A 144,179-nucleotide genomic window follows, 5' to 3' on the forward strand; every position below is an offset into this window, starting at 1 on the left:
CCAGGTGTCGCAGGAAGAACGTGTTATCCTTCCTAAAGTGCAGAGTCAAATTATTAAGATGCGGTCCCCGCACCGCGGTTTCGGCCAGCACTTCGCTGTCGCTCTCGAGAAAGTTCAGGCCATCGATCATAACATCGCCGAGGTTGGTGTTCGAACAAATCGCTTTGACCAGCGTGCTTTGGGCGACGGGATGCTCTAAACGGTCCCTGCAGCAATGAGTTGAGTCAACTTTAACGCACAGCACTTTAAGACTGACAGCCCCTTCTATAAACGCGACCAGGGGTTGACGAAAAGTTTCTTCGAAGAAGAAATCGCTTATATCGAAGCAGACTGAAGTAATGTGACTACATGAGGCAAGGACGGGAAGCACAGCGGCAATGTCATGGCTGAAGCTCGAAATGGTCACGGATGCGGCCGTTACCTCCGGGTGGTCCGTAAGTATCGATACCGAGCTGGAATCTAATCGAAAGTGCGTAGCCAGCACCGAGTGTGCAAGGCCAGACTGACGGAGTATGTGGCACAGCTCTTTCACGCCACCTCGAGCTGGGATGTTCGGAGCGGTACCAGCTGTCGGGGCCGTGGCCTGCGCGAGCGTCATTGCACGGAAGAAATCGTTGTAGGTGGTCTCCCCGAAGCCTGGATATCCCAGCCACTTGAGGACAGGAAATTTTTTTATGCAAGGGATGAAAGCTTTGAAGGTTTCCGGGGCGGCATCGCATCCACAAGAAGGAGTGGTTTGAAATTTCTCCGACTTGCAGCCCGAACGCGGACCACGTCAAGCTCACACTCTTCACGGTTTTGCTTCGAACGATCACCTGCGCGAAAAGAGCGACGTCGTCCATGCCGTGGTCTATCGCCACCGTTAGTTCTTCTAGCGTTTTCAGTGTGCAAATGGCCGCGAGTAGGTCTAGCAAAATAGCCGCATCGTAGGAAAGACGGGACATGAGAGCGAGTATCTTGAGCGTCGGGTTCCGCTTGGTCAAGTATTTGGCAAAAACAGGAAGCCGGGAGACGTCCTGGGACACGGCGAGTGTGGTCACGGATCTGTTGTAAATGAGCTGGTCGACCAAACGGGTAGCGACGTCGTCAGTCATCGCGATCATTGCAACGTCAAATGTCGTGAGATTGCAAACAATTCGGCTGAGACCAAAGTCCTTGTCTTCCAGAGTTAATTTGTTTATGTCATTACGTTGCACAAATACCACCTCCTCGACATGTCTCATCGACCCAATCAGCGCGGGAATCGAGTAGTGCCTGTTGATGCAGCTGCTGCCAGGGACGTGCACTTTGCGCACCCCGGCGCTCCGTGTCACGGCCAGCTTGAAGCGGCTCTCGATGAGAACTTCGTGGCACAGCTCGACAACGACGAGGCATCGGTGTCGCGTAAGCAGCCACTCCACGAGATCAATGGCAGTGAGTCTGCACTTCTCTGAATGTTTTTGTACCATTATGCCGGGAAATTTGTGCACTTTGAGGCGTACGTCGCCCACGTCGCCATAATCGTCCAGTTGGAGCTTTACGTCCAGGTAGCAGAGGACAGCGTTGTAGGCTTCCAGGTACCTCAGCAACTGGCAGGCAGATCCCTCCACACCTCGAGTGCAGGTAAGCCGGAAGTTTCCCCGATGACCCAGCACTGCGCCGCTGGCATCCCTCTTGCCGACGTTCTTTCCACGGCGGCAAACGCATCCTGGCCATTCCATGGAGCTTGGCAAAAAGGAAAGAAGTGGTAGGGTTTTCACGCAGTTAAGCCACGTAGACGAGCGAAAGCATGCTGTGTGTAGCCAGGTTTGCTCATGGCTTTGCATATGTGCTAAGCTATTTGGCATTGCTCCTGGCGTGACATTTAGTATACATAATAATAATAATAATAACAATAACAACAATAACAATAATTCTTTATTTCCATGCATGATCGAGGAGACTGCGGCTAAAAGTCGTTTCTGCAGAAAGAGATCGACTCGACTGAAGCCCGCAGCCTCCTGTAGAGGGCAAGCAACAATACAAAAGAAGATGGACATCAATAACAATTGACTTGAAAAGAAATATGTACACAACGTAAGGAAAAAAAAGACACACTATTCAAAATGAAAAAAAAATTGGCAGTGGTTTAACTCTGGTTAAAGATGGAGGATTGCGAAAGCAACGAGGAGAGAGAGAGAGGCGATAGAGAGCGCGCGGCAGCGGCGGCGGCCCTGGCACGCTAGCTATGTGCCGCTACTGCTTATATGCAGCTGGCGAGTGCGGCGGCGGAGCGCCAGTTATGCGCGGTGTGACGTCACTGCTCTTCGCGCATGCGCAGTATGGCCTTTCGTGAGCTCCGCGAAATGGCTCGGCGACTCGCGTAGTGTTGCTTTCGCAACAAAAGGCTCTTCAAATATTTAGGAAAGAATGAGTAATAAAAATTTACACAATGCTCGTACATGAAGAGCGTAGAAATCAAAACTAATATTTATGAAACGAATTTAAAAGCGTTGGCAGAGTATGATAGTTTCTGTGTAGAAAAAATCGCTCGTGGTGGGACCACGTTCCACTTTTCCATGCATCTTGTGATGTAAAAATGTGTGTTTCTTGTAGGATTAGGTAAATAGTGAAGAAATTTTACGTTCTCCTTTACCTCCTGGTTTAAAGCTTGACTCCACTTGTAATAATACAGGTTAAATACGGCTATTATATTTGCTTCAGGAAATATAATACGGGTATTATATTTGCTTTAAGAAATAAGTGATGTGTGGGCATTGTAGGATAGGTTAAATAGTGCTCGAACAATGTTTTTCTGCAGCATCTTTATTTTATCTATATTGGTACAAGATACGGTACCCCAAACGAGCAAACAATATTATACCATAGAAAAAAAGAGGTTGCTATAAACAAGAACCATTACTCTGTATGGCAATATAGTTCTCAGCCGCACCGTCATACCAGCCACACGCGACAACTTCCCCAAAAACGATTCTATATGCATGTACCAAAGCATAGTATGGGTGAAATTAACTCCCAAGATTTTAAACTTATCTACAATTTCTATATTTTCCGCGACATAAACAAGATTAATGGAACTTATCATTTGCTTAGATTTGGGCCTGAAAATTACAGCTTTTGTTTTGTTTGTATTGATTTGTTGACAGTTATACTCTGTTTCATGCAGAGCAGTCAACGTTGCCATAGCTAGCGCGCCTGTTCGCGCAGTTAAAGTCCGCGCCTAAAAAGTAGTTCGCCATACAACCAAAGTGAACACAAGCTTATTTTGTTGCGACAGACATTAAGTGATGAGAGTGGCACCTCCTGAACTACGTTTTACCTCTTGCCACAATTTCGTGCTGCGACTCGTCAAGACTTCGAGAATTAAGAACGGCATGCGGTGGTATGATATAGGGCTCGTCGGGCGAATCACTCTGACTCCATCCGCTCTCAAAAAGTAGTCCGCACGCGGTGTAAGTTATGGCCGAACGGCCCGGACACTGAGCGCTTCAGTGTTTTGACTTTGTTTTATGGCGCTTTGTTTTCGTCCAAAAGCTCACTGAAGCTTTGAGAAGAGCAAATGTTGCGTGGCGGTGTAATATGATTCGGTGCGCGCACTACTTCCGCAGCCTCCGCAGCTTTGCCGGTTCTGTATGAAACGGAGTATAAGTTTTCAACATTCATGAAGAATTTTCGGGGCAGTGTTACCCTTGTTCTAAAGGCTGCTGGAGTGAGGTGATGAAAAAAATATATACTGGCATCATCTGCGTAGATTACGTATGTTGCATCTGAGTAGATACTGGTACATGCTGGTGCTGTCACGATGGAAAGAAACGCGAACCGCGCGGCGCCGACGCCCTCCGCAGTTCGATTTTTTTATGCGAAGCATACTAAAATAGCCCAACCCAGCTCCTCGAGCGCGGCGGTGTCGTTACCATTGACCTTTCGTGACCTCCATGTCATACCACGTGATGCGTGACGTCACAGCAGATGAAAAACGGGGGCCCAACTCGCGCCGTCGCGCGAGGCGTCGTGACCAAGGATGACCACGTGGTGCGTGACGTCACAGCAGATCAGAAACGGGGGCCCAGCTCGCGCCGTCGCGCGAGGCGTCGCGACCAACGTGTTTCCTGCTTCTGCCGCTAGGTGCGCTGTAGTGAACACGTGATGCTGGAGCGGCGGTATACAAGGGTACGCCTGCCTCTGCTAGGCGTACACGGGATAGAGATGCCTCCTGGAGACAGGGCTGCTCGTTGGAATGAGAAGCAAAAGTTGCGGCGTGCTACAGAGACTGATGAAGAGCGTGAAGAACGTCTAGCAAAGCGGCGGGCTCGATATGCAACTCGGCGACAATATGCTTCGCATCTGACTAGGCTTAACCTAAGCTAAGCCTCAGCTATTTTTTTTATGGCGCTTTTACCTGGTTGGTAAGAAAAAGACGTTAGAGTCGTCCTAGAATGCGTCGATGACTACTCTAGTTTTTTTTTGCTACCACCGAAGTAAAAGCGTGTTTAAAAGAAATGCGAACAGCGGAGCGCCTAGGCTCCGCTCTGTTCGCGTTTCTTTCCATCGCGGTAGTACGTAACTATCCCTTGTCATACAAAGATACTATTGGTCAAATGTTTGGGGGAATCCCCCAAGGTGGAGTAGATTTGTAATAAGGGAGTAATTACTCGTTGACGTCCACCCGAGCGCAGCCATACGGCCACAAAGGAAAGCTATACAGCTTTCACAGAAACTTCGTAGTTAAAGAAAAATTCGTCCTGGTCCGGGGTTCGAACCCGGAACCACCGCCACACCGGAGCAGTCGCTCTACCAATTGAGCTAACCGGGACGGTAAGCTTATGGTAGGGCGAGAGCGAATTGATCAGTAACTCGAAGTGGGAAGAGTGTTGGTCAAATGTTTGGGGGAATCCCCCAAGGTGGAGTAGATTTGTAATAAGGGAGTAATTACTCATTGGCATCCACCCAAGCGCAGCCATACGGCTACAAAGGAAAGCTATACAGCTTTCTCAGAAACTTCGTAGTTAAAGAAAAATTCGTCCTGGTCCGGGGTTCGAATCCGGAACCAGCGCCACATCGGAGCAGTCGCTCTACCAATTCAGCTAACCGGGACGGCAAGCTTATGGTAGGGCGAGAGCGAATTGATCAGTAACTCGAAGTGGGAACAGTGTTGGTCAAATGTTTAGGGGAATCCCCCAAGGTGTACCCCAAGGTGTGTACATGGCCTGCTTGTACACACCTTGTACAAGGTGTGTACATGGCCCTATGTGGGCCATTTACTGATCATTATCTTTCTATATGCAGCAGGCGAAAGATCCCCGAGCGATCACGGGGATGAGATTGCGCTAGCAAATGGCTCCGAATCCTTGAGCGCATTGACTCGTTTCGCCCTCCTTGTGCAGTTAAGCAAACTAGAGTGTGCGCCAGGAATTTGTGGCGCCCTCTGTGTTCCGTTGAGCTATCTAGTACCACACTGCGAAAGGCTGGTAGTTCAACAAGCAGGGATGCAAGGTGCTTGTCATAATTTTTCTTAACTTTTCGAGGTCATTTGGGATATTGTGCAATTTGTTACAGAGAGATGTCAAGCTCGATCAAGCATTTCATCAACTATCGCATCAAGCATACGTTCCAAACCGGACACTCGTTGGTATTGTCAAAGCATGCAGGGAGCCCCAAAAATCCCAAACCCAAAGTCTGATCAGTGGGAGGACGCGCTGTCCAGCTCAAGCTTAGAAGATAAAACACATCTAGCTCAAGCTTAGAGGACAAAAGACATCCAGCTCAAGCTTAGAGGACAAAAGACAAAACACAAACCTCTGTATCAGCGCAATGTTTCAATGCCGAAACTGACGACCAACTTAGACGTTCTCTGAGACCACATTCTTCGGCGAGATAATTTGGCTCTGAAGACACCTCAGAGCGGCATGCACTGAACTAGGATATTGGGGCCAAGCACTGACCAGCAGTGGACTTCTTTACATTCTTTTTACGGCGAATTTTTCTTTTATCTCGCACAACCTTTTCACTAGACTCGCAAGTATGTTTGAGGATAGCCCTGTCTCCAGACATTGCAAAAGGGACCGAAGGTTCCAACTTGAAACCTATCACGAACTACTTGACATCTAGAATGAAATCGACAAGGTTATCAGGACTTTATTTTCTATTGAAAGCGAACTGGAAAGCAGTGGTAGCGTTTTAACATAGTTAAAGCATGTGTTTAGCCGGGCCGGTGATGATGATGACGATACCCTAAGAGGCTGTTGCCATAACTTTTTCAGCCCAAATTTGCTCACGAAATTTCTTGAGAGTTGGATACCCTAGCGCCTTCTTGCATGACATTTGTTCAGACTTCGGATATAGATTGTAGACCCATTTTTCATCACCTGTAATAGAACAAAAGTAGAAGCCCACTGGATTTTTCTTAAGCATGGCTAAATTATGCCTACATTCCTGGTGTCATGCTTTCTGTTGAGGTGCCAACATTCGTGGCGTTTGGTGGGAACTGACAGTAATATCTTTGCTTGGTTCTTTCTTCCTTTGCGCCTGAGATGCGCCGTCAGGGACGGTTTTCTTAAATGATGACTCCCAGCACGAGGAGTAATAGTGGCAAAAGGATCTGAAGCTTTATATACAACTTACAATAATTGGAAATGCACCGAAAGGGCAGCCTAATAAACACAAGGTGGATCTGGCTCTACCGAAGATGCAGAGCATCTAAACCTAGCTCGGAACGATGGATTGGGCTCCCGGGCTTGGTTTTATACCCTCAGGAGTCCCTCTCTCATCCGGACAACATTCAATCGCAGCTCGCATTGGTGCACCGGAAAAGCACGTAAAAACTGTCCCCGTTTGCATGAAAAAGCACCGAAACAAATTTGTACCCTGCAAAGGCAACATTGTCTACTCTCTCCCTCTGTCCTGTGGCAACTACTGGTTTGGTTCATTGTGGTTTAACGTCCGAAAGCAACTCAGGCTATGAAGGACGCCGTAGTGAAGGACTCCGGAAATTTCGACCACCTGAGGTTCTTTAACGTGCCCTCACATCGCACAGCACACGGGCCTCAAAAATTTCGCCGTCATCGAAATTCAGCCGCCGCGGCCGGCACAGAACCCGCGCCTTTCGGGTGAGCAGCCGAGCGCCGTAACCACTGAGCCACCACGGCGGGGCAACTCCTATGTTGGTCAAACTAGTCGTTGTCTTAAAGGGCCTATGACCACGCTGTGGTCTAAAACACACTCTACCCCGCTCGGAGCGAGCCTCCTCACCTTCCGTTCCCTCCTCGAGATTTTTTTCTCCCGCTCCTCGTCGAGTAGGCTCGGCAAGGCAAAATCACCCCTTCGTTCCCCGATGTTAGCCGGAGGCGTGGTGTCTGTGGAGTGCCTCACCTGTCTACGTCATGGCCACGCCTTCAATAGAATTCTTTTCTTGGTTTTTGCTACTGGGTCTATTAGAGCGGAGGGGGGGGGGGCGCTGCGGGTTTCCTAACACCCTCTCTGTTTTGCTCTTTGGGTCTCCTCGCGGTGTTTCGCCGCTAGACTTTGTGGGAATCTGGCTTTCCGCCGTCGCCTTTGCGCGGCTGCCGGCCTCCCGCGTTGTTTCTCCTCTTTCCCTTGCTCCCGCCTCAGGCGGTGGAGAGGCGGCTGGGTGACTAATCACTGTCATTTAGCCACAGCTCCGCCCCGGCTCCCCAAGGGCCTTTGCCATTGGCGCCTTTTGGCGGGAATCTGGGACCCGTTTTGGCGGCCGCGCATCCCGCGACCGTCCGAGCGGGGCCCAGAGAGAGAGATCCCTCCGAGACAGCGTAAGGTGCGTACGTTACTGTTTGTCCGTGCCGGCCTTGGCCGTTCGGACCAGTGCATACTCGAGCTCGCCCGCACGTGTCCTCTGACCTGCAGCGGCTCGAGCCTGTCTAGCGGGGTCCAGCGACCTCCGACAGGCGTACCTTGCGTTGTTTGCCCACTCTCTCTCGCAACCGGCCCAACGGCCGACACGAGAGAGAGATCACAGCACTGCCGCGGGGACATTCTCCTGCAGCGGCGTGCCAGCGGCGCGCATTACTCGAGTCGCTTCGTGCGCGCAGCGGAGCCTTGCTCCTCGCGCGCCCCGGGACGGGGTGACGATTGAGTGTGTGTGTACTACTGAAGGACGACGTGAATAAACGTCTCCTTTGTGAACTTGGAGGCCTATTTCTTTGCGGCGAATCGCTCTCCTCCCAGCGGAGGTTGAGTGCGCTGCATCGGTGTCCCAGTGTGTGTGTGGTGACGGCTGATCGGGGCCCTTGGCTCGCGCGAAGCTCGAACCCGCGGTGGGTGGTGGCCTGTGTCCACTTAGAAACCCACAACTGGCGCCCAACGTGATAAGTCATTGGCGCTTACGCTTTTGATGACACATTAGCCGAGCAGGTCGCCTTGCCGATCACGCTTGCGCACCATGTCTACCCCCAGCGGGGCACTCGGTAGCTACATGTCGGCTCCCTACGGAGTTGTAGCGTCGTTTGATCCGCTGGCTGCTGTTCCTTCGAATAGCCAGACACCGTGGTTGGCCGCGGCCCCCGTTGGGGTTTACGGCGCCACAACCCAAAATGTCGACCACGCGGCTCCCATTGGAGCTGTATCGGAAGCACCCTGCGGTGCATCCGCTGGTCACATGCCTCAGCTGTGCACGCTTTCCGCCCAGTGCGAAAGCAGTTCGTGTCACGCTGCCGCAACCGGCAGTTTCGAACAGCAGCAGCCGTGCCCCGCGAGCAGTCAATTCTGCTCTGGGAACGGCGAGGCGCTGGCCCGGTTCCCTGCGGAAACCGCGCCGCTCATCGAACTAGGAGCCTTGCCTCCCTCGTTCGTGCAGCCCGCCCAAGCCTCCACTGAGGCAGGGGTGCAGTGCGCTCAGTTGGCTGATGCGGCTCCGCGAGCCTGCGGGTCGGCTGGCGCGCTGGGCTCTCCTGATACAGCATTGCGACTTTTCCGTGCAGTGTCGAAAGGGGAGCACAAACGTGGTAGCTGACGCGCTATCCCGTGCCCCACTCTCCAGCGGCGCCTTGACGCCTGTAGGCGGAGGGGGCGAAACAGGGGACGAGCCGCCGGGCGGCAAGGAGGGGGAACCCGCAAACGGGTTAACCCATTCCGCTAACCAGGCGAGCAGCGCTTCGCAAAGCGGACGAGAGGCAAAGCTCTTCGTGAGCGCCTCGGAGGTGCCGACGCGAACGGAAATTTTGGCTGCAAACCTGAGTGGGGACGAGACCATGCTCCCCTCTGGGATGACTGGAATCGTTTTCAGCCGTAAGAGCTACTGAAAGCCCAGCAAAATGACCTTTTTTGTCGCGAGGTGAGCGACGGTCTCAGGGAGACGGAGCGCCGTGACGCTACTTGTATTGTAGCGGGCGCAGGGGGGAAGAAGCCAGCGTGTGTCGCGGCGAACCCCGGGGATTCATATTTGCTGGACCATGACGGGCTCGTGCTGAAATACATAGCCACCGATGACGAGTCCATCGACCCGCTCTAGGTGGTTATCCCCAAAAGTCTGAGAGGCGCACTGTTGAGATTCTCTCATGACTAACCACTGGCCGGTCATTTGAGTGGCTCCAAAGTTTTTGCAAAACTGAGCCATTCGGTGACGTGGCCCGGCATGAAGCGTGACATTTTCCGCTATTGCCGTTCCTGCCATGTCTGTCAAGCGGTGAAGTCACGGGGCGGCAAGCCGCCTGGAATGATGAAACCGATTGACAGTGTGCGTCCGTGGCAGATGGCCACCTGCGATTTGATGGGGCCTTTCCCCAGGAGCAAGCAGGGGTTCATAGACTTGAAGGCCTACGCGTCACGGTCTGACGAGCTTGCGCCGGTACCCATTGGTATCAAAGGCAAGCGCAAAGGCACAACTGGTGCTGCGGAACGCAAGCGTACGGAGCACCGGTACAATCTGAGGCGACGGTCACCAGTGTGATTTATGCCGGACGGCGGACTTTTCCGCAACCGAAGGCACGCAGCCTCAGCTAGCTGGCGAGCTTTCTCGTCAGGCCCTACCCAGGTGAAGCACGGTGTGTTATTTTTGTTGTTGTTTTTGCAGCATGCTCAGTTCCAGCCTTGTGTGTTTAACAGTTTATTTTTTTTTTTGCTTTTAGTCAGTTTTCTAGCCACTTTCGTTTCCTGCTGGTTCGTCTGTTTTTGTTCTAACGTACCAGACTTGTACATATGTAAACTTCAGCCCGCTCGTTCTTGCTCTTATCTTCTAGAAGGAATAGATTGGATTAGGTGTCGTTTGTACAGCGAGCCTTTTCTCATTTCCGGCCCGACTGTGGGTGGTGGGCTCGTCAAGGAGTCGTGTGTCGCGGTGCGAGTTTTGTGCGGCCCGTATGGAGGGGAAGTTGGCGGGGCGTTTGGGGCGATGGCGGGAGGAAAGTGCACCCTTTGACCCTCGCCGCGGCGCCTCTGGACGCTTCTGATGGGGGGGTCGTAGTCGCCGACCAGCGTCCGCGCACGTGCCGGTGTATGCGTGTTTGTGGCTGTGGCTGTGTGCGCGCGTAACCATGAGCCAAGGCGACGCCTGTGAGTTGTGCCGCTGTGCTTCTGCGTGAGCGCGAGGATGAGAAGGACCCCTCGCTGTGGCCAAGGTTACACATCAGGACGCCGCCGAACGTCCTCGCCCGTTTCAGCCGGCGTGAAGGGGGTGCACTAACTCTCTTGTGCCGAATGTGATGTCGTGTCCAAGGGCGCGAGGTCAGTGCTCTGCCGCGGCCCCGTCGTCATCAACGCACCCTACATCAACGGAAAGAAGACCGCCACCAGTCGTCGGCCCTCCCAACCCGTTCAACTTGAAGTCTGCGAGCGGTGAGTCGCCGACCGGCCCACTGGGCCGTGCCATCGAACTTTGAGGCTGGCATCCACCTGTAACACAGCTGTACAGTGGTATTCACATCTCCTTGTGTACCGTGTATATAATCTGCAGGCTGCTTTGATTTACTGAAGCGTATGCAAGTGTTGTTTGCCTTGTTTTTTCCTTTGTTTTCTTACGTTGTTCTGGCTGGAACTGAAGTGTAGCTAGTTTTTTTTTGTGTATTCATTTCTTTATTTTGGAACTGAAGTGAAGCTTATTTTTTTGTGTATTGATTTCTTTATTTTGGCCGCGTGCTTTGCCGATGGGTAGGAGGGCATTTAAGGAGAGGGGGATGTGGGAATCCAGGCTTTCCGCCGTCGCCTTTGCGCGGCTGCCGGCCTCCCGCGTTGTTTCTCCTCTTTCTCTTGCTCCCGCCTCAGGCGGTGGAGAGGCGGCTGGGTGACTAATCACTGTCATTTAGCCACAGCTCCGCCCCGGCTCCCCAAGGGCCTTTGCCATTGGCGCCTTTTGGCGGGAATCTGGGACCCGTTTTGGCGGCCGCGCATCCCGCGACCGTCCGAGCGGGGCCCAGAGAGAGAGATCCCTCCGAGACAGCGTAAGGTGCGTACGTTACTGTTTGTCCGTGCCGGCCTTGGCCGTTCGGACCAGTGCATACTCGAGCTCGCCCGCACGTGTCCTCTGACCTGCAGCGGCTCGAGCCTGTCTAGCGGGGTCCAGCGACCTCCGACAGGCGTACCTTGCGTTGTTTGCCCACTCTCTCTCGCAACCGGCCCAACGGCCGACACGAGAGAGAGATCACAGCACTGCCGCGGGGACATTCTCCTGCAGCGGCGTGCCAGCGGCGCGCATTACTCGAGTCGCTTCGTGCGCGCAGCGGAGCCTTGCTCCTCGCGCGCCCCGGGACGGGGTGACGATTGAGTGTGTGTGTACTGCTGAAGGACGACGTGAATAAACGTCTCCTTTGTGAACTTGGAGGCCTATTTCTTTGCGGCGAATCGCTCTCCTCCCAGCGGAGGTTGAGTGCGCTGCATCGGTGTCCCAGTGTGTGTGTGGTGACGGCTGATCGGGGCCCTTGGCTCGCGCGAAGCTCGAACCCGCGGTGGGTGGTGGCCTGTGTCCACTTAGAAACCCACAACTTGTCAGCGAGCGCATCCTTGCATCCTTTCATACATCTGTTTGTCATTCTCAGTTTGCGAGCCACATTTTCATTTTTTTTAGGCCTCCCCACCGTTTCACGAGCGGAGGGGCGGAGGTCGTTTGTGTTCGAAACACACGGCGAAGCGCGGACCCGGCAACCGCCCGTTTGCTTTTCTCCATGCGTGTTTGTGTTCTGTGTGTTTGTGTATTTTCTCCGCTCCAAAGGCCATGTCATTCATTGGAGTCAAGGCGTACGCAGGATGCACGAAGGATAAGCGGTGTGTGTGCTGTGTGCGGAGCGGTCAAGTGCGCGAGCGAGGGAAAGGCTCTGCTGCACTAGTAATTAAAACCTTGTTTTGGGGGGCTTGCATAGAAGAAAAAAAAACTGAGAAGGGAGCACGCACGCAGAGCGTCTCGTGATGTGATTACGGCGGGGCGGGGGGGGGGGGGGGGGGCGAACCAACTCACTCGGTTTTACTATTTTTACATTTTACGGCTAGGGTTAAAGGCTGTCGCCGTACGCTCCCTCCGCAGTTTTTTTTTTGTTGTTGTTGTTCCTTCATGCGGGTTTGTAGGTATGTGGCAAAGCAGAAGGCGCTGCGGAAAGCGTTGTGCAGACGACGTGACGCCAAGGCTACGCCCAACCTTCTCCCGTCAGTCAGAACGATGCACCAATGCAGTGCCTTTAGCGAAAGTAACCCCCATGACGTCAAGGGGGTTCAGAGTAGTGGGGCGGGGACGTTTTTGTTGAAGGAAAGAACGAGCGGGCTTTGATTTGAATTTTTGCAGCTTTCCGGGCCGCGCGTGGCTCTAGTACTTTGCAGAGGTTATCTTCGATGCCTCATCTATGCAGTGGGCTTGTTTTTGAAAGATGCCCGGACACTGGTCAGTGGCCCATTAACGACAGGCTGAGGGAACACTGCAATAATGTAAAAAATGCTGCTCGCAACATCGGAATTCATTGCCGTGATTGTGCTTGTCATCCGTAGGTCGAGAAATGTGAAGTTGAAGCATATCACAGAGATACGGTCGCAAGAGAGATCACTCAGGCCTTACAGATTGCAAAGCAATGTCCGGCTTACGTCAGCGCTCCAGCCATCGCCATATAAAAAAAAAAGAACACAAGTTCTATATATCATCGTAGATTGTACTGACTTCTTTTCCCATTTTTTATCAGATGTGGCTACTTGCACTTAAGCAGAGGCGGTCTGAATAAAACAATCAGTTGTTAGCCAGCGCTGTCTCGTCCCTTCTTTCCTCGTGTTTGTGCTAGTGCGCTGCTTTTTCCTAGTATGTCGTACCAACTCGCCCACCAGTCCACGCTATCGCATTGGTTGCTTGCTGCGTGCTACTCTCCAAAAACACAAACACTAAGATAATCATAAACCTTATCTGCACCGGAATCTGCAGGACCTGCTGCGCTACGCACGGATTTGCCGTGCTGCGCACGGATTTGCAGCCGTGTTTGTGATTCTAACTGTTCCTGCTCACATTTGTAGGTGATCTACACACTGTTCCCGCTTCGTTCGAGCATCGCCACCTATCAAGAGCGGGTGCTTTGCGCCTGCTTTTGGAACGCTCCTGCTGATTCCGAGTCATCGGGAATACTCGGTGGCCTCGTAGTGCTGTTACTATCGCCTACGCCTGCCTGCGCAAGGAACCGTCATCATCCATTGCGCAGAAGACGTCATCAGCAACGACTACAGCGCACCTGGACTCCCTACAAGTACTCAGGAATACAAGCGCTCACTGGGATTTGCAGCCATGTTTTCGATTCTAACTGGTCCTGCTCACATTTGTAGGTGAGTGTGCGCGCCTTTTTTGAGGGAATTGCTGTTTCTATTACTGGCTGAAAACCCATTGCATTGTTGCATTGTTGACTGGGCATGGGTATCGATCTGAGCACGTATCGTGTCCGCATAGGCTCTTTTGTTGCACGCGATAGAGGGACGAGCTCACAGCCTGCGGTATGGTTGAGGTCATCTGGTCTGCGGCATTGGTGGAAAGCAGGTGGGCGCTTACTGTCTTGTTCTATGTCACGCACCTACTGGTTTGCGCTGGCGACGTGGAAACAAATCCAGGCCCGGACAAGTCAGAGCATATTCTATCCCTCGTGAAAGAACTAGTCTCGTCATGTGAAAAGTTCCAAAAGGAAACATCTAGCAAACTGAAAGAAATTAATAAGAACGTCACAGAAATAAAACGACGGCTCTCAACACATGAGGATCGCCTTGCTGTCGTCGATGACCTGCGCGAAGACGTCAGCAACGTAAACTCAACGATCAATGAATGTCAGGTTCAGTTAAAATCGATGGAGTCAAGGCAAACAGAGCAGGCAAATCTGGTCCTTAACGACCTAAATAACCGGATGCGCAGGAATAACCTCGTTTTAGAGCGCAGCTCTTTGGCGTCCGTTCCTGGGTTTCGCGTCGTCGTCGGCGTCGGCCTCGTAACCAGCTCCGCCCCCCTTTCATCCCCCCAGCGCTATCGGCGTCAGCGGCATCAGTCAGTCGCTGCTATCTCTTCCCTCCTCCCTTTATCGTGTTGTCCGCTTGCTGCGCGCGCTTCTGCCCCCATCGTTTGCCGCTGGGTATACACGCCGCCCCCCTCCCCCCTCTTCCTGCGAGTCTCCGGTTGCCAAAGCGCCGGCTCGAACTTAATTCCTTTCTTCGCTCCTCCTCCAATGCAACCCCTGTGCTGTGGCAATCAGAGAGCCAGATCGGTGGCGGCGGATCTGTATATGTGCACCGCCCGAGCCGAAATTGCGAATACGTGTGAAAAATAAAAAAAAAATTATGTGATAGCGCATACATGTGTTGCTCGATTTCTTTGCCTCAATCTATCGAAAAGGTGAAACAGCTTATTTGCTGCGCTCAAATTTCGCATTAGGAAGTAACGTAATCGTCGGTAATTTTTTAGTCGTTGCTGAAAACTCGCCAGAGAATTGGAAAGACACAGAAAAGGTAATAACTGAATTTATATAGTCAAATCTCGACATTCAGGCAGGAGAAATTCAACGAGCCCACAGAGTAGGGCAGTATAAACAAGATCACGTCCGGCAATAGTCGTAAAGTTCTTCAACTTCAAAGACAAGTGTAAAGGCACATTTATAGTCCGACGTGTTCAGCGCGCGGGCGAGCGACGCTCGCAGTCTGTCGCGCTACGCCGGCTTCGCTGCGCCGGCCGGAGCGCCACCCCCTCTACACTTCGATGCGTCCAGACGCCGCGCGCCGCTTCGGAGCATGCGCAGAACGACCGCCGACTCGCGCGCCGATCGTCGACAGGCGGGCAAGTTTGAATTCCGTTCGCGCCTTTTTCTGCGTCGCCTCATCCGTTTCGCTCCATTCACGCCATTGCGGCTTCTATATGAAATATGGCTAGGGTGTTATCCGCGCGACAGAAAATTGCTCTCGTGTTACTAGTCCACCGCTTGCGGCGGAAGCGCAGGCGCTCAATGTATGTGCGAAAGATTTTCGCACAGCGGAAAACAACAGGCGAGTACCACCACCTTGTGCAAGAACTACGGCAAACAGACCCAGAGTACCATCTCAAGTACTTCAGGTAAGCACACTTTAAACGAAATGACTGTTTCACTCGTGTGTAGCTTTGTAGCGCTTTTTTTTAACTCACTGTGACTGCTCGGCTCGTTTTATTACTATCCACAAATATTTAGCTGCACAGTAACTTGTCAGGATGTTCCGGGGTGTTTTAAACACACTTAGTGCATCCTTGAAAATCATGTAAAACGACTTTCTTTGCAGGATGACCAAGGCCTCATTTGATACAAATACAGATACAAATACAAATACCTTTATTTAAACATCAGAGATGTTAGGGGGTACACCCAAAAAGCCTATGACTGGCTTGCCAGTCATACTTTTATCTGTCAAGCCTATGACTGGCTTGACAGATAAACTTTTGAGTCTTGTCCGCGACCGCATCGTCCATTCACCGAACCACAAGAATCCAGTCAGCCCAGGAGAAAGGCTGGCAGTCACTTTACGTTAAATATCCCCCACTTTAGCCACCCTTGATTACACACTCGCTGACATCCGCTTGTCATACGGGATGGTGCCTTGACTCAAAGCTGAAACTGGCCGTGTAGCCGCCCGATGAGCTTAGAAACTGTTCTTTCTTTCGTTCTTGTTCTTATTCAGTGTAGTAGCAGGAAAAACAATTCTATATCGTTTGCCTACTTTTTGCGCTGGTTTTCAAACGTCCATTCAGTGTGCGAGCATGGAATTCTCTCGCCAAATATATTTTTTGTCCCAATTTCCCAGTTGTGTTCTATTGAATTGCCTTCCGTTATTCACATTGATTTATTTCAAGACGTCAGACATGACTCAACCCTTGAACATACTTTTATATAGCTATGTTAATTATTCCCCCTCCCCGCGCGACTCTGATTGTAATTTAACAATCCTCTTCAACCTAGTTGCGCCTCATAACATGATAATTAAATACAGAAAAAAACTTCTTTTAACAAACGATGGCGCTGGAATACAATTAATTTGCTACTTCTACTCTTCACAGGTTTCTGGCCAAAGGCGGCTCTATGATGGACGTCGCTGTAAGCTATTGTATGCATGTATTGACAGTCTCTGGCATTCTGCAAGAGACCCTGCGTGCCATATGGGACTGCCTTTCACCACTTGTGCTCAGACAGCCGACTTCCGATGAATGGGAGTTCAACAGACAGGAGTTCGCCACGAAGTGGAACTTTCCCAATACTGTAGGGTGCATTATGGGAAGCGCTTCGCAATTACTTGCCCTACTGACAGTGGTTCAGAGTTCTACAATTATAAGGGTTTCTATTCATTGCTGATGTTGGCAGTGGCAGATGCAAATTATCGCTTTCTGGTAGTGGATATTGGTGCTCAGGGCAGACTTTCTGATGGCTCTTTCTTTCGAGAAAGCCCAATCAGAAAGAGCTTCGAGAACAATACCCTCAGCTTGCCTTCAGGTCATAACGGGTGGCCGCTGTGCATTGTGGGCGATGCAGCATTTCCCCTGCGGCCCTATTTAATGCGCCCTAACCCCGGAAGACAGCTAAACGAGACAAAACGAGTATTTAACTATAGGCTGTCAAGGGCGCGCCGTTGCGTGGAGAACGCTTTCGAAATATTGGTTTCCCGTTGGCGCTGCTTCCTCAGGACAGTGAGTGGCGACATTGAGTTGCTCACAGCCACGGTAGGTGCGGCGGTTTGCACAACTTTCTCCTGGCTGACAAGGCATATTGCCCACATGATTACGGCGACCGCGTCACTGGCGACAATAGAGAGTTTTAGAATAGCGTCGTGGCAAATAGGGTGACCCTATCCGGATGCGCTTAGCGTTAGGGGAACGGGTTCACGTTTTCTGTCTATAGAATAGGGTCGCGGATGGTCGCTTTGCGTTGCTTGAAGGCAGCGCCATGACAGCGGGAAAGAGAAGCTTTCAGAACAAATAAGTTGATATATATGCTGCACTTTTTTTACTGTGTAAATAAAATGACGCGCAAACTGTTTCAGTTACCAATTACTAATTAGGAAAAGCGAAAAATGATGCAAATATTTTTTAAAAATGCGGACATGTTCAATCCGAGCCAAGGCTATTCACACAGGAAGAGTAGTAGTAGTAGTATAGTGCCTATAGTAGTAGTAATGGTTTTTTTTAATATTTTGCATTGAATATGGAAGGTAGAAAATTTTTTCTACCCCTGCATCTGCTATCGCTGCTGGAAGCACCTGAGCTGGGGCAGCGGAAATAAAGGATAGCAGGCAGTGTGTAGAAGTGAAAAGAAAGAGGGGAGGGGATAGTAGAAAGGACAGGGGGAGGAGTACACTGAAAATAAATATATTTACATATATACATGATAAATATAAATATATACAGGTCGCACGCGCGTGAAGGTCTGGTAAAAAATTGCAAACCTGTTTGTGGAGATCAGTAGTTCAAACCTCCCGCGCTTTCTGACGTCAGTCGACGAGTACTCGCTAAGCCTAGCAGCTCTGTAAACACGGAAGCAATCTGAAAATTAGGCGTGTTTTATCGCTAAAATTTTGTTGTTCAGGCAACTTCAGCCAAAGCGAAAGCCTCGTGCGCCTTTAGTTTGATGTGAGCGTGAGCCACAGAGCAGCGGCAACGACGAATCGGTGATGAAGCGAGAGGGTCCGCTTCGGCGGGCGCCGCCATGTTGACCCAACGTAAAGCGGCTTAGGGGCGCACGCTATTTCGCCGATTTAGCGTTAGCGCCGCCCGCTCACCCAAACACCCAAGGGCCGACAGCGTTCTGCGCATGCGCAGTAGCATCCCGCTATTCCCCTATGACCCAAAGCGATAGGTTGACGCTATACTAAAACTCTCTAATGTCCAGGAAGGCGGGTGGAGGCAGACCGTAGCAAATGTAAATCCTCAAAGTACTGCCAGCGGCACCCGTTCAGCTTCAGATGCTATGCAAATCCGGGATGCCATAGCAGAGTACTTCATGTCTCCAAGTGGTTGTTTACCATGGCAACTGAAAGTTGTAAGGCGGTGTTGATGGCTAGCGTGAAGCTGGACTCCATTTTTCCGGCAAAACAAGAACATCCCACGCCAGCTAAAATGCATAAAACTTTATTTTGATATCTGGTGACCAGTTCGTAAAGGACTTACGAGTGGATTGTAATTAAACATATCCCACGGATTTCAAAAAATACACGAAACATTTTGTACTTCTGCTTTTGTGCAAGCACACCCCGCTAAGTTTGTTTTGTTTTCATGATTGTTGTTTTCATGTGAAATATTTTGTTTGAACACACAAAGGTGGCGTACAACTATTGCTCAACATGCTTCATGTATAAATTAGCAATAAATTAGCAATGGTGCAAGTTATAATCATGAAATCGCTTGTATATGTTGAAAAATCACTTGAGAAAGTTGAAAGACGAATTACCATGACAATGAACACAGCTTGAATTGTGAAACAACGAAGTGGTGAAAGAGGTAGGAGACTATTAACCACATTGAAGCTTACAATACTTGCAATGAAACCATTCAACAGTCTAAAAACAGATATATCACAGCTTTGTAGTGTACTGAAACAATAGGAACACGAACAGAACGATGTTAGGAAACTGTACTGCATGGCAGACAATGCAAAAAAATTACCGACGATTACGTTACTTCCTAATGCGAAATTTGAGCGCAGCAAATAAGCTGTTTCACCTTTTCGATAGATTGAGGCAAAGAAATCGAGCAACACATGTATGCGCTATCACAGAATTTTTTTTTAGCAGACGGAGGACTTCCATCGGTCGTCTCGCTCATGGCTCAGAAAGAACTGGCAGATAATTTCGCAGTGGCGAACGGCAGCGGCAATTTCGGCTCGGGCGGTGCACATATACAGATCCGCCGCCACCGATCTGGCTCTCTGATTGCCACCGCACAGGGGTTGCATTGGAGGAGGAGCGAAGAAAGGAATTAAGTTCGAGCCGGCGCTTTGACAACCGGAGACTCGCAGGAAGAGGGGGGAGGGGGCGGCGTGTACACCCAGCGGCAAACGATGGGGGCAGAAGCGCGCGCAGCAAGCGGACAACACGATAAAGGGAGGAGGGAAGAGATAGCAGCGACTGACTGATGCGGCTGACGCCGATAGTGAGTCAACCCCAACTGCGGATGAAAGGGGGCCGGAGCTGGTTACGAGGCCGACGCCGACGACAACGCCGACGACGACGCGAAACCCAGGAACGGACGCCAAAGAGCTGCGCTCTAAAATGAAATGGCAATGCCCTCTAAGTTATCAAAAGAAACATAGTGCAGATGATATATTTGCTGTCACGTACACCTAAAAAAGTGTATCTTAAAATTAAGCCTCAGACTCGTCGTATTCAGCTATTAGCTCCATTATTCTAACCTTCAAGCGAGAGGCGATTCTCTTTGGCATCCTGTCAAGGCTCATGCCAACTGATTGCGCGAAAGTCTCATTTTCGGTGTTATTGCCCAGCTGGGAAAGGAGCTGCTGCTCGAAGTGATCGGAACTGGACGCTTTTTTGGCCCGTTTTGAGAGCGGCACTGTGGAGTCTTCCTGCCTGGCAGGCCGACCAGGACTAGCTGCTGCGGGCTCCAGCTCTTCATCAACATTGGCGGTGGGTGATGGTGCTGCCGAATCGTCACCTTGCATACTGTTGAAAATTTCCTCTGCTATTGAGGGGATGTCATCACCTCCTGCCAGGGCCCTTAAACCCACGCTGCAGGTAGTCCTGAAACAAACAGGGTTTACTCCAGTAAGTTCAGTCTTGTCGTTTCACTTTTTTTTTACTTTACTGCTAACAGAGCACCTGTGCCTTGTCGAGTGTAAGAGCGTTACGCACACGGATGAAGAAAAAGAAAAGGACACGAGCTCTGACTTACACTGTTTTTTGAAACTCAATTGAAATTCAAGGCCCATGCATTTATCATGCCTTCTTATTCATGCCTGTGAGTAGTGCCATTCCAGTAAGCAAAATACTGAACCAAGTGCTCCAATTATCCACAATAGTGCTAGTTTCACAGAGCGAAAATGCTCATGTTGCCGGGAAGTTTCGGTGAGCAAATCTTCTACCCTCCAAAAGCAGGAGCTACATCTCCGACCTATATGCTAGGCAGGGGGCCGCCCACTAACCGTTCCCAACCCTCAGCCTACCCTCAGCACAAACAGTAAAGCCATAAAAAATGACAAAAAACCAACACACATACTAGCCCAAAACAAAATACACGCGAAGTCTAAGAATGCAGCTCACCCAAACCCATGAGATCACAAACGCTAAAACACATAACCCAAATGCACAATCGGAAGCATAAAGATCTACAGAAATTTTTCCTACAGATGTCTGACCACCCGCCAACTTTTTATTGCATGTTTGATATTGCTGTACATTTTGAAACTGGTAAAAAGTTAATCTCATTTTAATATTTTCATAGCCACACAAAATCCGTGAAACATTTAAAAAAACACCAGCAATTTTGTACAGGCTCCTCCAGGGCCTTCTTCTAAAGCCATGCTAACGTGATAAAGTGCAGCAGTTCCTAGGAAGTTACACCGAAAAAAAAACTAATACTAAATCCTCTCTCACAGAAGGGGAACGTCACGATAAAACAACATAAATTAACGAAGGAGGCTCAGTATGAACAAGGTGTGCCCCCGTACAGAAGGTAAAATTACGTTAAAAAAAATTAACGAAGGAGGCTCAGTGAACAGCCTGTGCGTGAACGTAGCACCCAATTCATGCCGTGCATTGAACACTTTTCGCGCTCATAAATCCACGTACCTCGATCCTCGAAAACAAACATTCCAAAACAAAGCAGAACTCACTTTCTTGGACGACCACAGTTCTTGTAGAAAGATAGTTAGTTATATTGATTTTAATCGCGCAAAAGCAACTGAGGCTATGATGCACCAAACACAAGGTTAGAGTTTTTGTTAAAGGTGAAGCTTTTTATGCTTAGAGTTTGTTTAAAATGTTGGCTTCCTTGAGAAACCTAAAAATACATGAAATTAAAATGTGGTTCACTGTGAGTTCAGCACCGCACATTTCACAGAGAGGTTTGTTTTGTTTGGTTAGCAGAAAGCTCTGCGTGAGGTGGGTGTGTCCAATGCGGAGCCGACATAAAATAACTTCGGTAAAACGTTCTTGATGCCTACATGATTGCCATTTCCCCTAAAAGTGGCTTCACAGAATGTAGTTTGTTTTTTACGTGCTCTTGCCATGCAGCCTGCCACTTATTTTTGAGTTTACTATATATAAACTTTAAACAATCCCTGTGCGGTATGCTCACTTGTTTTATTTGACCATTCCGGGCTTGAGCAGCGCATACATCTGCTTTCTCATTGCCCACAATTCCAACATGGCTAGGAACCCAGCAGAATTTAATGTTATGCTTTTGTTTTGTGATTTTAACTATGTTATGTACGATGTTTCCTATTATGGGTTCAGCAGCATTCCTGGAGTGCAGTGCTTGGAGCATACTGAGGGAATCGGAGTAAATGATGCTATTTTTGATGTTCTTTCTTACTATTTTTTCAACAGCTACAAAGGCGGCATAACACTCAGCAGTAAAAACTGATGCGCATTCTGGTAGTCGCATTATCTGTTTATTTTTTTCTTGGATTACTGCACTTCCAACGTGACTTTCTGTTTTTGAGCCATCGGTATAAAATTCAATGTAAGTGTCATACTTTTTTTGCAGTGCAAAGAATTTCTGTAATATGTACTCGTTTGGCGTTTGCTTTTTGTCTAAATGTGTCATTGTGAAGTCACATACTGAAGGCAGGCTGTACCATGGTGGCAAATATTCATTCCTTTGTGCAATATTCGGTAAGCAGTCTAGTACTGTTAGCTCTTCGGATTTGTCTTCAAAGAGCAGTAGTAATGGTCCGATAAAATGTGGTTTGTTGATGAATAATCTTTTAGATAGGCACTTGGTGACAATTGGATGGCAGAGATGTTTAGGAAGAGAACGGATTTTTAAGACATATGAGCATGTAAGGGTGATTCTTCGATCCTCAAGAGCGGCTTCATTAGTTTCAACGTAAAGGCTGGCTACTGGTGATGTTCTGTATGCTCAAGATGATAGGCGCAGACCAAGATTATGAATGGGGTCTAATCTTTTTAAGTAGGATGCTCTTGCCGAACCATATACTATGCACCCGTAGTCCAGCTTGGAGCGCACCAGAGAGCGATATATTTGTAAAAGGCTTCCTCTATCGGACCCCCACCGCTTCCGTGAGAGCACTTTTAAGATTTTGAGGTCTTGAGAAGCTTTCTTTTTAAGGTTGTTAATGTGTGGTAGAAATGTGAGTTTCTTGTCGAAAGTTAGGCATAAAAATTTGTGTTTTTGTTTAATTGGTAGCGCAGTGTGATTCAGGTATAGATCGGGATCGACACGTAGGCCTCGTCGCAATGAAAAAAGAACAGCTACTGTTTTTTGAGGAGCAAATTTAAATCCATTTCAGTCTGCCCAAGCACCTAGTTTATTTAGTGTGATTTGTATTTGTCTCTCACAGGTTGATATGCTGGAGGATGTGCATGCTATTTGCAGGTCAACTACATAAACTGAATACATTATGGACTTGGGTATTTCTTTAGCTAAGGAATTCATTTTTATTATGAAGAGTGTCGTGCTTAGAATGCACCCCTGGGGTACGCCGTTCTCTTGGGTGAAAGTCATGGAGAGAGTTGATCCTAGGCGGACTCGGAATGTGCGGTTAGCCAGGAAGTCGTTCAAGCTGTTCAGCATCCTGCCGCGGATACCTAGCTCCGCTAGGTCACGGAGGATGCCGAACTTCCACGTGGTATCGTAGGCCTTCTCCAGGTCGAAGAAGACCCCAATACAGTGCTGCTTGTGGATGAACGCCTCCCGGGTGGTGTTTTCTAGGCGGACAAGGTGATCTGTGGTGGAGCATGTTTTCTTAAACCCACATTAGTGTTTATCTAGTAGTTGCCAAGATTCAAGTACGAAGGTCAGTCTAATGTTTATTACACTTTCGAAAGATTTAGCAATGCAGCTGGTGAGGGCTATTGGTCTGTGACTGCTATGACTTGTTGGTGGTTTTCCGGGTTTGAGAAAAGGTATTATGACTGCTTTTTCCACTCGTAAGGTATATTTCCAGTTATCCAGATTTTATTAAAGAATTTTAACAGTGCCTCTACAGCAGCCCCGGAGAGATGGGCAAGCATAGCGTAATGCACGTTGTCTGGTCCTGGTGCTGTCTTTTTTCCTGAAGATAATACCTTATTTAATTCTTGCAGTGTGAAAGGCTGGTTGTAGTCCTCATGTATACCTGCTCCGGATGGGAATTTTTGTTTTTCTGCTATCGCTTTGTGTTTCTGAAATGTGTTTGTGTAGTTGGATGAGCTTGAGATCTCAGCAAAATGCTCGCCCAATAGTTTGGCCGGTTCTTCTAAGGATGTTTGTGTCCCGGGTGCTGTCAGGAGAGGAAGTGTGAAAGGGGTATGGTCACCAGTAAATTTACGAACTTTTCCCACATTTTCTTTGACGTTATTGAACTATTTATTGAGGAGACATATTTCCGCCATGAGGTTTCCTCTGCATTTCTTCGCACATACCGCGCTCTGGCTTTTGCCTTCTTAAAGGTAAGTAAGTTCTCTGCAGTGTGATATCAACGGAAAGTGCTCTAGGCTTTGTTTTGTTGTTTTTTTTGCTAATGTGCATTCTTGTGTCCACCACACTTTGTTTCTTTTGTGCAAGTCCTGTTGTTCGTGGTATAGCGAGTGTTGCGGCGGATAATATGCATTCAGTAAACTTCTCATTAATTTCATCTGTGCTGAGGTGGTCACAAAATTCGTTTTCCAGAGTGGCACTTCTTGTATAAAGTGACCAATCGGCGAGGTGAATTTTCCAGCGCCGTGGTCTTGTGGGAATGATTGGAGTAGACGATGACAGCCTGATGACAGTAGGTAAGTGATCACTGCCCATGGAGTCATTTAAAACATCCCATTTAAAATCGTTAAAAAGTAAAGGTGATGCGAAAGCTAGATCAATGAAGTTCATTTTTGCTGAGCTTGGACAGCAATATGTGGCTTTTCCCGTATTTAAAAGACAGACATTATTTGAAAGTATAAAATTCTTCGATTGTTTCGCCTCTAGAGTCACAGCGTTCGCTTCCCCAAAACAGAGAGTGAGCGTTAAAATCGCCAACTACCAGAAATGGCTCCGGCAGTTCATCGATCAGGCCTTCTAGATCTTGGCATGTTAATGTGATGTGTGGGGGAAGATATACGGAACATATTGTTATGGTTTTGTAGCTGATGACGCTGACCGCGACCGCCTCAAGTTTTGTTTTCAGTTTGATTTCTTGAGCTGGGACGCCGCTTTGAATGATGATTGCGACGCCTCCCGAGAGTCTATTTGCAAGCTCGCGATCACGCCTAAAAGTTGTATAATGTTTTAAGATATTTGAATGTTGTGGACCAAGATTGGTCTCCTTGAACATAGAGCTAGAGGCATCACTGACCCTAGAATATGTGTTATATCACTGTAGTTCCTCAACATTCCTCTACAGTTCCATTGAACCAGAAATGTCATGTTTGCTTTTTTGGGTGGGAACGGAATGGAAGAAATTTACTGTTCTGGGCCCGTTACCGGGGTTCCAACTTTTCTTCGCTCGAGAGAGCCGGTCCGCCGCTGCAAAGCGGCCGGAGTGGGAGTTGTAACCATCACCTCACCAGAGGTGCTGGAGGACCGCGAAGCCGCGGATGTGTTGGTGTCGGGCCTCCCCCGGCGGGGGGAAGTCCTGTGGGGTGCCGACTCGTGGGCCGGTACTCCCTGTTTTGTAGATGGCAGGGCAGCCTTCGCTGTCCCTGCCTGGGGCGTGGATGGCCCTGCCACAGGCTCCGTGACGGCGGCCTGGGAGATGCCGGAGTGCTGCGTGGTGCACCGCCCCTGCGCACTACGTCAGCAAAGTTTGTTTTTGTTGAGAACGTGAAGGTGTTCTCTGCGTGGCAGAGTTGTCTTGCTTGCCTGAAAGTTATGTTTTGTTTTCATTGTTATTATTTCTTTCTCAGCCTTCCAGGAAGGACATGATCTAGAATATGCTGGATGATCACCTTCGCAGTTTGCGCACTGAAGTGCTGCTCCTTCACAGTTCTCGGAAGCATGGTCTTTTGAGGCGCATTTAGCACACGTTTTGTGGCCACGGCAGCTCTTTGACCCATGTCCGTACTTTTGACAGTTAAAGCACCTTCGTGGATTCGCTATGTAGTGACGTACATTTATTTTCATGTAACCTGCTTCGATGGTCTCTGGAAGTGTGCTGGAGTTGAATGTCAGAACAATATGTTTCGTCGGGATTTCCTTGTCGTCTTTCCTTATTTTAATACGATGCACGTTTGTAACATTTTGGTCACTGAGACCCTCAAGGATTTCTTCCTCAGTGAGGCAGGCAAAGTCTGCTTCGGAAATGACACCACGGACACTGTTTAAGGAACGGTGTGGAGTTATTGAGATTGGGGTTTCCCCGATTGACAATATGGTGGAGAGCTTCGAAAGTTGGCCGGTGTCTTTAAGCTCCAGAAGGAGGTCGCCACTAGGCATTTTTTTTTTAGCTTGTAACCTGTGCCCAAGGCATCGGTCAGGCTTTTCGCTACCAAGAATGGAGATATCGTTCGGGCAGTTTTATCTGTTGCTTCGCTGTGGAGCACATGGAATTTGGTGAAAGTCACTTTAGATTTCTGGATGTATTCAGCTGTCACATCGGTCCGCCCTCTTTTGAGAGGGCGATCTGGTTTGGAAAGGGGGGGAGCCATAAAATTTGATGTTTTTCGGTCATGATGCCAGCCACCCACCATGGAGTCCAACAAGGGGACGCGACAGGAACTTGAAAGAACGTCCTGCCCACGCCAGCTGTACACCTTAACTATAACCTAATATGACTCAACTCAGGGTAGTTGGTCACACACGGTTAACCCTCGCCGCCAGGAAAAAGAGGAAGAAATGAAGAAGAGAGGAGGATACAGGAAAGTTGTAAGAAAGGAAATAGGAAAGTGAAAGATAGAGGGGAGGACAGGAAAAGGCGACTGCCGATTTCCCCCGGTCGGGTCAGGCCGGAGGTGCCGTCTACAGGAAGCTGGGGCCAAAGTGGTGTGTTGCCTCCGCCGAGGGGCCTTAAGGGTCCAAACGCTCGGCATTGGCTCAACCACCCGGATCCCCTTTTCCCCGGACACGGCGATGCCACGCACGGCTAAGCGGGGATGCTCGGGTCCGTGGTGACGCATGCTTACCATCATCCCCCTGCGGGGATGTCCCTGCGGATGCTCGGGATACCGCGTGGTGTCGCCACTCACCAACGTCTGCATGCTGCAGACGCCCCCCTGCGGGGACTTGTAGAAAGACATTGCTTCGGCAAACTGCCATGACTGCCTCGCAACGTAGGCGCTGCCGCTGCTCGTAGCGAGCTCGATATCTTTTAGCTCCCTGGTGAAGCGTTCCCGGAGCTTCTTCCACAACTTGTGGCATTCTTCGACTACATTGAAAACGAGGGACAAAAAAAATCCGTCAGACATTATGATACATGCGGCGAGTGGAATGCTTCGGCTGAGAAGGTTACAAGTGAAGCCGAGCACAGCAGTCGGGAACAACTCACCCGTGCAGAGACCGGTGCTTCGCCTTATTTGTTCCCAAGCGTTCTCTTTTCGCTCGTTGTCTCTGAAATCGAGTCGTTTTGTGTCGTATACACAGGGGTGTTGTTTTATGCCTTCAATAAAGCATTCCACAACGATATCTGGCTCGGTTTCGATGTTTGGGCAGCTCGCGCCACTCACGGCGCTCGCGCTGGCATCCGCCATTTTTCTCCGCGCAATGCATTGTGGGTCGACGCGGTCGGCGGCGCCGGCGCGTAATTGGAGCAGGAGCCAAATCTGCGCCGGACCCGTCGGGGCACGCTGGCAGGCGCCGGTTGCGTTGGCCGCTGCAGTGCGTCGAACTATAGACGGAGCTGTTTTCACCAACGCAACACAGCGTGCGCGCGCTTCGCTTGCGTTACGTCGGACTATATTCGCGCCTTAACATCCTCAGGAACGCTCACAAACTCAAAGACAGAGACGCCCCGCGTCTGGATTGAAGAAGATTTTTCACCAAGAATTCAATTCATACGGAAAAAGCTCCGGAATTTTGTGCGCGCGCAACGGGAATCTGATACTGAAAAATATAAGCTTCTTTTTGACAAGGTTCGTTTTTAAAGAAGCTGTATGCATATGATAGCTTGCAGAATCGGGTAGTTTCCCTTGAGAAGCGTGAAACGGCCAGCACCGAATGACGCAGAAACGATAAAGTTGAAAGGCCACTGTCCATCATCGTGTCTAATTTCCGAAGCCTGTTAAATAAACGAGACAAGCTGTGCGCTCTCACTGAATGTTGTGCGGCCGATGTTATTCTTGGCACTGAAACTTGGTTGTCGTCTTATGTTACGAACAAAGAACTTTCACTATCAAGCTGTTTTACGCTGTTTAGAAAAGACAGGCCTACTTCTCGCGGTGGTGGCGTTTTAATTGCAATCAAGAACTGTTTTCAAGCTCGCATTGTAGACACCGGCTCTGACTCGGAAATTCTGTGGCTTTTGGTGCACTTATCGACCGCTGGTACTTGTGCCATCGGTACATGTTACCGTCCGCCAGATGCACGGAATCAGTTTGTTGACCACCTCGGCGAATCACTTAGTTTTCTTGCGAACAAGTACCCGAACGCAGAAATAATCCTGGGTGGTGGTTTCAACTATGCCGGAATAGACTGGCGGACGTGCACACCCACTGGTGGTACAAGGCTTGTTTATTCTGACCCAAACCATATTCTGTCCAACGCGTGGAGCTGCTGTTTTTGATCTGGTGCTGACAACTGAGCCAGAAAATATGCATGTCAACGTATTAGAGCGCATTAGCGACCATAATGTATGACATTGCGAGTACGCCCTACCAATTAAAAAGCCTGAAATGCAAAATAAGGTCATATACGATTATACGCGAGGAAATCTCGAGCGAACTATCGTCATTTTCCGAAGAATTTTTAAACACATTTCTTTTTCGTGGAAGCGCGGAAAATTGGACAACAGTCCATGAAAAGCTAATTGAACTGAAAGATAAATATACGAGGTCTGTTAGAAAAGTATCCGAATTTATTTTTTTTTTCCAACACCTGATGGATATGAAACAAGCGCGCTTGCACGACGTGACCTTGAACCTTCGTGCGCATGCACGAATTTTTTCCCGCCTGCCGATAGCGTCAGTCGCTGGGACGCAGCATTTCAGTGAGGCGGTGTGCAGTGCTCTCCTCGGTTTTTGATTCCAAGGAAAATGGCGGAGTGACAGGAGCAGCGCTACTGCATCAAATTTTGCCATAAACTGGGCGACAGCCAAGTGGAAACCATTCGGAATATTCAGACGGCTTTCGGTGACGATGCTATGAGCAGCTAGCACACAGATTAAGCAGTGGTAAAATTGATTTAAAGATGGCCGCACATCGGTGGAGAGCGAGCCACGCTCCAATCGGCCATCAACATGCCAAAATGACCACGTCATTGCCGAACTGAACGCTGTGGTGATGCGGGACCGTCGCGTGACTATCCGAGAAATTGAGCAAGAAGTGGACACGAGCAATTCTTCCGCACATTCCATTATCATCGAAGATTTGGCCATGGAGAGAGTTGCGGCGAAATTCGTGCCGAAGCTGCTCACGGTGGAGCAAAAGCAGCTTCGTGTTGAAGTCTCACAGGACATGCTGGATTCCGCAAACAGTGACCCCGACTTCATCAACATCATAATAACTGGTGACGAGTCTTGGGTGTACAGGTACGACCCGGAAACCAGATCCCAGTCGTCACAGTGGAAGCATTCCACGTCACCAAGACTTCAGATGGCCAGCCAAGTGCGCAGCAATGTGAAAGTGATGCTGACTGCTTTCTTTTACACCTTGTGTGTGGCAGACCACGAGTACGCACTCCACAGGGTCAAACAATGACCAAAGAGTGCTATAGGGATGTTCTTTGTTGCCTACGTGATGCTGTGCGGCGCAAGAACCTGGAGTTGAGGTCAACAAGAAAGTGGCGCATCCATCACGACAATGCTCCTGCACATGCTTCGCACTTGATTCAGACTTTTTTGGCGAAAAACCAGACTCCTGTAGTTCAACAGACTCTTTACTCTCCTGATATGGCCCCTGCGATTTCTGGCTGGTTCCCAAAATCAAAAGGCCATTGAAAGGAGCGCGATTTCAGACAAGGAAGAACATTATGGCTGCAACGACAGCTGAGCTAAACTCCATTCAGAAAGGGGCCTTTTCGGAATACTTCCCAAAATGGCAGCACCGCTGGGAGAAGTGTGTGGAGTCCCAAGTAGACTACTTTGAAGGTGACTATGTTTGGAACGCTCCAGTTATGCAAGTTTTTTTTCTACGGCCAAAGGTCGGATACTTTTCTAACAGACCTCGTATATCCAAAAATTACCATCACCTCATCAACGTGCAATACATGGTTCACTTCACAAGTAAAGCGATGCATCAATAAAAAGAAGCGTTTATACTCTAGAGCAAAACAGACTACCTCGAATGGTGATTGGGAGCGTTACAGAAATCATGCAGCATCATGAAAGAAATTGAAGCAGCTAAAGACAAATTTTTTAATCATGATATATAGGCTTTATTAAAAAATTACAGCAATAAATTTTGGAAAGTAATAAATCCCAAGTCTTCAGCTACAAATTTATCAATTGTAAAGGATGACGAACACATTTCACCATCAGAGGCAGCAACAGAATTTAATACATTTTTTAGTTCCGTATTTACAGAATAGATGCCAATCCCCCTGATCTTAACTTCACTTCTATTAGTGCTTCCATGAATAATCTTATCACTCCTGAATGGATAGAAAAAGCTATTGAAAGTCTAGAAACTAACTCGTCGTCTGGTCCAGACGGTATATGCCCGAAACTGCTAAAATTAACAAAACCTATTGTGTCTCACATTTTTGCTGCCTTGTTGCAGCAATCTCTTGACACCAGATGCGTACCTGACTCGTGGAAACTTGCTCGTGTTGCTCCTATATTTAAATCAGGCGACCAATCCATGCTAAAAAATTACAGACCGATCTCGTTAACCAGTATTCCTTGCAAACTGCTGGAGCATATCATATCATCTGCCATAATCAAGTACCTAACCGAGCACAACTTCTTTTCCCCAAATCAGCATGGTTTCCTACATGGTCGTTCGTGTGAGACGCAGTTGTTTGAATTAATAACCGACCTTCATCATGCCGTGCACGCTAAATTAAGGATTGACGCTATATTTATTGAGTTCGCGAAAGCGTTTGATAAGGTACCCCATTATCGTTTATTACTGAAGCTAAATTTTCTCAACATTAACAAGCATATTATTACCAGGATTACTAACTTTCTTACTAATCGTTATCAATATGCTTGTGTAAATGGGTGTTGTTCTTCCCCAACCGTGGTAAAATCTGGCGTGCCGCAAGGCTCGGTGCTTGGACTAATTTTGTTCTTGATCTACATTAATGATATAAGTGAATTTATTACCTCTATTACTTGATTATTTGCTGATGACTGCGTTATATATAGACAGATTATCAACCCTGACGACACCGACTCTTTGCAGAAAGACCTCGACAGAATCAACACTTGGTGTGAACAGTGGCAAATGCAAATTAGCGTCTCTAAAACAAAGACTATAATATTCTCCAGCAATAATCAGCTTTAAAATCACTGTTATTCCATGAATAGTATTCCCATTGAGAATGTCTCCACAGTCAAATACCTTGGTGTTCGTCTTTCGTCTGATCTAACATGGAATAACCATATCGATGCAATTGTCAGTAAATCATCTAAAGCACTTGGTTTAATCAGACGTAACTTGCACCAAGCTGATCCTGAAACCAAACTTTTAGCTTACACTGCACTCGTCCGCTCAAAAATGGAATACGCATCCTTAATCTGGAACCCACATCAATTGTACTAAATTAAAAAACTGGAGTCAATACAAAATAAAGCAGCGAGATCTATAACTAAGGACTATTCACGTCATTCCAGCATAACGGCAATCAAAGCGTCGCTAAAGCTATTATCACTTGAAAATAGAATACTAGCACTATTATCGCACTTTCACAGACTGTATCACAGTCCATCTTTTTTCGCCTCATACTATACTAGACCCGCCCACCGTATCTTTCCGCGCTTAGATCATGCTCTCAAAGTGGAACCCGTGTTTGCACGCACCCACCTCTTTAGTCATTCACCATTGCTTCTTGCCGTTCATCATTGGAAATTGTTACCAGATGACATAGTCTTCACCTCAAATCACGACGCCTTTGTGCAAAAACTAAAGTTTTTTACAAATAAATTCAGATTAGGGGGCCTCTATTCCTGCGTCCTATCAGTTTTGACTTTTCTGTACTTTTTTTCCCCGATTTTGCCTGTGGTTTTGGATTTGTGTCACCTGTACAATTGTGTGGATTATTGTTTATTTCTAACTGTACACCTCCCGTATGTAATGCCCGAAAAGGGCCTTTAGGGTATAGGAATAAATAAATAAATACTCTCCAAAAACAGAAATTCTAAAATAACCATAAACCTTATCTGCAGGACGGAATTGAATACACACACTGCATTCCCTCCTGCAACTTCAAAAATCCAGGGGCACTTTGGCTCTCTAAAGCGCTGCAAGGTGAAAGCCTTCTTGGCGTACTGTTTAGCATTGACTGCGAGACTGTTTATACTGTACTAGTGCATTATTTGACTACACACTACAACTACACACTTTCACTGCTTCTTTAGCACGACTCTCTCCCTGCTTCAATGAGTTCGGTTCTATCCATGGCTCTGCTCGCAGTAATGAGGTGTGTAGTGTGGCCACCCACGGACGCCTTACGCTCCTGTCGGAGCGGGCGCCAACTATTTTGTTAATTGTCGTCTGCTCCAAAAGGGGGCGTCAGGCATCCGTGGGTGACCTCATTACTTCGAATCCGCTCACTCTGACGTCATAACCATTCGACCAACCGAAAAGCGTGACACCTCTGCTGACAACCTTCGGTCGACAACGATGAGGCATTAAAGGCTTTCGCCTTAATAGTGTACTCGGCATCCCTTCTGTTGGGGGAAGTGCTTTCAGTCGAGGCAGCCTTGGCCTGCTGCTGGCCTCCACAGACACTCCATTATGAAAGGATGACGCGCACCTTCGCCGGCGATTCCACGAACGCAAAGCATCGAGTCGTAGGAAGCCCTACCACAAGCGTGCACAAAAGACAGTTCTTCGCCTGGTGCAGTGGGTGCTGCAGTGTCCGCAGACACCCTTACGCCATCAACGCGCATTCCTCGATGAAAGGATGACACCCGTCGCTTTCGGCGATTCCACGAAAGCCTGTCTGCAAACCGCCTCCCCTCCTACTTAAGTAATTAGTGCGACGGGTACCAGCAATCGGCACCAGTGCCTTCTTGGGATGGGCAGAGGCTTAAAGATCCCTGACACGGACCTTTGACGCCGTGAAATCATCACGAGTAACACTGGAAACCACTGAAATTCATTACTTACAATATTAAAGATCTTTAACAATCACGGCTAGCCCATTAAGGAATATTTCCCCTGAAGATCCTTCGACAAGTTGTTCTGAACGATGCTCACCTTCAGTTCGATGCGTACAAACTGCCTGGTATCCGGGAAGGTGTATGATTACTTTATATAGCAATCATTTATTCTTAGAGTAATTTAGGGGGTGTTTTTTCTTATGTAAAGAATTAGTCACGAAAAAAGCGTGAGACCTTCATCTTTCCCCCTGACGTCCTCTTTACTGCACTTGCCGTCACGTCACTTCCAGTTTGAATCGGAGTGAAACTGCTGACGTGTTCAAGTCCGGAAGAGTCATTTTGCAGACAAGCTGAGCTCTCTAACTACGCTGGGATATATGCGGGGTTAAATGACTTGCTGGGCACCCCTCGGTTTGAGGGTGATTGTTTTCCATCATTAAATATTTGTATCTTGTCCTACTTGCAAATATAGCTGTTTGCTTGGTGTATGTCTAAACTCTCTTTAATGGTTCCTTCCTGTCCTTGCTTAGGCCAAATGCTATAAATTCGGTTATTTTCTCTATGTTCGAATGTGTCCTGTGCCATTCTCAATTTTAGCCGTGCAATTTGATTATTCCTACACAATGATTACGGACGTTTTGACATGCATCAGTTAATTTGTACTCATTAAACATATAACTGCTGGTATCAATCCAGCTTTTATATCCCTTCAGATAGTCCGTGGCCGGTCGCCGTTTTAACTCTGCCTAGCCACTGTAACCCATATCGTTGTAAAGTATTTAAATGCTCGCACTATATTTGCATTACTTCATTATTTATTTACTCTACTAATTTCTACAATGCCAGCCGCCACATTCATCCACACCGCAAAACACACTCGTGTTTATCCCTTCATTAGTGCTGCTTTGCTCGAAAAGAAAATTTTGAAGTTAGCTTTTTATGGTCCCTTTAAAGGTGTCTTGCGACGTAGATAAATCATGAGGTCTTTATTTTATGTATGCAGGGTAAGGGACATTGTCAGCCCTGAACGCGCATTTAGATCGCCGAAATCGTAAAATTTGATATTCTAATCTTCGCCAGAAATGCTTGTATCGGAGCCGATGGTGTCGCAACGCGGCGGCCATTTGCGGCAGCGGAAATGAGGTGGCATCCAGATTGAGCGCTGCCTTTCTCATTGGTTGGGCGTCCAGATTGCATATTGTTGCTTTATAGTCGCGAAACGGGTCCAATAGATTATATCTCTGAGTACTGAATGCTTTTCGCATGCCACAAAAACTGAAAATAAGCAGGGAAAGCAAGCAAAAGATAAGAATAAAGCTAGGGGCGACACTTTCCAACCAGCTTCAAATCTTCGTGGGGGCCAGCGCTCTTCAAAAAACGGTGGCTCAAACAACACCAAGACGGCAGCGAAAAAAAAAAAAGCCAGTCGACACACCTCACTCAAAATTTTGGGGGGATACAGCCAACAGCCTTCCAGTCCGACTAAAAAAGAAACATCGAGGAGCTTCCTTTGTTGTTAGCCACCCCTGCCCTGACTACGGCGACGCGTACACTGGGGGCAGACGCCGTCATTTTGTAAATAGTGTACAAAGCTCTCCCCTGTGCTTTCTTGCTGTCGCTGCCCTCTATACTTCTCTTCACTATTCTCTCCCTTTCCCTTTCATTTCCGCCGGCTGCAGCTCGTATGCTTAAGATATTAGATAGCAATTTCCGCGGCCGGCAACACTCCTTTGCTTCACTTTTTTATTTTTAAATAAACCACCACCACCACACCGTCAGAATGCGCGGCTGTCTACAGCCCCGACAAAGCAACAATTGCATGCACGGTATGCACGCTTCCCCTGCATGTGCGCTAGGCGCGATTCTGATTGGTAGCGCCCAATATCGGTACTGGGCAAGTGAAACGTGTTTTGGTCTGATCTTTTCATTTGCAAAGTGGAATAACTTCGTTTGCATGCTCCGATTTTAATAATTCTTTTTGCCCTGGTGTCTGGAACGCGTTATGAATCTATTTAAAGATATTAATCGGTACCACGGTGTAAGAATATTTTAGGTGAGCGAACGGCGCGGAGGCGACGCTTCCCGGGGAGAGGAGAGTTGAGTTCTAGTGAGAAGAGCGCTCGAGAGGTGGCGCGCGAAACTAGCGCCCTATAGAGTTCCTGTATATGCTCCCGCAGGGAGCAGAGTTGCGCGAAGGTCCGCCATCATGTTCCAAGCTGTGCGGAAAAGCCACTTCTCGTACGTACAGGGGCGTAGCTCGCTGTGTAGGGCGCTTGGGCATTTTCTTTCTCCTTTAAATAGATTGACTTGATGGCAAGCTTCTAAACGTAACGCTGAAAACTAATCTGTGATTTGCCGAGGATGTGCATACAGCACGAAAAAAAAAAATCGCCAAAGGTTAACAGCAAATCGTAATCATGACAAACTGACGAAAAAAGACTGGAAACGGCCTGGGAGTTTTTTTTTCTTTCTGGTACAAAAATTTCAGAAGAACAAGCAGTTCCGTTCCAGATGAGACAGCGTCTGTCCCATCCTGTCTTCCTGCGTGCACGTCTTAAAAACGAAAAGAGTATAACGATGAATTACTTTTTTTCACAACTAGCACCGCCGCGTGGTTCTGTACGAGTTATGCGCGGAAAATACGAAACGCATCTCTCTAGAACCACATCAAAATAATTGTGAAACTTGTTGTAGGAAAGCAGACTAAAGCAACGGGAATGCATTGAACGAGGCGAGTCTGACATAACGAAAAAATTAACACTCAATTGCTTGCCCAACACATTTCACAAAATGTACGCCGTTGCTAAATGCAGTGATAGTTCGGATCTTTAAAGGACCTCGAAAGTCCTCTTACACGTAGATCTTATTTAACTTTCCTCATTTTTTATCGAAAAGCACTATCGTTTCACCTTAGTTATTAAATTGCAATAGTTGTTGATTACTGTGGTAGGTTTTCCTGCCTGCTTCATCCTTATTGCTCGGAAAAACAAATTTATTGTTCCGCTTTGCACTTTTGTACTCCTTCTTCGTAGATTCGGCTTAGTTCGCAGTATCAAAACAATTCGCGATTCCTGGATTTTTTTAAAGGCGAGGTTATAGGCTGATTTGCTGTCTTCTAGCTAAAATTATTCGCGGCATCAAGATTTGCGACACTTGTTTACATGCCATTTTTGCCTATCCTATCGTCACATCTCTCACTTAATCCTTGTCAGATGGTTTTTAAGGGCATTTTTACTAAGAACAATACTTTATAGCATAGGCAGACAAATGGTTTAGGGGGGTTTAACTGCCCAAAGCGACTCAGGCTATGACAGGGAACAGTACATGGCCTCTAGAATTTTGGCTCCATCGAAATTCGACAGCCGCGGCTGGGATCGAACCCGCGTCATTCGGGTCAGCAGCCGAGAGCTATAACCACTAAGCCACCGCAGCGGCTGCATAGGCAAATTAAATGTTTATGCAAGTGAGACTGGCATCGAAATGTAGCAAAACTTTGCATGGAATTTGCTTCTTGAACATTCATTGTCCCTTATATTTCACTTCGAACCATCACTACAGCACGCTCGAAGCAGCAGTAGAGTAAGCATAGCCTGCCCTAGTGAAGGGCCAAAGAGTTGCGGATGCAGACTGTAAATTCTGTACAATTTTAATGCAGTGATATGCTACAAATACTGCTTCGAGGGACAGGTATAGGCTCAAACTAGTACCAATAAAAGGACACTAAGTGAAAGATATAGACAAACAAAATTTTCGTTGCCTGTTCCTTATTTGATAATGTGTGTAAGTTAGAAAAAAAAAAAACTAGTGATTTGTTCAAGGTAAACAAATGTCGACACATGAAAAATGTTTTTACCAATACAATTCTTATTTCGCTGTCGAAACAGGCAAATGTTGGTTGTGATGGCACTGGTAGATCTTGGAACATGTTAGAAATTTTTATTTATTTATCAGTACTGTAAGCCTTTCAATGCCGCAAACAGGAGAGGTTCATTCTCAAGAGCCACTTGAGGCGCCGACGCACTTCGGCCGCCGACCTTCCACATGGCACTGCGTAAAACGCTTTGCCGTTTCCCGTGCGATTGCTGCAGTTTGGCGCACGTACTGCACCCAGTCATAGCTGACGAGTGCGTCCGTCACTGCCACTTCAGAACACAAAACCTGACGCCACAGGTGTGCACGGAAAACAAATTAATGTAGCCGACAGCGCGGGCACACATGAGCCGTCGAGCTGACAGCTCGCTCGGCGCTTCGCCTGCGAAGTCAGCTTCTCCGCGGAGTGTAGACCACACGACGTCACGAAAATCATGTGATCGCCTCTCGGCGAATGGCGTTCGGAGCGGCGAGAGAAAACAGACGCGCAACTCTGCTACCTTTGGTAGCATATACAGTAACTCTAGCGCCCTAGCGCCCGCCTCTGCGCCTGCTCTTGTGATCGCGCGCACGTGTGTTTACGCGTCGATCTGTTTGGTTGTTTAGTGTACTGGTATGCTGCGCGATGGGGAAGTGCTTTGTACCTTACTGCAACACATGCTATAAGTTCTGTAAAGAGAAATTATCGCTTTTTACGCCGCCGCACGACCAAGCCAGGCTCGACGCATGAAGACGGTTTGGTTTGGTTTATGGGGTTTAATGTCCCAAAGCGACTAAGGCTATGAGAGACGCCGTAGTGGAGGGCTCCGGAAATTTCGACCACCTGGGGTTCTTTAATGTGCACTGACATCACACAGTACACGGGCCTCTAGAATTTCTCCTCCAAAGAAATTCAACCGCCGCAGCCGGGATCGAACCCGCGTCTTCCGGATCAGCAGCCGAGCACCATAACAACTGAGCCACCGCGGCGGCTACGGGCGATCCCTTGCAAAGACCGGGTACTGCAGCGCACGGACCGTGTCTGTGAAAAACATTTCGCTCCCCACTTCATACTGAAAACGTGGTCCGCAGCTATTGATGGCCGCGTTCTGATGTCTGGCAACAGGAGAGCGGGACTCGCCAAGATTGCTCTGCCAACTATTTTCGAAGGAGCGCCGAGCAATTTGTCAAAGAAGGTGAGAAGTCCTCGCAAGCAGTCAAGACGGCAGGCTTGTCGTGCAGCTTCCTCCGCGTGTACGCGCAGGACCAGCAGTGGAGGTACCAGACTTCAAACCCTGCCAGCAGCACCATCTGCTCAAAGCGCAGACGGCGAAGTCAACGAGAGCAGCGATGTTGTCGGGGCAAGTGACCTCTGGACTTCATCGCCGTTCGAAGAAATGTTCAACACAGCATCAACTCTCTGTCTTCCGACACCGTCCTGGGCTGTGCATCGCATCGACGCGGAAGGGTTCCGTGACCTCGTGTTCCACGACGAGGTCACGGTCGTATTCCACGACGAGGTCCAGAAGGGCATTTCAAAGCTACCTGAAGCCGACTTGGTAAACTGTAAAACAAAAGGAAGGCTCATGCATCCGAATGTGCACCTGTTTCATCTTTTTCAAAAGGCTGAGGAGCACTTCGCAAAACATGCCGGCAAAAGTGATGTATATATGATCGCACGACTGACGCTGTGCTAGAAAACTTCAACTTCACATTTCCATGCGTCGCTCATAAAGAGGAAATGCTTGCTAAGCTGTTACACTATTATGTGTGCCTGCGAATGCGCCAGTATTGCCGACAGCTAAAGAACAAGAATGTAAAGAAAAGCCATGACTTGCGTAAATTGTCGAAACTTGTATGATTTCTTTTATACGGGACGAGCGCAATGTGTAATATTGTGCTTATTTGTACCGCATATGTGACTATACCTTTGTTTTGTGTGTGTGTGGTGTGATGTACACTGTCACACTTACCAATGTAGTTAAGCAAACAAGGGAAGGGGGATGAGGGGCTCGTTATAAATATGAGTGAAGCCAACAGCCACAGAAACCAAATTTTATTTTCTTTTTTTTAATAAATTTATTCATTTTGTGGTGTTGATCAATTTAGAATATTACAACACAGCATTCTAAATTGATCAACACCACAAAATGAATAAATTTATTAAAACAAAAGAAAATAAAATCCCCTGTGTCCTTTGGTTTCTGTGGCTGTTGGCTTCACTCTTACCAATGTAGTGTTTCTCTTTTGCAAATAAATGAAATTTATGATGTTAACGTCTTTTTGCCATCGACACAAATGTAAGCATTCTTCGCATGAACAACACTATAAACTGTATGTATCTTAACGTAGGAATACTAAAGCGTAAAGACAGTATCGAATCTGTAGTTGCCAATATCACGCCAACACAGCCGACACAGCAGAATAAGGTTACAAGGGTTATCACAGTTTATTAGCCGTTTTCTGGGCTGAAATGTTGCAACTGTTTCCTGTGAATTCCCTTTACTTTCACGCTTATCGCCAACTTGCTACGTTATCGCCATGACGGGCCACTCGTGAGCGGTAGAATATAAACTCGGTGTATAACAGTAGCCTCGCTTGACCGCCTACGACGGGTGACTGGGGTGAATACAAGGGGGGTACTGCGCACAAAAAGACAAGGACAAGAAGATAACACAACAAGTGCAGACTCGCGACTAACTTTATTTGAAAACACGACACTCCTTTTATAGTTTCAAAACTGTCACATCACACACATGTGGAAACCAAAAACCTGTCTTCATTCTGATACAGTTTGATAGACGGGTCACTTACGCAATCTTTATCCTTCTGTTTGATACAGAACGCCTCCGCCAACTCTTTTTGTCTTTTTGTGCGCAGTACCCCCCTTGTATTCACCATGATTGACCGACTAGCCCAACAACGTACGCTTTTAAACTAGGTGACTGGGGTAAGCGAAAACACTGCAGATGTTTATTCATGCGATAGCCAGTATCAGAGAAACTACCTAACGCATGCTCCGACATCGGCCGGACGAACGGGGCCTAGCCCCCCAACTCGCTGTTTCGCCTTCGCTGCACATAAAACCGAACGCCAAGGGCTAACATGAAGCTGTTAAGTGATGCTATTTATTTTACTGGACGATTTGCTTTGGCTTCGCAACGATGACGTTGCGAGACCAAGTTGGTTTCTTGTTTACTTGTCGCACCTATTCTTACAACGTGACTTCGCCCGCACAGCGACCGGGCACTACCGGGTCGCGTATTCGCCAACTGCAGCCTGTACAGCCACAAGGCTTGAAACCACGGTGAATTGATCACGGTGACTGAAGATTGTCACAAAGGCTTACCTAAAAGGGATAATAAATCCTCTTAAATGGCGTTATATGCCACTAAGCATGACGATTTGCGACCTAAAAGGGAAAAAATGGGAAAAAAATGAAATTAAAAAAACAATAAAATTACAGTACAGAGAGCGGAGTCGAACGGCCGACCTTCCATACGCAACACGTGCCTCCAATCGACTGCACCATAGCGGCGATGTCAAGCCGTCGTTCTGAATGAATATTTATAACCAGCCTTAATGTGGCTGCTACCTGCCGGTGGGCGGCGCTGTCATCGCTGGCTGTACCGGCTGCATTTGGCGAACACGCTACCGGGTCTGAGTTGGTAGCGCCATCTGTTGGAGAGCTCAGAAGCAGAGGTTTGTCGCGAAGCGGAGAGCGGCGGCGTCGTCTCACCTAAAATATTCTTACACCGTGAACGGTACTGACGAAATCATCGCGGTGCCCCTTTCAACATGAAAACGCAAACAGATTTACTAAGCGAGCGCACCACTGAAGCGGAGCGCAGTGACAGAGCCATACAGAGGGGGTGACGCACAAGGCACCGCGCCGAGTTCCGCTGATGGACCCTCCGCGCTGCCCTCTCCCCGACGCCTGGCAGCCTTAAAACAAACACTGCAAAAGCTGCGCGGCAGGCACAGCGGTTAGCCGATAGCAGGGAACCAAGACCGCGCAGGGTCGCGTTACAAGCGCGTTGTCTCCGAAAAGGGATCCCGACGCGCGCTCAGATAGGGTTCAGCTCAGGAGGGGAGCGGACAGTTGCAGTTCCACAGCGGACCGCTCGACCAACAGATGCTCCTTCCGGGCATAAAAGGGGGACCGCAGCCTTATCTGTGAGCGTGGTCTCGTCTGCGTGTTCGTATCGTTCCGTTGTCGATGCTTCTTTGTTTGCTTGCCCTCCGTTCGGTAACCGAGAGTGGATATCCCAGTAAAATGCGTTGTGGGGATAGTTGGTTCATTCTCAGAATTCTTTGTTGCACACACAGACGATCCAATAAGACAAGGGAGACAGGACGGATCGCAAACTTCCAACTGCTTCATTCAGGAAAAGTACATAATATTTATACCAAGAAATGGATAATCACCGACGCCATGTGCAAGCCAAAAAACCCGAAAAAAGCACAAAGAAAGAGTACAGGTTACTCACCTCTCATCTACTTTTTACCTTTCTAGATAAATTAGATGAGAGTTGAGGCACCTGTGCCCTTCCGTTGTGCTTTTTTTCGGGTTTTTCTGGCTCGCACGTGGCATCTGTGATGATCCATTTTTTGCTATAAATATCATGTACTTTTCCTGAATAAAACAGTTGAAAGTTGCGCTCCGTCCTGTCTCCCTTGTCTTACTGTGTCGTCGGCGCGCGTAAAAAAGAATTCTGCGAGTGAATAAGCTTACTAGCTTTTTGGAGCGCGCGCGGAGCTCACGGATAAACAACGTCGTGGGCACCGGCGTGCCATTAGCTCCATCATTTCTAAATTAAACACTCCGATCAACTCTGAGAAGCTCGTATTTCACAGTTCGCTAAAATGGTCCCCCAATGCTGCGGAAACAGATTTAAACAGGCGTATCGACGCTCTTTCGCGCGGACATGAATCTTCGATCGAAGATAGTGGCCGGTTCTTTTTCGGAAGAGGATTACCGTCTTTTACAGCTCGCAGTAAAATACGAGGACAGGCCGCGACGGACGAGCACGTGGACAGGAGACGCCGGAAGACGGCGATTGCGACAGTTTGCAGCACTCCATGCTTTAAGCCATTTTAGACAAACTGAGTACTTCGCGTAAACGGAGCAGCTCCACACCAAGTAGCAACTTCAAGACAAGCGATTGGTTTGACCAGAAAAGAAATGAACTCACTGCTCTTGGTGTAGGCTACGCAGCTGCAAATGGATGGCGGAGGATCGCTCTCATGTACGCACCATGCTGCCGCCGCGCAAGAACTATGGTCACTATGGTTGCTACGGGAAGGAAAAAAACCCAGAAGTGTCACGTGACAGCCTTGACATTGAAAGACCAGGAGAAAGGCGCCCCACAGGCAACACGTGACCAGTGGGCGGACTGAAGGGGGTATGCCGCAGTTAGGCAGACAACACCCTCTAAAGCTGTTGAAACCCCCTCCCTTTACAACCCGTGTTCCGTGTTTCGAGGGCAACGGCGTCTTTCCTTCGGCGCGGTAAGCAACAAAGCCACATACCTCCTCTTCCTCTTTTTTCGGTTCTATTTCCCCACCCCCCACCCCGCCCCTCGGAGGGGGTCCCCTGGCTTTTCCCTTTCCCCTGCGTTTATCTGTATGTACAGACATCCTTCCCCCAGGACCCCCCTCGTTAGCTGCTCGGTTCTGGCCGCTCCGTTCTACTGGCGTTTATTTTGCTTACTTACCTTTTCGTTTGTTTTTGTGGCTTCATGATTCATTGAAAAAGAAAACAAAACGGAAAGCAAAGCTGCTGTCAGTTATAAGCTTGAAGCCCCTGAGCCGCGGCTAGCGGAAAACAAAAAAAAAAGACAGGGAGAAGGAAAAATAAGAGCGATGGAAAGAAAGGACAGGGGTAGGAGCAACGGACGAGAGAAAGCCAGGAAATAAAGAAAAAAAAGGTAGGAGCAACGCTGTGCAAAAAATACAAAACGCATCTCGATGGTTCTCTGCGCGCGGGCGCACTTTCAGGCACTGTTGCAACATGTGGTCCTACGATTCGTTGTTGCGACTGAGAGAAGGATGCAAAGGAATGGGCACGGGCCTGCCGACTGGCTCGAGCCGAGCCACCACCGCTGCCACGTGCAGATGGAGGAGAGTTCAAATATAAGAGGAAAGAGTGAAAGAAGAGACGCGCCTCCTCCGAAGCAAAGACGCTGGCTGAGACAGCAGATACCCCAAGATCCCTGCGATTAGCAACCATCTATCTTTATATACTTCGCAACGTAAGAAATAACTACAGTCAGCGCACTTGTTTGTATTTTGCGGTACATCATGGTTGGCCATTGACCAGTTTTTTTTTTCGCTGTCCATAATACTCGAACAGTATGCCTCGGATTTCTTAGGTCAAGTTATAAAGGGATTAAATACCTATTACACCCCAACCAATCAATAAGGCAGCGCTCAGTTTGCTTGATACCTGATATCTGGTGCCGAAAATCGCCGCTAAATTTTGACACCACAGGAACAAAAGGGCGTGAAGCAGACCCAATCCCGGGTAAATTGGTAAATTTGTTTTTGAGGAAAGGAAATTGCGCAGTATCTGTCTCACATATTTGGCCGACACCTGAACCGCGCCATAAGAGAAGGGAGGAAGGTAGGAATGAAAGAAGAAAGAGAGAAAGAAGTGCCGTAGTGCAGGTCCCCGCAATAATTTCGACCACCTGGAGATTGCAGGCCGGGGCAGCCGAATGTCGATGTTGGCGAAACGCAAAACAACCCCATGCGCTGCGTGAAAGTAAAAGCACAAGCGGTCAAAATTAATCCGGAGCCATCCGCTACGGCGTCTGCCATATCTCATGAGAGACGCTGCGACAGAACTCCGACTTTCGCGCGTACGTTAGCACGTTATGGGGCTCATCTCATTGTCCTCATCACAACTCCATTCAGCTCTGCTGGTTGTGTCGTCCTCCAGGTTGGCAACAATAGGCGGTCGTTGGTCAACAACACCGTCGATGACATGGCCCAGTTTCCTCATCCCATCTTCCTCACTAATAACATGCTGCATGTAATTCTTCCATTTCTTAGCAGTAACTTGCATGATGCCTTGCCAAACCAGAGGAGCTTAAACGTCTTGTTTTGACTGGCGACGAAGCCCTTGACATCGCTCCAAACAAGCTCTATCGGGTTCAGTCAGGGTGTCGAACCGGAACCGAACCTGAACCCGAAACCGGAACCGAACCCGAATTTTTGCCCGGAACTGGAACCGAACCGAACCCAAATTTTTTTCGCCATCTTGGAACTGAACCCGAACCGGAACGATTGAAAGGAACCGTTCCGAACCGGTTCGGGACTCGGTTCAGCCGCCCATTTTGTGCAACACGGCGTACTTTTTTTTCTTTTTTTTTCAGACCAAACGGCATATGCCAGCGCGTAGATTTACCCAGCGAAAGCTGTCGGCGCTATGGAGTGAGAAAATGGCATCCAGTCGAAATGGCATCCAGTTCAACAAAAAAAAAAAACTGAAAGAGGTTTCGTGTCAGGAAGAAAGCTAATTGGCGTTTCCGCAATGTGCTTTTGGTAATTCTAAAGTCTTTTACGCCAGATTGACGTGAAATGTTGGATTTTATAGTATCCCCCTTTGACATGCTTACGTACAACTTTACTCGAATTGTTAGCACAGCTTTAACTCGTAAAGCACTGAGTGAGAATGGTTTCCTTTTTTCTGTGTCGAGTACCATAAATATGTGAAGCATAGGCGCAATGACCCAATCACGTTGTGCAACATTTACTTTCTGAGGCATTCCTTGTCTAAGATAGCAGATAATGAATAAGACCCCTCACGATGGCTCAGTGGCTGTGGTGCTCGGCTGCTAATGTCAAGGTCGCGAGTTCAATACCGGTGGCGAGGTCGCATTAGAGAGTTTTAGTATAGCGTACGTAGACATACGCAAAGGCATATAGCGTACGCTATAAAATAGCGTCAGTTGTACTGCGCATGCGCCAAACGCTATTTCAAACCGATGTCTTACGTACGTTCGGGTTACGTACGCTATTTTTGGAATTTAGCGTGCGTGCTCTTGCGTGCGCCAGGAAAAATAGCGTTTTCAACATGGCGGCACCCACGTCGCCCGCTTCGGAGAGAAGATGTCATGTTGTTAGGTTTTTAGGCACACTCATTGCCCTTAAATGGAACGAGTGATATTCGCTTTGCCTCCTATCGCCTACAGCAGAACGAATGAATGATAAACTTGCCGTATTTTGGATTCTGTGTAACGATTCCGCTGTTCCTAACCCTAACAAAACACCGCCGACTGTGGATTGGCTTGATTTGGATTTTTATGCCAATGTAGTCATAGCCTTGCCAAAAGTAGCCGTTACGGCTGTACAGTAGGGGTCCGAAAGAATACTAGTACGTACCATGACGTTCATAAAAAACCTTGCTCGGTTCGGTTACCTAAAAAAAATTTTTTCAAAAAGCTAGGCCCTGCCTCGACTGCGCAGTGCGCGACTCACTTGGGGACGCCATGCAACCGGCTATCTACATGCTACAACTTGGATCAGCTTGGCCGATGCTTTGGCTAAGCGCGAAAAATAAGACACAAAATGTTTGTACATTATAACACCATATGGCGCCACTGCGGCCTTAGCTATCGTTGCGTTGGGGCGGTTGTACGGTAAACTAAAAGTGCTCTTACGACATCTACGGTAACCTCCCGCTAAATGCTTGCGTATAGCGTACGTACGCGCTCATACGCTATACTAAAACTCTCTATTTTGATGGCGACGAAATGCAAAAATGCGTGTGTGCTGTGCGATGTGAGTGCACTTTGAGGAATCCCAGCTGGTCTACGCTAATCTAGAGTCCTCCACTACAGCGTTCCCGATAGACTCCGTGCCGCTTTGGCTCGTTAGAACACACACAATACTATTATTACAAAACAAACAAATATGCATATGCGCTTTCTTTTTAAAGAATCCGAACATTCTTTGTTGCACGCGACGGAAATAAGCAATGAAAGGCGGGCATGTAGCAGCGGTACGATACTTAGAAAAAAAAATAGGGATTACACAAAGAGGCAATGCGGAAATACATGCGCTCGATGAGATGTGATAAACGCCTAGAAAGGCGCTACTGAAATGAAATGTAACTGTGATGAAGTGATTTTCTGTTTTTTCGATGCATAGAAATTGCTCTGCTCATATAAAAAAAAAATGCCAATCGCTAGCGGGCAGCTTCGTCACGCTGTTCTCAGACTGCTGCATCTTGAATTCTCTGACGTGCGGCTTATATCTGCCTCTCTGCAGCACATGAGGGAAGCCAACAATAACCGAAACCAAGGAGCATAGGGGATGTACTTTTTTAAAAATAATTGGTGGTGTTCATCAATAGCAGCTTAAAGAGTAATTACTTTTAACGATAACTGATTGAACTGAAAACAAAAACATGAAGCCAATAGTTTCCGAACCCTTGACCTCCGAATTTTGCGTCCGGTGCTCTGCCAACTGAGCTACGGCGACGATTTTTTTATTTATTGCATGGAAATAGTGCCGAAAAGGAAAATCGGAGGAAGCCCATGCCGCAAAACACCAGGCTGTGTAAAACGAGCCCACCACACCACTGCACGTCCCCACCTCCCTAAACATCACAAGTCTGAGAGGCACACCCATGCATATCGATAGGGGCGCCAGCAAAGCGGCCCTTCCAGGGCAACATATACTCCCCTCACCAAAGCGCACTGCTCACGGAACAAAGATTTCGATGACCGCGGTGATTCGGCGGCGATCAGTCATACGGCTCTTGAGACTAAACAGTCAATCACACGGCAAAACACAGTTTTTCTCCACTGGCAAAATACGGGTACTAATCCGTGTGATTTCAATGCCCTTCCCAAGTGTACGTTCGCCGTAATTATGTCCGAGAAGAACGTAGCATCAGTGCACAGAATAAAACAATGGTCAATGGTCTTTTTCGCATTGAGCAGGCGGCAATTAACCGTCCATGACACAAACATCTCCTCAGCATGAAGTAATGCCTTGACAAGCAGCGTCAGTGTGTGAAGTTTAAAGAACGTTTTTGCAGCAGAAGAAATAAATTTACAGTCGCTTAACACGTTTTAAAGCTCTGGTTTTAACGAACTCCAGAAAAGGTTGCCGGTACAACAGTACAGGAAACAAATACCCTGTAAGTACATGAGTCGTCTGCCTTCTGTGGAGGCTATACAGAAAAGCGCACAGTGAGGAAATTTAAGGTGTCTGCCTACTTCCGCGCTGCGGCGTCGATTGTTTTATATTTTTGGCTTTCGGGGGTATTTATGTGTAGTGCAGCCGAACGATGAGAGTGTTCACCAGCGCCATCCTCGTCAATAGCAGCGAACGTAATGCGTCTTCTTTTACCGAGAGTGCCACATAAAAAACGTGGTCGAACGGTGAGGGCGGGAGCTTTGCGAGTACCCTCGCTTCGGCTTGTTTGTGTCTGAGGAGAGAGGCTTAAGGTTGGTTCACATGCAAGCGAATGGGCAAGTGAGCGGCGCGTCCCAGCGAAAATTTCCACCTTATTGCAATCTCGCCGCCCACCCCTTACAAAAATGGGCGTTGAGTTTCTGGTGTCATGTTCATGCATTCCTTGCGACACATTAGAAAGTCACCACGAAGTCAGGTATTCATGTCTTTCGACAATAAAAACTCAGCAGAGACTCTTTTTCGTTAACACAGAAGATTTCCTTATGTCATCGGCCATCAGACACTCAAGTGACTTTTCTCGCCGTTAACCCCCATGCAGAAATATACCACAACAGATTCAGATGTTATTTCACACGAATTTCTCTCATGCCATTGCCTTTGTGGTACGCACAAAGGCATGCATGAAATAAATGCAGCAAGCGCCGAGGCACTAAGAGGGAAGGGGGTTCATGGGGGGGGGGGGGGGGGGCTATAATTTACGCTTTTATGACTGTGTCGGCACTCTAGAAAGAGAGAGGTTGTTTACTGGTCAGTGAAGGTTTTTTAAAAAAAAATATGCTTGTCGACAGCTATTGAAACATTACACGGAAAATTCGATTTTTTTTGCTCTTTAGTGTTCAGATTAGTGGTCGTTACCTGTGATCATTATTAAATGCGATGAACGTACCGCGCGGTGGCGTTAATACGAGTGACCAGAAAACGTGCTACCAGGAAGGGTGAAAGGAAGAACTTTTCTTTTTGTCTGCAAAGTGCAAAATATAGGCTTGAAGACACTGATACAGCAACGAACAACTTAATATCAAAGGCTGGCTCAGTCGCAGGCTCCATATAGTGCGTCACGTCGAAAGCGTAAGCGCGCGCTATTTTCAATATAACTCCGAACAGTGCAGAAAGGAACGCAACAAGAAAAAAAAAACAAGTGACAAGCATGCGATGTACCAGTGCACAAGATAAAAAAAGAAGACAGCGCAGTCTCTCGATCTTCAGTCACCTCCTCATGTATGTTTACAACATTCAAACGTTTAGCTGGATTAGAAAGATGTGAGTCGCTAACATGCTCACAGGTTTGAAGCTACCTAGCGCATTATTCGAGTAATTTGTGCCCCGGAGTGCAGTTTTCCACAACGCTGTGGTCTGTACCAAGGATTAGGAGCGCTAAGACAGTAAAACGGACAGCTGTCGCTCTGAGACTTGTAGTTTCCCAAGCGGTTTGATACGGCCAATGCGCTGTATGTCAAGGCTCAGAATACGTTGGCACTTCCAACAGGCCTGAAAGGTCCTTCTGAACAACGTTGTTGTCCCGTGCGAGCATGTAGATGCTCGCAATGGAAAGAACAAGAAACAACTGTGGCTGCGCATATCACGCCACATAAGCTGACTAGTCAACGTCTGGTGGCGTGGTGTAGTGGTTAGCGTGGTAAGATGGGGAGTCGGAGGTCAGCGGTTGGAATCCTCATGAAGGCCGGCAGTTTTATTTTTTTTTGTTTTTTTTTGTTTTTGCTCCACTTTTTTTATTTTGGCTTTTATTTTGCATTAGTGATCCCCATATTTGGATCAGGTTTTGCAACGGCAGGTAGGACACGAGAGAGTCAAGAAAAAATCAGAAAAGCATACATTAAGAACACACTAGAACCACGGTGGCCAATTTGTTTTAGAAAGCCATTAGGAATTCATTAGGAAAATCACCAGAAAGTCATGAGAAAGGCATAAGATCCTGTCAAAAGTCACTAGACTTTCTAAAGAAAGTCATTAGATTTTTTCTTAAGGGGTACCACCGCGACGACTCAAAGACAAGTTCTTGCACCACAGCGGCAGGATTCGCTAGCGTTTTCGCGTTCTTTTGCGGAACGCTTTGTGACGGCACACGTGAAGCATTCACAGCATTCCACCTCAGGTAGATCGGCTGCAGGTAGATGGGGCATTTTAGACCGCAGCTATTATGCGCCCGTTCCCCAGTTGCGCGTCGCAGTCGGCGTAGTCGGCGTAGCCAGTTGTCCAAGTAGCAGAGCCACGGGAAGACCCCAAGAGTGGCTAGCAGCATAATACGCCACATGACAGGTAGCGTGTGATGAGTTGCGCTTAAATTTCGCATTAACGACAATTGCAACCGTCTGTCAATTTTTTGCCAGTGAGTGCCCGGATGTGCGCCCACCGAATTGTGCACGCGTGTGCATACACATGTTTAAGCGCACGCATGCATGGACACACACTCACGCAAACACACACCACGGAAATTTTTGAATTTTTGAGAAAGGAGACTAAATTGCTAACGCAGTAAAGAAACCAACTACATACAATACTCTAACGCTGAGTGGGAATCTAGCCAGTGGCGGCGGCCGCAACAGAAAAGCTTCGTTTACTGATGCCTTAGGCTACTCGGCCATCTTCGAAGATCCTTTTTATTGTTGCCGCATTGAATTCGGATCTTCCCTGACCTCGTCTTCCCTTACTTGACTGGGTCGAATTTCGCGACCTCGGCATACGGCCTCATGCCACTATCACTCCCTTGCTCTGCCCGCACATAAAAATTCCTGAATGCGCACACGTCAAAAAAGGGCTGCCAGTCAGGAGGTTGAACTTTCGCAGCATGTACATTCTGAGCTGAAATGAACTGTTCTCTGAACAGTGACCTCGCCGAAAATGGCGATTGTGCGTGTTTATCAAGCATACAGCTTATTCACACGATAAGCTGTCTTATTAACAGGAAAAGTTCACACGGAATTCCGGTGTCCTTCATTACTGGCACAAATCTTATTGTGTAAGGCATGACCTCAATGTCCTTTTTAAGAGGCAGCTGAAGTAAGCTATGTCTGAAACGAGCATAGCGTCACAAATAATTTCGTTGTTCAATAGTTCCTCCTTGCTTGCAGATGTAGCAATTCTCTGATCATGGCACAAACGTCCCCTTGGCTCGATGGCATGTCCTAACACGTATGGTCGACGTTTAAAGTCTAAGAAAGGTTTTTGGGGCCTATTGAATGTACATCCTCTGAGCTCGCCTTAATATAAGGCCGTCAAGAAAGGCTAGGTAAGGCAGCATGCAGAGGAAGTAATGACCGATCAGGAGCTTTGTCAGCTCCATTCTGGAGAAGCTGTGCAGGTATTGTAAAGAAAAGTGAATATTTAGGAAATCGAGTGTGTCAGCACAAAATTCCCTCACGACTATGTACATAAAAGACAGATGAGTATTTAAGCAAACAGGGGAAGGGGAATGAGGGGCTCGTTATAAATATGACAGAAGCCAACAGCCACAGAAACCAAGGGGCACAGGGGATTTTTTTTTTTAATATACATTATTTATTTTGTGGTGTTGATCAATTTAGAATATTACCGAATATGTTATCGCTTAAAGTAATTGATTAGAAAAGCAGAAGAAAAAACAACCACGTGCCGCCGGTGGGATCCGAACCCACGACCTCCGAATTACGCGTCCGGTGCTCTACCTCTGAGCTACGGCGACGGCTGTCAAACCTTCTGCTTTCGGGGGTATTTATGTTTACAAGCAACCTATCCTTGAGAGTGTTCATCAGCGCCACCCACGTTCATAAGCGGCGGACGTAGAACGTCCTGAGTTACCGCAGGTGTGACGTAGAACGTCATCGAACGGGGAGGGTGGAAGCTGCGCGAGAACCCTCTTATGCTTCCTATGGCATCAAGGCTGCCAGAACCGAGGCCCTCGCTAAGCAATTAAGCAAACAGGGGAAGGGGAATGAGGGGCTCGTTATAAATATGACAGAAGCCAACAGCCACAGAAACCAAGGGGCACAGGGGATTTTTTTTTAATATACATTATTTATTTTGTGGTGTTGATCAATTTAGAATATTACCGAATATGTTATCGCTTAAAGTAATTGATTAGAAAAGCAGAAGAAAAAACAACCACGTGCCGCCGGTGGGATCCGAACCCACGACCTCCGAATTACGCGTCCGGTGCTCTACCTCTGAGCTACGGCGACGGCTGTCAAACCTTCTGCTTTCGGGGGTATTTATGTTTACAAGCAACCTATCCTTGAGAGTGTTCATCAGCGCCACCCACGTTCATAAGCGGCGGACGTAGAACGTCCTGAGTTACCGCAGGTGTGACGTAGAACGTCATCGAACGGGGAGGGTGGAAGCTGCGCGAGAACCCTCTTATGCTTCCTATGGCATCAAGGCTGCCAGAACCGAGGCCCTCGCTAAGCAATTAAGCAAACAGGGGAAGGGGAATGAGGGGCTCGTTATAAATATGACAGAAGCCAACAGCCACAGAAACCAAGGGGCACAGGGGATTTTTTTTTTAATATACATTATTTATTTTGTGGTGTTGATCAATTTAGAATATTACCGAATATGTTATCGCTTAAAGTAATTGATTAGAAAAGCAGAAGAAAAAACAACCACGTGCCGCCGGTGGGATCCGAACCCACGACCTCCGAATTACGCGTCCGGTGCTCTACCTCTGAGCTACGGCGACGGCTGTCAAACCTTCTGCTTTCGGGGGTATTTATGTTTACAAGGAACCTATCCTTGAGAGTGTTCATCAGCGCCACCCACGTTCATAAGCGGCGGACGTAGAACGTCCTGAGTTACCGCAGGTGTGACGTAGAACGTCATCGAACGGGGAGGGTGGAAGCTGCGCGAGAACCCTCTTATGCTTCCTATGGCATCAAGGCTGCCAGAACCGAGGCCCTCGCTAAGCAATTAAGCAAACAGGGGAAGGGGAATGAGGGGCTCGTTATAAATATGACAGAAGCCAACAGCCACAGAAACCAAGGGGCACAGGGGATTTTTTTTTTTAATATACATTATTTATTTTGTGGTGTTGATCAATTTAGAATATTACCGAATATGTTATCGCTTAAAGTAATTGATTAGAAAAGCAGAAGAAAAAACAACCACGTGCCGCCGGTGGGATCCGAACCCACGACCTCCGAATTACGCGTCCGGTGCTCACACACCACAACACCACAAAATAAATAATGTATATTAAAAAAAAATCCCCTGTGCCCCTTGGTTTCTGTGGCTGTTGGCTTCTGTCATATTTATAACGAGCCCCTCATTCCCCTTCCCCTGTTAGCTTAATTGCTTAGCGAGGGCCTCGGTTCTGGCAGCCTTGATGCCATAGGAAGCATAAGAGGGTTCTCGCGCAGCTTCCACCCTCCCCGTTCGATGACGTTCTACGTCACACCTGCGGTAACTCAGGACGTTCTACGTCCGCCGCTTATGAACGTGGGTGGCGCTGATGAACACTCTCAAGGATAGGTTGCTTGTAAACATAAATACCCCCGAAAGCAGAAGGTTTGACAGCCGTCGCCGTAGCTCAGAGGTAGAGCACCGGACGCGTAATTCGGAGGTCGTGGGTTCGGATCCCACCGGCGGCACGTGGTTGTTTTTTCTTCTGCTTTTCTAATCAATTACTTTAAGCGATAACATATTCGGTAATATTCTAAATTGATCAACACCACAAAATAAATAATGTATATTAAAAAAAAATCCCCTGTGCCCCTTGGTTTCTGTGGCTGTTGGCTTCTGTCAGATGAGTATTTAGTTACCTAATAAGCACAGCTGCCAGGAAGCGGTGGTTTTCGGTTTCGGAAAATAAAAATCATGAAACAGGTTAGTGGACAAAAACTCCACGAAACACTCACCATCTGCATCAAGGTAGCATGAAATTCTGTCCACGCATGGGCTGTCTTTGAAAACGTCGCAGAAAAGTAACAAAAATTCTATTTAACGAATTTACGGTCCTCCTCTCGCAATGCACCAATCGCAGCATTGTCACAACGCAACGTTGTATAGAAGACATCGCAAGTTTGTGTCCGTACAGACACGAAGTGCCCTCAACCAATGCAAGCCTGATTTTTGATCATATTCTTTTCATCAGAGCAAGAGACGGCGACGACATCAGCATAGGCCAAAATCTTAATTTTACACTGTTCTAGCGACAAGCCACGATTAGCTGTGTTTTTTAAGAAACTGAGCTATAGGTGGTCGAGATATATAATGCGAGTTACATAGGCGATGTAGAGCAGGTGATGAAAATAAAATATTTTTGGTAAACTCTCTGGATGTATGCTGCAGGTGTGCCAGAGTAGGGGGTGACTGGCAAGCCGCTTTTGGAGTGACAGAAAGATGTCTTGGCTGTATATACCTGCAAATACAAGGCAACTACCGCTCATAGTGGGCGCATGCAGCGGTCCTGACGGCGCTCGCTTAAGCATTTTGCGGCGGAGAAATTCCCGATTGACACGAGCTTCAAGACAGACCTATTACTCGCCTGACGGGAACTCCGAAACTGCTGAAGCTGAAAAGTTTTGTAGATGAAAAATCCATCAGCCTTTTTTTATGTATCTGATCAGATAAAGTCTAGTTCACATAGCCGGTGTACACTAATTCTGAGTTCATTCGATTTCGCGGCTCCTGCGTAAATTTAAATCTTTTTCCCGCGGACAGTAAAACATCTCTAATTCAGTAAATTTTGCAATCTTGTTTTATATGCTGATTTCACAAAGAAAAGTAAACAGCAAAACAAGGTTGAATAAATACCTACGTTCAGAATTTTTTATAGTCTGAACCCGTTTGAACCCGTTTGAACCGGTTCGACGCTATCCGGAGCGGTTCGAACCGGAACGGAATGTCGCTCCGGAGCCGAACCCGGAACTGAACCCGAAAGGCGTGAACCCGAACCTGAACCGAACCCGAAAAAATTCCGGTTCGACACCCTGGGTTCAGTGCAGCGGTAGGGTGGCAAGCGCACAACTAGATGGCCAGCAGCTTCGGCGATGCAGTCCACATGGTATCGGTCCCCACCTGTGTTCACGTTGCTGACAAGGTTCACGAGCTCGGCCTTCACCATGTCGCTACTCGATGCGACACGTTTTCCGGGGACCAGGCAGCCAAGTCTGTATGTCCTTTTTTGGGGCTAGACTTCTGCCGCACTTAATCCTACTTTACAGAATGATATGGCGCTGTGTCCATCATCGTAACGCTGCCGGCTGCTTCGGGGACAACATTCGGCCCGCCTTCAACGTACGCATAGCCCACTGGTAAAGCGTTCGCTCGCTCACTTGAGTGAGTTTTGTCGCCCTCTTGATGAGCGCATTCATACTTGAACTGCCCCCGTTCTCGACGCGAAGCACTTCAAGAAGCCAACTGCGATGGCCTGCTTGGAAAAATAGCGCACTGTCGGTGTAGGGCACACTGGCGACACAACCGACTCGGCCAGCGCCATGTTGAAAAATGGCGACGCATCACTACCTCGCAGCAAGCCTCCGGAGAGCTGTGTCGTACGGGCTTTGTCTGTTAATGTTAGTTAGTTATATGGGGTTTTATAGCGCATAAGCAACTATGGCTATCATGCGCCAAACACAAGGTTAGAGATGTTATGTTAAGTGTATAGAGGTTACATTATATTAAATTTAAAACATTGGCTTTATTTAGAAATTTACAAACAAGCGAAAACTCGACAAGTGTTTGCTCGCCTAAAAGCAATGCGGGATGAAATGGAATGAGTTCATTGTAAAATATAGTAAAAAAAAATTTTCTAAGTTCTTCGAGACGCGAAAAAGAAATTAAAATGTGATTTACTGTGAGCTCCTCACCACACATTTCACACACAGGTTTGTCTTTTTTTGTTAATAGGAAGTTATGGGTGATATGTGTGTGACCTATGCGTAAACGACATAAAATTACTTCGACAAAACGCTCTTTATGGCGGGATGATTTCCATTCCTTTAAAATGGGCTTTATGGTATGCAGCTTGTTGTTTCCTTCATTTTCCCAAGAAGCTTGCCACTTGGCTCTTAGTCTGCTATGCACTAACTTCATGTAATCCCTAGGAGGCAAATTCACATGTTTTATTTCCATGGTTCTGGCTTGTGCAGCACACATGTCGGCTCTCTCATTATCCCTAATGCCAACGTGACTGGGAACCCAGCAGAATTTTATAAGATGTTTTTGTGTTGTGACCTTCACTATATTGTGTATTATGCTTCCTATGAGTGGCTCCGTGGCATTTTTGGAGTTTAATGCTGTAAGGACGCTCAGTGAATCTGTATAAATGATGCTGTTTTTGATGTTTTCATTTGTTATCTTCTGTACCGCAACACATATGGCATAACACTCAGCGGTGAAAACTGTAGCACATGAGGGTAGTCTTACTGCATTTTTAATTTTTTCCTTGTATTACTGCGCTTCCTACATGAGCGTGAGTTTTGGACCCATCAGTATAATATGCAGTATAATTTCTGTATTTTTCTTGTAGTGCTAGATATTCTTGTAATATATGGTCTTGTGGTGTACAGGTTTTCGTGAAGCGTGTTAGTGTGACGTCACACACTTTGGGGAGAGTGTACCACGGTGGTAACGCTTCGTGTCTTGGGGCAATATTTTTAATTTCATTTAGTACGTTCAGGGCTTGGCATTTTTCTTCGAAGCGCAAGAGCAACGGCTAACTGCGTGAGGCTTGTTGTTGAAGAGTATTCGGGATGGGCATTTCGTGACAATAGGATAACAGAGATGTTTGGGCTGAGAAAGGATTTTGAGGATGTATGTACAGGTTAGTGCGTTGTGTTGTGTTGTGTTGTGTTGGGTTTATTGGCGCATAAGCAGCTAAGGCTATCATGCGCCAAGAACAAGGTATGGAAAAAATATGCTTGAGCAGAGTTTGAAAACAAAGTGGATAAAAACGTTGGTGTAAAGGGCTTAAAAGTTATTTTTACTAACTAGCTGATAAAAGACAAGAATTTTAAAAATGTCTGATAGAGAAACTTTTAAAGGTTGGGTTACCTTCGCAGACATCCTTGGCTCGGCAAGGATTTCGAGGCTCCCAACAACTCAGATAAAGACCTCAGCCTCCTTCTCGTGATTGAGAAAGTGGCTGAGGTGTATAACTGTATGCAATGAAGCACAGGGTGAGTAAATTAGATTTGATGAAAAATACTGGCTTCCCTTAAAAAGCTAAAAACACAGGGTATACTGAAAAGTGCATCTTAACCTAAAATCAATGCTGGATGAAGAGGAATGTGTTTTTTGTAAAAGGTAGTAAAATGTTTTTTCCTTAGTGATTCAAGTTCTGTACATGAAAATAATATGTGGTTTACTGTTAGTTCATCTCCGCACTTTTCACAAACAGGTTTGTCTTCTTTTGTAAGTAGGAAGTTGTGTGTGAGATGTGTGTGTCCAATACGGAGACGGCATAAAACAACTTCGATGAAACGTTCTTGGTGGGAGCATGACTTCCATTCTTCTATAAATGGTTTTACTAAGTGGAGCTTATTATTACCTTCAATATTCCATTCAGACTGCCATTTATCTCTGAGCTTATACTTTACTAACTTCATGCCATCTTTGTAGGGAATGTTAACTTTCTTTATTTGTTTGTTCCGAGCTTTCGCAGCACATTCATCCGCTTTCTGCAGTGATTCCAATGTGGCTGGGAACCCAGCAAAATTTTATGTATTGTCCCTGTATTGTGGCGCTTGTTATGTTGTGTATGATATTACCAATTAGTGGTGTCACTGTATTTCTATGGTGAAGTGAGGTTAGTATGCTCAGAGAATCAGTGTAAATGATACTGTTTTGAATGTTCTCATTTATTTTTTCTACAGCCACCTAGACTGCCTAACACTCGGCGGTGAAAATGGATGCGCACTCAGGCAGGCGTACTATCTTTTCCCAATTAGTCTGAACCACAGCACTTCCGACATATTGTGCTGATTTTGATCCATCAGTATAAAATGCTTCATATTTTCCGTATTTTTCATTTAGTGCTAAATATTCTTGTAATATCTGCTCATGCGGTGTGTGTTTTTTCCGAAATTATGTTAATGTGAAGTGCACACAGATGGTATAGCAGTACAAAGGCGGGAGTGGATCAGGTTCGCAGGCAATATTAGGTAATATGTTCATTATGTCTAGTTCTTGGCATTTCTCTTCAAAGAGGAGAAGTAGTGGTCTGATTGCTAGAGGTTTGTTGGTAAACAGTGTTCGAGATGGACACTTTGTAACGAGTGGGTAACAGATGTGTTTAGGCTGGGAACGGATCTTTAAAATGATGAGCATGTGAGCATTGTTCGTCTGTCTGCAGGTGGTGGTTCATTGGTTTCTACGTAAAGGCTTTTTATGGGTGATGTCCTGTAAGCACCAGTTGAAAGACGCAAACCCATATTGTGCACAGGGTCCAGTCGCTTCAACTACGACGGCCTTGCTGATCCATACACTATGCAGCCATAATCTAAAACGGAACGTACTATAGAGCGATAAATCTGTAGAAGGCATACCCGATCAGAACCCCAGTGTTTGCGTGAAAGGACTAAGTATGTTCAGTGATAGCGACGCTTTCTTCTTTAGTGCGTTTATGTGAGGCAGGAAAGTAAGCTTTTTATCGAAGGTAATGCCTAGAAATTTGTGTTCCTTTTTTAAAGGCAGTTTGGTTTGGTTTAGGTGTGTGAGGATCGTGGGAGATTGCAGGTTGTATTTTACACAAACACAAAAGTACAAACAATAAACGAGGCGGCTTTTATAGGAAAGGAAACCAATTTCAGTATGGGCTTGGTAAAAGGAAATAAACAAGAGAGCAATGCAACAACACACGGAAAAAACACACAGGAGAACAGAACAAAATACAGGAAAAGGAAAGTCAAAAAGGAAAGTCACACTACTTGTCTCTCATTCGAGCAACGAGTGGGGAGGACTGGCTGGGTGTCGGGCAGTCAGGGAGTCTCTGGGCGTTCCAATGTCGATGAAACGCTACCGCAGCGTCAGCGTCTGTGGGCTCCCAGCACGGTTCCCAGGTCTGGTATCCCGGAAAGGCCACGTAGGCACCAGAGGCGGCCTGTGTGGAGCAGCTGACGGATGGACGGAGAAGAGTGGCGCCTGGGCCTAGTGGTTGAGGCTCTCGACGATGGATGTCCAGGTCTGGTGGCCCGGACGTCTGCGGCTGAGGCCCGAGCCCGGAACTCGGGGAGCCATCAGAACTCGTCCACGTCCGTCGTCCACCGCGCTCTTCTCTTCTCTGCCACGTAATCCTCTTCTACCTGTCCCGGCGTTCCCCTCCGCACGCGCTCCTCGTGCTTTTTCTTCTTCTCCTCACAAACGACGCTGGGTGGCGCTATCTCCTTACAAGGTGTAATGTGGGATCTGTGTGCAAGCCTCGTTTGAGTGAAAAAAGTAAGGCTACTGTTTTCTGTGGTGAGAACTGGAAACCATTTTGTCTGCCCATGTTGCCAGTTTGTTGATTGTAAGTTGTACTTGTCTTTCACGTGTAGATTTATTGGAAGATGTGCACGCTATCTTAAGATCATCAACATAGACTGAATATGTTATGGACCTTGGTATTATTTTGTTAAGAGAATTCACTTTTACAATAAAAAGGGTTGTGCTTAAAATACACCCTTGAGGCACTCCATTTTCCTGAATAAAATCCCTCGAAAGGGTTGAGCCTAGACGGACATTAAATGAACTGTTAGTCAAAAAGTCTTTAATTGAGTTCAGTATTCTGCCACGGATGCCAAGCTCAGCTAAGTCCTGGAGAATCCCGAACCTCCAGGTAGTATCATATGCTTTCTCTAATCAAAAAAGACGCTAAGACAGTGTTGCTTCTGTATAAAAGCTTCTCTGACAGTATTTTCAAGGCGGACTAGGTGGTCTGTAGTGCAGCATCCCTTTTTAAATCCACACTGATGGATATCAAGAAGCTCACAAGATTGAAGAACAAAGGTTAGTCTTATATTTAGGACACTTTGGAAGGATTTGGCAAGGCAACTGGTCAGGGCTATGGGTCTATAACTGCTAGGAGAAGTTGGGAGTTCACTAGGCTTAAGAAGCGGTACAATAATAGCTTTCTTCCAGGCTTCCGGTATTTTACCAGATATGAAAATTTATTTATTTATTTATTTATTTGTACATACTGCAGCGCAATTATATGCGCTATGGCAGGAGTGGGAAAAAAGAAAAAGCAAAATACTAAAGGTAACAAAATACAACAAAATGTACAAAGTGAGCACAATGAAGTTCAAAACACACAAAAAGTAACAAACAAAAAAGGAACTGTTAATGGCACGGTAGGAATATTCAGGTGTTATGTGTCTTCGATGGCAGTTATAAAACTTTGAATTGGAGATGAACGAATGGATCGAGGTAGAGAATTCCAGGCTTCTATTGAACGGGGAAAAAAACTGAATTTGAACAAATTAGTACGTGCAAAATACGGTATTAAATTTAGCTCGTGATGACTTCTTGTAGATGATAAAGGTGCAAAGTTAATGTAGTGGTTAACTGAGAGCCTTACCGAGGAATTGACGATACAATGTAAGAATTTTAGTGAGTCAGTGTGGCGACGGGCGGAGAGCGTGGTTAAGTTCAATGAGAGAAGTGTAGAAGAGGGTGAGAAATCACGATCATAACGATGACATATAAAACGCACAGCTTTTTTCTGAACTGCTTCTAACATGTTAATTTCAAACTGCTTGTACGGGTTCCGCACTACAGCTGCGTAATCAAGAACAGGGCGGATAGAGATTTATACAACAGTAGCTTTGTGTCTTTTGGTGAATTCGGTAGCGTGCGTCGTAGATAACCTAGTTTTTTTAGTGCTTTATTACGTACGTAATCAATGTGTTTAGACCAAGACATGTTATGCGTGAATATGACACCAAGATATTTATACTGAGAGACCCTATCTACCACACGGCCATTGAACGAGTAACTAAAATGGGAAACGGATGATTTGTTACAAAAAGACATGAGGACAGTTTTGTCGAAATTAATTCTCATTTGCCAGGTACTACACCAACTACAAAACATAGCAAATGACTCTTGGAGGTGACGATGATCATTATGGCCATTAATTACTTCGTATAAAACGCAGTCATAAGCGTAAAGACGAATGTTAGAAGAAATGTTATGTGGCAAGTCATTTATATATATTAAAAAGAGTAGCGGTCCAAGGACGGAACCCTGAGGCACTCCTGATGTCACATGAACAGCAGCGGAATGAGAAGAATTATAAGATACGAACTGGGAACGGGATTAGAGAAAGCTAGAAATCCAATCAACCAAGTGAGGATTGTTTAGTACAGCATTTAGTTTAGCAAGAAGTTTGGAATGTAGAACAGTATCGAACGCTTTCGAGAAATCTATAAAAATGGCATCAACTTGGTTGCCGATATCGAGGTAATGTAATATATCATGAGTGAATTCTGTTAATTGTGTTACCGTACTAAAACCGCGCCTAAAGCCATGCTGAAAGTTAGATAGTAAATTACTGGATTCAAGAACAAGCATGATGTGTTTATGAATGACGTGTTCTAACATTTTGCATGATTGTGATGTCAAAGAAATCGGTCTATAGTTAGACAAGCATTGCCTATCACCGGATTTATAAAGAGGGAGCACTTTGGCTAATTTCCATGAAGAAGGGACCGTAGCAGATGATAAGGACTTATTGAATATGATGGACAGGTATTTCGATGACCACATGGAGTAACGAACCAGGAACGCATTGTATATTCCATCTGGACCGGTACATTTCTTAACATCGAGGTTTAGTACAAGATTTAGGATGCCATCAGGGTTTACCACAACATCACTGATTGCTGAAGAAGAAATTATATTGGTGAGCGGTGGAATGACATTGTTATCGGGAACGAACACTGAGTGAAAATATTTGTTGAAAGCATCTGATATTACTGCCGGCTCACTGATGACGTCATTATCTAATCTGAACGAAGCGGATGAAGTATCGCGAGGTAAGATAGAGGACCAAAATTTTCGGGGGTTAGTTCTTAAAAGATCGCGCAGGTGGACACGAAAAAAGAAATCTTTGGCCGTATGCAACTTAAGATTAAATTCTTCTTTCGCCTTGTGAAATCTGTCCAAAGTTATGGGATCGTTGCTTCTTCTAGAATGCCTTAGCCTACGAACGAGACGAGATAAAAGCAAGATGTCTCGAGTCATCCAAGGAACATTAGTATTTTTTTCTTAGTTTTAAAAGGAACAAAGCGTTGGACACAATCGTTGACAAGACATTCAAAGTAATTAACAAGAAAATTTACGTCTTGGCTTGCTGAGAAAGCAAAGAACGTATCGAATTGATCAGCTAAATCATCGAATTGATCAGATTGTGTTAAAGTGTCTTAAAAGTGCGTCCACGGCTGGCTCGGAAAGATGTGCAAGCATTTCATAATGTATTTCGTCGGGTACTGGAGAAGTTCTTTTGCCGGCAGATAGTACTTTATTGATTTCTTGGAGGGCAATTAGACTATTGTATTCTTCATTTGCGCCTCCACTTGTTGGGAGCCTCTGTTTTTCAGCTGTGTTTTTGTATTTTAAAAAAGACTGTGTATAGTGAGATGAACTTGAAACTGCAGCGAAATGTTCCCCTAATATGTCTGCCTGTTCCTCTATGCTTGTTTGTGTGCCGGGTGTTGTTAAAAAAGAAATTGTGAATGGTGAAAAGGTGCCATTTAATTTTCGAACCTGCTCCCACATTTTTTTAGATGGGATCTGACTGTTGATAGATGAAACATAATTTTGCCATGAAGCTTTCTCGGCACTGCGACGGACGTACCGAGCGTTAGCTTTTGCCTTTTTAAAATTTAAGAGATTTTCATGTGTCGGATACCTGCGGAATTTACCCCACGCTCTATTTTGCTGTTTTCTTGCTTCTTTACAGTCCTTTGTCCACCATACTTTATGGTTTTGTCGCGCTACTCCTGACGATTGCGGAATAGCTGTGAGTGCGGATGTTATGATACAATTAGTGAACTTTTCGTTTATCTGGTCGACGGTGAGATTATCTAAAAGTATATTTTCTAAATTTGCATTTGCTCTAAAAAGTGACCAGTCGGCAAGGTGAAGCTTCCAGCGCCGTGGCCATGTTGGGATTATTTCCGGTGTGGATTTTAAAGTGATTAGTACAGGGAGGTGATCGCTGCCATATGGGTTGTCAATGACGTCCCAGTTGAAATCGTTAAAAACATAAGGTGAACTAAAAGAGAAATCTAAACAGGTCGTTTTTCCTGAGGCAGGGGAGCAGTATGTGGCTTTTTCTGTATTTAAAAGGCATACACTATTTGTGAGAATAAAATCTTCTATTATTTGACCCCTAGAGTCACAGCGCTCACTTCCCCAAAAAGGGGAGTGAGCGTCAAAATCCCCGACTACAAGATATGGTTCTGGCTGTTCATTGATTAGTAACTGTAGGTCACGGACTGTTAATGTTATATGTGGAGGAAGATATACAGAACAGATAGTTATAGTTTTGTAGCTGACAATGCTGACCGCAACTGCCTCCAGTTTTGTTTTGAGTCTGATCTCTTGAGCAGGGACGCCGCGTTGAACGACAATCGCGACGCCTCCTGAGAGTCTATTTGCCAGCTCGCGATCTCGTCTAAATGTTTTATAATGCTTCAGGATGTTCATATGTTGTGGACCTAGATTGGTTTCCTGGAGACATAAGGCTACGAGTGACATTGACCCTAAAATGTTTTTTTTGTCATCGTAATTTTTCAACAATCCTCTACAGTTCCACTGAACTAGAAAAGCCATGCTAATGTTAGTTATATGGGGTTTTATGGCGCATAAGCAACTAGGGCTATCATGCACCAAACACAAGGTTAGATGATGTTATGTCAAGTGTACAGAGGTTACATTATAATAGAATTAAAACATTGGCTTTCTTTAGAAACTTACAAACAAGTGAAAACTCGACAAGTGCAGCACACATGTCGGCTCTGATTACCCCTAATGCCAACGTGACTGGGAACCCAGCATAATTTTATAACATGTTTTTGTGTTGTGACCTTTACTATATTGTGTATTATGCTTTCAATCAGTGGCTCCGTGGCATTTTTGGAGTTTAATGCTGAAAGGACGCTCAGTGAATCTGTATAAATGATGCTGTTTTTGATGTTTTCATTTGTTATTTTCTGTACCGCAACACTAATAGCATAACACTCCGCGGTGAAAACTGTAGCACATGAGGGCAGTCGTACTGCATTTTCATTTTTTCCTTGTATTACTGCGCTTCCTACATGATCATCAGTTTTTGACCCGTCAGTATAAAATGCAGTGTAATTTCTGTATTTTTCTTGTAGTGCTAGATAATCTTGTATTATATGGTCGTGTGGTGTACAGGTTTTCCTGACGCGTGTTAGTGTGACGTCACACACTGTGGGGAGAGTATACCACGGTGGTAGCGCTTCGTGTCGTGGGGCAATATTTTTAATTTCGTTTAGTATGTTCAGAGCTTGGCATTTTTCTTATAAGCGCAAGAGTAACGGCTTAATGGCGTTAGGCTTGTTGTTGAAGAGTATTCGGGATGGGCATTTCGTCAGAATTGGGTAACAGTGATGTTTGGGCTGAGAAAGGATTTTGAGGATGTATGTACAGGTTAGTGCAGTTCTTCGATCTTCCAAGGAAGGTTCATTCGTTTCCACATACAGACTTGCTATTGGTGAAGTTCTGTAAGCACCGGAAGACAACCTTAAACCAAGATTGTGGATAGGATCCAGTCGTTTTATGTAGGATGGTCTTGCTGAGCCATATACTATGGACCCATAGGCTAACTTAGAGCGAACCAGAGAACGATATATATGCAACAGGCATGGCCTATCAGACCCCCAGCGTTTTCTTGACAGTAGTTTCAGTATATTGAAGGCCTGGGAACCTTTTTTCTTTAAGCTACTTATATGTGGCAAGAAAGTGAGCTTTTTATCGAAAGTCACTCCTAGAAATTTATGCTCTTGTTTGAAAGGTAATGGGGTGTGGTTTAGATATAGTGTGGGGTCGGCCTGTAGGCCTCGTCTCAAAGAGAACAGAACTGCTACTGTTTTCTGAGGAGAAAATCTCAATCCGTTTCTATCTGCCCAGGTTGCCAGTTTATTTATTGTTATTTGTATCTGTCGCTCACAAGTAGGTATGCTGGAAGACGTGCATGCTATTTGGAGGTCATCTATGTAAACTGAGTACATTATGGATTTTGGGATTACTTTTCCTATGGAGTTCATTTTGATAACAAATAAGGTCGTGCTGAGGATGCACCCTTGGGGCACACCAGATTCTTGTATAAAAGTGTTGGAGAAGGTTGCACCTAGGCGGACTCTGAACGTGCGGTTGGTTAGGAAGTCGTTCAAACAGCTCAGCATCCTGCCGCGGATACCTAGGTCCGCTAGGTCGCGGACGATACCGAACCTCCACTTGGTATCGTAAGCCTTCTCCAGATCGAAGAAGACCCCGATACAGTGTTGCTTGTGGATGAACGCTTCCCGGACTATGTTCTCAAAGCGAACAAGGTGATCGGTTGTGGAACATGTCTTTTTAAACCCGCATTGGTGTATATCTAAAAGTTGCCGGGACTGAAGTGTGAAGGTAAGTCTGATGTTTAGAATGCTTCCGAATGATTTTGCTATACAGCTAGTGAGTGCTATTGGCCTGTAACTGGTGGGACTAGTTGGTGGTTTGCCAGGTTTTAGAAAGGGTACTATGATTGCTGCTCTCCATGCTTGGGGTATTTCTCCACTCATCCATATTTTATTGAAAAATATTAGGAGAGCCTCTATGGCAGTCTCAGAGAGGTGAGCAAGCATGGCATAATGTATATTGTCTGGGCCTGGTGCTGTCTTTTTACCGGATGTTAGTACTGCGTTTAGTTCCTGCATTGTAATAAGCTGATTGTAGTCTTCATGTATGCATGTTCTGAAGGGAAGTTTTTGTTTTTCTACTACTGTTTTGTGCTTTTGAAAGGAGTGTGTGTAGTTGGATGAGCTTGAAACTGTAGAAAAATGCTCATTCAATATGTTGGCCTGCTCTTCTAATGTTGTTTGAGTACCGGGTGTTGTTAGCACTGGAAATGTGAAAGGAGTAAAATTTCCAGTGAATTGCCGCACCTGCTCTCAAATTTCTTTTTTGGATGTTATTGAGCTGTTTATCGAGGATATGTACTGTTGCCATGATGCCCTTTCTGCGTTGCGTCTGATGTATCGTGCTTTTGCTCTTGCTTTTTTAAAGTTTGAGATTCTCATGTGTTGGATATCTCCGAAAAATGCCCCAGGCTTTGTTTTGTTTCTTTTTTGAATCTTTACATTCTTTTGTGTGCCAGTATTTGTGATTTTGTTTTACTGTTCCTGAGGATTGAGGAATAGCTAAATATGCGGCAGCTAAGATAAAATTTGTGAACTTTTCATTGATCTCATTGATGTCAGTATTTTATAAAACTATTTTCTCTAATGTGGCTTTTGCACTAAAAAGTTGCCAGTCAGCCAAATGTAGATTCCAACACCGTGGTTTTGTGGGAACGACTGTTGGCGATGATGAGAGACTTATTACAACAGGGAGATGATCACTTCCATATGGATTCTCTAAAACACTCCAGTTAAAATCGTTAAAAACAGACGGTGAACTAAAAGACAAATCTAAAACACTCATTTTCCCCGAAGCTGGGGAGCAGTAAATGGGTTCATTAGAGTTGAGTAAACAGACGTCCTTGCATCAAATAAAATCCTCTACGAGATGGCCTCTAGCGTCAGTTTTCTCGCTTCCCCAAAAACATGAATGTGCATTAAAATCAACTACCAGGTATGGCTCTGGTAGCTGCTCTAAAAGATCCTCTAAGTCATGTAGTGTTAAATAAAAGTGCGGACCGATATATAGTGAGCACACTGTGATGGTTTTATGGGCAACCAGAGTGGCTGCGGCAGCTTCGACTCTTGTTTTTAGTTTAAGCTCTCCAGCCGGGACACCGTTTTTCACTATGATGGCTAAGCCTCCCGACAGCCGGCTCGCCTGTTCCCGATCGCGGCGGAAAACAGTGTAATTCTTAAGAAAGTTATTTTTTTCGGGACCTAAATTTGTTTCTTGTACACATAAGGCGACAGGAGCGTGTGCTCCTAGTATGTCTTTTATGTCACTGTAATTGTCTAAAAGTCCTCTACAGTTCCATTGCATTATGAAAGCGATCTTAATTTTGTGTTTCTATAGGGTGGAAAGGTAGATCAAGTTGTTGTTGGTCCCGTGACTCGGAGCCTGTCTTTTTTTGATCGATCCAGAGAGCTCCGCCGACCGTCCGACGTGGACGGCGCGGGGCTGCCCGGGGCCGTGTCCATCGCCTCTGCGGAGGCGCTGGACGACCGTGCAGGAGGCACGTTCGCGTTCGAGTTTGACCTCGACATGTGGGAACAGGTCTTGAGGCCCGCCGACCCGGGGGTCTGCGCAGCCTGACTTGCGGTTGGCGGAGCAGCGTTAGCTGCTCTGCCTTGGGGCGCGGATGGCACCGCCACAGGCTCACTGCGTGTGACCTGGACGGGTGCCGAAGCCTGGTGTGGTGCGCCGCGCCCAAGCACCACACCGGCGAAGCTTTGTTTTGTTGTGAACGAGAATGAGTTCGTGAGTGCAAAACGCCTTCTCGCTTCTCTAAATGAAATGTTTTCTCTTGTCTTTATGGTGATTATCTCCTTTTCTTTTTTCCACGACGGACACGCCCTGGAGTACGCTGCATGGTCACCTTCACAGTTTGCAAGTGCGGGGCTGCGTCACATTGATCAGAATGATCCTTCGAGGCGCATTTCGGGCAAGATTTCCAGCCGCGGCAACTTTGTGAGCCGTGACCGAACCTTTGGCAGTTGAAACATCGGCGAGGGTTGGGAATGTATGGTCTTACGTTAACTTTTAGATATCCTACTTCGACTGTGTCGGGCAGTGTGCTGGTGTTGAACGTCCAGATCATGCGTATTGTGTCTATTTCCTTCTTATCCTTCCTGATCTTGATTCTGTGAACATCTATCACGTCTTGGTCACTCAGTCCTTCGAGCATCTCTTTTTCAGTGATGTGGACAAAGTCATTTTCGGATATAACACCTCGGACGGTGTTCAGAGATCGGTGTGACGTCACGGAGACAGGAATATCCCCAACAGATACAATGTTTACGAGTTTCGTGTTGGACGTTGTCACGCAATTCGAGCAGTAAGTCGCCGGTGGCCAATTTAGATACCTTGTAGCCAATGCCCAAGGCTTCTGTCAAACATTTTGACACTAGGAAGGGGAACGGGATTCTAGCTTGCTTATCTTGTACTTCACTATGAATCACATGGTACTTAGGAAAACTGACTTTTCTTTTTTGAAAAAAACTGTTCTGCTTCGTTCCGCCCTCTCTTGAGAGAGCGATCTTGTTTGGAAAAAGGGGGAGCCATAAAAATTCTAGTTTTTCGGTCATGGTGCCAGCCACCCACCATGGAGCCCAACAAGGGGACGGGAAAGGAACTTGCGAGCAAGCCCTGCCCACGCCAGCTGTACACCTTAACTATAACCTAATATGACTCAACTCAGGGTAGTTGGTCACACACGGTTAACATTCGCGGCCAGGAAAAAGAGGAAAAAACGAAGAAAAGAGGAGGAGACAGGAAAGTTGTAAGAAAGAGATAGGAAAGTGAAAGATAGAGGGGAGGTTAGGAAAAGGCGACTGCCGATTTCCTCCGGTCGGGTCAGGCCGGAGGTGCCGTCTACAGGAAGCTGGGGCCAAAGTGGTGTGTTGCCTCCGCCGAGGGGCCTTAAGGGTCCAACCCAAGCAGCACAAATTGATTGGTCCAACAGTGGCAAAAGAGTGGCGGAAATTGGCATGAATATTGGTCCTACACTGGCATTTGAGCAATCCGAGACTTTTTCCAACAATGGCCCTTCATTCATGCCAAGATTGTGCCTATACTCAGCCAGTCTAGCTGCCAGCATTGACCCAACATTCAGCCAGTCTATCCACAAATGGCCAACGTTCGTGCCAAGACTATGCCCATGTTCAGCCAATCTATTAATTATGGCCCGACATTCGTGCCAATACTATGCCCATATTCAGCCAATCTCACGCCAATAGTATGCCCACATTCAGTCGATCTGTCAATAATGGCCCGAAATTCGCGCCAATAGTATGCCCACATTCCGCCAGTATCAATAATAGCCCCAGGTTTGCTCCGACTTGTGCCCACTTTTCCACCCTTGATCTAACTTTTATAGGCGGCATATCAATTGCAAGGCCAGTGGGAAATTGTACGCGATCGGGGATCCCACCTAGTTTTGTACCACACCTCTTGCTGGCCAGCAACAATGCAGACATATACCGCTTGTTTTCCACCAGCCGGAGCTTGTATGTGTAACATTTTACATATGGGCAGTCAGCAGACATACAAAAAAGAAAGAACGGATTCAAAGAACAAAATTTATTGCATCTACGGTGCCAGTACATCGTGAAATGCATTGTGCCGGAGCCGCTGAATCGATGAGTCATATCGGCACTAATCGTTGCACTCCTCTTGTAAGAGAACTTTAGCAGTGCCTTGAAACAAATTCCTCGCCAAGCTCTTGCACGATGACCTGGCTGTACATCGCAGCTGCAAAGAGGTGCATGATGTGATCATGAGTGTAAGTACAACCATCGCAGAAAAAAGACAAGAAATAAAATAACACATTGATCTTAGTGGCGCGCAGTGTGCGAGAAGGTACTCGCAACATAGGTTGAAAGTATAATTTCTAAATGACTCTTAATATAAATCCCCACACTAATAGCAAAATGTTGAACTGAATTTAACAATTTTTTCCCACCGTATTGCTAATTTCTAATCCCAATTTGCCGTGTCACACCCTCAAATGCATATTAAAAGTCACAAAAAGAGATAAATATAGTGTTTAATACAAATCAATCTATTTTTATATTTCATATCAAAATTATATGTCTATTGCGAGCTGGTTGTTTGCCTTTTTGTTCCAGCAAAGTATGGCACAGGTGGTAGCAGCTCCTCCCTATTGAACAGCTGTGAGCAATTTTTTTTTCGCTATGAAATATAATATTCCATGCAAAGACGGCTTGCACAGTTTTGCGAAATGCGCTGAACGCAGGAGACCGAATACACTTTTTTTAAAGTAAGCATATTATCGATGCCGCTTGGCATGCATGTAACGGGGCAGACGGAAATCTTACTTGAAAACCACACGAAATCACTCTTCCGTTAGTCCATGGGTGATTAATTCCGAGACAACATGGATAAAGTTCGCTGGGACCAGGAATTCCGCTTTTTCTCGTACGCCTGCGACTGGCCTAGACAAGGGCACCCGGCACGGGAATATTACACGCGGCCAGAAAACTGCTGCAGTGAAAGAATAAGCGCTTCTGGTACTCATGTAGCACAAACGATAGCCGACCAATGTCGTAATGAACGCAACATGAGTAGGACCACACAACACTCCGCCACGGTGATTGAAGAGATAGTCAACGTTCGGTAAATCCATTTTTTCAAAGCTGCAAAATAAAGTTCTCACCATTCTGTGCATGCCTTTGCGCTAGACATTTCGCTGTGAAAGTTGCCATTCAGTAGTTGGCGCCAGTGCTTTGTCGCTTTCTCGTTTCCTGCCGGAGAAAAAAAAGGTCGGCGCTGATTCAAAGCGGCAATTACGCCAAGAACCATATTCATTTCCGAACACATTTCAATATAAAAGTATGGTGGTACTCACAAATAGAATCTTGCAGGCCAGGCTACTGAATTCCGTCATAATTGTCAAATCGTATCGGGTGCGGATTCTCGAGAACGAACGGCGTCAGCTTGAGCGCGCATGCTTCGTCGGCACGCTGGTTGTGTGGCTTTTCGCCGCCTTGCTAGCTACAGGCGATACTCGTTGGGCGAGTGTTCGGGAAAGGAGGAGACCACGATGGGACAGGTTTCTTATATTTTTCGGAGAATTTGCTGCAGCAAGAGAAACGGCAGCTGGAAAAGGGGTAGAAGAAAATCTAGGGAGGGTGGATGAGCGGCGTTGCGCTTAGTTGGGCGCGAGGGGAAAACAGGTTAGAGAAGGTCAGTGTACCTAAAATCACAAAGAAAAAAAAACTCCTAGCATGGTGAGGGCCAGTGCTCTTCCAACAAAGAGGCTCGGCCCGGCAAAAGGCGGATGTATGGGACTTCAAAAAGGGGGTGGAGAGGAGGGGGGGGGTGAAATGAGTGAAAGAATTCCGGAATGTCCGGAGGGTGCGCCATAGGCGTTGAGCACGTGAAAAGCGGCAAGGAAACGACAATGCGGAGATGTTGGAAGTGGAAACGTGGAGCTTGGGCATGAATTTCGTCAAAACGGCTCCAAACATTAGCGTAATCTCTGCGGTCGTGTGCCTCTTTGGTTGAAGCTGAGATAAACGTGTTACTATGAAAATACCGGAAATATAAAACAATAAATAAAATTAGCGGGAACAATGCGTGTTCTTTGAGTGTTTCATATATGATACTTGTGGCGGACAAAGTATATGACATACGTCCAAGCAACACCATTCATCAATATAATCCAATGATTCGCTTCTAGAGCGACGAATACCCTACATTTTATACACACCAGTGTAGGCAGGTCGGTCTAAGCCGTCATGCGGCCCACCCGTGCGTGTCTGCGCTAGCTCGAAATGACGCGGCGCGCTAATCAGCAATGCATCTGTTATGGCTCATTGGTATTAAGGATACGCGCAAAGAAAAGGCAAAAAAAAAACTAGTGGAAATGCGACCGGGAAAAAGTTCCGATCTTTAATTTGATAAACGTGATAATTTAAAGCAAAAACGTATGCTAGAGCCGTCGTTATAGAATACCCAAAAAGCACAGCAGAATAACAAAACAATTTGCGACATTAAAAAAACCTAGCCACCTTAGCTTCGCGGCTTCCGGAAGCAGAGCCGTTTGTTCCCTTATTATTTTTTTTAATTTAACATACATCTACATTTTCTTTCTCGTCTGCTGCTTCTTCACGCAGTAAATGCGCAGCAAGTTGTTCACGTCAACTGTTTATTTGCGATAAAACCAAAATCCCGTTTTACTCACATCGTTTCTTTTCTCAAAATGCGCCACGCAATAATTTGTGACCTAGTGGAAAAAGCGATTTATTTGTTTTTTTCTAGGGTGAGCATCCTGTGGGTGAGGCATTGTATTCCGGATTGTGTAATACGATCCAGCGTTTCGTGCAGCATAAACTTATTAGTTAAGTTGAGCCTATATCTTGAGACACGAATTTGAACCGGCAACCTATAATCGGGGGCTGTGGTATGCGAGGTATGCGAGAGATATGCGAGGCAGTACGTTAATTAGTGCGTTATTATACCATTCCTCGAATCGAAATTTCATTTTCTTGATTGTGGCACCTCTTTCTCTCTTTCTTTTTTTTTGCATACCATAATTACAAAAGACGCCGCTTTTCAAAATTCGTATACCTTCGTGAATGAATCTGACCTCTGCTCACTTTCGCGCAATCAATTACATCGCGCTTTTTATTGTAATTTCGCGTCAGAGTTCGACGCTAGCGCTGTTGTTGGTCATAAAAAATAAATAAATAAACAAGTCCGAATATTAAAAAAAAAACGGATTGAGAGAAATAACCACATATAATCACAGGGACATCCTTTGGTGTGTCGTGGAGCGGCACTGCCAATACAGGGAAAACAGCGGACAAGTAGGGCCATCATAGCGGGTGTAATGAGGCGGCACTGCCAATATGGGGACGACAGCAGAAATTTAGGGCCATCGTTGGAGGTGTAACTAAGTGGCATTGCCAATATGGGGGAAACATCGGACAAGTAGGGCCATCGTTGGAGGTGTAACTAAGCGGCATTGCCAATATGGGGAAAACATCGGACAAGTAGGGCCAATGTTGGAAATGGCACATTGTGGCAGTGCCAATATGGGGACAATGAAGGCAACATTGGTCCTGTATAGGGCCACACATAGCCAACAGACTCCCAATATTGGGCCAACGGTTTGTGCTGCCTGGGAAACGCTCGGCATCGGCTCAACCACCAGGATCCCCTTTTCCCCGGACACGGCGATGCCACGCACGGCTATGCGCAGATGCTCGGGTCCGTGGTGACGCATGCTCACCATCATCCCCCTGCGGGGATGTCCCTGCGGATGCTCGGGATACCCCGTGGTGTCGCCACTCTCCAACGTCCGCATGCTGCAGACGTCCCCCTGCGGGGAGTACAGGTTAGTGCAGTTCTTTGATCTTCTAAGGAAGGCTCATTAGTTTCCACATACAGACTTGCTATTGGTGAAGTTCTGTAAGCACCGGAAGAGAACCTTAAACCAAGATTGTGGATAGGATCCAGTCCTTTTATGTAGGACTGTCTTGCTGAGCCATATACAATGCACCCATAGTCTATCTTAGAGCGAACCAGAGAACGATATATATGTAATAGGCATGCCCTATCAGACCCCCAGCGTTTTCTTGACAGTAGATTTAGCACATTGAGGGCCTGCGAAGCTTTTTTCTTTAAGCTGTTTATATGTGGCAAGAAAGTGAGCTTTTTATCGAAAGTTATCCCTAGAAATTTATGCTCTTGTTAGACAGGTAATTGGGTTTGGTTTAGATATAGTGTGGGGCCGGCCTGTAGGCCTCGTCTCAAAGAGAACAGAACCGCTACTGTTTTCTGAGGGGAAAATCTAAATCCGTTTCTATCTGCCCAGGTAGCCACTTTATTTATTGTTATTTGTATCTGCCGCTCACAGGTAGGTATGCTGGATGACGTGCATGCTGTTTGGAGGTCGTCTACGTAAACTGAGTACATTATGAATTTTGGGATTACTTTTCCCATGGAGTTCATTTTGATGATGAATAAGGTTGTGCTGAGGATGCACCGCTGGGGTACGCCAGTTTTTTTAATAAAAGTGTTGGAGAAGGTTGCACCTAGGCGGACTCTGAATGTTCGGTTGCTTAGGAAGTCGCTCAAACAGCTCCGCATCCTGCCGCGGATACCTAGGTCCGCTAGGTCACGGAGGATACCGAACCTCCACGTGGTATCGTAAGCCTTCTCTAGGTCGAAGAAGACCCCGATACAGTGTTGGTTTTGGATGCACACTTCCCATTTGACTGTGTTCTCAAAGCGAACGAGGTGATCGGTTGGGAAACATGTCTTTTTAAAACCGCACTGGTGTATATCTAAAAGTTGCTGGGACTGAAGTATGTAGGTTAGTCTGATGTTTAGTATGCTTTCGAATGATTTTGCTATAGAGCTAGTGAGTGATATTGGCCTGTAGCTGGTGGGACTAGTTGGTGGTTTGCCAGGTTTTAGAAAGGGTACTATGATTGCTGATCTCCATGCTTGGGGGATTTCTCCACTCATCCATATTTTATTGAAAAATTTTAGGAGAGCCTCTATGGCAGTCTCAGAGAGGTGAGCAAGCATGGCATAATGTATATTGTCTGGGCCTGGTGCTGTCATTTTACCGGATGTTAGTACTGTGTTTATTTCCTGCATTGTAATAAGCTGATTGTAGTCTTCGTGTATGCATGTTCCAAAGGGAAGTTTTTGTTTTTCTATTGTTCTATTGTTCTATTGTTCTATTGTTTTGTGCTTTTGAAATGTTTGTGTGTAGTTGGATGAGCTTGAAACTGTGGAAAAATGCTCACCCAATATGTTGGCCTGTTCTTCTATGTTGTTTGAGTACCGGGTGTTGTTAGCATTGGAAATGTGAATGGAGTAAAATTTCCAGTGAATTTCCGCAATTGCCCCCACATTTTCTTTGATGATATTGAGCTGTTTATGGAGGATATGTACTGTTGCCATGATGCCCTTTCTGCGTTGCGTCTAATGTATCGTGCTTTGGCTCTAGCCCTTTTGAAGGTAAGCAAGTTCCCTGCAGTGGGATATCTGCGAAGGTTGCCCCAAGCCTTGTTTTGCTGCTTTTTAGCTAATGTACATTCATTTGACCACCAACATTTATGTATTTTTTGTGCAATTTCAGATGTTTGTGGGATTGCTTCTATTGCTGCAGATGTTAAGCATGCCAAAAATGTTTCATTTATTTCTTCTATCGTAAGGGTTTCGGCATATTCTTTTTCTAGTGTGGCCTTCGTTCTGAAAAGTGCCCAATCGGCGAGGTGAATTTTCGATCGCCGTGGCTTCGTAGGGAGAATGGATGTAGCTGATGTTAGTTTTAAAACCGTAGGTAGGTGATCACTTCTCCGGTGGTCATCTAAAACATCCCAAATAAAATCATTAAAAACCGATGGTGATGCAAACGCTTAATCTAGGCAGGTCATTTTTCCAGAGCTGGGGCAGCAGTACGTTGCTTTTCCTGTGTTCATTAAACATATGCTATTTGAAAGAATAAAATCCTCGATGAGCTGACCCCTGGAATCAGTATGCTCACTTCCCCGGAATGAGGAGTGTGCGTTAAAATCCCCAATTATGACATATGGCTCAGGCAACTGTCCCAGAAGTTCTTCTAGGTCATGCATGGTAATTGTGTTGTGAGGTGGTATGTACACAGAACCGGCAACTGCGTCAAACTTCGACTCTATCAACGTTGGACCGGTTCGACCATGAACCCACGCCGAATCCGGACTCCCTTCGCGAACTAATCCGTTCCGTGGTCCGCGAGGAGCTGCAGCACCTTCAAGCCACCTTTGCCCCTCGCGTCGATTCCGTCACCAGCGTTATCCGCGAGGAAGTCCGGCAGGCACTCAGGGCACAAGACGCTGCAGCTGTGCCGGCGCCGCAACCGACCCCATACGATCCCGCGCCGTACCCGACTCCTGTCCAGCCAGTCACGTACGCGGACGTCGTGCGCCGCGCGGCCCCACCTCCTGGGCCTTCACCTTACCCCGCACCTCCACCAGTGTCACGACCAGAGGAGCCGCGAAGGTAGGCGTCGGCAAGAACCCAAGACTGGGAGCGGGAGCCTTCTTTTAATTCTAGAGCCAGCTTCCACGACACCAAACAGAACAAGCGCGCCGCGAGAGTCCACCGCCGCTTCGTCGTCGTCTTCGATTCAGCGCGGAGGCCGCGCGGCGCGTTAGGCGCGTGGCATTATTGTTATTGTTTTATGGCTAATGATGTTTACTGCGACTGCTTCTAAGTTCGTCTTTAATGATACCTCTCTTGCAGGGACATCGCTTTGCGTAATGATAGCGACGCCTCCTGAGAGTCGGCTAGCTTGTACTCGGTCTTTCAGGAAAATATATTTTTTTAAGATGTTTGTGTGCTGTGGCCCAAGGTTCGTTTCTTGCAGGCACACAGCTGTAGGTGCCATTGTTTTGAGCATATCGGTTATGTCTGTGTAGTTTCTGTGTAGACCTCTACAGTTCCATTATATTAGATACGCCATTGTGATAAGTTGGGGATTGGGGAAAGTTACTTACTCTCAGGAGCAGTGATTCGTGGTTTCCCTTTTTTCTCTAGGGAGTCTCGCCGCCGCTGCAGCGGTGGCGAACTAGGAGTTGTATCCATCGCCACTTTCGTGGCGCCGGATTTCCGCGGAGAATCCGCGGATGCGTGTGTTTTAGATGTCAGCGGACTTTCGCTGACATCCATCTCCTCCACGGTGTACGTGGTGGATGCTTCATGGTTGCGATGGCCCGTGGCCTTCGCATTCGTCTTTTTTGCTGGCACCGCTGAACCAGGCCCTGCTCCAGCGGCAGAGTCTCTTGGGCCAGCAGTTGCCTTCTTAGAGGGGTGGGGCGACAGGTCCAGTTCAGCAGAGCTGTTCTGGGTGTCTGTCGCCGAGGATTCCGCTGCTGAAAGTGGGGCCTGAAGGCCTCCGGCGAGGATCGCGTGGTCTTCCCGCGAATTTTTAACCCCTGTGGACTGTGTCACTGCCTTCTGTGGTGGGGACTTGGTTGTCGACCCCAGGTCCTTCGGATCGACCTGTGTGCCGACAGAAACCGAAGACGGCGGCGGTCCCCGCGTCACCGCTTCGGAGTATGTCCCTTTCTGTTGGAAAGAGACGCGTTTTTTTGCCTCAAGGTAGGACAGGTTTTCTGTGGTCTTGAAAGTTATGATTTGTTTTTCTGTTTTCCAGACTGGGCACGACCTGGAGTACGCGCCATGTGCGCCATTGCAGTTGATGCATTTTGGTGTACGTTCGCATCTTTCCTCTGTATGTGCGTCCTCTGCGCATGTGACACAAGTGGGTTTACCTTGGCAAGCCACCATGCTGTGTCCAAAGCGCTGGCACTTGAAACATCATCTCGGATTCGGTATGTATGGGCGGATTTTACAATGGAGGTATGCGGCGTGGATGGAATCAGGGAGAGTTGTGCTATTGAAAGTTAGGACGATGTGTTCTGTCTTGATTTCAGCATTGTTTCTCCGGATGGTTATTCGTCGGGCTGCTATTACTCCTTGTTCAGCTTGTCCTTCTTCCATTTCAGCACCGGTACTCTGCAGGAGTTCATGTTCGGATATGACGCCCTTTGAGTGGTTGAGGGTGCGGTGCGGGGTTACCTGTACGCTCATTTCTTCAAGATTCTGTAAAGACATCAGTTTGGTGCTCTGTTCTTTTGTGTTTATTTCTACAAGGAGATCTCCGGTTCGCTGCTTTTTTGCTTTGTAGTTTCTGCCTACACAGTTCTTTAGGGTGTTGGCGATCACAAATGCAGACAAGTTTGCTACAGGTTCATCTGCATTTGAGTGAACCATGAAAAACTTCGGAAACGTTTCTGGTTTCTGTGGCATCAATTTTTTCGCATCGGTGCGACCCCTTTTTGGGGGGCCGATCAGATTTGTTTGCAAATTTTTTCATACGGCATGTACTGGCTAAGGGTTCCCAATGCTTTGTCGCCTCTGATTCACCCTTATACACAGAGGAAGGTCCCGGGACTCCCCGCCTGGTAGACAGACGAGAAGCCCATCGGCCGAGGATTGACCACTTCCTCGACCGCCACCGTTCAAGGTTTCTTCCCTCCACCTTTCAGCCTATCGCCACGGTACGTATGACAGCTTCAGTATGGGGGCTAAGGGTCCGTGGTGGCGCCAAGCACCAACACCTCGTTACACAAGGTGCCCCTGCGGCGCTTTGTCTGTTAATGTCACTAGTGATTGAAGCACTCTATACAATGTAAATATACCAGTCCGAACTATGTTTTCAAGTGATGTGTTTATTGTTTGATTAATCGTCCTACACTGCTCAAATATTCGAGGAACTTTCTTGTGCTCCTGCAGCCCTAATTGGACGAGAGGGCTCTGCCTGCAAACATCTTGTGAGCGAAGTATAGGCTGAACTTCGGCATAGCCATGGAGTGGGTTTTGAAGTTCTTGCTCTTGTCAGCGGCTCTCGCCAACTTCCTGCTGTAGAGGTTTTGACTGCTTACATGGCCAACACAAACAGGGTGAACTGGCCATTAGTCGCGTAGTTCGTCGCTGCCGACGCAATCGTCCAGCAGCAGCGCGTAGGCGCAAGCCTATGCGACGTATTTTAAGAGATCGGCGTCAACTGGGCGAGTATACTTCACGTTAGTACGGGGCATGAGAGATGGAGATGAAACAGTTTTCTTCCAGTACATCCGGATGTCTGTGGAAAAGTACAGTGTACAAGTGCATATCTTCCTTGCTTACATCGCACGTGTGGTCGCGGTGTTGCCGCATTGACGCCTTAGACGGGTGCAGATGCTGATACTCGCGGTAATTCAGAAGCGCTGTTTTCGAGCGACTGTAACATGTGAACAATTTATGCCAAGTTTAGGATAAAGAAGCAGGCCTAACATGTAAAACGTGTTCACACGCGCAAACATTTGTATTACATAGGCACTGACCTCTTCGCATCCTTAACTTCAGTGAAGCAATCACTGCGTAGGTAGGCTCGAGAGTGGTCCTCGGAAAAAGACCAGAGTTGACAGCGGTTGCCTAAGTTTGTTGCTTTTATTTCACTTTTCCTGGCTTGGTCGCGCAGACACGGAACCGCGGTGTTCAGCGGTGCCGCGGCTTTAGCAGAATAAATGCGTACTGATAAGCGGCCGCTATAGCGGGCAAGTGCATTTCGACTCGTCGATATCGTAGCTGGGAGGACCATACAGCTCCGCATATGTGGTATTTGTCAGCAGAAAATGCTTGTGGCTCATGCCATTGTCATATTTATTTTACAGCCAAGTGTTTCATTCTGCTCATGTCATTGTGCAGGTTTGACCGTCTCGTAGAGCTGGTTAGACCCCTGATCGAACCTCGTAGAAGTACGGTAGTCAGCTTGGCGGCCGGATAGAACCTGGAATTCCCTTTAAGGTGGGCTAGTGTTCCATTTTTTTCATCGTTTTGTACAGCGCCGTGAAGTATCGTGCCATGAAGAGTGGATACTGTACAGTGAAATCTTAAGACGAAATGCACATGTCGGGCCTTTCCTGCAGTGTACCACATGTAGAGAAAAATTGCCTTATTGTCAACTTTTGGTCTGACAATTGACAGAAGACAGTTTGGTTTGGTTTTGTGGGGTTTAACGTCTCAAAGCGACTAAGGCTATGAGAGACGCCGTAGTGAAGGGCTCCGGAAATTTCAACCACCTGGGGTTCTTTAACGTGCACTGACACCGGACAGTACACGGGCCTCTAGAATTTCTCCTCCAAAGAAATTCTAGCCGCCGCGGCCGGGATCGAACCCGCGTCTTTTGGGTCAGCAGCCGAGCACCGTAGCCACTGAGCCACTGCGAATTGACAGAAGACAATTTAACGTGCAAAATGCTTTGTTCTCCCTGTGTGCTATACACAGCTTGTGGTGTCGCCTTTCAATGACAGCCAGTGTATGCTTAACAACAGCAGTCTTTTAAAACTTTTGCGCTGTAAAAGTGCTCGCAGTGTTATTGTAAGTGCTCATGATTTCCTCCTGTGAGCTGCCCAAGTGTGCTCATCTTTCAGCATTCCAACGGCTTCAGCTCAGACCTAAGAGTGCAGTAACGCTGTTTTCGATCGACTGCTTTCGTTTATCTTATTTACAAAGCAGTTCCTCCACTACTTTGCTTGCTGGTGCATTCTTAAGTGACCTCATGTGAGATGCAACATGTGGCTTCCTTTTTTTTTCACGTCTGCGGGTTGCATCTTGTTCAGTCAGGACACCTTACCTGAGACGAGATCTACTCTTTTGTTATGGAATATAGATATGCCTCCTTTCCAAAAGACTATTTCAAAGTGTATTATTTCCTTTTCAGTGTACTGTTTCGTTTTTGATGTACTAAACACTGCGAAAGCTTATTATAAGTGTACTGTGCCCAGCTCCCATTCCGGGCAGTCTTGGAATTCGTGTCAGCCAAGTATTCTGTACGGAACTCAACAAATACCAAAACTGATGTTAAAATCTTTCAAATTCTTCCACCAGTGCAAGCTATGACTAAAAAAGCTGCTTTCACTGCCTTTGTCTTGCACTTGGATGGCATATAACGCAAACCCATCATGAAGCTACTTTTTAGTGCCTGCAGGTATTGCGGCAAGTCTGCCAGGATTTGTCTTGGATTGAATGCACAGAGGCATTTGTATACGAGTGCCCCTCGCACTTAGGTTACCTGTGTGCAGAAGCAGGTACTACCTGCTTCTGCACACAGGTAGAGACAAGCACAGCACACAGCCAAACCTTGCTGGGTCCTCATCCTCGACCGCTAAGCCCTTCTTCTCACAGTTTTTTAAAACACACAACAGCAGACCACTTCTATTATGTTTAATAAACAGATTCACAACAGCGCTACGGAACAAGGACAGAAGGAACACGAAAAACACAGGACGGGCGCTGTTTTTCGTGTTCCTTCTGTCCTTGTTCCGTAGCGCTGTTGTGAATCTGTTTATTAAGCATGAACCAACTAGCCCACACCAGAATCCTCTTCTATTATGTGAGGTAGTGGTGAGGTAGTGGCAAGAAGCACGACAGATCAGTCCTATTACTGCAGCTCGTAAGAAGGCTGCTGAAGAAGTAGTCTGGTGAACACAAGAATAATGCTGTTGAAGGTCTATTTTATGCTCACCTGACCTGTTTCAGACTGAACTGAAGGGTGGCGCCATTCATGTGCTTGCATTTGTTGCTTATACCCTTCAACAACACAGACAGTGCTTGTTTATTCACTCAGTGGCATATTTCGGGCTTAAATGTGTGTTTAATATAAAGCTGAATGCTACAGTGATCGTTTTGGCTTGGTTTTGAAGAGAAGGTATTGCTGGGCGTCAAAATATCATATTTAATAAATAAGCAATGTGTCAATGCTAGGAATGATTGAGGTACAAAATAATTGCCGGTGGAAAAAAATTTTATTCTCCAATGACGACCGTAATATTGAGACAATGAACGATCGTCTCACAGATATCATTACGGGGTGCGCCCTGTATGTAGGCGGTATGATGGTTCGACAAGGTACCGGGATGCTATCTCAGGAGACTATAAAGATCTGATTAAGAAACGGCAAAGCATGAGGGTGTCTAACCCCATAGACAGAACACAAGTAGTAGAGCTGTTGAAGTTCATAAATAAGCGCAATGTAGCCGACATCAGGAAGTTTAACATGGAGAAAATCTAGCATGCTCGAAAGAGCGGAGGTAGCCTAAAAGCAGTTAAGAGAAAACAGGGAATGGGTAAAAACCAGATGTATGCGATAAGAGACAAAGAGGGCAATGTAATTAGCAATATGGATATGATAGTTAAACTATAGCCGAAGAGCTTTGCACAAATCCCACACAGTTTTACACAGTAATGGGACATCCCGCCAGTAACGAAGGAGGAAGTAAAGAAAGCCTTGGGTGCAATGCAAAGGGGGAAAGCAGCTGGTGAGGATCAGATAACAGCACATTTGTTAAGGATGGAGGAGAGATTGTACTCGAAAAAATAGCCACCCTGTATGCGCAATTCCTTGCGACCTCGAGCACACCTAGAGCTTGGAAAAACGCTAACATTACCCTAATTCGTAAGAAAGGAGACGTCAAGGACTTGAAGAATTACAGACCGATCAGCATTTATCTACAAGGTATTTACTAAGGTAATCGCTAATAGGGTTAGGACAACTTTAGACTTCAATCAACCAAACGATCAGGCAGGCTTTCGTAAAGGTTACTCGACAATAGACCATATTCTCAGGTGATAGAGAAATATAATATGTTATAATATAATATATAATCAGGTGATAGAGAAATGCGCAGAAATGCGTAGTCAAGGAACGCTATATATAGAGGCTGGTTATAATTAATATAACCAGCCCTTATATATAGCGTTCATCGACTACGAGAAAGCATCCGACTCACTAGAAACCTCAGCAGTCATGCAGGCATTCCGGTATCCGAGTGTAGAGTGTATGTTGCCCTGGTTGTCGGCAATGTCCTGCGTGAACCGGGCCAAAAGCTCCTCTTAGGAACATTCTTCAATAGGTGGGCTGTATGTAATAAAAGCAATTCAAGGTGATTAAGGTGAGCAATGTGCCTTTTCGTGCACATTTGTTTGTTCTGTGTTGTCTCCTGAACTATCTGCTCGACACACAAGGCAATCAGCACTTCACCCTGAGTAGGTTCGGTGGTCTGCCTCGTCCTTTTCGGGGCTCACCGTCCAGGTGGACCACCTCCGCCTGACAACCTCTTTCCACCTTTTGGTGAGTCGTTGGATGGGCCAGCTGCCGGTTCCAAGTGGTCCTGCGGAAAGTTATTGAAATACTTGGGCTCTTCGTTTTGATGCAGAGTATGAATATAGAGGCATGATTAAGAATACAGGGAACGAAACGCAGTATGTTATCCCGATGGCAGAGTTTCAATTAATAAAAGATGTCTTGTTAGTGGTTCTGTTACGCTTTTCTTAACGCAGGTGCTCACGATTCCCCAGCCCAACAGTTCTATCTCTTTCGTATTACTATTGCAGAGCTTTATATACACAGAGGCAAATGTTTGTACATGTTGAATGAAATCTACTTACCGACTCCTCCATGCAGTCTAAAATGAGGTTACCCACGTCATGGTCATCGCAGGTGACCTTATTTTGGTTCTGATTGTCCAAGCTGTTGTCCTCTTGGGGCTGGTCACTACTGCAGTTGAGCAGTGAGGTGGCCTGGCTTGACGGTTCACAATCTGTGACTGTGCCATGGAGAATAGCTGCAGAACAGTTGGAATAATATGCAAGCCTCACTAACAATGCAAAAAAATAGTGCACTGACACGTTGAGATTTGTAGGAAGGAAGCAATACATTACCTTCAGCACTGTGAAGAATTTCTCCTGTTGAGGAAGCGTTGAGGTCCAGAGACGCATGCCGCACGCTGGTTTCCTACAAGTCTCTCCTAAACGAAACGGGAGGGTGGGCATGTTAGCTATGTTTGGAGTGCAGAACTGACTTGTGCAACAGGGGCTAGTATGCTTTTTGTTCACAGTGCACCTATATAGAAATTCATTTGCAACTTGAAATGACTGCTGCATTTATATTCTGTGTATGATGCAGACACTAACACACAACTGGCTAAAAAATAAAACTGCTTTGCAATGAGCATGGTACAGTCTTTGCCAAAAGTAACCAGGTTGCATGGTTTGCTTCATACATATATTAAAGCTATTAAGCCAGGCCTCAAGCTTTAAATATCTGTTAAGGAGAAACCCTGTCCTCACTTTCATAAAACTTTTTGATCTTCAGGGAAGCTGCGAGGGCTGTACAATACGGATGAGAAGCAAAGCATGCAGCCTAGTACTTTTGGCAAAGGCTGTACATGCTGTATACGTAGGAACATATTTGTATTGTGTGTATGCGTTATTTTTTTCTGAGCTGTCACTAAATATAGATTACCCAGATTGTTAGACGCCATGCTGCTTTTACTTACGTATCTCCGACACGTGGCGTGGTCATGGAGAAAAGACATGAGCTGGAAGTAAGCCCAGCACTTTGTTCAACTGCCAGCTGAGCCACTCTTCAGCTTTTGCTTCGGCACTTTCTGAAACTTGTCGCGTAGATACGTCCACTTCCTTGTGCACAGCTCAGCTAAAAAGAAGGCAGCAGAAAAAATACACGATGAATAAATCCACGATTCTTGTCTTTCTCTGCACCCAGCTGTCACGTGCCAAGATAAAGCAATCACTGGCGCAGCGCATAGGTATGTTAATGCTAGTATTTTGTTTGACACATCCGCCAAACAAAACACTAGATACTCGATTTACCACGCTGCGTAACAAAGTTCGGTTAAAGCGCCTCGCGAAACGCATGGCTATGTTCCATCCAAGCCGGCTAGCCCTTGCATTTTTTCTTTTTTTTTCGCTGGCACAAACCCCGCGAATTTGAAAGTCGCCACATAAAAGGTCGCCCGAGTGTGACACAATGACATCGCGTGGAACTTCAGTATCCCCGAAAAATATTAACGTGGTGCTTTTTGCACTTTCTAGGATAGGGGAGCTGCGATACAAAAGCGCATGCGGCTGGCGAGAGCGCGCTCTCCTCGAGACAACAGCGAAGACACAGACAACGTAGATACAGGTACAGGAACGATATATACCGAACAACGTTCAGCTGGCCTAATGTTGTCCAAAGGATGGGCTTATTGATTTTTTTTCCCCGAATCATGGCATGTGTCAGCCTTGATGCCTAGCAAAGAAGAATGTGCAGCGTTGTAAAGGTATGCACACGTGTAGTTGTGCTCCCGCATTCGTTACCGTGCTGGGTATGTCATCGCCTTCTAGGGCAAAAATTTTGCTGTCAGCAGCGTGCCCGAGACGTACGGCACTTGCAGAAGCAGCGTGCGAAGAATGACTGCATGTAGTTAAACACGTGGCGACTGGCGCAATTAAAGCACATGGAATACCTTTTCCATACCAGGGCTATCTTTTCCGCGTCTCCTGTACGTTACCTGAGTTGTTCACAGAAAAGGGTCAGATGCGATGGGTAGCCGTGCATCTGACCGACAATTATCGGAAAATTTCAGTTACCTAATCTCATCAGAGAATGACTAAAGAGAGGACCGAAAAATGACTTACCGTCGATGCTCAGTTCATTTACAATCGCAATCCAAATGAGAATCATCTTCCCTTTGTCCTTGTACTCGGTAAGTGACATATCGTACAGCGCAGGGTTGGCCTGAACAAGGCCAATTAATCTTTCAACGTCGTCGCCTGACCACACGTGGGAGTCGGTCAGCGAAGATGATTGGGAACTACCGCCAGCCATGTCGTATCACCTTGCAGATGCAAGATAGTTGCACGTGCTTGGTCGGTCCTATATATACAGAAGGTTGTGCTGTGGGGTGAATAATCCTGTGGGGTGAGTGCACCACGAGGTACGCAGAGTACCAAATAGGCTCTTGGCTTCAGGGAAAGGTTGCTCACCACCCTTTCAATACCCCCCCCCCTCCCCCGCACCATGACCTCATCAGAGGGAGCTTATTGCTTCCCCTCGTCCCCCTTTCCCCCGTCGTCGCCAAGATCCTCATTTGCGCACGCACAGTACCGCGAAAAAAATTCGAAGACCTTCTTCCCCCCGCGACGTCACGAAGATGCGGTGGCGCTGATGTCAGCAGCGACTTTCGCGTGGTAGGCAAAACAGGTTCCGCCTGCCCGTGCCTACCGCAGCGGCCGACGGCTGCATCATGCCTGCGCACTGCAGAAGCAGCATGTACTGACCAGCTACGTCACTGTCGCATCCTCATAGTAGCATAGAACTAAATACCGCATTAGGAAATGGGCCGCGGTAGTAAAAGCGCGAAGTCTGGGTGCTGAACGGCGCTGCCAGTCAACGTACTTCATAGCAGAGAAATTGCCGCGCTCATTCACCTGAACAACAGTATGGTACGCTTAAAATTGCGCAAGGAAGAGAAAAGCATGTATGTAACTGGGCACGTATTTATCACCCTGATCTGGTGTGCACGGGCGCCGGCAAGGTCACTCACCACGAAGGAGTGCGTTATTTTATTGATAGCACAGCATGTTTTAACGCGTGTTGATGTTATACGAACGGATAATGCCGCGTTTTAGGGCATTAAATATACAATTGAAACTATTTCTTAACATGATTGACATAATTATTTGTTTCTAGTAGAAACAAGTCTGAAATGTTGTGGCAATCGTGCGCGGTCACGTTGGCATGCTTTGAACTGCGTACTTTAAGTGTGCTGAAAGCCATATTGCTTTTCATTGCATCGTGCATGTGTCATAATCTGCTTCATGAAGTAATGCATGATCGTGAAGCCTGTTTGAAAAGAAGCAACCGCAGGCGGGCTACCAACAGAGGCACGTAGCGAGATTGACAGCGGATGAGGCAATGAAAAGTGTTTCCTTTGTTGATGCATGAGATATGTAACCAAATTTGGTGCAAATATGAAATTCCCCTGCTAATTTCATTAATGCGTTTTATCTTCAGCTGTACCTGGTAGAGTTCTTGGTTAATTATATTTAACACCCTCGTCAAGTCACCCCAGGTCTTCAATAAAAATGCGGAATTTTTTTTATGCCAGCATGTTCCCAAAGCCCTATTCTCTATGATGGTGGTATAACTTCTTTTTTTTTAGATTCTCAGTACTTATGCATGCATAGTCGCATGAAAATTTTTCTTATAAAAATAACTAACATACTACTGCTCCTTTAGGAAACAAAACAGATTTATTTCATTCCTAAACGTCTCTGGAATCGTTCACGACAAATAGAATCATTCTGTTTCCATTCGTTACAAATTTACAAAGGGTTGAGTGATGCCAATCGCAGAAAATGTGGGAGTTCACAAAACAAACCTTTAAGTTTATTCCCTCCTTTATGGCCTCTTCGCTTCAACGTTGGTCAAAGAAATACGGCACTGAAATCAACGAAACCTCCGATCCCTCTTCTTGGTAGTGATGCTGCCACTGTGGTGCTCCGTCGTCGGAAACGCGCAGAATTTGCGACGTGCCAAGACCTTCAGAAACCCTGTTACCTCGCAATTTTTGAGAACTAGAGATCTAAAAACCTTAATTTTATGAATTTCTACTGAATATTTTGCTATAATTTTCGTCACTAAACGGAAGACCCCGGGCTAGGAAAGAATAATCTGAACGAACAAACGTAGCGTTTAAAACAGGACACAGAAAGATGAGGACAGGACGGGGCTACAACTTACAACTGAATGAAATCGATAAACGAAAGACACATCCCTTCTCGAGCAAAGACACGCATGCGCAAACTTGAAAGAATGACAAAACTGTGATAAACTAGAAAAAACCGGTAAAAGAAAAAGAGATGAAAAGGCGTTGAATAGCCACCGGTCATGAAACTGTTTACAAACATTAAGTGCGTCTTAGAAAGTCTCTTTCTTTTTCCATTAGAGAAATTGATGGTGTGCTAATGCACGTGTCAGTACCGCGTGTTGATATTTCATGAGCTTCCAGGATTTCCCTAGCCAATTGATCTTTACCCCTTCCTAAAATCTTCGTACGGTTCAAAGAGGGAAAGCAACCTGGGCAGCTCTTGCAATGCTTTGGCAAGTGCTCATCAGTTTGCTGACGAAACGAAGATGCGTGTTCACTCAGCCTCACGTTTAGACATCTGCCCGTCTGCCCAATGTACACACTTTCGCAGCGTAGAGGGATCTGATAAACAATATCTGTGGCGCATGAGACATGTGGCTTCTTGTGTTTTGTGCTACACCCTGAATTCTTGGCGCTGTCATGATCTGCCAGAGCGCAAAGCTTTGCAAGCTTGAGGGGAGCTGAAAATACTACATCAATACCAAATTTTGCTGCCACTCTCTTCAAGTTGTGCGAGAGCCTGTGTACATAGGGCATAACTTCAAACTTCGTTTTCTGTTGTGTTCTCTTGCTTTGTGCAGTCTGGAGGTCACTGTCCCGAAGCATGAAATGCTTGCTTCGGTTCACAGAATAGCAGAGAAGGCCAGTGGCGAGGAGAGAACACATTGCATTTCGGAGTGTGTTGACACTCTCGAAAAGGCCTACACGTCTGAAACAAGAACAAGAAGACACTCAAAGGTGAACAAAGTCGTTGGGCACTTTCGTGATTCAAAGCTGTCTCTGATGCAAGCCGATAAGGATGGAGGCTTTGTCGTTCTTCCTCGGGAGATGTATGATGCAAGGGCTACAAAAGCAATTGAAAAGAACTTTAAGCGCTCGCTTCTTAAGCCAGCTAAGGCTGAGAGTAGGGCGTTGCAGTTGCTAAAAGAGCGCAAGCTGGACAGGCTGGGGAAGGAGGTGAGCAACTGCAAAGGAGATGCACTGAAAGTTTTCTTCAACGCAAAAACCCACAAGCCCGAATGTCCCTTCAGAGCCATTATCACAGAGCGACACAGCTGGCTGGCACGTCTAGGCAGGTTCCTCCAGCGTCACCTGAACAGCCTTTGTACTGTGGACCCTTTTAAAATCGCCTCCTCAGCCGTCTTAGTTGACATTCTACGGAGTGACGTGTGCGGTGCAAACTCTGCATTTTCAGTGGATATAGAGGAACTTTTTTACTCGGTGCCGCACGATGAACTGTTCATTGTGTGAGAGAGTGTATTGAAGAGGCGGGTGAGGTGTCTTTTCAAAATTCATGTGGCGTTAGTATTGAATCATTTCTGGAACTCTTGGCCCTGTACCTCAATTCTACAATAATAAGCTACAAAGAACATTTCTATGTCCAGAAACGTGGGATATGCATTGGCTCAAGTGTCGCCCCTGTGCTATGTGAAATTTTTCTTGCCAAGTTTGGACGTTTGCTTCAGTCTCAGTTGAACGATGAGAGCGTTGTACGTGTTTTTAGATATGTAGATGATTTCCTTGTTCTTCTCAACCTTTCGTCTAGAGATGACTTGAGCGTAGTTGCAGACTCGATTTTAACCCGATTCAAAGGTATCATGAACTCACTGAATTTTTCCATAGAACTTCCGGCTCACGATTCCATTAAGTTTTTAGATATTCACCTGTATTTTAATTCTGTTGGAAATTTTTGCTGGGCTTACGAGCCACGGTCCAAGAAAGCGCTTCTACCTTACGACTCTTCTCATTCGAAGCTCATTAAGCGAGGCATAGCAGCACATGTCTCAGGTCGGCGCTCCTCAAGTCATGTCCGCACAAAGTTGGTAGTAGTTTTGACAACCAGGTTCGAAGACTTAAAGAAGCAGGCTTTCCTGGCGATGTTCTTGTGGCTGTTGCAGAAACTCTAAAGAAAAAGTTGCACAAAGCAAGAGAACACACACAGTTATCTAAGATAAATGTACCCGGACAACAGAAAAGGAAGTTTGAAGTTATGTCCTATGTGCACAGGCTCTCGCACAACTTGAAGAGAGTGGCAGCAAAATTTGGTATTGATGTAGTATTTTCAGCTCCCCTCAAGCTTGCAAAGCTTTGCGTTCTGGCAGATCATGACAGCGCCAAGAATTCAGGGTGTAGCACAAAACACAAGAAGCCACACGTCTCATGCGCCACAGATATTGTTTATCAGATACCTCTACGCTGCGAAAGTGTGTACATTGGGCAGACGGGCAGATGTCTAAACGTGAGGCTGAGTGAACACGCATCTTCGCTTCGTCAGCCCACTGATGAGCACTTGCCAAAGCATTGCAAGAGCTGCCCAGGTTGCTTTCCCTCTTTGAACCGCACGAAGATTTTAGGAAGGGGTAAAGATCAATTGGCGAGGGAAATCCTGGAAGCTCATGAAATATCACAACGCGGTAATGACACGTGCATTAGCACACCATCTATTTATCTAATGGAAAAAGAAAGAGACTTTCTAAGACGCACTTAATGTTTGTAAACAGTTTCATGACCGGTGGCTATTCCACGTCTTTTCATCTCTTTTTCTTTTTTCTTTTTCTTTTACCGGTTTTTCTAGTTTATCACAGTTTTGTCATTCTTTCAAGTTTGCGCATGCATGTCTTTGCTCGAGAAGGGATGTGTCTTTCGTTTATCGATTTCATTCAGTTGTAAGTTGTAGCCCCGTCCTGTCCTCATCTTTCTGTGTCCTGTTTTAAACGCTACGTTTGTTCGTTCATATTATGTATGACCAACTGGCCCCACAGTGTACTCTGTTAAACTAGGAAAGAATATATTTCAGGAATCCCAAGTTTTCACCAGATCGACCAGTGTAAGAAGGGGAGAAGTCGGCCTGGCTGTTGCGTGATCTGACGGCTAAAAACAGCGCTTCTGCGAGGCGGATGAGATCGGGAGACGATCGACGCTGTCCCCACCTTTCGCACGGCGCGACACGTGTTTCAACTGATGGTGAGCGCACGTCGGCTCTGCCCAAAAAAACGTCAGTGCTTCACTCACTACTGTCCCGAGGTAAAATCATTCTCTCTAGTGCAGAGTGTCAAAACCGTATTTTATTCAATGCCTAGGATAGAAACTAATAGAAACCAACGACAGAAACGCTTTCTAGCCATAATACAATACACTGTGGTGAAAAGCGCCGTACGTGGCCAGCGCAAGCCCGTGTACTTCGGGGAAAACTAAGTTGAAAGCATGAACCATTGTTATGATTCTCAGAAACTGAAAACGCACCTCCAAGCCTTGAAAACCGGCGCTGCACCACCTCAACTCGACGCCACTCCAAGGCTTCTTGCCTACCGCGAGCCCGCTAGCAATTGCAGCGCCACCTCGCTTGTTTGCAGCCATGGAGGAGGTCTATACAAGCAGCCGTTGGAAAACAGCGCAGGCGCTGCGCTGCTGCGTATGACACGCAGGCGCTGCGATTTGCGTTTTTGAGATCACAAGCGCGATAAGACAACCAAAGATTTGACTAAAACCACACTTTTTTCAGTAACAGGACGAAGAACTTTGCACACGCAAGGGTGACGCCACGCGGCGAACCGCGGAGATGCGAACCGGTTTCAAAGCGAACCGTCTCGTGGGTGTATCCCTTGATTCCCCGCTGTGGCCGCGCGTTGAGCCGCTGCGAAAGAGCTTCCCTACTACTGGGGCACGAGATGGAAGGCGAGGAAACGGGTGCATGTGCAGTATGGTAGCACTCGAAATTAAGGCAGGCCGTGACCTTTACATTTCCGCGTGAGCGAATTCGGAAGCACATAGTTGCGAAATCAGAAGTGCGTACCAATCCCATGGATGCCGGAATGGAAGCGGAATGTCAAGACCGCATACTAGGGGTATTTAAAACCATGGATGTCAAACTTTCAAAAAAGATTGCTGCGACGATCATACAACGACAAAGGATAACAAATTAAATGACAAAAGAGTTTATGAAGCCTGCATATATTGGGAGAAGCCCAAAATACAACTACGACAGGTGGAAAATGACATTATCCAGGATCATGTACCAGTGAACAGCCTCAAGAGGGAACTTATTGATGGATGAACTGAGGAGGCTAATTAGTGCTGTCCCCATAATGGGACAGGTATGAAAAGGCCCAGGGAAAGTACCTGATGGCATTCCTGAGGTTATCATTGAAAAGCAGGATTAGTGATTGCCATCGTGGGTGAACTGCTGACACCTACTGGGAATTCTTGTATGCAGTGCTGTACAGTTGGATGCTAATTAAAGCACATGCATTTGAGCATTGATCTTGCATAGTGATGAAAACGGGGCAATAGCTGCTGGGTGGTAACTGGCAAGTCTATTACAGGGGGCCAGCGTTCTGAAGTAAGAAAGCGTACGTGCAGCATGCACTCCATATATGCGTATATACAGTGATTCCTTCACTGTCATCTGTTGCCACAGCTTTGTTGCCACAGATTTGTTGCACAAGGTTATCTGTGCATATTTTAGCTTATTTAGCAAATCAGCATATTTTAGCATGTTACCGTCAGATATCAATGCATTATACAGGAGGACATTACAATGTTCCCAACCTTTAGGAATATGGAAGATCAGTGCTAACTGCAGGTGTTTACAATATCACAGAAAAATGACGACGCAACAATACTGATTTCTTTTCGTCATGTTTTTCACACTATTATGAAAACCGAAATAGAAATACAACTCCGTGCATTCAAAGCGGCCGTGGTGTGCAAGACTACTAAATTGCACGGTTTTGTTCTGCAGTGACAGAGAGCAGGCCGCTTCTTTTACCAGTGCTTCCTGGGGTGGCACTGCAGTGAACATTGTGCAAACCAGTATGCAACATAGTAAACAACTGTGGAAAGTTCTGTTGAGGGCCAATCAATGTTGACGTGTACGGAAACAAGGTGGCGTATAGTGTGTACGACCGCAAAGCATTCTTAACTGCCCCATGAATTCAAAACAAAGTGGTTGCTCCGTATTGCAGAAAAGTATGCATGTGCATGTCCGTATTGCAGAAAAGTATGCATATGCGTGTCCAAAGACCACACGGGAGCGCTGCTGGGGTCTGCCCTCGTTCCCCCTCCGGGAAACCAGGGCCACCTCTGGGAAACGCTGAGGCCTTCGGGCGTCTCAGTAGGCTAAGAGAGCGAGGGCAAAGCGAAAGCAGAACTGGCGCTTGCGTCCCTTGAGAGTCTGTGAGTAGTACCGTCGTGAGACCGGACGGGTGTGGCATGAAGCCCACACTCGCACTGCGGGTACGTAGGCGGTAGGTCCTGCTTGCAGGGCCGGCGTCAAATCCAAGACGCTTAATAAAAGTTGGTAGAATCGGGCTCCCGCTTGCAGTGCGGCGCGAAGGGATTACCCGAAGTCGAGGGCGCTTCGGCGTCTGGCAGGGGTGCACATCACAGAGGTGCACCACGGGGAGTAGCGACCCCGCCTTTCCGAAGCTCATGGGTGGGACCCACACACGACCATCGGGGTGGCAGTAGTTCGTCAGTCCGCCACGCTCGATGGGAGGGCTTTCGAGCCCGAGGATGACCAAACCTAAATTGGTACAAGAGCAGTCTCTGGTGAGGGGGCGCACCAAGCACTTTGTGCAAGAGACTTGCACTTGGGAAGTGGCCTGGCCCTGGCCTAGTCTGTGTATGGCCGGGGGAGGCTGTTTTGGCAGGCCGAAAACTTCTTAGACCGAAGCGTGGCCTTGTGGTAGAGCATCCGCCTCGCATTCGGGAGGTGCTGGGTTCGATCCCCAGTGCCGCCGGGTACCCACCGGTTTCTTTAATGGGTACAAAATTTCACCTCGCCTGGTGCTCGGCTCTTCTAGGGTGAAATGCTTGGGAAAAGGGTCTTAGACCAACAGTTGCCTTGACGGATGAGTTATAAGTTCCCCCGCCAAGCAACCATAAGTCCGCCTCGTGCGGCATAAGCCCAATTTGTGGCCCTTTTTTTTTCCCTTCTCCCAAACGTACACCCCTATAGGAAGCCGAGCGCCAGGCCGGGGGACGCTTGTACCCTTTTGACCGGTGGGTGCCCGGCGGTGGGTTGGTTTCGAACCACCCACCTCCCGCAGCCGAGACGGGCGCTCAAACCACTAGGCCACGACTTTGTCCACTTGACTCTGTGCCCACAGTGACGGGAATTAAAGGCGCAGGCTCCTTTCCCAAGCAATGTAGCCCTAGTAAGCCGAGCACCAGGCCGGGCCATAGCTTGTACCTATTTTGAGAAAACCGGTGGGTACCCGGCCGGTGTCGGGAGTCGAACCCATCACCTCCCGAAGCCGAGGCGGGTGCTCTGCCACGAGGCCACGGCTGCGGTTAAACCCCATAAACCATAAACCAGTTTATTGTAGCATCGTATCTCCTACGGTGTCCTTTTTTTGCGGCACGCGAAATATGAAAAAAAATACCACGTGACTGCGCTCGTGCGCTACCAAATTGCAGCGCTCTCAACGGCGCTTCGTCGCCACGGCCAGCGGGCACGCTCCGTTTGCTCGAGGCGCCGTTGAGAGCGCTGCAATTTGGTAGCGCATAAAGTTACTGTACATGCTCCCAAAGGTAGCAGAGTTGCGCGTCTGTTTTCAAAACACCGCTCGCGACTCCATTGGTTGAGCGCCATCACGTGGTGTCCAAGCAAACGTGTACTGCGGAGAAGGCGACGCTCGAGACACTTTTTGTAATTCCCGACGACGCCGCTGCAGCGAACTGGATTGACAGCCGGCCAAATTCGAAGCGTACCCACCATCCAACCGCTGTTTTCGTTCGCTGCTGTTCACGTGCGTAGCTCTCGCGTTTTGTTTTTTTGCTAAAAGTTGCATTGAGGTTTCGTTACCAAAATAAGGCTGGACTTGCGGCTCTGCTCTTTTTCGTGTACGCTGTTTAAACGTTATTTACCCTTGTTGGCATAAAACCTGAATGGCAAACAATTTTTAAGCGAGGGAAAACATGTTTAGGCGTCTGATTTTTTACTTCAGATGCAAACGTCAATCCAGTTTCGAGTAAACTGTATTCTGAATTTGATACTGTCTTTTAGTTCCGGCTCATAACTTTTTTGCGGTAGTTTCGGATTTAGTAAAGGGGGCTATAAACACGTTTTTTAACGCAGGTCCGGCGATTAAATGTCGCTGGAAAGATGAACGAAGGCTGCATTTGCAGGGCGTATTTAGAATACTGAGTCTGCACTTAAGTTAACAGGTAAATAGTTCGGGGAAGGCGATTATGAGAATCGCCTCTTGCCACAGCACACGGCGCGCACTAGAAAGATCAGCGCTTTTTTTCACTATATTTTTTGATTGGGTTACGCAGTCAGCTGTTTCGATGCTCTTTGTTTGCGACCAAGCGAGAAAGTGGTTTAAAAACCTCGGAAAACCGCCCACGGTCGATCGGTGATGCGCTAGGCATGTCGCCTGCAGAAACGGAGTGCGGCTTCGCGGCAGGCAAGATGGCGGGCCTACGCGCAACTCTGCTACCTTTGGTAGCATATAAAGTAACTCTAGTAGCGCACGAGCGCAGTCATGTGGTATTTTTTCATATTTCGCTGGCTTTCTTTAGATGCCGGGAAAAAGGACAACGTAGGAGATACGATGCTACAATAAACTTGATTGGTTGTTTATAAACTTGCTCTACAACCTAACGTAACGGCCTTAGCACTAGAATGAATATTTGGAAATTTGCATCAGTCGTCTTTGTTAAATAACTAATCAACCGCAATAAAAAAAATATTCTGAGGAGCTTCACATGATGGCGAACACTTTATCGTTGGTCTCAGCGGGCTGCGGTTTACCGCTTTTTTTTAAATCCTTGGTTGATGTTACGTCAAACACCGTGTATACGCGCTCAGTGTTGCTACGTGATCTAGTGTGCTCACGTGCTAACTGTTTTGGTCAATTTGACCTCCATGCAGACAGACTCGTCCTTGACAAACGTAAGTAATAAGAGCTAATGATCTTAAAGCAACAGTTAGGAGGAAAATAGGCTTTACACTTAGCTGGGGATCAATGCGAGGGTAATTTCGATGAGCTCCCCTGATGCAAGGCATAGAAAAGGAGGAATGACTGGTATATTCTGCGGAAAAAGGAAAGAACTAAAAGCATTCGGCGCCATTCAATAGCAGGTTATAAGTTTAAAGATTTTTTTCTTTATTTCTGTCACACCCTATAGTCATGTCAAATTCTATATATGAACCTGGTGGTTTTATTTTGCAGAGACTCTACTTTCCTTACTACGCAGGTTTGTTCAGCAGCTTATTTTTCAAATACTGTACTTCGCTTATATAATGGGCACTCAACCATCACTATATCCCACAGCATCCACAGAAAGGTTTAAAACTACAGCCTACTGAATTTACGTTACAGTGCCCCTTTAAAGGGGCTCCAATAAAGTTGCGGCATGCCTAGGATATTAAAGGACGCCGCTTCACAAATATCCTCCAGCTAGAATTTTCTTAATGCGTTTTGTGTAACCTGAGTTATCTCCCGTCAAAATTTGAATTTGCGCGTCTTCACGCCTTTCCCTCTCCTCCCGTCACTTTTATACGGTCCCTTGTCGGCGCCTCCGCCGACCCCACCCACTCGATCCGTCCGCCTGCTGCCGACGCGCGCATGAGAAGGGGGCGGAGCTTACGGACACAGCCATGGGAGCTGAGTGACGTCAGAAAAAAGCGTCACTGCGAACCAATGGGAGACCTTCGTTGGTGACGTAAAGAGCGCGCCATGACGCGTTGCGCGCTGATTCGGGCGAAAGCTCGGCACTACAGGTCTCCGCGAGGCGACCGGCAACGACGCCGCTCGCGGGAGCGCTGGGCGACGACCTGCGCTGCTCCAAGCTGGCTGCCCTAGTCTTCGCTAAGCCTAGCCGGTCTCATATCGATGCCGCAGATGAGGGCGCTTCGAATCCTGGCCAGAGCTAGTAATTAAGATGCTGCTTTCGTCACCGCTTTATTGTGGACCGCGTGTCATAATAATATCAAGACATGCTCGACTTCCGCGACGCTTTCAGCAGCGGGGCTAGCAGACAACAGACGAGCCGCATGGAGCAGCAGCATCAAAGCGGCTATGGGAAGAAATTTGCTTGTGTCGCAGTTATCTCTTCTGCCAGCAACTAGGTAGTGGCCAGCGATCTTCAAAAATGATTCATTTTTTACATTCCTGTACCCAAGGGCTTGGTATGAACGCGAAAAAGCAATATTGGCGCATTTCTCTCACGCCGGCGGCCGGCATGCTGCAGGCTGGTAGGCCCTGCAGAGAAGCGCACCTCTGTCACCATGACGCTTGTACGACCGCGGTGCACATCAAAATTGTCACGACAACCTAATCTTCGCCCGGGTCGTTGTAGTACATTGCGAATAGCAGTTTAGACGACCGAGCGCGAGTACAGGAGGCGCGGCTAAAACAGACGAAATTATCGAAAGCGCGCGAACAACGTCATTCCCTAGATTTTTCGCATCAAACGAAAATCTAACGAGAAAGCGACCCGCTGGTCGCGCTTGCAAGTGTGCACAATGGTGTTGTCGAGCTGCTGCTTGGTCGCAAGCGACTGCTGGTCGCGTGCCCTTTGCGACTCGCAAGTGTGAATGGTCCTTACTTTGTGAATCGGTCGCTTTTCATTATTTTTTTTCTTGAAGTTTCAAAATGAAAAAACAAGCGTGTCAGTTATCCTAGAATAAGGCTACTTATCGACTACGAATTAGCAAAACGCCCTCTCATCGTATCATCGGTCTACATGTAGTCAACACCGTTCACAGAAAAACTCAACTGTCTGTATGATTCTTTTGCGGAACAAGCAGTTGAGATAGTACGAGATAGTGAGATAGTAGTGAGACATGTCACAGCTGTACACCTGGAGCCGTATGGCGACGGACCGTTTGGAAGAGAAATTTGCCATTACTGCGTGGAATTCTCCACATATTTCCTGCAGTAATAAGACGATGCATTCCCAAAGAATGTTGAAAAGGGGGGTGTTAACGACGCAGTAAGAGTTATACATGGTCTGTTCTGAAAGTAGTAGGACTGGTTTTTTCCTGGGCGAACGGGCGGACGAGAGGCTGTCTGCGCGTGCAGGATCGTTGAAGGGGGATATTGGGAATGCTGGAGAAAATCGGCAGTAAGCTCTCGGCCGTTGAAGAGAGGAGGTCGCTTGTACTGTGAACCCCTGTCGAAACGTCTCGTCACGCAGAATCGTCGAGCGTTTTTACTGGATCAGCGATACGCGATCAAATTTTGAGTAAATCTTGGTAAAACGGGCAAAGAGACTCCCAACATTATTAAGGAGGCCTTCGGTGACGCTTCCATGGGTAGATCAGGTGTTTTTTGAGTGGCACAAGCTTTTCCGAGAAGGTAAGGAAAGAGTGGAGGAAGACGACCGCTCCAGACGCCCTTCGACCAGCAAGACCAACGAAAATGTGTAGTGAGTGAAATATTTACTCAACAGTGATCGTAGAATGAGTATCAGAATGATTTCTGATGACTTGAGCATTCCTCAAACCCAAGTTTTTGAGATAGTGACAGAAAACTTATCCATGAGGGAAGCGTGCGCGAAGTTGGTGCCGGGAGTGTTGTCAGCCAACCGGTGGAATCTTCTTCATCATCTGAATGAGGCCCCGATTTTTTTTCCCAGCACAAGGTGGCAACGCTGCCTCAGCACCCCTACAGCCTCGACTTGGCCCCGCCAGACTTTATTCTATTCCCGAGAATAAAATCGACGCTTGACGGGAAACATCACGGATCGGTAGAGGTGGTTCAACAGGCCGTGACGAGGGAGGTAAACAGCATTCCGGTCCAGGCGTTTCTAGAGGCGTACGAAAACTCTAAAACTCATTGGCAGCAGCGTGTAGGTGCGGAAGGGTGCTACCTTTAAAAATTGTAATCGTTTGTACTTTTCTCTTCAATAAATTTTGTTTAAAAAAATGAGTCCTACTACTTTCAGAACAGACCATGTATTTGGCAGGTCATCCTCCGCGTTGCTGCCATACCGGAGAAAAATAGGGCCCTGTGAACAGTCCTTCATTGCGAGCAACAAATGCAGCATAGTTGTACTGAATTCGGCGACCATGACACTCTAAATTACAAAAATGACGAAACACGAAATAACCGCTGTCCTTGTTCAGTGCAGCCAGTTACTCAGGAGCATAGCAGTCCGTCATTACTTTTCGCTTGCCATGTGGTTTAAGCGACTGCATAATGCACTCAAAAGAGGCAGAATAATATTGCTACGAGCGAAACAACTATGTGCTGCATATTTTCAGTTCAGTCACCACACAACCGCATACAAACCACACGCATAGCGCACTGTACGCGACCGGCGCATGGGACCCAACATGCCGCTGCGAGGGGGAAACGGCGGCGCGGGGTGGTACAAAGGATTCCCTCGCCCCGTAAGCGGAGGCGAGCGGACATCAAGGCACCCTAGATTTAGTTAAAGTCCCTCCGCCCCTCAATGAACTTTTGATTTAGGTTGAATTAGGTTGTTTATAGTGACAACCTCGACATTTTTTGCAACTGTGACTTTTTTGTGCTCTTGTACGATGCAGGTGGCGCTAAGTACTAGATTTATCGCACGTGGGTGTGCTATTTATATTGTTTACGTTTTGTGGACCTAGAAGTTGATAATTGCTACAAGAAGATGAAAAGAATGAGAGCCCGAGATTTTAAGCAACATTCAACAGAAAAAAAAGCAAGCGTTGAAAAATTTCAACCGTGCTTAAATTATTGCATGGACAAGCTTGCGCCCTTCATAAGCACTGCGAGAAAAGTAGCTGAAATCAGCCTGACCGTGCATATTCCCCGAAAGACGTTGAGTAAAGGCGACGCTTAGCCATGTATTGCGAAGTATCTTGTCTTCATCTATTCCAAAAAAAAAAAAGAAATGATAACTTTGATCAAGGAAACTAAACGAACCAGATCATTGATATTTTCCGGAAAATCACCTCCGGGCAGTGTATACCCTAAACGTTATTGCAGAATAGATTTTCCTTTTTTATACATTTTTCAAAGACGTGTGGATAATAAACTAAGCAATGAACACATTTCTAAATCCTTAAACATGCACAATCTCATATCAAACAATCTCGAACGATTTTTCTCAAGCTTCAAGAGGTTTTGCACAACTTTGCAATTCCAGAGTCAAGCTTAGTTCAAAAGCCGTTGTTTACCTTTGCGATTTCCTTTAGCTGAAACGCCATAGCAGCTATTGATAAACCAAACGCATCGTTTCAAAGCACTTAAAATAGTCTTTCTGATGAGATTTGAAAAATATTTATTTATAATCCAAGCGAGCAGCACAAAGAATCTTCACTAACAAAGGTGACCCCCGAATGAACTTGCTCTCCTGTTAGCGAACCGATCAAGCTGCTCTCATTCTTGACGAAAGCAATTCTAGAGGTCCGTGTTCTGTGCGATGTCAGTGCACGATAAAGGGAGACTGAAGCATTTTTTTTGAAAATCAGGTTGGTAGCGGCATCCTATAGTTTTTCATGCTGTATGCTCTAATATCGCATCTAAATAAGGCAAAAACAAGCGTAAATTGCCTTTTTTAGCCGAAATATGGGGCATGTGCCGCGGGGCACACCGTCGCCCGGGATTGGTCAAGAGAGGTCGTGGGAGAAAGCTCCGATGCGGATCCGGCGCTGCGTTTAGTGCAGATCGCAGAGCGTTCCGTGGTGTTGTAATAGCGAATATGTTGACTTTTTTTTTACTGACCTATAAAGAAAAGGATACTACAGTTTGTTCATTCCACGTATCACCTGAAAGCAAAAAAGACACAAGAAAAAATTCAACGCCTAGCACAAGCGTAGGCCAGCGTGAAAGACGCGTATGCAGATCATGCGTAAAAGGTGCCAGCACAACCTCGGCTCGTATTCTTGGAAAGGAAGGGGTGCGAACAATATTCAAGTCAATTACCACCAACGGACGCCTCCTGGCTTGCCCGAAAGAGGGTCATCCTGAAGAAAAGGCCCAAAGCGCTGTGTACAAAAATCCTGTTCTCAGTACCCGGCGTTGCAGGTTGGGGCAAGAATGTATTTCAAGGAAACGATGAAGCAGCAAGTTGATGACAAAATTAGAGAAGCGCAGTGGCCAAGCACTGCGAGGCATGTGACCACAGGATAGTCACGAAATAATTCTGCGCTGGAAACCAAGCCAAATACTCGCACAAGGCTGCCGCTTCACTCGATCCGCGTTCAGGAGATGCCAGAAAATATTAATCGCTGCCTTGGAAACGTTCGCCCTTCCTAGATTAGCAGTTTAGGTTCGTGAAGTAGTGGCCAACATATGTGCGTTTAAAAGCCAAGCTAGCTGCAACTCGCCCGCTGCACAACTTGATGAAGAAAGCGAGTAAGGTTGCGAAACATGGAGCTTTTTTTGCAAAAACTTGGTTGGTATTCATTGCTCTTTTAAAATTTACATCCGAAATCAGAACGTCGAACGCTGTCGAACGCTTTCATTTTAATTGCTTAGCTACGAATAAACGAGATGCCGCATATGAAGAGCTTCGATGCTTGCTAGCTTGGATACGTCGAACCGAGTATAAAATCGCTAACCGGGCCATTCTGAGCACGCCTCAGGTGGTCTGGCCGCACCTAAGCTGAGGGGAGCAACACATGCTTGAGCCTCTATCAGGTTTCTGCAGGGGCTAAGTGAGCATGTTTCTACTTCTAGAAGAGGCGCTTCGTCGGAGGTGACACGCCTCTCATGCGCGAGAGAATCGAGGTAACTGTGTCATGGTTCAGCCGTGCCTTTTCGATAGAAATATCCAGAGATCACATTAGGGACAAGCTCTGCATGTAGCCGCTCTTACGAAAGTGCTTCGAGCAGAGTACGCTTGCTTTGGTCAGCTTGAATTCTTCGTCACTGCAGCGAGCGCTTGCGCTGCGAGCTTATGATCTTGCGGTAAACAGTGGAAGACGACACAGTTGCGGCCGTAGTTGTTCGTGGACACGAACACAGAGTAGTACCTCGTGTCGAATCTGATTCTCAAGGTCGGATGACACGCTTTGCACGTCACAACGCACGCAGTACAAGGAACAACGCATGCAGCACGAGAAACAACCCGCGCTGAAAGCTCTCTCGGATGCGCCTAAGTATCCCCGGCTCCTTAACGTGACGTCACGTTGGCCGACATGGACGAGGTTTCCCTCTCCGCTGTTCTCTCCTGCGCTTGCGCGGAAGATTTAAACATCGCGTTTTTAATTGGTTATTGCGCCATTTCTAGCCAAAATCGAAAAAATAATTTCACAGACACGATCAGCAATGACACTACTTCAAAACCCCTAAAAAATTAGCCTTATTCGAAAACCGCCTCAGTATCCCTTTAAAGAACCCCAGGTAGTCGAAATTTCCGGAGCCCTCCACTGCGGCGTCTCTCATAGCCTGAGTCGCTTTGGGACGTTAAACCCCATAAACCAAACCAAACCAAACCAAACGCGTAAGAACGAAAGGCTTAAAAATTACGAGGAACTTTAGCGGCTAAAGTGCTGAAAGGCGAAAGCCTGAGTGCTGCATTCTGCTACGCGATTGTTCACTTCACATTTTGTTGGTGCATTAACTGCCAATTAATGACGCTTAAGCTTCGCCTTTAGGAGTGGAACGCGACAGCGTGTTGTAGCGCTGCCACGGAGTCCATTGAACGCCACCACCCGTTCGGCGCGATGCCTTGCCCTTTGAACGCAACGCTTTTTAAGGAAAGTAAATGGGGCAGTAATTCTCTGTCGTCTCGGTGGACACCTGAGCCGCACTGTACAGGAAGGGAGGAAGTGGAGTGAAAGAAGAAAGAGAGGCCGTAATGAAGAAAATGAAAATTGTATTTGAGGAAAGGAAATTACGCATTAACCGTCTCGCATATCTCAGTAGACACTAGTCGAAAATTGTATTTGACGAAAGAAAGTTGCGCAGTAACTGTCTCACATATTTTGGTGGACACCCGTCAAAATTCGCGCGTGGTGACATCACGACAATTTGGACCAATCTGAAACGCGGACAAATACGCCTTGCTCGTCAGTAGATTGGTTTTTGAGGAAAGGAAATGTATCTGTCTCGCATATCTCGGTGCACACCTGAACCTCGCCGTAACGGGAAGGGAGGAAGATGGGAGTGAACGAAGACACCGTATTCACTAGACGCACCTTTGTTCATTCCAAACCATCGAGCTGGCATAGCGGTGTGGTAGCGTGCTCGACTCGCACTCTGGAGACCGGGGTTCGATTCCCAAGCTCGGCCAATTTCTTACTCGGTTTTATTTATTTATTTGGCTGACTAGAAAGGTTAATTGGACTAATTGGTTAAGTAACCAATTAACTAGACTCAAACTTACTTGGAGCATCACTATACGATCCCTTTAATTGGTTGCATGGTTAGTAGCCAAAGCACAATTGGCCCCGTTTGAAATTCGCGCACTGTGACGTTACGACCGTTTCGACCAACTGAAAAGCGTGACATTTCTTGTCGACAGCTCCTGCTTACAACGATGAGGCATTAAAGGCTTCCGCCTTAATAAACTACAGTCCGTCCGTACGACCCCACACACTGCAAGAGACAGCTGCCCCGATGCCCACACTCACATAACATCTACGGGATGTGCATAAAAGTCCCAGTTAAAGGCACGCCCATAGTCCAGCGTTCGGCGGCAGTGACGAATCGAAGGCAGCAACCTCCAGGACTAGCAGCAGCGTCACATGCCTCAGCTGTGTGACCAGGACAAAGGCGCGGGTGGTTTGCAAGCTTCAGCCGGGACAAGAGCCAGTGCACGGGGGGTCGAAGACTGGACGTCCACGACTTGCCTCAGCGCCTTTAGGCGTGTCGCACCGTTTGTTGCTGCTGGAGCGCCGCCACCCGTCTCATGAGCTCTTGCTGGAGCTGTTCCTGGCGCTTTTTCTTCCTAACGTTACTCCCGGATTCGGCGGCCAGCTGGGTCGCGTATTCTGCCGCCTCGTTCAGGATGGCCACCTTTGACGCCTTCTTGTTGTCGGCCAGCGTCGGCACCTTTACTCGCAGCTTCTCAAAGGCGACGCGCAGGTCGTCGCGACGCTTCCGCTCCATCGTGTTGTGCTCGTTGCGCGTGGCACTCGGAGGCAGCTGGGAAAGCGAGCGGTGGGGGCCGCCGCGCCTGCTCGACTCCATATCCAACACACCCCTCCAATGGAAGACAGGTTTCGCATCCCGGAACTGTGGAGACGTGCCCTCCACGTGCGGCCTCTTCCAGCAAACATGTCACTTGAAGACCACAATGGTCGGCGCCTGGCACGAGCGGAAGCGCTAGCCCGATATTATGGCAACAAAACAGGTGTATACTACGTGGACGCTTCCGGCCCTCACCACGGGGGATGGTACACGGCCGCGGTAGTTCACAACAGCAACACAGTTAACGGCCTAACTTTTAGAGCTCGCAGTGCAACACAAGCAGAAGAGGTCGCGATTGCTCTCGCGGCCTCACATTCCAATTCAAAATACATAATCACCGACTCGCGAGGGGCCTGTCGGAACGTCGAACAAGGCTGCACTCCCTTCCTAGCCTATCGAATATATCAAAATTGCATACGGGATACGGACCCCGCACACCGTTACCTCATATGGGCCCCTGCTCATCAGGGGTTGGCAGGAAACGAGGCAGCAGACGCAGCCGCCCGCGCGCTCTCTCACCGGGCTGTTTTCTCCTCCCCATCCGATCAGGAACCCGATTTTAATCCGGTCTATACATTCAAAGATATTACAACATATTATCAAAATTGTCATCACCTTTACCCTAGCCCATGTAAAGGCCTGAAGAAGGCGGATGAGCGGCTCCTTCTCCGCCTTCTCACCAATACTTTGCTGTGCCCGGCAGCGCTAAAACATTTTGACCCCTCCTTTAGCGGCAGCTGCCCACACTGTAGTGCAGTGTCTTCTGACACTTATCACATGGTGTGGGCCTGCCCCTCCAACCCCGCTATTCCCCCCATCCCCAACCCAACCCGGGAGGACTGGGAGGCGACCCTGCTCGGCTGCCACGACTTACAGGCCCAACAAGCCTTAGTCGGGCGCGCCCGGGCGGCGGCAACCGCCACTGGGGTCCCATACTAGGGACCTCCACCTAGTGTTTGTAAGGATCGGTCCCTTACGGGCTGATCCAAACATACCTCCAGTTCATTCGAAATAAATGTTTTCACCACCACCACCACCGGCCCGACCGGGACGGCGAGCTCGAAGAGGATGACGACGAGGACCGCCTGCCTTGTCGAGAGGACGGCGCCGATCCGTGGTGGTGCCGATGGCGCTTGCGCTTGTCGCCGGCCACCACGCTGGCAGAGGTGGACGCCGGCTCTGCTCCGCGCTGCCGCTCCCGAAGAAGCATCTGGTGGCTGGTCAGTGCCTTGTGCGACGGCACGCGCCCGCTGGATGTCGTCGGGGACACGACGGCCGGCGACGCAGATGCACTGCTCAAGTCATCGACGACCTTATGCGGTCGGCAGCGAGTGGCGGTCGTGGACCCGCTGGCCGGCAGGGCAAGAACACTGGGTGCAGCGCCGTTTTGTCTGCCCCCATGGTGGCCCTCGTCGGACACGTTGACCACATCGATCTCCACTTTGTGGTCGTCATCTTTATCGCCTGGCTGCTGCTGCTCGTCGGCGAATATCTGTTGAGGTTCCTCCTCGTCTGTACACAATAAAATGAAAAACAGCCGGTCAGAGATGCGCCGCGACAACGCGATCATGTGGGAGGCATAACTACGACAACAATGCAAGTCATCGACACACCTCGGGACGAAGGACGGGCGCGTCGAGCACTAGAGGGTCGCGGAGCAGGGCGCTGCAAGGAAGAGTTATTTTAACGCTATATGGGTAAGCTGATCTCAAGGAAAGCAATAACTGCAGTATGAAAGAGACATTAAGAAATAAACAAAGGAGATGAGTGCAAGCGCAGTGTCACCGGCCACATATCACGCGCGACGGGGAGAACTCGCGGCACAACATCACACAGGAATGACACTCACCTAATTTCGTAGTAGGGCAGTCCGAGTCTTCGCCCGCGGAGTATAGCGGCGAAAACGGCAAAGGATAATCTTGCAGCTTTCCCGCTTCGGTTAATGGCAGCCATAATATGACCGACCCGCAATACTGGGGTCGGTCGTTTTCCGCCATTATATTAAAGCTTGGCCGAAAAACGCTAGCAAATACAGCAAACGAGTGCTAGGCACTTAAAGCGCTCTCACGGGTCACAAGAGCACTTTCTCGGCAGAGAGTCGCTATAAAGATTCCAAAACTGGGTGCCGCGAAGGGAACAGAAACTCACCAGCTGACTGCCAAATTGCCAACTGACTGAGTGACTGACCGGTCGCAGTTGGAGAGAATTGCTGGTGGCAATACACGGGAACCATGGGAAGGGTTAAGCCTGCACTCTTATTCTTTCCCGAAGCACCTGATCGATCAGTCACTCCCGCGTGAGGAACAAAGTACTTCAGGCTGAGTCTATTTTAAAAGGCCCCGGCGCACTTGCATGCGGCCGATTAGTCACAGTACTTCCCAGTAAGCATACTGAAAGAAAGAACACACTTCTCGCCCCCCCCCCCTCCCTCAACGCCCCCACATCTTTGTACCCACCCACCCCATATTACAGGAAATGACTACAACATAAGAACCCCAAACCTCCCTGTTCCCAGCACAGGATGTATAGAAAAATGGCCTTTCTATTTGTCCCCCAATTCAGTACAGGGGTGGGCCTATCCGCTGCACCTAGTCAGAAGTTCAGTCGAGATGAGAAGTAAATCAGAGAGCTGTTGGAAGATTAGCACTTGGTGCCCACGGCAAAATCACAAACGAGGCAGTACAGGGGGATATGGGCTGGGCATCGTTCAAAGCACTGGAAGCTCAGAGTAAAGTACTATATGCAGAACCCTCGAGGAGATTAGACGATAACAGGTGCGCAGCTAAAGTATTTAAATTCTTAAATAGATAAAGCAATGACTCACAGTGACGGAAAAGAGCTAGGAAACTAACTAGTTAGTATGCCGGACACGAGGACGGAGAAAGAAAGAGCATTAAACGACCGAATGAAAACGCGGAAGTTAGAAACTGGATTAATTCGATGGAAAAGAAGCATAGTGTAGAACTATATCGATACTGGAAAAGGCAGATCAGGAAAGAATTCTTCAACCATAACTCAAGACGCAGTGCATTATTCTTTGAAGCTAGGTCAGGGTATCTTAGCACTCGCCGCTACAAAACGAAATTTAACGAAGCGGACAGATATGCTCTGTGTGGTAAATCTGTATAAACAATTGAACACCTTATACTCAAATGTGGTGGTATTCATACAGATGTCGATTCAGACGCATTCACTCATCCCGTGGTCCCTAGGGTTTAGAGATAACAATGGTCGTGTAAATAAATGTGCGGTGGAAGTGAGCAAAAAGCGATTGCAAGATTGCTGGCTGAAAAGGACAGACGTGACATAAGATTAGAATTGTAGAAAAATGTATTCAAAAGAAAATGGCGAATTTTAATAACAATTTGCAGCACAGTTAAATAAAAATAAAAAAAAACAAAGTGCAGCCCTGTGGCATTTCCCACCACCCGTCTCAAAAGAGACGCTCCTATCTTTCATCCATACACAGGCTAAGCCGAGGCTACAGGGGACAGAGAAGATCAGCCTTTCTCCCCGTGTCTTGGGCTTCTCAGCCCTAGCGACCCTACAGTTCCTTTTTGTAGCGAGAGCTACACTACGCCAGCTCTTCGAGCCTTCAGCGTGGCAACCCTTGAGCTCCGTGCCGGCGCCGTGGCCTTGAGCCGGTTGGTCACGTGGTGCGGAGCAGCTGCTGCTGCCGACGGCGCGGCGCGCCGGCGAAACCGAGCTGCAACAGCTGTGTGCATGCGGCGTGTCGACGGGGGCGGGGGGTGGGGGGGGGGGGGGTGGAGAGGTGTCGCAGCTGTATAAGTAGGCGGCTCGGCGTAGCTCTCGCGTCACTCCACGTTTAACCAGAGCTAAACCACAGCTAATTTTCATCCCTCCGCAGCCTTAAAGGTGCATTGAAGGAGAATCTGAACTCCTTTTTTGCCTCAGCAACTCGATCTACACGTTCCTAGCATTCTTAGAAACTGCGACTAATTGTCCTGTGTGGCCGATTTCCCTAATTAAATCGAATTAACGTCCGGCTCCCGCCTCTTTTTTTTTTAATTCTCCCTCGTACAGTGGGCGGAGTCGACCAACGCGTGGAGTGCCCTTCAGCCACCTCCGTGGAGGCTTTGCTTTCGCTTCATTTTGTTTTTTTAGGTTTCCGTGAATAAATAGTTTCATTTGCAGATAATATAACGGCAAAATAAGCCCGCAGAAATAAAAATACGCGCGGACTATTTGCTTCTACGGACTACTACGTATTACTCCGCCGATGGTAGAGCGGCAAGCCGCCACGGGACTGGGTGAAAGGCACTCGTCGCGTTAGTCGACTCCGCCGACCGTACGAGGGAGAATTAAAAAAAAAGGCGGGAGCCGGACGTTAATTCGATTTAATTAGGGAAATCGGCCGCACAGGGCAATAAATCGAAGTTTCTAGGAATGCTCGGAACGTGTAGATTGAGTTCCCGCGGCTTGTATTGTAACCAGTTCTGTCAAAATAAAATGATCAAACAAACAAACAAAATGACGAGTGCAGATTCCTCTTGAGTGCACCTTTAAGTTCAAACGACGAAAAACGAATTCCTCAGGGCGAAGAGACAAAGACCCGCCTCTCTGCATTTGGTCTGCTGAATTGTCAAAACAAGTTGTCCCTGTCACGGCAGTTGGTTTAGATGAGAAGCCAAAACCACCTCTCCCTATACTGACCACTCTCCCATGGCTTCGTCTTATTGTTCGTTAACCTGCTGTGCACCCCTGCTGCAGACGCGATGGACTGGCAGCTCCAGGTGCAAAAAACAGTCCAGCAAGCACTATGGAGTTGAGTTGAGTTTAATGGGGCATAAGCAACTAAGGCTATCATGCGCCAAGCTCAGGGTATAAAAAATTGTTTCATATAGATTTTATGCAAAAGTTTAAATGAACGGCGGTGTAAAGGGCCTAAAAAGTTAATTCATGCAACCTAGTAAAAACGTAAGACAAAAGTTTAGAAGTGACTCATGGTAAAAGCTTTAAAGAGGGTCGGCAACCTCAGCAGCCATCCTTGGCTGGGCAAGGATCTCGAGGTTCCCACCCGATGGAATAGGGACCTCAGCCGTCTTCTCACGACGAAGAGGGTGGATGAGGTGTGTCAATAAATTGTCAAGCACGGGGTAGGAATTTAGAGTTTTTCAAGTACATTGGCTTATTTTGTGTGTGTTGTGTGTTGTGTTGGGTTTAATGGCACATAGGCATCTAAGGCCATCATGCGCCAAACACAAGGTAATAGGGAAAGTTTTCTGTGTGATTTAATAAAAATGTGGTGTAAAGGGCCTAAAAAGTTCAACTACCTAGTAATAACAGACAAAACGAGGTTTGAGAATGGCTAATGATCAAAGCTTTAAAAAAACAGGTCAGGCAACCTCAGCGGCCATCCTTGGCTGGTCAAGGATGTCGAGGATCCCAACCAAACAAATAAAGGCCTCAGCGTTCTTATCAGGAATGAGAAAGCGGCTGAGGTGTATCATGCAATAAAGCAAGCCAGTGGTTCAATGTTTACAGTTTTTCGAGTAAGCCTGCTTCTTTTAAAAAGTTAAAAATAGAAGGTATGTTAACAATGGCATTATCATGTAAGAGCAGTGTTGGATGGAAAGGAATGCATTGTGTTGTGTTGTGTTGGGTTTTATGGCGCATAAGCGACTGAGGCTATCATGCGCCAAGCTCAGGGTATCGAAAATTGTTTTATGTAGGATGTTATACAAAAGTCTAAATGAACGGCGGTGTAAAGGGCCTAAAAAGTTCATTCATGCAACCTAGTAAAAATATAAGACAAAATTTTAAAACTGACTTATGGTAAAAGCTTTAAAGGGGTTCGGTAACCTCAGCAGCCATCCTTGGCTGAGCAAGGATCTCGAGGCCCCGAACCGATGGGATAGGGACCTCAGCCATCTTCTCAGGAGTGAGAAAGTGGCTGGGGTGTTTCAAAAACAAATACGGCAATAGGTTAAAATTTATAGTTTATCGAGAAAACCAGCTTCTCTTAAAAAGTTAAAAACGAAACTTATATCTACAAATGCATTGTCACACAAGATTAGCATTGGATGGAGAGGAATGTGTTCATTATAAAATTGAGGGAAGTGCTTTTTTCTTAGTGTTTCGAGTTCTGAACATGATATTAAAATATGGATTAGTGTGAGTTCGTCTCCACATGTTTCGCAAAGAGGTTTGTCTTGTTTCGTCATTAGGAAGTTATGTGTCAGGTGTGTGTGTCCTATGCGGAGCCGACATAAAATTACCTCCTTAAAACGCTCCTGGTGCGTACAGGTTTTCCATTCCCCTAGAACAGGTTTTACATAATGCAGCTTGTTGTTTATTTCATTGCCCCAAGTTGTCTGCCATTTAGCTTTCAAGTTAGAATGTATTAATTTCATGCAGTCTCTATACGGTGTACTGACGTTTTTGATTTCGTGACTGTGAGCTTCTGCAGCGTACAAGTCGGCTCTTTCATTTCCAAATATTCCAATATGGCTCGGCACCCAGCAGAATTTGATTGTGTGCCCCTGTGTTGTGATTTTTTCTAAGTTGTGTATTATGCTCCCTATTAATGGTTCAGCTGTATTTTGCGGATGTAAAGCGGTGAGCAGGCTGAGTGAATCTGTGTAGATGATGCTGGTTTCGATACTGTTACTTAATATTCTATCAACAGCTACAGAAACAGCATAACATTCGGCGGTTAAAATGGGCGTACAGTTTGGCAGTCTTACTATTTCTTTCCAGTCTGCTTGTACCGCCGCACTTCCTACATAATCCGCTGTTTTTGAGTCGTCTGTGTAAAATTCTGTTTGGTGAGCATATTTTTCTTGCAATGTCCAGTATTCCTGTAGTATGTGTTCGAGCGGTGTTTGTTTTTTCTGAAAACGCGTTAATGTAAGGTCACATACAGTGGGCAGGCTGTACCATGGGGGCAGTGGGTCGTGCATTGAGGTGATGTCAGGAAGGGTATCCAGTAATCCTAAACTCTGCCAACTATCCTCGAAGCGTAGTAGCAGAGGTCTGATTGACTGGGGTGTGTTGTTGAACAGTGTTCTGGAGGTGCACTTTGTAACTATGGAATAACAGAGGTGTTTCGGTAGGGAACGGATTTTCAGGACGTATGCGCAAGTGAGCATTGTTCTTCTATCTGTAAGGGAGGGTTCATTGGTTTCTATATAGAGACTACTTATGGGGGATGTTCTATATGCACCAGTTGAGAGACGTAAACCAAGGTTATGTACTGGGTCCAGTCTCTTCAGATATGATGGCCTCGCAGAGCCATACACAACGCATCCATAATCTAGGGTGGAGCGTACTACAGACCGGTATATTTGCAAAAGACATTTTCTATCAGATCCCCACCGCTTTCGTGAAAGTATTTTGAGTATATTCAGGGATTGGGAAGCTTTCTTTTTGATCATACGTATGTGTGGCAGAAATGAGAGTTTCTTGTCAAATGTTACGCCCAAAAATTTATGTTCATGTTTTACTGGAAGTACAATGTCATTTAAATGCAAGGTAGGATCAGTCTGCAAACCTCTTTTGAGCGAGAAAAGGACAGCAAGTGTTTTTTGTGGTGAGACCTTAAACACATTTTTGTGTGCCCAAACCGAAAGTCGGTTTAATGTCAGTTGTATCTGTCGTTCACAGGTTGGTAGACTGGACGATGTACATGCTATTTGAAGGTCATCGAAATATAAAGAATGCATAATGGACTTTGGAAATATCTTGGCTATGGAATTTATTTTCACGAGAAAGAGGGTAGTACTTAAAATACACCCCTGCGGAACCCCATTCTCCTGAACGAATTTTTTGGAAAGGGTGGAACCTAGGCGTACATGAAAGGAACGCTCAGAAAGGAAGTCTTTTAAGCAGTTCAACATCCTTCCGCGGATACCCAGGTCTGCTAGGTCACGGAGTATGCCAAACCTCCAGGTGGTGTCATAAGCTTTTTCCATATCGAAAAATATTCCCAGGCAGTGTTGTTTATGTTTGAATGCTTCTCTAACTGTATTTTCCAGGCAGACGAGATGGTCAGTTGTTGAACAAGATTTTTTGAAACCACATTGGTGGATGTCGAGAAGTTCACGGGTTCTAAGGACAAACATCAGCCTAATGTTAACAACGCTTTCGAACGATTTTGCGAGACAGCTTGTGAGGGCTATGGCCCTGTAACTGTTGGGGGAGGTTGGTGGTTGTCCGGGTTTCAAGAATGGTACAATAATGGCCTTTTTCCATGCTTCAGGTATTTTTCCTGACATCCATATTTTGTTGAAAAAACTCAAAAGTGCTTCTACAGACGGCTGAGAAAGATGTGCCAGCATTTGATAATGAATTTGATCAGGGCCGGGCGCGGTCTGTTTGCCAGCAGATAAAACTCTGTTTATTTCATGAATTGTAATGGAACTATTGTATGCTTCATTTGTGCAGGCGCTTTTAGGGAGTCTTTGTTTCTCAGATGTGTTTTTGTATTGTAGAAAATCTTGTGTGTAGTGTGAAGAGCTGGAAACGTTAGAAAAATGTTCGCCTAAGATTTCTGCTTGTTGCTCTAAACTTGTTTGTGCACCAGGTGTTGTTAAAAAAGGAATTGTGAATGGTGAAAAGTTGCCATTTAATTTTCGAACCTGCTCCCACATTTTTTTAGATGGGATCCGACTGTTGATAGATGAAACATAATTTTGCCATGAAGCCTTCTCGGCACTGCGACGGACGTACCAAGCTTTAGCTATTGCCTTTTTAAAATTTAAGAGATTTTCATGTGTCGGATACCTGCGGAATTTACCCCAAGCTCTATTTTGCTGTTTATTTGCTTCTTTACAGTCCTTTGCCCACCATACTTTATGGTTTTGTCGCGCGACTCCTGACGACTGAGGAATAGCTGTGAGGGCGGCAGTTATGATACAATTAGTGAACTTTTCATTTATTTAGTCGATGGTGAGATTTTGTAAAACTATTTTCTAAGGTTGCCTTTGCTCTAAAAAGTGACCAGTCGGCGAGGTGAACTTTCCTGCGCCGTGGCCTTGTGGGGATTATTTCCGGTGGGGATGTTAAAGTGATTAGTATAGGGACGTGATCGCTGCCATATGGGTTGTCAATGACGTCCCAGTTAAAATCGTTAAAAGCAGAAGGTAAACTAAAAGACAAATCTAAACAGGTCATTTTCCCTGAGGCAGGGGAGCAGTATGTAGCTTTTTCAGTATTGAAAAGGCATGCACTATTTGTGAGGATAAAATCTTCGATTATTTGACCCGTAGAGTCACAGCGCTCAGTTCCCCAAAAAGGGGAGTGAGCGTTAAAATCCCCGACTACTATATATGGTGCTGGAAGTTCATCAATGAGGCCTTGTAGATCGTCGACTGTTAGTGTGAGATGTGGAGGAATATATACAGAGCAGATTGTAATTGTTTTGTAGCTGACAATGCTGACTGCAACTGCCTCAAGTTTTGTTTTGAGTCTGATCTCTTGAGCAGGGACGCCGCTTTGTATGACAATCGCGACGCCTCCCGAGAGTCTATTTGCCTTTTACGATTGCGTCTAAATGTTTTATAATGCTTCAGGATGTTCATATGTTGTGCACCTAGATTGGTTTCCTGGAGACATTGACCCTAAAATGTTTTTTATGTCATCGTAATTTCTCAATATTCCTCTACAGTTCCTCTGAACTAGAAAAGCCATGTTTATGTTTTGGGGTAGGAGCAACGAGAGGTTTACTTATGTTCTGGGGCCGTTATGATGGCCCTGCCTTTTTTCCGCTCAAGAGAGCTGTTCCGCCGCTGTAAAGCAGGCGGGCTGAGAGTTTGGTCCATCACCTCGGAAGAGGTGCTGGACGACCGCGAAGAAGCCGCGGGTGTGTGGGTGTCTGGCCTCCCCCGACGGGGGGAAGTCCTGCGGGATGCTGACCTGTCGGCCGGCACTCCCTGGCTTGTAGTTGGCACAGCAGCTTTCGCTGTCTCTGCCTGGGGCGTGGATGGCACTGCCACAGGCGCGGTGGAAGTGGCCGCGGCAGGTGCCGGAGTGCTGTGGGTTGCTACGCCCCTGCGCACCACATCAGCAAAGTTTGTTTTTCTTGAGAACGTGAAGGTGTTCTTTGCGTGGTAGAGTTGTCTTGCTTCTTTGAAAGTTATGTTTTGTTTTGTTTTCATTTTTATGATTTCTTTCTCAGCCTTCCAAGAAGGACATGACCTAGAATATGCAGGATGATCACCGTCGCAGTTTGCGCAGTGAACAGCTGCTCCTTTACAGTTCTCAGAAGCATGGTCTTTTGAGGCGCATTTAGCGCAAGTTTTGTGGCCACGGCAGCTCTGTGACCCATGTCCGTACCTTTGACAGTTGAAGCACCTTCGTGCATTCGGTATGTAATGACGTACATTTATTTTCAAATAGCCTGCTACGATGGAGTCTGGAAGTGTGCTTGAGTTGAATGTCAGAACAATGTTTCGTCGGGATTTCCTTGTCATCTTTCCTTATTTTAATACTATGCACGTTTGTAACATTCTGGTCACTGAGACCCTCAAGGATTTCTTCCTCAGTGAGGCAGACAAAGTCTGCTTCGGAAATGACACCACGGACACTGTTCAAGGAACGGTGTGGAGTTATTGAGATTGGGGTTTCCCCGACTGACAATATGGTGGAGAGCTTTGGAAAGTTGGCCGTTGTCTTTAAGCTCCACAAGGAGGTCGCCACTAGGCATTTTTTTTTATCTTGTAACCTGTGCCCAAGGCATCGGTCAGGCTTTTCGCTACCAAGAATGGAGATATCGTTCGGGCAGTTTTCTCTGTCGCTTCGCTGTGGAGCACATGGAATTTGGTGAAAGTCACTTTAGATTTCTAGATGCATTCAGCTGTCACATCGGTCCGCCCACTTTTGAGAGGGCGATCTGGTTTGGAAAGGGGGGGAGCCATAAAATTTGATGTTTTCGGTCATGGTGCTAGCCACCCACCATGGAGTCCAACAAGGGGACGCGACAGGAACTTGAAAGAAGGTCCTGCCCACGCCAGCTGTACACCTTAACTATAACCTAATATGACTCAACTCAGGGTAGTTGGTCACACACGGTTAACTCTCGCCGCCAGGGAAAAGAGGAAAAAACTAAGAAGGGAGGAGGATACAGGAAAGTTGTAAGAAAGAAGATAGGAAAGTGAAAGATGGAGAGAATAACAGGAAAAGGCGACTGCCGATTTCCCCCGGTCGGGTCAGGCCGGAGGTGCCGTCTACAGGAAGCTGGGGCCAAAGTGGTGTGTTGCCTCCGCCGAGGGGCCTTAAGGGTCCAAACGCTCGGCATTGGGTCCACCACCAGGATCCCCTTTTCCCCGGACACGGCGATGCCACGCACGGCTAAGCGCGGATGCTCGGGTCCGTGGTGACGCATTGTTCACCATCATCCCCCTGCGGGGATGTCCCTGCGGATGCTCGGGTTAACCCCGTGGAGTCGCCACTCACCACCGTCTGCATGCTGAAGACGCCCCCCTGCGGGGACATATTTTTTGGTGTAATTGAACTTAGTTAGTTAGTTATATTGATTTTAATGGCGCAAAAGCAACTGAGGCTATGATGCGCCAAACACAAGGTTGGAGTTTTTGTTAAAGGTGAAGCTTTTTATACTTAGAGTTTGTTTAAAACGCTGGCTTCCTTGAGAAACCTAAAATACATGAGATGTCAACCAGTGCACGATCGCCTAATAAAAGTAACATGGGTTGTGATGGAAGTCTTTCCCTACAAAATGTTGTAAAATATTTGTTTCTTAGTTCTTCTAGTTTGACACATGAAATTAAAATGTGGTTCACTGTGAGTTCGACACCACACATTTCACAGAGAGTTTTGTTTTATTTGGTTAGCAGAAAGCTGTGCGTGAGGTGCGTGTGTCCAATGCGGAGCCGACATAAAATAACTTCGGTAAAACGTTCTTGATCCCTACATGACTGCCATTCCCCTAAAATTGGCTTCGCATAATGTAGTTTGTTGTTTACGTGCTCTTGCCATGCAGCCTGCCACTTATTTTTGAGTTTACTGTATATAAATTTTAAACAATCTCTGTGCGGTATGTTCACTTGCTTTATTTGGCCATTCCGGGCTTGTGCAACGCATACATCTGCTTTCTCATTACCTACAATTCCAACATGGCTAGGAATCCAGCGGAATTTAATGTTATGCTTTTGTTTTGTGATTTTAACTATGTTATGTATGATGTTTCCTATTATAGGTTCAGCTGCATTTCTGGAGTGCAGTGCTTTAAGCATACTCAGGGAATCGTTGTAAATGATACTATTTTTGATATTCTCTTTTACTATTTTTTCTACAGCTACAAAGATGGCATAACACTCAGCAGTAAAAACTGATGCGCATTCTGGTAGTCGCATTATCTGTTTATTTTTTACTTGCATTACTGCACTTCCAACGTGACTTTCTGTTTTTGAGCCATCGGTATAAAATTCAATGTAGGTGTCATACTTTTCTTGTAGTGCAAATAATTGGTTCGGTTTTATTTATGGGGTTTAACGTCCCAAAGCGACTAAGGCTATGAAAGACGCCGTAGTGGAGGGCTCCGGAAATTTCTACCACCTGGGGTTCTTTAACGCGCACTGACATCGCACAGTACACGGGCCTTGAATTTCTCCTCCAAAGAAATTCAGCCGCCGCGGCCGGGATCGAACCCGCGTCTTTCGGGCCAGCAGCCGAGCACCATAGCCACTGAGCCACCGCGGCGGCTGCAAAGAATTCCTGTAATATGTACTCATTTGGCGTTTGCTCTTGAGCTAAATGTGTCATTGTGAGGTCACATACTGAAGGCAGGCTGTACCATGGTGGTAAATGTTCATTCCTTTGTGCAATATTTGGTAGGGCATCTAGTACTGTTAGCTCTTCACATTTATCTTCAAAGCGCAGTAGTAATGACCTGATAGAATGTGGTTTGTTGATGAATTATCTTTTAGATGGGCACTTGGTGACAATTAAATGGCAGAGTTGATTCGGAAGAGAACAGATTTTTAAGACATATGATCATGTAAGGGCGATTCTTCGATCCTCAAGAGCGGCTTCATTAGTTTCAACGTAAAGGCTAACTACTGGTGATGTTCTGTATGCTCCAGATGATAGGCGCAGACCAAGATTATGAATGGGGTCTAATCTTTTTAAGTAGGATGCTGTTGCCGAACCATATACTATGCACCCGTAGTCCAGCTTGGAGCGCACCAGAGAGCGATATATTTGTAAAAGGCTTGCTCTATCGGACCCCCACCGCTTCCGTGAGAGAACTTTTAAGATACTGAGGACTTGAGAAGCTTTCTATTTAAGGTTGTTAATGTGTGGTAGAAATGTGAGTTTCTTGTCGAAAGTTAGGCCTAAAAATTTGTGTTTTTGTTTAATTGGTAGCGCCGTGTGATTCAAGTATAGATCGGGATCGACCTGTAGGCCTCGTCGCAATGAAAAAAGAAGAGCAACTGTTTTTTGAGGAGAAAATTTAAACCCATTTTTGTCTGCCCAATCACCTAGTTTATTTAGTGTGATTTGTATTTGCCTCTCACAGGTTGATATGCTAGAGGACGTGCATGCTATTTGTAGGTCATCTACATAAACTGATTACATTATGGACTTGGGTATTACTTTAGCTAAGGAATTCATTTTTACTATGAAGAGTGTCGTGCTTAGAATGGACCCCTGGGGTACGCCGTTCTCTTGGGTGAAAGTCATGGAGGGAGTTGCTCCTAGGCGGACTCGGAATGTGCGGTTAGCCAGGAATTCGTTCAAGCAGTTCAACATCCTGCCGCGGATACCTAGCTCTGCTAGGTCACGGAGGATGCCGAACTTCCACGTAGTATCGTAGGCCTTCTCCAAGTCGAAGAAGACCCCAATACAGTGCTGCTTGTGGATGAACGCCTCCCGGATGGTGTTTTCTAGACGGCCAAGGTGATCTGTGGTCGAACATGCTTTTTTAAACCCACATTGGTGTGTATCTAATAGTTGCCGGCATTCAAGTATGAAGGTCAATCTAATGTTTATTACACTTTCGAAAGATTTAGCAATGCAGCTGGTGAGGGCATGAGTAATTGAACTATTGATAGATGAAACATACCTCTGCCAAGAGGCTTTCTCAGCACTGCGATGCACGTACCAAGCTTTAGCTCTCGCCTTTTTTAAAATTTAAGAGGTTCTCATGCGTCGGATACCTTCGAAACTTACCCCAAGCTCTATTTTGTTGTTTTTTTGCTTCCTTGCAGTCTTTTGTCCACCACACTTTGCGGTTCTGTGACACAACTCCTGAAGACTGCGGAATTGCTAACTGCGGGGCAGTTGCGATAAAATTTGTGAACAATTCGTTTATCAGGTCGATGCTTAAATTAACTAAAACTATATTTTCTAAGGCGGCTTTTGCTTTAAAAAGTTCCCAGTCTGCTAAATCCAGCTTCCAGCGTCGCGGCTTTGATAAAGTGATTAGTATAGGGAGGTGATCACTCCCATATGGGTTTTCTAAAACATCCCATTTAAAATCGTTAAAAACAGATGGTGAGCTAAAAGACAAGTCTAAACAGCGCATTTTTCCAGACGATGGGGAATTGTACGTGGCCTTTTTTGTATTTAAAAGACATACATTATTTGTGAGAATAAAATCTTCGATCATCTGACCCCTAGCATCACAGCGCTCACTTCCCCAAAAAGGGGAGTGAGCGTTAGAATCTCCAACTACTAGATATGGTTCTGGCAGTTTATCGATGAGTTCCTGTAGGTCACGGAGTGTTAATGTTATATGCGGAGGAAGATATACAGAACAGATTGTTATGGTTTTGTAGCTGACAATGCTGACGGCAACTGCCTCTAGTTTTGTTGTGAGTCTGATCTCTTGAGCAGGGACGCAGCTTTTAACGACAATTGCGACGCCTCCTGACAGCCTATTTGCCTGCTCGCGATCTCGTCTAAATGTTTTATAACGTTTCAAGATATTCATGTGTTGTGGACCAAGATTTGATTCCTGTAGACATAAAGCTACAGGCAACATTGACGCTAAAATATCTGTTATATCATTGTATTTCCTCAGCAGTCCTCTACAGTTCCACTGAACTAGAAACGCCATGTTTGTGTTTGGGGTAGGAACGATAAATTGTTTACTTATTTTCTCGGCCCGTTATGATGACCCTGTCCTTATTTCGCTCATGAGAGCTGTTCCGCCGCTGTAAAGCAGGCGGGCTGGGGGTTAGATCCATCACCTCGTCAGAGGTGCTGGAAGACCGCGGTGAAGCCGCGGGTGTGTGGGTTTCAGCCCCCCCGACGGGGGGAAGCCCTGCGGGATGCCGACCCATGGACCGGCGCTCCCTGCTCTGAGGATGGCAGGGCAGCCTTCGCTGTCCCTGCCTGGGGCGTGGATGGCCCTGCCCTAGGCTCGGTGAAAGTGGCCTCGACAGGTGCCGGAGTGCTGCGTGGTGCACCGCCCCTGCGCGCCACATCAGCGAAGTTGGATTTTGCTGTGAAAGAGAAAGTGTTCGAGAGTGCGAATACTTTCTTGCTGCTCGAAATGATATATTTCCCTTTGTCTTTATGGTGATTATTTCCTTCTCCTTCTTCCAGGACGGACATGCCCTGGAGTACGCAGCATGGTCTCCTTCACAGTTAGCGCAGCGTAGAGCTGCGTCACATTTTTCAGAATGGTGGTCCTTTGACGCGCATTTCGCGCAAGTTTTGCGGCCGCGGCAACTCTGTGAGCCGTGGCCAAACCTCTGACAGTTAAAGCATCTTCGGGGGTTAGGGATATAGTGTCTAACATTTACTTTGAGGTATCCATCGTCGATGGTTTCAGATAATGTGCATGTGTTAAAAGTCAGGACCAGGTGCTTGGTATCTATTTCTTTTTTGTCCTTGCGGATTTTGATTCGGTACACATCCATAACACTTTGATCGGAGAGTCCTTCTAGCATTTCTTTCTCGGTAAGGTGTAGAAAATCATTTTCTGAGATGACGCCACGGACAGTATTGAGTGATCGGTGTGCAGTGATGGAGACAGGTGTGTCCCCAATAGACACTATGTTACAGAGTTTGGTGGTTTGGGCATTGTCTCGGAGTTCCAGCAATAAATCGCCACTGGTCATTTTGGACACTTTGTAGCCGGGGCCCAAAACTTGTGTTAAGCATTTCGATACCATGAAGGGGGATAGAATTCTTGCCTGTCTATCTTCAACTTCACTGTGGACGACATGGAATTTGGCAAATGTTGGTTTCTTTTTGGAAAAAAAGTTCTCTGCTTCGTTCCGCCTTCTCTCTCGAGAGCGATCAGGTTTTGAAAGGGGGGGAGCCATAAAAAAATTGATGTTTTTCGGGCATGGTGCCAGCCACCCACCATGCAGCCCAAGGGGACGGTACAGGAACTTGCAAGCAATTCCTGCCCACGCCAGCTTTACACCTCAACTATAACCCAATATGACTCAACCCAGGGTAGTTGGTGTGATAACGCAGCAAGGCGGCTGACACGCCCACGTGTGTATCTGGCGCGACCATCGCTGAGCGTGAACCGCGTGACGTCACCTATCAGTATATATGTACGCCTGCTTGGAATAAAGCAACCCCATTTCCCTGGCATCTCTTGGTCCTGACGTTATAACAATTTGCGACGAGGCGGTCTACGCGCCTACGTAGGCAGCGGCCGACCGAGCAGCAGGCGAGCAGGACCCTCGTCCAGCGAGCGTTCGCGGAAAAAGTACGTGCTCTTGGGGTACGACTACCGCCTACAGACGCTCACGGACGCCGTCAGCTACATTTGTGCTCCTCGGAGGACAGCATCGCTCAAGCGGCCACCAGTCCCATAGCCAACAGCAGTCCGAGCGGGACAGCTCTTCGGAGGAAACGGATGAGTAGCGAACTTCTGTACTTCTTTCAAGATGCCATCAGTGGCGAAGATATCAGACTTCGACCCTAAAACGCAAAACTTCGAGTCGTACTTGGAACGGTTTGAGCACTTTTTAACGGCAAATGGCATAGCCAATGAGAAGCGCCTCTCCGTGTTCTTGACAGTGATAGGCCCGAAGGCTTATGAAGTACTAAGAAGTATCACGGTGCCGAAATCACCGGGAGAAAAGTCGTACGAAGAAGTTAAAGGTCTCCTGAAAGAGCACTACATACCCAGAAGCTCCGTCATAGCAGAGCGATGAAAGTTTAACAGACGCATGCAACAAGACGGGGAAAGCCTCGAAGGGTTCATTGTAGAACTTAAACACTTGGCCAGGAAGTGCGACTACGGCGACTTCTTGGAAGATGCCCTTCGAGACAGGCTGGTTGCCGGCATACGGGATGAAGAGACTCGGCGTGCTCTGTTCGCGGAACGAGACTTGACGTTTAAAAGCGCATGCAAAATCGCCCTGGACAGGGAACTAGCAGTGCGAGACAGTGCGCAAACACGGTCAAGAGAGCAAACGGCATCGGTGCACGTTATGAAAGGCCGACCGCGTCAAGACTGGAGGCAAGCCAAACCCCAGAAAGGTCAAGGCAGCAAGAGCGAGAAATGTGAAAGATGTGGGAGGGGACACTCGTCGGAAGTTTGTTGGTACAAAAACTCTGTTTCTCGCGAGTGTCCCAAAGTGGGTCACTTGAGAAATATGTGTCCGGCTGCTAGGGCGAAATCGAAACGGACGCATGCCCTCGAATGTTCCGAGGAAGACTCTGAGAATGAACTGTATCAATTGGTTAACTCAAACCAATCGTGTTATGAAGTTGGCGTTAACATTGAGGGGCCCACACTGAATATGCAAATTGACACGGGAGCAGCCGTCACAATTGTTCCAGAACAAGTGTACTAGTCTCACTTTTCGCACGTAAAATGTGAGCCGTGCAAAATGTCGCTTCGCACGTATACTGGGGAGCAGTTACTTAAAGGACAGCGTGACGTGGCTGTTCGGTACAAAGATCAGAGCATGACGCTATCTGTCATTGTTGTAAGGGACAACGGAAGGCGGTTAGCAGCCCTGCTTGGACGGAATTAGCTAGAACGTCTGAAACTTGACTGGCTGGAAATTGGGCAGGTGACACTCGAGGACAGAGTGGCGGTTCTAAAGCAGAAGTACCCGTCCGTATTCTCAGGCAGATTAGGAACAATACAGAAATTCCGAGCAAAAGTTGTTATGCAACCGGACACTGTTCCTGTTTTTTGCCGCGCCAGGCCTGTACCGTTTGCACTGCAAGAAACGGTCGAGCAGAAACTGTTGGAGAAAACTGAAACAGGCATGCTGCAACCAGTGATGCGCAGCGACTGGGCAACGCCACTAGTCACAGTTTTAAAAGAAGACGGCAGTATCAGGTTATGTGGGGATTACAAGACAACCGTAAATCCCTCACTGAAAACAGATCATTACCCGCTACCCAGACCGGAGGATTTGTGCACTGCTTTAGCAGGACGAAAGGTGTTTTGTGTGCTAGACCTTTCGTCGGCATACCAGCAATTGCCACTTACTCCCTAGTCCCGACCTTTTTTGACTGTAAACACTAGTCTAGGGTTGTTTGAATTCCAACGCCTACATTACGGTGTGGTCAGTGCGCCGGCAATATTCCAGTCAATGATGGACGAGGTGCTTCACGGCATCCCGCACGTGGGATGTTACATCGATGACGTGATCGTGACTGGACATGACACGGCAGACTGCCAGAAGACAATGGAGCCTGTCTTGCAGCTAGTTAGTTAGTTATATAGGGTTTTATGGCGCATAAGCAACTAGGGCTATCATGCGCCAAACACAAGGTTAAATGATGTTATTTCAAGTGTACAGAGGTTACATTATAACAGATTTAAAACATTGGCTTTCCTTAGAAACTTACAAACAAGTGAAAACTCGACAAGTGTTTGCTCGCCTAAAAGCAATGCGGGATGAAATGGAATGTGTTCATTGTAAAATACCGTAAAAATTTTTTTTCTAAGTTCTTCGAGATGCGAACAAGAAATTAAAATGTGATTTACTGTGACCTCCTCATAACACATTTCACACAGAGGTTTGTCTTTTTTTGTTAATAAGAAGTTATGGGTGATGTGTGTGTGACCTATGCGTAAACGACATAAAATTACTTCGATAAACGCTCTTTATGGCGGCATGATTTCCATTCTTTTAAAATGGGCTTTATGGTATGCAGCTTGTTGTGTCCTTCATTTTCCCAACAAGCTTGCCACTTGGCTCTTAGTCTGCTATGCTCTAAATTCATGTAATCCCTAGGAGGCAAATTCGCATGTTTTATTTCCATGGTTCTGGCTTGTGCAGCACACATGTCGGCTCTCTCATTACCCCTAATGCCAACGTGACTGGGAACCCAGCATAATTTTATAACATGTTTTTGTGTTGTGATCTTTACAATGTTGTGTATGATGCTTCCAATCATTGGCTCCGCGGCATTTTTGGAATTTAATGCTGTAAGGACGCTCAGTGAATCTGTATAAATGATGCTGTTTTTGATGTTTTCATTTATTATTTTCTGTACCGCAACACTAATAGCATAACACTCCGCGGTGAAAACTGTAGCACATGAGGGCAGTCGTACTGCATTTTCATTTTTTCCTTGTATTACTGCGCTTCCTACATGAGCATGAGTTTTCGACCCGTCAGTATAAAATGCAGTGTAATTTCTGTATTTTTCTTGTAGTGCTAGATATTCTTGTATTATATGGTTGTGTGGCGTACAGGTTTTACTGAGGCGTGTTAGTGTGATGTCACACACTGTGGGGAGAGTGTACCACGGTGGTAGCGCTTCGTGTCTTGGGGCAATATTTTTAATTTCGTTTACTATGTTCAGAGCTTGGCATTTTTCTTCGAAGCGCAAGAGCAACGGATTAATTTGGTGAGGCTTGGTGTTGAAGAGTATTCGGGATGGGCATTTCGTCACAATTGGGTAACAGATATGTTTGGGCTGAGAAAGGATTTTGAGGATGTATGTACAAGTTAGTGCAGTTCTTCGATCTTCTAAGGAAGGTTCATTCGTTTCCACATACAGACTTGCTATTGGTGAAGTTCTGTAAGCACCGGAAGACAACCTTAAACCAAGATTGTGGATAGGATCCAGTCGTTTTATGTAGGATGGTCTTGCTGAGCCATATACTATGGACCCATAGTCTAACTTACAGCGAACCAGAGAACGGTATATATGTAACAGGCATGCCCTATCAGACCCCCAGCGTTTTCTTGACAGTAGTTTCAGTACATTGAGGGCCTGGGAAGCTTTTTTCTTTAGGCTGTTTATATGTGGCAAGAAAGCGAGCTTTTTATCGAAAGTTGCCCCTAGAAATTTATGCTCTTGTTTGACAGGTAATGGGGTTTGGTTTAGATATAGTGTGGGGTCGGCCTGTAGGCCTCGTCTCAAAGAGAACATAACCGCTACTGTTTTCTGAAGGGAAAATCTAAATATGTTTCTATCTGCCCAGGTAGCCAGTTTATTTATTGTTATTTGTATCTGTCCTTCACAGGCAGGTATGCTGGAAGACGTGCATGCTATTTGGAGGTCGTCTACGTAAACTGAGTACATTATGGATTTTGGGATTACTTTTCCTATGGAGTTCATTTTGATGATGAATAAGGTCATGCTGAGGATGCACCCCTGGGGTACGCCAGTTTCTTCAATAAAAGTGTTGGAGAAGGTTGCACCTAGGCGGACTCTGAATGTACGGTTGCTTAGGAAGTCGCTCAAACAGCCCAGCATCCTGCCGCGGATACCTAGGTCCGCTAGGTCACGGAGGATACCGAACCTCCACGTGGTATCGTAAGCCTTCTCCAGGTCGAAGAAGATCCCGATACAGTGTTGGTTGTGGATGAACGCTTCCCGAACTGTATTCTCAAAGCGAACGAGGTGATAGGTTGTGGAACATGTCTTTTTAAAACCGCATTGATGTATATCTAAAAGTTGCCGGGACTCAAGTATGAAGGTTAGTCTGATGTTTAGAATGCTTTCGAATGATTTTGCTATACAGCTAGTGAGTGCTATTGGCCTGTAACTGGTGGGACTGGTTGGTGGTTTGCCAGGTTTTAGAAAGGGTACTATGATTGCTTCTCTCCATGCTTGGGGGATTTCTCCACTCATCCATATTTAATTGAAAAATTTTAGGAGAGCCGCTATGGCAGTCTCAGAGAGGTGAGCAAGCATGGCATAATGTATCTTGTCTGGGCCTGGTGCTGTTTTTTTACCAGATGTTAGTACTGCGTTTAGTTCCTGCATTGTAATAAGCTGATTGTACTCTTCATGTATGCATGTTCTGAAGGGAAGTTTTTGTTTTTCTACTATTGTTTTGTGCTTTTGAAAGGAGTGTGTGTAGTTGGATGAGCTTGAACCAGTAGAAAAATGCTCACCTAATATGTTGGCCTGCTCTTCTAATGTTGTTTTAGTACCGGGTGTTGTTAGCATTGGAAATGTGAAAGGAGTAAAATTTCCAGGGAATTTCCGCACCTGCGCCCACATTTTTTTGGATGTTATTGAGCTGTTTATCGAGGATATGTAGTGTTGCCATGATGCCCTTTCTGCGTTGCGTCTGATGTATCGTGATTTTGCTCTTGCTTTTATAAAGTTTATAAGATTCTCATGTGTTGGATATCTCCGAAAAATGCCCTAGGCTTTGTTTTGTTTCTTTTTTTCATCTTTGCATTCTTTTGTGTGCCAGTATTTGTGATTTTGTTTTACTATTACAGAGGATTGATGAATAGCTAAATGTGCGGCAGCTAAGATACAATTTGTGAACTTTTCATTGATCTCATTGATGTCAGTATTTTCTAAAACTATGTTCTCCAATGTGGCTTTTGCACTAAAAAGTTGCCAGTCAGCTAACTGTAGCTTCCAACACCGTGGTTTTGTGGGAACGACTGTTGGCGATGATGAGAGACTTATTACAACAGGGAGATGATCACTTCCATATGGATTGTCTAAAACATTCGAGTTAAAATCGTTAAAAACAGAGGGTCAACTAAAAGACAAATCTAAAAAACTTATTTTCCCCGAGGTTGGGGAGCAGTATGTAGGTTTATTAGAGTTGAGTAAGCAGACGTCATTGCATAAAATAAAATCCTCTACGAGATGGCCTCTAGGGTCAGTTTTGTCGCTTCCCCAAAAACTTGAGTGTCATTAAAATCTCCAACTACCAGGTATGGCTCTGGTAGCTGCTCTAAAAGATCCTCTAAGTCATGTAGTGTTAAATTAAAGTGCGGATCGATATATAGTGAGCAGACTGTGATGGTTTTATGGGCAACCAGAGTGGCTGCGGCAGCTTCGAGTCTTCTTTTTAGATGAAGCTCTCGAGCTGGGACACCATTTTTCACTATGATGGCTACGCCTCCCGACAGCCGGTTCGCCTGTTCCCGATCGCGGCGGAAAACAGTGTAATTCTTAAAAAAGTTATTTTTTTGGGGACCTAGATTTGTTTCTTGGAGACATAAGGCGACAGGAGCGTGTGCTCCTAGTATGTCATTTATGTCACTGTAATTGTTTAAAAGTCATCTACAGTTCCATTGTATTATGAAAGCCATCTTAATTTTGTGTTTCTATAGGGTGGAAAGGTAGATCAAGTTGTTGATGGCCCCGTGACTCGGGGCCTGTCTTTTTTTGATCGATCCAGAGAGCTCCGCCGACCGTCCGACGCGGACGGCGCGGGGCTGCCCGGGGCCGTGTACATCGCCTCTGCGGAGGTGCTGGACGACCGTGCAGAAGGCACGTTCGCGTTCGAGTTTGACCTCGACCTGTGGGAAGAGGTCTTGAGGTCCGCCGACCCGGGGGTCTGCGCAGCCTGACTTGTAGTTGGCGGAGCAGCGTTAGCTGCTCTGCCTTGGGGCGCGGATGGCACCGCCACAGGCTCACTGCGTGTGACCTGGACGGGTACCGAAGCCTGGTGTGGTGCGCCGCGCCCGCGCTCCACATCGGCGAAGTTTTGTTTTGTTGTGAAGGAGAATGAGTTCGTGAGTGCAAAACGCCTTCTCGCTTCTTTAAATGAAATGTTTTCCCTTGTCTTTATGGTGATTATCTCCTTTTCTTTTTTCCAGGACGGACACGCCCTGGAGTACGCTGCATGGTCACCTTCACAGTTTGCGCAGTGCGGGGCTGCGTCACATTGATCAGAATGATCCTTCGAGGCGCATTTCGCGCACGTTTTCCAGCCGCGGCAACTTTGTGAGCCGTGACCGAACCTTTGGCAGTTGAAACATCGGCGAGGGTTGGGTATGTATGGTCTTACGTTAACTTTCAGATATCCTACTTCGACTGTGTCGGGCAGTGTGCTGGTGTTGAACGTCAGGATCATGTGTTTTGTGTCTATTTCTTTATTATCCTTCCGGATCTTTATTCTTTGAACATCTATCACATCTTGGTCACTCAGACCTTCGAGCATCTCTTTTTCAGTGATGTGGACAAAGTCATTTTCGGATATAACACCTCGGACGGTGTTCAGAGATCGGTGTGACGTCACGGAGACAGGAGTATCCCCAACAGATACAATGTTTACGAGTTTTGAGTGTTGGACGTTGTCACGCAGTTCGAGAAGTAAGTCACCGCTGGCCATTTTAGATACCTTGTAGCCAATGCCCAAGGCTTCTGTCAAACACTTTGACACTAGGAAGGGGGACAGGATTCTAGCTTGCTTATCTTGTACTTCACTATGGATCACATGGTACTTAGGAAAGCTGACTTTTCTTTTTTGAAAAAACTCTTCTGCTTCGTTCCGCCCTCTCTTGAGAGAGCGATCTGGTTTTGAAAAAGGGGGAGCCATAAAAATTCTAGTTTTTCGGTCATGGTGCCAGCCACCCACCACGGAGTCCAGCAAGGGGACGCGACAGGAACTTGAAAGAAAGTCCTGCCCACGCCAGCTGTACACCTTAACTATAACCTAATATGACTCAACTCAGGGTAGTTGGTCACACACGGTTAACACTCGCAGCCAGGAAAAAGAGGAAAAAACGAAGAAAAGAGGAGGAGACAGGAGAGTTGTAAGAAAGAGATAGGAAAGTGAAAGTTAGAGGGGAGGATAGGAAAAGGCGACTGCCGATTTCCCCCGGTCGGGTCAGGCCGGAGGTGCCGTCTACAGGAAGCTGGGGCCAAAGTGGTGTGTTGCCTCCGCCGAGGGGCCTTAAAGGTCCAAACGTTCGGCATCGGCTCAACCACCAGGATCCCCTTTTCCCCGGACACGGCGATCCCACGCACGGCTGAGCGCGGATGCTCGGGTCCCTGGTGACGCATTGTTCACCATCATCCCCCTGCGGGGATGTCCCTGCGGATGCTCGGGTTAACCCCGTGGTGTCGCCACTCACCAACGTCTGCATGCTGCAGACGCCTCCCTGCGGGGAGTGTCTTGCAGCGCTTGAGCGAATATAACATCACTATCAATGTGAACAAATGCCGCTTCTTTCAGAAATCGGTCAGGTACTTGGGTCACACGGTAACTGAAGAAGGTATATACCCTACGGACGGCAAGAAGAGGGGCAATCTTGGAAGCACCGGAGCCGACCACCGTGACAGAGCTTAAAGCATATTTGGGCATGTGGAATTTTTATTCCAAATTTCTTAAGAGCGCCTCGACTGTAGCGGAGCCGCTTTATCGGCTGTTAAAGAAAGATCACAAATGGTCTTGGACGAAGCAGTGTAGCGATGCATTTAATGATACGAAAGTCCTGCTGACCTCCAGCAAGGTGCTGGCATTCTATGGCGTCAGGAAACCGCTCGCAATGCTTTGCGATGCATCGTCATATGGCTTAGGAGCAGTTATCTTTCACGAGACGGCTGATGGCGACGAGAAACCAATCGCATTTGCGTCGCGTACGCTTACAGAAGCAGAAAAAAAGTATGCACAGTGTGAGCGCGAGGCTTTGTCCTTAATTTTTGGACTCAAGAAATTTCATAGGTACCTGTACGGCCGAGAATTCACCATATACACAGATCACTAGCCATTACTTGGTATCCTCGGGCACGACAAACGTGTTCCAACTGTGGCGGCCGCACGTATGCAGCGCTGGACTATAATGCTTGCAGCTTACAGATACCAACTGAAGTTTAGGAAGGGAAAAAATCCAGAAGTGGCCGACGCCTTGTCAAGATTTCCCCAGCCGGTACCCGCGAAAGACGAGGTATCCGAATGTCTGTCAGTGTTTCAATGCCTTCCGCTGACAGCTGTCGAGATAGCAAAAGCCTCAGAGCGAAGCTTAACGCTGAGCCGGGTGGCACACTTCACGTTGAACGAGGGGCCTAGAGATTGTGCAGACGATTTAAAAGCTTACCATGTTCGCCGTGACGAACTATCGCTGGATAGTTAGTTATATTGATTTTTTATGGCGCAAAAGCAACTGAGGCTATGCTGCGCCAAACACAAGGTTAGAGTTTTTGTTAATGGTGAAGCTTTCTAAAAATACTTAGAGTTTGTTTAAAACGTTGGCTTCCTTGAGAAACCTAAAAATACATGAAATATCAACCAGTGCTCGATCACCTAAGAGTAGCATGGGGTGTAATGGGATGCTTTCCCTGTAAAATGTTGTGAAATATTTCTTTCTTAGTTCTTCTAGTTTTATGCATGAAATTAAAATGTGGTTCACTGTGAGTTCAGCACCACACATTTCACAGAGAGGTTTGTTTTGTTTGGCTAGCAGAAAGTTGTGCGTGAGGTGGGTGTGTCCAATGCGGAGCCGACATAAAATAACTTCGGTAAAACGTTCTTGATGCCTACATGATTGCCATTCCCCTAAAATTGGTTTCACAGAATTTAATTTGTTGTTTACGTGATCTTGCCATGCGGCCTGCCACTTATTTCTGAGTTTACTGTTGATAAACTTTAAGCAATCCCTGTGCGGTATGCTCACTTGTTTTATTTGGCCATTCCGGGCTTGTGCAGCGCATACATCTGCTTTTTCATTACCTACGATTCCAACATGGCTAGGAACCCAGCAGAATTTAATGTTATGTTTTTGTTTTGTGATTTTAACAATGCTATGTATTATGTTACCTATTATGGGTTCAGCAGCATTTCTGGAGTGCAGTGCTTTGAGCATACTCAGGGAATCGGTGTAAATGATGCTATTTTTGATATTCTCTCTTACTATTTTTTCCACAGCTACAAAGATGGCATAACACTCAGCAGTAAAAACCGATGCGAATTCTGGTAGTCGCATTATCTGTTTGTTTTTTCCTTGGATTACTGCACTTCCAACGTGACTCTGTTTTTGAGCCATCGGTATAAAATTCAATGTAAGTGTCATACTTTTCTTGTAGTGCAAAGAATTCCTGTAATATGTACTCATTTGGCGTTTGCTTTTTATCTAAATGTGTCATTGTGAGGTCACATACTGAAGGCAGGCTGTACCATGGTGGTAAATATTCATTCCTTTGTGCAATATTCGGTAGGGCATCTAGTACTGTTAGCTCTTCACATTTATCTTCAGAGCGCAGCAGTAATGGTCCGATAGAATGTGGTTTGTTGATGAATAATCTTTTAGATGGGCACTTGGTTACAACTGGATGGCAGAGATGTTTCGGAAGAGAACGGATTTTTAGGACATATGAGCATGTAAGGGCGATTCTTCGATCCTCACGAGCGGCTTCATTAGTTTCAACGTAAAGGCTAACTACTGGTGATGTTCTGTATGCTCCGGATGATAGGCGCAGACCAAGATTATGAATGGGGTCTAATCTTTTTAAGTAGGATGCTCTTGCCGAACCATATACTATGCACCCGTAGTCCAGCTTGGAGCGCAGCAGAGAGCGATATATTTGTAAAAGGCTTGCTCTATCGGACCCCCACCGCTTCCGTGAGAGAACTTTTAATATATTGAGGGCTTGAGAAGCTTTCTTTTTAAGGTTGTTAATATGTGGTAGAAATGTGAGTTTCTTGTCGAAAGTTACGCCTAAAAATTTGTGTTCTAGTTTAATTGGTAGCGCAGTGTGATTCAAGTATAGATTGGGATCGACCTGTAGGCCTCGTCGCAATGAAAAAAGAACAGCTACTGTTTTTTGAGGAGAAAATTTAAACCCATTTATGTCTGCCCAAGCACCTAGTTTATTTAGTGTGATTTGTATTTGTCTCTCACAGGTTGATATGCTGGAGGACGTGCATGCTATTTGTAGGTCATCTACATAGACTGAATACATTATGGACTTGGGTATTACTTTAGCTAAGGAATTCATTTTTACTATGAAGAGTGTCGTGCTTAGAATGCACCCCTGGGGTACGCCGTTCTCTTGGGTGAAAATCATGGAGAGAGTTGCTCCTAGGCGGAATCGGAATGTGCGGTTAGCCAGGAAGTCGTACAAGCAGTTCAACATCCTGCCGCGGATACCTAGCTCTGCTAGGTCACGGAGGATGCCGAACTTCCACGTAGTATCGTAGGCCTTCTCCAAGTCGAAGACCCCAATACAGTGCTGCTTGTGGATGAACGCCTCCCGGATGGTGTTTTCTAGACGGACAAGGTGATCTGTGGTTGAGCATGCTTTCTTAAACCCACATTGGTGTGTATCTAATAGTTGCCGAGATTCAAGTATGAAGGTCAATCTAATGTTTATTACACTTTCGAAAGATTTAGCAATGCAGCTGGTGAGGGCTATTGGTCTGTAACTGCTAGGACTTGTTGGTGGTTTTCCGGGTTTGAGAAAAGGTATTATGACTGCTTTTTTCCACTCGTCAGGTATATTGCCAGTTATCCAGATTTTATTAAAGAATTTTAACAGTGCCTCTACAGCAGCCTCGGAGAGGTGTGCAAGCATAGCGTAATGCACGTTGGCTGGTCCCGGTGCTGTCTTTTTGCCAGAAGATAGTACCTTATTTAATTCTTCTAGTGTGAGAGGCTGGTTATAATCCTCATGAACACCTGCTCCAGATGGGAATCTTTGTTTCTCAGCTATTGCTTTGTGTTTTTGAAATGTGTTTGTGTAGTTGGATGAGCTTGAGATCTCAGCAAAATGCTCGCCCAGTATGTTGGCCTGTTCTTCTAAAGATGTTTGTGTCCCGGGTGCTGTCAAGAGAGGAAGTGTGAAAGGGGTATGGTCACCAGTAAATTTACGCACTTTTTCCCACATTTTCTTTGATGTTATTGAACTATTTATATAGGAGACATATTTCTGCCAAGAGGTTTTTTCTGCATTTCTTCGCACATACCGCGCTCTGGCTTTTGCCTTCTTAAAGGTGAGTAGGTTCTCTGCAGTGGGATATCGACGCAGAGCGCTCCAGGCTTTCTTTTGTTGTTTTTTTGCTAATGTGCATTCTTTTGTCCACCACACTTTGTGTTTCTTTTGTGCAAGTCCTGTTGTTTGTGGTATAGCGAGTGTTGCGGCCGATATTATGCATTCAGTAAACTTCTCATTAATTTCATCTGTGCTAAGGTCGTCACAAAATTCCTTTTCCAGAGTGGCACTTTTTGTAAAAAGTGACCAGTCGGCGAGCTGAATTTTCCAGCGCCGTGGCCTTGTGGGGATGAGTGGAGTGGACGATGAGAGCCTGATGATGGTAGGTAAGTGATCGCTGCCCATGGGGTCATTTAAAACATCCCATTTAAAATCGTTAAAAAGTAATGGTGATGCGAAAGCTAAATCGAGAGAGCTCATTTTTGCTGAGCTTGGACAGCAATATGTGGCTTTTCCCGTATTTAAAAGACAGACATTATTAGAAAGTATAAAATCTTCGATTGTTTGTCATCTAGAGTCACAGCGTTCGCTTCCCCAAAACGGAGAGTGAGCGTTAAAATCGCCAACTACCAGAAATGGCTCCGGCAGTTCATCGATCAGGCCTTCTAGATTTTGGCATGTTAATGTGATGTGTGGGGGAAGATATACGGAACATATTGTTATGGTTTTGTAGCTGATGACGCTAACCGCAACCGCCTCAAGTTTCGTTTTCAGTTTGATTTCTTGAGCCGGGACGCCGCTTTGGGTGATGATTGCGACGCCTCCCGACAGTCTATTTGCATGTTCGCGATCACGTCTAAAAGTTTTATAATGTTTTAAGATATTTGAATGTTGTGGACCAAGATTGGTCTCCTCGAGACATAGAGCTAGAGGCATCACTGACCCTAGAATATGTGTTATATCACTGTAGTTCCTCAACATTCCTCTACAGTTCCATTGTATTATGAAAGCCATCTTAGTTTTGTGTTTGTACTGATTGAAAAAACTAGATCAAGTTGTTTATGGCCCCGTGACTCGGGGCCTGTCTCTTTTTGACCGATCCAGGGAGCTCCGCCGACCATCCGACGTGGACGGCGAGGGGCTGCCCGGGGTCGTGTCCATCGCCTCTGCGGAGGCACTGGACGACCGTGCAGGAGGCACATTGATTTTCGAATTTGACCTCGACCTGTGGCAAGAGGTCTTTGGGCCCGCCGACCCGGGGGTCTGCGTCCCCTCCTTTGGGGTAGGCGGAGTAGCGTGAGCTACTCCACCAGACGGCGCGGATGGCCCCACCACAGGCTCACTACGTGTGGCCTGGACAGGTGCCGAAGCCTGGTGTGGTGCGCCGCGCCCACGCACCACATCGGCGAAGTTTGTTTTTGCAGTGAAGGTGAATTTGTTTGTTTGAGAGTATTGCCTTCTTGCTTCTTTGAAAGAAATGTTTTGCGTAGTCTTGAGAGTAATGATTTCTTTCTCTTTTTTCCAGGACGGACAAGCCCTGGAGTAGGCAGCATGGTCGCCATCACAGTTTGCACGCCGTAGGTTAGCAACACATTCTTCGGATTGGTGGTCCTTCGAAGAGCATTTTGCGCAAGTTTTGCGGCCGCGACAACTCTGGGAGCCGTGGCCAAATCTCTGGCAGTTGAAACATCTGCGTGGGTTGGGAATATACGGCCTTACATTTATTTTCAGGTAGCCTACTTCAATGGATTCGGGTAATGTGCTCATGTTGAAAGTCAAGATCAGGTGTTTGGTGTCCACTTCTTTGCCATCCTTCCGGATCTTGATCCGGTGGACATCTATAACTTCTTGGTCAGTAAGTCCTTCGAGCATTTCCTTTTCAGAAAGGTGGACAAAATCTATTTCAGAGATGACGCCTCGTACAGTATTCAGAGACCGATGTGGGGTCACAGAGACAGGGATGTCCCCAATGGATACAATTGTTGCAACTTTTGAGTGTTGTATGCTGTCGCGCAGTTCAAGAAGTAAGTCGCCACTGGCCATTTTTGACACCTTGTAGCCAAGGCCTAAGGCATTCGTCAAGCGTTTTGAGACTTGGAATGGGGATATTATCCTTGCTTGTGTTTCTTCTGCTTTACTGTGAATGACATGAAATTTTGGAAAGGATACTTTTCTTTTCTGGAAAAAGTCATCTGCTTCGGTCCGCCCTCTCTTGAGAGAGCGATCCAGTTTTGAAAGGGGGGGAGCCATAAAAAAATGTAGTTTTTCGGTCATGGTGCCAGCCACCCACCATGGAGTCCAACAAGGGGACGCGACAGGTACTTGAAAGAAAGTCCTTCCCACGCCAGCTGTACACCTTAACTATAACCTAATATGACTCAACTCAGGGTAGTTCGTCACACACGGTTAACCCTCGCCGCCAGGAAAAAGAAAAAACAAAGAAGAGAGGAGGATACAGGAAAGTTGTAAGAAAGGAAATAGGAAAGTGAAAGGTAGAGGGGAGGACAGGAAAAGGCGACTGCCGATTTCCCCCGGTCGGGTCAGGCCGGAGGTGCCGTCTACAGGAAGCTGGGGCCAAAGTGGTGTGTTGCCTCCGCCGAGGGGCCTTAAGGGTCCAAACGCTCGGCATCGGCTCAACCACCAGGATCCCCTTTTCCCCGGACACGGCGATGCCACGCACGGCTAAGCGCGGATGCTCGGGTCCGTGGTGACGCATTGTTCACCATCATCCCCCTGAGGGGATGTCCCTGCGGATGCTCGGGTTAACCCCGTGGTGTCGCCACTCACCAACGTCTGCATGCTGCAGACGCGTCCCTGCGGGGAGAACTATCGCTGGAGCAGGGGTGCGTAACCTGGGGTGTAAGAGTTGTAGTCCCGGAGCAACTGAGGGAACGTGTGCTAACCATGCTACATGAGGAGCACCCGGGGACCAGCCGCATGAAAATTCTCGCGCGAAGTTTTGTCTGGTGGCCCGGGATCGATATAGCGATTGAACAGTACGTGCAGCGATGCAAAATCTGCCAAGCAGTTCAACCTGCGTCCCGGCCGGTCCCTCTCCACCCTTGGCCATACCCCGCGCACAGCTGGTCACGCGCGCATGTGGATTTTGCACAGAAAGAAAGAAACGTGTTCCTCGTACTGGTAGACTCGTTCTCAAAATGGATTGAAGCATGGCCAGTGCCCTCAACGTCTGCATTAAAAACCATTGAGAAGATTAGGGGTGTTTTTGCCGCTTACGCCTTGCCTGATGTATTGGTGAGCGACAACGGGCCACAGTTTACGTCAGCGGAGTTCACTGACTTCCTGAGCACCAATGGTGTAAAACACGTGCGTACCCCGCCTTATCATGCCGCATCCAATGGGGCTGCAGAAAGAACTGTGCAAACCGTGAAAAAGGCTTTGCTGAAGCAGGTACTTGAAAGCGAGGCATCACATACGAAGCTGACGATTCAAGAAAGAATTGATAGCTTCCTCATGGCTTATCGTAACACACCAAGTAGTGTGACGGGCAAATCACCCGCTGAACTTTTTTTGAAGCGTCAGCCACGCGTCAAACTTTCTTTACTCAAGCCTAATTTTGCAAAGACCATGCAACACAAACAGGAGCAGTTAAAGGCACAACGCGATTTGGTTCGTGGGCAAGAGCGCGCGTTTGTTGTGGGCGACCGTGTTTTTGTGAAAACTGTGCACGGTGAGAGTGTTGCCTGGGAAGAAGGTGTGGTGTCCCAGGTTGTCAGTGCTATGACATACGTGGTGCAAGTGCGCGATGGATTGCGCTTCACGCATGCCGATCACCTGCGTCCTCTGCACGTCGACCCCAGCTCTACTCCTCCGCCCAAGAATGTGGGTGCTAAGACAACCCGACCGGTGGAAGTGTCCTCATCCCTGCCTGACACGGACTTGTCACTGCCGCCATCGGAGCCCGCCAGTGGCACAGCTGACGCGCCGGACGGATCAACCCAGCCGGCCACGGTGGAGTCGGCTCCGCAGGAGCAGTCCGAGGCTCCCTTGGCCAACGCGCCAACACTATCTGCACCACCAGGGGAGGAGCCAGCGCTGCGTAGAAGTGCTCGCGTGCGAAGACAACCAGACTGGTATCGACCCCAGAACTTTTGAGTGATGGCTTGTAACTAAATTAAGCAGGAAAGAGTGTGATAACGCAGCAACTCGGCTGACACGCCCACATGTGTATCTGGCGCGACCATCGCTGAGCGTGAACCGTGTGACGTCACCTATCAGTATATATGTACGCCTGCTTGGAATAAAGCAACCCCATTTCCCTGGCATGTCTTGGTCCTGACGTTATAACCGTTGGTCACACAAGGTTAACCCTCGCCGCCAGGAAAAAAAGGAAAAAATTAAGAAGGGAGGAGGATACAGGAAAGTTGTAAGAAAGGAAATAGGAAAGTCAAACATAGAGGGGAGGACAGGAAAAGGCGACTGCCGATTTCCACCGGTCGGGTCAGGCCGGAGGTGCTGTCTACAGGAAGCTGGGGCCAAAGTGGTGTGTTGCCTCCGCCGAGGGGCCTTAAGGGTCCAAACGCTCGCCATCGGCTCAACCACCAGGATCCCCTTTTCCCCGGACACGGCGATGCCACGCACGGCTAAGCGCGGATGCTCGGGTCCGTGGTGACGCATGCTCACCATCATCCCCCTGCGGGGATGTCCCTGCGGATTCTCGGGATACCCCGTGGTGTCGCCACTCACCAACGTCCGCATGCTGCAGACGCCCCCCTGCGGGGAGCAGGCTTATGCAGCCCTTTGAGCCTTCGCAGTGACTTAACATTGCGCACCATGTGGACAGATTCCCTTTATCTCTTCATAGACTGGAGGACCAGCGGGTGTTGTTCCTCACATTGCGAATGAAGACTGTCGAAGATGTGCGCTTGGAGCACCAGATGAATTCATACGTGTTCGACTCATATCGCATCGTCAGCGAGCCAGGAACTGACGTCCAAGTAAAAATCGATTGCCTTTATAGAGGTCACCCGCAGATGGACGGGATAACAGAGTGGGCCCGAGCTGTAAGCTTTTTCCTGCGGGTATGCGGAGCAGCGCGCTCGGTTCGCCAATTTAAGCAGCTGCACACGTTCCACAGCCTGTCAACCCTGACGGTGGAACTTCTGCCTCAATTGCTGCCGAACAACCGGAAATTCTTGCTGAATTCCTGAGGCTCACCAAGACACTGAGCACGATGATATTGACATTCGAAGCGAAACGCGTGGAATCAATGGTTCTGCTCGACGGACTCGAGCTCAAAACTAGCATCACGGCTCTCATCTTTGAGGGCTGGTGTAGGAGCAGGCGAACCGGAAGCCTCCTCGCAGATGTCGTCTTCTCGAGTAAGAGGTTACGGGCGCTTACGTACAACTCGCACCGCCGGAATCCATCACGAGCGTTCTTCTCTACGCTCGCCAAGAACATCACCCTCCTTTCGGTGACGACGGCTGACTTCACTGTTCCAGACAGCTAGACTGTGTTAACGAAGTCCACACCCGCAACGGCCAGTTGCTGGCCCGCAGCGCACGATTCGTAATCGGCCGTGCCTTCAACAAAACTGGTGCAGAGGCACTCGAGTTAATCGGCTCAAACCACATTCTAGTGGAAAAGTTCAAGAAATGGCGCCAGTAAATAAAACAAAAGCTGAGGACATGATCAGAAAGCGCATTGGTGATCTGGACGAGATGGACGGCTTCACGAGAGCCGCCGGTGTTGTCCGGCACAGCGTCGTCTGCAAAAAAAGCCCCGACGGCCGGCCCGGCCTAGATGAACTTCCGTGGCTCATCTTGCTGGTTGCACCTGCGCCGATATTTGCGCCTGGTGGACGTTGTAAACCAGCCTGATGTGCGGCAGAAGGCCAGTTAACTCGGAAGCAGCAGCATTGAGCAGTAGTTTTCGCTGAGAGAACCTGCTTGTGTTAAAAATCTAAACACACAAGACATATCAACGATTGCATTATCACCTATGAGTAACGCGGGATGAAAAGGAATGGATTGATTATAAAACAGTGAAAAGCATCTTTCCCTCAGCTTTTCGAGTCTACAGCACTGAAATAAAATATGATTTACCGTCAGTTCATCTCCGCATATGCACACTGGTTTCTCTTGTTTAGTCAGCACAAAGTTGTGTGTGAGGTGTGTATGGCCTATACGGAGACGACATATAACGACTTCCTTAAAACGTTCCTGGTGCACACGTGACTTCCATTCTCGTAAGACTGGCTTTATCGAGTGTAGTACATTATTTATTTTGTGGTTCCAAACGGATTGCCATTTTTTTCGAGCTTGAAGATGTACTAAGTTTACGCAATCTTTGTACGGCATATTGACATTTTTAATTTGCGTGCCGCGAGCTTGGGTAGCGCAGAAATCTGCTCTTTCATTGCCTTTTATGCCGACATGACTTGGTCTCCAGCATAGCCTTATGTTTTGTCCTTGAGCGATGGCTGTTGTTATGTTGTGTATGATGTCGCCAAGCAGCGGAGTGGTTGCGTTTCTATGGTTAAGGGCTGTAAGTACACTTAGCGAGTCAGTGTAAATAATACTGTTTGCGAGGTTCTTTTTACTATTTCTTCTCCGGCTACACAGGTCATGTAACGTTCGGCAGTAAATACGGATGCACATTGTGAAAGCCCCACTGTTTTATTCCAATTACCTTGCACCACTGCGCTTCCGACGTAAGCATCAGTTTTTGAACCATCTGTAGAAAAGGCAGTAAATGTACTGTACCTTTGCTGGAGTGTGAGGAATTCTTGTATTATATGTTCTTGTGGAATTTGTTTTTTATGGAACTGTGTAAGACTGAGATCGCAGATTGCGGGCAAGTTGTACCTTGTCGGCAGTGGATCTCGCCTTCTAGCAATGCTTGGCAGTGTGTTTAGTGCACCGAAATTTTGGCACATCTCATCAAATCGCAAAAGTAGTGGCCGGGTAGCTTGCGGTTTGTTATTGAACAGTGTTCTAGATGGACACTTTGTGGCGACTGGATAACATATATGCTTCTGCAGTGAACGGATTTTTTATTATTTATTTATTTATTTATTACAGATACCTGCAGCGCCCAAGGGCATTATTGCAGTGGGGGAAACACAATAACGTCTGCTCATTTGGCCGAAAGATACACGTAATAACAGAAATATAATCACACAACTAATAGACGAGAAAAAACATGCACTGAAGGAAGACAACCACGCTCCAGAAATAAAATAACACTAATGAAATGAAAAAGACACGCGCAAGACAACTGCGCGCCACGTCACACATCAGATAAAAATGCGCGGAATTGACCTTCCGTGCAGCACTCAGTGACGCCGGCTGGTAGCCTGTTCCACTCATTGATCGTCCGTGGAAAGAACGAGGTTTTATAAACATCTGTGCGACACTTAATCTCTCGGATCTTCCACTGATGATCAACTCGTCTAGAAAAAAAAATGAGATTGAAGCAGATACCTGTCTTTGTCAATGCTCAGCTTTACAAAATAGATGCGATGCATGATTTGTAATCTCAAATGTTTCCTACGGTTAGCTAAAGATCCCCAGCCAAGGTGGTTTTTAAGAGACGTGACACTAGTTGAGAAGCTGTAATTATTGGACACAAATCTCGCAGCATTATTTTGGACGCGCTCGAGCATATCACATAAGTAAGCAAACGGGTGGTCCCATACAGGACAGGCGTATTCAAGAATTGTTCGGATGTAAGTGAAATACAGGAGTTGTTTGACATTAGACGGTGCTTTATTGAAATTTCTTTTTAAGAAATTAAGCATTCTGCAGGCTTTGGATGTAGTGTACTCAACTTGCCTCGTCCATGTTAGGTTAGATGAAAAATAAACGCCGAGGTACTTGTATTCAAGTACTTTTTGCAAGGGAACATTATGTAGTGAGTAATTTGTTTGTAATGGGGAACGCTTTCGAGTGAAAGAGACAAATTGGCATTTTGTGGCATTCAAAGACATTTGCCATTTTAAGCACCAGGACTGGATGGAATCCAAGTTTCGCTGTAGTTTTAACGCATGAGAGGAATTTTCCACAACAGTGTAAACGACACAATCGTCAGCATAGAGCCGAACTTTGCAGGTAAGATCCAAGACAATATCATTGATATAAGTCAGAAAAAGAAGGGGTCCAAGAACAGACCCCTGCGGTACACCTGAGGAAACGTTTACATAATCTGAGTGCGAACCATTAATCAAAACACGCTGCATGCGGCCCTGAAGATACGAATGAAGCCAATCGATGACACTGGGGTGCAGACCAAGACAACGTAACTTATGTAACAATAGTAAATGAGGTACAGAGTCGAAGGCTTACTTAAAATATAGAAATACGCAATCTATTTGAGAGCCACGGTCAAAGGAAGAAACCAGATCATTACTAAACTCAAGCAACTGAGTAGTACAGGAAAAACCTGACCTAAAGCCATGCTGAACTTCTGTAAAATACCCATGAGAGTCAAGGTGTTTTATGACTGCACTATATATTATGTGCTCCAACGTTTTACAACACACTCGTTAAAGAAATCGGTCGGTAATTAACAACAGAGCTTTTTGAACCACTCTTATGCACTGGTACCACATTAGCATTTTTCCAGTCATTTGGCAGAGACACCGACTTAAGTGATGATCGGAACAAGATGACTAAGTAGTGAGATATTTCATTCGCGCAAGACTTTAAAACAAAGTTAGGAACACCATCAGGACCACCGGCAGAAGATGAATTCACATCACTAAGCAATTTTGACACACCTTGGTGAGTAAAACCCAATTCAGACATGGTTTCAGTGACAGATTCACGAGCTAACGGAAGTTCTCCGATGTAGCACATTGGCGCAAAAGAAGACTGGAAAAAAGCATTAAAGCAGCATGCCTTATCACCATCATTAGTAATAACTTCACCATCATGGTCTAAATTCGGTATTCCGACTTGTTCACGTCCATTGTGTTTCAAAAACGTCCACAATTCCTTAGGATTATTACGCAGTTTTGATCCCAAGTCATTTAAAAAGCTATCTTTAAGAGCTTTAATTTCAGTTTTTAGTGTACTGCCAAGAGCCCGAATCGATTGCAATACTGCAGGGCATCGATTTTTTTTGTATGATTTTAGAAGACGATGTTTTTTCCTGATAAGCTGTCTGGTTTGCCGTGTGATCCACGGTTTGTCGCGGCGGCGCTTTCCGGAAAGGCTTTTAGATGGGATATATTGATCAATTAGGCATTCCAGCTTATTCTTGAATACTTACCAAATGGAACTACAATCTAAATTGTGGTTAAGATCAATAAATTCAGGAAGGAAAGACGCAAGTTCGTTCCTCATTGACGTATAGTCTCCCTTATTAAAAAAGAAAACCTTTCGTGATCAACCTTTTGAAATTAAATAAGGAAAATGCCGAACATTAGCGACAACACAACTGTGGTCGCTTATTCCCGGTATGACCACCGTGTCACGCACTACTGAAGGCCGGTTGCAGAAAAGTAAGTCTAACACTGAAGATGAGTGCTCAGTTTCTCGTGTAGGTTCAGTGACGTACTGATATAGGTCATTAGTAGTAATTAATTAATAAAAAGATGAAGATAATGAAGAATGATTCGCACGAAGAGGTTTGTAGTCTACCCATTTGAAATCAGGCATGTTAAAGTCCCCACCAAAAAGAAAGTCATTTTTTAAGCTGAGCAGAAATTAAGACAACGAACTGAAAGCGTCAGGGTTGGTAGCGGAAGGAGGACGGTAGACAGAGCCAATAGCCAAATTCTTTCCATTGTTTAGGCGAAGAGTACACCATACTGACTCGCAACCATCTAGAGGGGCTGTTATTAATGAAGAGCTAAAACATTGGTCAATAAGTGAGAACACCCCCCCACCATGCAAGTGTCGATCACTACGGTACGCGTCTTAACCGGTGGGAAATACTTCAGAGCTGAGAACAGAATTATCCAGCCATGATTCAGTGCCCATTATAACATGAGGTTTTACAGAGGAAACAAGAGTAGCAAATTCATCAGTTTTGTTTTTGATACTCCTGCAATTCACGACGAGAGTTATCAATTCAAAATTTGATGACGCCAAGTACACAGATTGTAAGGTGGGCACGAACAGCGGAGCGGGCTGTTGCCTCCCTTTCTGTCATTCTCGAAGCTCGACGACACGGTCATGTTCAAAATGATAGACAAAACACTTTTTGTTGCCGAGAAGCTTATCAAATCGTAACTTGGAAAGAAAAGCCAGGTCACGTGCGTATTGTGAAAGCATGAAGCGTGCCTTTCTGACTGCGGGCGTGAAGTCCTCGCGTATGGCATACTTAGTGTCCTTTAGCTTAAAGCCGCACGATAAGATATTGTCTTTGACTTTATAACTACAAAATTTAACGACAATCGGTCGGTGCTTTCTTACACCAAAGCGACCTATTCTATGAGCCCTTTCGATGCTTTCAGGTGGAACATTTTGGTTAAGATGAGGCGAGAAGAATTCGCGCACATTTTTTTTTCAGATTCAGACCAACTACTCTCTGTTGTGGAATCATTTAGACCTAGAATAAACAAGTTATTCCTGCGGGACTTATTAGAAACATCTTCAAAACAGGCCTTAAGTTGGGCAACCTCTCTGGTCAAGGCGTCAACGCACGATGATGCGTTTGAATCACCAGCCCTTGAGGCCAGCCGTGAGGAATGCAGGTCGTTCTCTAGTGTAGCGATCCTGCCCAGTAAGCATTTTAAAGACGTACTTGTAGCGTCCTGCTGCTGTTTAAACATATGCAGTTCCTGAAGGAACTGCGACTGGCGAAGTTCCAGTCGTTGTATGGCAGCGTGAATGCCATCAATGGCTTCATTATCCGAATTCATCTCGTGTGTATCGAAACCGGGACCGGGGTTGCTCTCGACATCACCGCATAGAAGCAGTAAAAGTTTACATAAAAGACCATTACCATACTTCAACTTAACAACACACTTTTTCATAACACACAGCAAGTTGTCGGGGCACGACACCGCAATAATACATCGATTGGAACTACAATAGCATGCAGCGGGAGACCAGTAACTAACCTGGGCGAAAAACAGTGGTAAGCGCATGGCCGATGCGATGTCGCGCCCCAGCTGGCCGGCTTCCAACTGGCGAATAAATATCCGCCCCTCGGAGATAGTGCTGCTAGTGCGTCCTTGTTGCCAGATCAGCAGTGTGGTCGAAGCCAAACTGGGAGGCAGATGCGCAGGTGGTAGGCAGCAGCTTGTCATCGAGGCATCGTCAGCAGCAGTCGAGCTGAGGTTGAACTCGACAGGCGCATGCTTGGGTGCTTTATCCAACGACGATATATCCACGGACGACCAAGAAAAAAGGGCGTGGGACAGGACCTGGGCGAAAAACAGTGGTAAGCGCATGGCCGATGCGATGTCGCGCCCCCAATGAATGAATCATCATGTGAGCATGGCTCTTCTGTCTGTAAGTAAGGGTTCGTTGGCTTCTACATAGAGACTGGTTACAGGCGACGTTCTGTATGCACCTGTGGAGAGATGCAAACCTAAATTATGCACTGGATCCAGTCGCTTAAGGTACGATGGTCTGGCTGACCCATAAACTATGCATCCATAATCTAAGGTAGAGCGTACTACAGTGCGGTAAATTTGTAAGAGACTTGGCCTATCGGACCCCCATTGTTTTCGTGCAAGTATCTTTAGTAGATTCAAGGATCTGGAAGTTTTCTTTTTAAGGGTCTTTATGTCTTGCAGGAATGTGAGTTTTTTGTCAAATGTTATTCCTAAAAATATGTGCTCGTCTTTTACTGGCAATGTGACCTCGTTCAGGAAAAGTTAGTTAGTTATATGGGGTTTTATGGCGCATAAGCAACTATGGCTATCATGCGCCAAACACAAGGTTAGATGATGTTATGTCAAGTGTACAGAGGTTACATTATAATAGATTTAAAACATTGGCTTTCCTTAGAAACTTACAAACAAGTGAAAACTCGACAAGTGTTTGCTCGCCTAAAAGCAATGCCGTATGAAATGGAATGTATTCATTGAAAATACCGTAAAAAATTTTTTTCTAAGTTCTTCGAGATGCGAACAAGAAATTAAAATGTGATTTACTGTGACCTCCTCATAACACATTTCACACAGAGGTTTGTCTTTTTTTGTTAATAAGAAGTTATGGGTGATGTGTGTGTGACCTATGCGTAAACGACATAAAATTACTTCGATAAAACGCTCTTTATGGCGGCATGATTTCCATTCTTTTAAAATGGGCTTTATGGTATGCAGCTTGTTGTGTCCTTCATTTTCCCAACAAGCTTGCCACTTGGCTCTTAGTCTGCTATGCACTAACTTCATGTAATCCCTAGGAGGAAAATTCGCATGTTTTATTTCCATGGTTCTGGCTTGTGCAGCACACATGTCGGCTCTCTCATTACCCCTAATGCCAACGTGACTGGGAACCCAGCATAATTTTATAACATGTTTTTGTGTTGTGATCTTTACAATGTTGTGTATGATGCTTCCAATCATTGGCTCCGCGGCATTTTTGGAATTTAATGCTGTAAGGACGCTCAGTGAATCTGTATAAATGATGATGTTTTTGATGTTTTCATTTGTTATTTTCTGTACCGCAACCCTAATAGCATAACACTCCGCGGTGAAAACTGTAGCACATGAGGGCAGTCGTACTGCATTTTCATTTTTTCCTTGTATTACTGCGCTTCCTATATGAGCATGAGTTTTTGACCCGTCAGTATAAAATGCAGTGTAATTTCTGTATTTTTCTTGTAGTGCTAGATATTCTTGTATTATATGGTTGTGTGGCGTACAGGTTTTACTGAGGCGTGTTAGTGTGATGTCACACACTGTGGGGAGAGTGTACCACGGTGGTAGCGCTTCGTGTCCTGGGGCATATTTTTAATTTCGTTTACTAAGTTCAGAGCTTGGCATTTTTCTTCGAAGCGCAAGAGCAATGGCTTAATTGCGTGAGGCTTGTTGTTGAAGAGTATTCGGGATGGGCATTTCGTCACAATTGGGTAACAGATAGTTTTGGGCTGAGAAAGGATTTTGAGGATGTATGTACAAGTTAGTGCAGTTCTTCGATCTTCTAAGGAAGGTTCATTCGTTTCCACATACAGACTTGCTATTGGTGAAGTTCTGTAAGCACCGGAAGACAACCTTAAACCAAGATTGTGGATAGGATCCAGTCGTTTTATGTAGGATGGTCTTGCTGAGCCATATACTATGGACCCATAGTCTAACTCAGAGCGAACCAGAGAACGGTATGTATGTAACAGGCATGCCCTATCAGACCCCCAGCGTTTTCTTGACAGTAGTTTCAGTACATTGAGGGCCTGGGAAGCTTTTTTCTTTAGGCTTTTTATATGTGGCAAGAAAGCGAGCTTTTTATCGAAAGTTACCCCTAGAAATTTATGCTCTTGTTTGACAGGTAATGGGGTTTAGTTTAGATATAGTGTGGGGTCGGCCTGTAGGCCTCGTCTCAAAGAGAACAGAACCGCTACTGTTTTCTGAGGGGAAAATCTAAATCCGTTTCTATTTGCCCAGGTAGCCAGTTTATTTCTTGTTATTTGTATCTGTCGCTCACAGGCAGGTATGCTGGAAGACGTGCATGCTATTTGGAGGTCGTCTACGTAAAGTGAGTACATTATGGATTTTGGGATTACTTTTCCTATGGAGTTCATTTTGATGATGAATAAGGTCGTGCTGAGGATGCACCCCTGGGGTACGCCAGATTCTTGTATAAAAGTGTTGGAGAAGGTTGCACCTAGGCGGACTCTGAATGTACGGTTGCTTAGGAAGTCGCTCAAACAGCCCAGCATCCTGCCGCGGATACCTAGGTCCGCTAGGTCACGGAGGATACCGAACCTCCACGTGGTATCGTAAGCCTTCTCCAGGTCGAAGAAGACCCCGATACAGTGTTGGTTGTGGATGAACGCTTCCCGAACTGTGTTCTCGAAGCGAACGAGGTGATCGGTTGTGGAACATGTC

At 46.7% G+C, this 144,179-nt stretch overlaps 2 pseudogenes; both read left to right on the top strand.

Annotated features, from left to right (window-relative positions):
• Nucleotides 1–31,081: 31,081 nt before the first annotated feature.
• Nucleotides 31,082–78,123, top strand: LOC149324397 (uncharacterized; annotated as a pseudogene).
• A 40,923-nt stretch (nucleotides 78,124–119,046) lies between these two features.
• LOC149324398 (uncharacterized) lies at nucleotides 119,047–134,326 on the top strand (annotated as a pseudogene).
• The last annotated feature ends 9,853 nt before the right edge of the window (nucleotides 134,327–144,179 follow it).

The sequence above is a fragment of the Amblyomma mixtum genome, unplaced genomic scaffold, assembly GCF_055824585.1.
Source record: "Amblyomma mixtum isolate Tamu unplaced genomic scaffold, ASM5582458v1 scaffold_41, whole genome shotgun sequence".
NCBI lineage: Eukaryota > Metazoa > Arthropoda > Arachnida > Ixodida > Ixodidae > Amblyomma > Amblyomma mixtum.